Raw genomic sequence first — 128,602 nt, 5'->3', positions numbered from 1 at the left:
GTATCTCCTGCCCACATCAGGGACAAGGCACTGTGCTCTGAAGTTGATGATAGATGAGGAAGGCACAGTTTCTGCCCTCAAGGAACTTCTAGTTTTGAAGGAGCGGTAAGGCAGGGGAAAATTAATAACAAGAATGCAGCTAGGCACCATAAAGAGGTGTAGTCGTAACACTGTGTTCTGATATCACTTTTTTGTCTCCAGAGTGTTTGTATGTTACATTTGATACTTTGACAAGCCTGTAATTTAGACAAATATTTATCTTCCCCATTTCACAGAGGAGGAAATATGCATAGGCAAGTTGTGAATTCAGCATTAATGACATACACAGTTTCAGGCAAGAAGTGGTGAAACAAGATATTAGTGAGATAGGCAGGGGCCAGCTCAAAGCTATGCTGAAAATACTACCTTTTGTCCTATTCCATGGAGAGCCTTTGAAGGTGTATGTATCTTCATGTAAACAATTTAGAAAATAAGCAAAAAAGAAAATTTACCTGAAATCCTCCATGTGAAGATAAAATTTCACATCATTGACTGGGTGTGGTGGCTCGTGCCTGTAATCTCAGCACTTTGGGAGGCTGAGGCAGGTGGATCACAAGGCCAGGAGTTCGAGACCAGCCTGGCCAACATGGTGAAACCCCATCTCTACTAAAGATACAAAAAATTAGCTGGGCGTGGTGGCGGGCACCTGTAATCCCAGCTACTTGGGAGACTGAGGCAGGAGAATTGCTTGAACCCGGGAGGCAGAAGTTGCAATGAGCCGAGATTGCACCACTGCAGTCCAGCCTGGGTGATAGAGTGAGACTCCATTTCAAAAAGAAGAAAAGAAAAGAAAATTTTCACATTGTTGAGCTCAGCATTTTGTTATATACCCTCCCAGGCTTGTCTCTATGTGCAAGGTCTCCCCTGACCCTGGGCCTGACAGGTTCTCAAAGAATAATCACAAGTTAAACCATTGTAGGTCATACCCTTGTTAAGTGCACTCTTATAAAAGTAGGGCTCCATTTTGGAAATTCATCTTTTTTTTTTTTTTTTTTTTTCTTGAGACGGAGTCTCACTCTTACCTGGGCTGGAGTGCAGTGGCGCGATCTTGGCCACTGCAACCTCCGCCTCCTGGATTCGAGTGATTCTTTTGCCTCAGCCTCCTCAGTAGCTGGGCCTACAGGTGTGCCCCACCATGCCCGGCTGCTTTTTGTATTTTTAGTTGAGACAGGGTTTCACCATGTTGGCCAGGCTCATCTTGAACTCCTGAGCTCAAGCGATTCGCCTGCCTTAGCCTCCCAAAGTGCTGGGATTACAGGCGTGAGCCACCGCGCCCGGCCTGGATTTAGTTTATTTTTGATAAGCTTTGGCAGTTTTATAAAATAAGATGAATTCCCGGCCAGGCGTGGTGGCTCATGCCTGTAATCCCAGCTACTCAGGAGGCTGAGGTAGGAGAATCGCTTGAACCTGGGAGGCAGAGGTTTTAGTGAGCCGGAGATCGCACCACTGCACTCCAGCCTGGGAGACAGAGTGAGACCTTGTCTCAAAAGTAAATAAATAAATAAGTGAAAACCAGTACAAATGTTACAAAACAAATATAGATGAAATAACTATGTGAAAACTACATTGTAAATGTTCCTTTGGAGTGTATTTCTGAGGCATCATGGGGTTTTCCTGGTCATCTCTGTCCACTGAATTCATTCAATAAACATTTACTGAGCATCTTCAATTTTGCTAGGTCCTGTGCTAGGTGCCGACTGTGCCTCCCTCACAAAGCTAGTGCAAGGGTTGGCAAACAGCTGTTTTCGTATAGCCTGCAGGCTAAGGATAGTTTTTACAGTTTTAAATTGTTGGAAAAAAATCCAGAGACTATCTCATGACACATTAAAAATACATGAAATTCGGCCAGGCACGGTGGCTCACGCTTATAATCCCAGCACTTTGGGAGACCAAGGTGGGCGGTCATGAGGTCAGGAGACCAAGACCATCCTGGCTAACGTGGTGAAACCCCGCCACTACTTAAAAAAAAAAAAAAAATTAAAATTGGCAGGGCATTGTGGCCAGCGCCCGTAATCCCAAGTACTCCGGAGGGTGAGGCAGGAGAATGGCATGAACCCAGGAGGCAGAGCTTGCAGTGAGCCGAGATCACACCACTGCACTCCAGCCTGGGCAATAGAGCGAGACTCCGTCTCAAAAAAAAAAAAAAAAAAGAAATTCAAATTTCAGTGTCCATAAACAGCTTACTCCTTCTTGTACGAATTGTCTACGGCTGCTTTCACACTACAGCCACAAGGGGGAGGAGTTGTGACAGAGACTACATGGCATACAAGCTGAGGTGCCTGACAGAAACCTCACTGATGCCAGAGATAGTGAAAAAATTCCGCACTACTTGAAGGACTTCTAAACCACGCTGAAATTTAGAGCCATCTCAAAAAGTTCCATTGACAGGATTAGATGAGTGCCCTGAAAATGACTGGGTGTGTGTAATTTTCATATGTGTTCTTCATTGTTCCTGTGCCTCTCCATTTTAACACATTCATTACCATGCTGTGAGAATGGGAGTCTAGTAATTCCACCACATCGGCAGGGAATCATTCTGGCTGCTTTCCTATTGTCGACTGCAGTTGTTAGTCCTACACAGATCAAAGTTTGATCTTAACTGCAAAGGTGATATTTTGGGAAGGACGTACAGAGGAGAGGCACATCTCCAAGTAGAACCACAAGTTGGCTGGGCGCCTCACACATACACACATGTCTACACTGGGGAGGTATTTTTCTATTTATTTTAATAAAATTTAAATGTGCTTGTATTGCATGTAGGGGGAAAGAAATACCTTTTCTTCCCATCTTAGGTTCATAGCTAAGGCCCTTATAACAAAAACCAGATTCACAAGAGAAAAGCATGCAAACTTATTTAAAAGTTTAACATGACATAGGAGCCTTTGGAAATGAAGACCCAAACAAACAGGGAAACTTGTGCATTTTTATGCTTAGGTTTGATGAGTGGACAACTTGCGGAAAGGTATGACTGGACAAAGGTCTGATCTAATGGTAATAACTGGGGGAACTTGGTAAAGCCTGTTTGTTCAGACTCTTCTCTGTGGCCCTGTGTCTTCAGAGATAAGGGTGTTTCTTTCCTCCAGGTATGGGGAAGGCATCTCTCTAATGAGGGTCTTATGACCTGCTTTAGGGGAGAAAGGTGGAAGAAGGTCAGAGAATGATCTTCCTGCTTCTACTGTGTTCTCAAATGCCAAGGTGTCACATTTTGGGGTGGTAAGTCCTAAACCCTGTCACTGCACACACTATTTTTTATTCTATAAGGTGTACATGATGTTGATATGTGTACGCATAGTAAACTATAGTCAAGCAAATTATCCTATCCATTATCTTCCAGAGTTACCTTTTTTGGGGTTTTTTGAGGAAAGAGTCTATAAAATCTCCTCTCAGCAAATTTTTAGGATATAATACAATGTTGTTAACTATAATCCTTATGCTGTACATTAGATCTCTAGACTTATGCATCTTACGTAACTGCAACTTTGACCTAATTCTCTGCACATACTATTTTTTTTTTTTTTTTTTTTTGAGACGGAGTCTCGCTCTGTCGCCCAGGCTGGAGTGCAGTGGCCGGATCTCAGCTCACTGCAAGCTCCGCCTCCCGGGTTCACGCCATTCTCCTGCCTCAGCCTCCCGAGTAGCTGGGACTACAGGCGCCCGCCACCTCGCCCGGCTAGTTTTTTTTTTTTTTTCGTATTTTTTAGTAGAGACGGGGTTTCACTGGGTTAGCCAGGATGGTCTTGATCTCCTGACCTTGTGATCCGCCCATCTCGGCCTCCCAAAGTGCTGGGATTACAGGCTTGAGCCACGGTGCCCGGCCTGCACATACTATTTTTAACCAAACTGCTTTTTAGAAAATTTGCACGAATATTTTCCTACATTGTTAAGTGTTCATTACTCACGTCCATATGTATTCTTTTAAATATAGCTTTTCATAATGCTTTTTTTTTTCAGACTCAGGACCTTAGTATTTTTTTTTTGTTTTCCATAATGTGGATGCACTATAAATCTATAGTTGGCCATTTATTTTACTTTCTGCTTCCTTCACTATTATAAACAATATTGTCTTTATTATTTGATTTTTTTCACATAAATTTCTAAGGTGAAATTGCCAAGTAATTATAAGGCTTTTTGATAGAAATTGTCCTCTTAAAAGATTGTACTTTTACAATCCCACCACATAGATATGTAAGCAGTGCTTGTTTCCCCACAGCCTTTTCAATATGAACTGCTACCATTTCTTCTTTCCTACTCTGTTGCCCAGGCTGGAATGCAGTGGCCGATCTTGGCTCACTGCAATCTCTGCCTCCCGGGTTCAAGCGATTCTCCTGCCTCAGCCTCCTGAGTAGCTGGGATTACAGTTGTGCACCCACAATGCCCAGCTAATTTTTGTATCTTTTTTTCTTTTCTTTTTTCTTTTTTTTTTTTTTTTTGGAGATGGAGTCTCGCTGTGTCGCCCAGGCTGGAGTGCAGTGGCGCAATCACAGCTCACTGCAACCTCTGCCTCCTGGATTAAAGCGATTTTCTGCCTCAGCCCCCCGAGTGGTTGGGACTACAGGTGCGTGCCAACACGCCTGGCTCATTTTTGTATTTTTAATAGAGATAGGATTTCACCATGTTGGCCAGGCTGGTCTCAAACTCCTGACCTCGTGATCCGCCCGCCTCGGCCTCCCAAAGTGCTGGGATTACAAGCGTGAGATATGCACCCGGCCACTGTTACCATCTTAAAAAAACATCTTTGGGAGGGTAGGGGGAGGAAGAGCATCAGGAAAAATAGCTAATGCATGTGGGGCTTAATACCTCGGTGATGGATTTGATAGGTGCAGCAAACCACCATGGCACATATTTTATTTTATTTTATTTTTTTTTAGAGGAAGTCTTGCCCTGTCACCCAGGCTGGAGTGCAATGGCGCAATCCTGGCTCACTGCAACCTCCGCCTCCCAGGTTCAAGTGATTCTCCTGCCTCAGCTTCATGAATAGCTAGGATTACAGGCGCGCACCACCCCACGCCTGGCTAATTTCTGTATTTTTAGTAGAGACGGGGTTTCACTGTGTTGGTCAGGCTGGTCTCGAACTCCTGACCTTGTGATCTGTCTGCTTCAGTCTCCCAAAGTGCTGGGATTACATGCGTTAGCCACTGCGCCCAGCCTATTTACTTTTTTCGCTCTGTTGCTCAGGCGTGAGTACAGCGGCATAGTATCAGCTTACTGCAACCTCCACCTCCAAGGTTTAAGTGATTCTCCTGCCTCAGCCTCCCAAATAGCTGGGACTACAGATGCGCACCACCACGCCTGGCTAATTTTTGTATTTTTAGTAGAGACGGGATTTCACCAGGTTGGCCAGGCTGGTCTCGAACTCCTGACCTCAGGTGATCTGCCCGCATTGCCCTCCCAAAGTGCTGGGATTACAGGTGTAAGCCCCCTCAGGCTCTAACATTCCTTTATTAAATTCTTTTAACTACCTAGCTTGAGGGTACCATCTGTTTTCTCTAGGATTTTTTCTTTTCTTTTTTTTGAGACAGAGTTTTGCTCTGTTGCCCAGGTTGGGGTGCAGTGGCGCCATCACGGCTCACTGCAACCTCCACCTTCCTGGCTCAAGCAATTCACCAGCCTCAGCCTCCCAAGTAGCTAGGATTACAGGTGCACACCACCATGCCCAGCTAATTTTTTGGTATTTTTAGTAGAGACGGGATTTCATGATGTTGGCCAGAGTGGTCTTGAACTCCTCACCTCAGGCAATCCACCTGCCTGGGCCTCCCAAAGTGCTGGAATTACAGGCGTGAGCCACCACGCCCGGCGTTCTCTAGGATCTTATTTGACAGAGCCTAAAGGCCCTTCATAGTCTCTCCTTATTTCTCCAATTTCCTTTACTTTTAGTCTTTCAGGTTGATTTGTCTGTTTAAAGTCCCTGGTTCTAATCCCAGCTACTCAGGAGGCTGAGGCTGGAGGATCACTTAAAGCCACAGGAGTTTGAGACCAACCTGGGAAATATAGCAAGACCCCATTTTTTAAATTGTATTTTTTTGGAATTTAAAATAAAATTTCTTGGGGAGACAGGGTCTCACTATGTTGCCCAGGGGCTGGTCTTGAACTACTAGCCTCAAGCCATCCTCCCACACCTTAGCCTTGCAATGTTCTGGGATTACAGACGTGAGCCACTGTGCCTGGCCGTGAGACTCCATTTCTAAAAATGTATATATAAATAAAAAATAGGCAGGTGTGGTGGTACATGCCCATGGTCCCAACTCTGAGGCTGAGGCAGGAGGATCACTGACGCCCAGAAGGTCAAGGATGTGGTGAGCTTTGATCACGCCACTGCACTCCAGCCTGGGCAACAGAGTAAGACCCAATCGCTAGAAAAATAATAAAGTAAAATAAAAATAAATAAAGTCCCTAGAATGCGCCAAGTCCTTTGCTGCTTCAGGACCTTTGGCCAAGGATCCTCTGCCTGAAACATTCTTCCTCGTATTCTCTTATGCTTCATGTCTCAGGTTAAATGTCCTTTTCTCCCAGAGGCCTTTATAGACCTCCATCCAAAAATAGGAAGCCCCAGTGATTCTCTCTCATACACTTTGCTGTTTTATTTCGTAGTACACATCTCAGTTTGTAGCTGGATATTTGTGTTCATTTTTTCAGTGTCTGTCTTTCTCATTGGTCTGTAATCTCCATGAGGGTGGGACCCGTTGGGCTTTGTTTAGTTATAAACCTTAGCACTTATCACATAGCCTGACAAATAGTAGGTACTCACCAAATCCATAACGAATGGATGACTTTTAGTGCTGTCTGCTCACTATCCTTCAAGTCATACATTTGGACTCCAGGAAAGTTTTTGCTCAAAGGTGCCGGCAAGTCATTCTAACTCCTGCAAACAACAGCTTTTACAATAGGATGGTGGGGAAACCACTAACCAGTCTAACAAGGCACAAGAATAAAATTGATCCCACCAATCCTCTCAGACACAACTATTAATACTCTTTATTGCCTATTTCACACCCCTCCTTGTAAGAATGAAACAGGAGGGAAATGCACTGGGCTCTCAGAGCCCTAAGACTCAACAAGCTGCCAAGTTGGATTAGACACCCAGGTTGGAGAAGGAGTAAAGCAGCTAGCCTATGGAACCTTGGCAAGATAACTGCTCAGATGCCACTGACATGCATAGATCGATGACTGGCTTCCCAGGGCAATGTCAACAACTGACACCCACACTGTGGTCTCCCACATGTGGATACATCCATGTTTACTTAACCATTCCCTTATTTCAACACGTGTTGAATGAAAGTCTACTATATGTCTGTTACCGTGAGCCACAAAGGTAACAAAGTCACTGCCCCTGCTGCTTTTAAAAGACATTTAAAAGGAGGTACTTGAGAGACAGTTATGAAAACAAACTATTATGCAGGATAAAAATACAGTCTACACAAAGGAGCGGAGAGGACAAAAAGGATAAGGGGTATCTAATCCTGTGGAAGGTTCCACTGAGAAGGCAGCACAGAACTGACTTGATGCGTAAGGTAGGCGCCTTCTGGACCAACAAGGCACGGAGTGCATTCCAGGTGAAAGAAACATGTACATGCGCAATGGAGGGGGATTTGGGTTTTTAAGTTCTTGGAATGTGGAGTACAAGTGGGAAGCGGTGGAAGTACAACACGGACAGAAAAGCCAACCTGACTTAGATCACATAGGACCTTGCAAAGGAGCTTAGCAAATAACTACTGGCAATGGTCAGCCACTGAAGAATTTACAGGCCCAAAAGCAGCATTAGGTTTGCCTTAATTCATTGGGCTGGCAGCGAGAAGATAACGAGTGGAGACAGACTAGACGCAGGTAAGGAATCATCTCCCCGTCTCTCGTCTCTCCCACTCCCTCCCGCTGGCAGTAAAGAGGCTACGCAGTGGTTGAAGAAAAGTACCAGAACCAGGGCAGAGGCGGTGCAAATGTGTGATCTAATACAGATACGTAGGAGCTACAACGTATACCAGGATCTTAGGGTGGAGGTAAGTGTGAGGGATGACTGCAGATAGAGCTCCTCTCTTTGCCTTGGACAACTGGCCAGTCTTACCAAGCTGGGACAGAGATGGTGGTAGGAGAGGGGTCCTAAAGGAAAACATGAATGTGCTTTTCATAAGCGCATTGTGAGGAGTCCGCAGGACTTACAGGTGAATGTGTCCCCTAGGGAGCTGATTTGATAGGGGTCTGGGGGTTTTGAGCTGGATCCAGGTTAGAGACACGGATTTATGGCGTCATTAGCGTGGAAGAAACTGTGCAAAGTTGAATGGGAAAACGGCAAACCTAGAAAACAGCAAATATCACAGTGCGATACCAGTGTCAGCTTTACGGCCTTTCTCCGTCCTCAGCTTGTACTGAGGAACATCTATCATTTCACAAGAGGCTCAGGAACTACCAGTGTGAAAAGAGGTTGCGTTCAAGCTGCTGGAGGGCCAGTTCCAACCAGGCGCAGTGAAGAAGGAGGCCTGGCTTTGCGGCTTCACATCCCTGGAAGCTCTGCACTTCAACGGTTCTGGATCTGGGGCCACCGGCCGCCTTCCCGACCTCCCCCGCGGGCTGGGCGCCGCCCTTAATGTCACGATCACGCCCCCGCCAGCGCTCAGACCGCAACCCGCGGGAGCCACTGCGTTTGACGTCATCATCGCGCGCCATCCTTCTCTTAGGTGTTTAATCTCCGCGCGCAGGCCGCGCTGAAAGCCGACTGCCAGATCCCTCGCAGTCCTAGTCGCTGCTCCTTCGAATCATGTTCCCAGCCGCCCCTTCTCCGCGGACCCCGGGTCCCGGGTCCCGAAGGGGCCCCCTGGCCGGACTCGGGCCCGGCTCCACGCCCCGGACGGCCAGCAGGAAGGGTCTGCCCCTGGGGTCTGCAGTCAGCTCCCCAGTGCTCTTCTCACCGGTGGGCCGGCGTAGCTCGCTAAGCTCGCGGTAAGTGATCTCCTTGGTTGGGTCTGGCAACCAGCAGGCTCACCGGCCGCAGTGGGCCGGATCGGTTAGTGTCTCCAGAAGCCTTCGGAACCGGGGGCGGCGGAAGAGAATGCCAGAGTATTGGAAAATAGACGTTTTCTACTCTTGCAGGTCATACCTGCTTCACTTTTTGAGTTGATTCCCCACTTTGCATTTTTCATGGATACCTTTGTGCAGAAGTGAAGTACAAACCGGATTCGCATCGGTGGTTACCCACTTCCCACCTACTACCGCTGTGATCTGGCGTAAGTCACTCGTGATTTTCTTCATCTGTGAAATGGCGATAATATATGTCACCTGAGCCAGAGGAGTTAGTATGAATTGCCACGATGCAGATGTAAGGTGATGGTGATAATGAGGACCTGCAACCCTGAAAGATCATTGTTTAATGCCTAACATACCAACTGACATTAATATCTGATGATTGGTAATTAAGGGGTTTCTAGCTACGGAATTTAACTTTCTAGGTAAATTATAGGGAAAAGACTTTACATAAGTGAGATAAGAGTACTGTGGTAATTTAGTTACTAAAACTGCTGGTTTGGAGCGCCAGTAAAATCACACACACCCTTCCCCCCGCCCCCCAAGACACACCATGTTCATAATTAACCTAAAACTTTAGAAGATAACGTGTTTCTGCATAGTTTTCTCTGAATTCATCTATAATAAATGAATTTTTCCCTGCAGGAAAACACCGAGTATTGTGTCTTGAAATTATGGTTAAAATTTGTCTGTAAAATTTTGCAGTACTTTAAAGGAGAAGTGGTTTTTAAAGAATACACCATATCTTTGACTTTTTTTTGGCGTATTTTGAAAAGTACAAAGTGCTGATCTTGGCATTGTTTTCTATTCCTTTTACGAAAAGTTGGAGAATAAAAGCGTACTTTATTTACTGTGTGTGTTGTTTTATTTACATCTCTTCTTTCCGGTGATCATTTGAAGAAAAACCTTTGTTAATCCTCTGTCAGGAAACAAAGCCCTCAGCCATTCTGTATGTGCATCTCCTCATTTAATTCTCATAAGACATAGAATAACTTATTCTGGTGGCTTTACAGTATTCTAAATGTTAAGAGGGTGAGCAGGAAATAAAGTTTTTACTCTGATATCTGCTGTTGAAGACCATGTAACAGCTGATGCTCATAACCTGTTTGATTTATTGCTTGGTTGTACAGATCTGATAGATTTTTTTTTTTAAGAGACAGGGTCTCACTCTCTGTGGCCCAGGCTAGAAGCTGATGCCACAATGCCTGGCTAATTTAAAATTTTTTTTTGTAGAGACAAGGTCTTGCCATGTTGCCCAGGCTGGTCGTGAACTCTTGGTCTCAAGCAGTCTTCCCACTTCAGCCACCCAAAGTGCTGAGATTATAGGCATGAGCCACTGCCCCGGCCAGATCTGGTAGATTCTTCAAACCCTAAAGCCAAATGAGAGCTTAAATCTCATCTAAGCCAGTATTTGTAAAATACATTTGACCACAACATATGGTAAAAGCTGATGTTTTTATTCTGTCTTTCAAAAATATTGATTGAGATCTGCAAAACGACCCACTGTTTGAAAAAAACACTGGTCTAGTTAAGCCATATTTCACAGCTAAAGAGGCAGAATTATAAGGAGTTTAGGTGAATACAGGCATACATTTTATTACTAGAGCATATGGAATTGAAGCCAAGTTTTCCTAAATCCTGTCTTTTTTTTTTACATGAAAAATATTACATTTAGTTACATGGTAAATATGAGCCAGTGTTAATTTTTTTCAGAGAACTCCTTATTGTGAAAATATATACATAAATAATTAGGATAATGGAAAATTTTAAGTTATAAATAAGGTAATTAGACTTTTTTCTTTAGAGGAACACCAACACGAATGTTTCCACACCACTCCATAACTGAGTCTGTGAACTATGATGTGAAAACGTTTGGATCTTCTCTTCCTGTTAAAGTCATGGAAGCGCTAACATTGGCTGAAGGTAGGTATCATCTTTCCATTTACCTATATTAGCAGTTTAGGATGGAGCCTAGATGTGGCGTAGAGATTAAATTTATGTTTTCTCACGTATACCTTTACGTAAATGGAGAGAGATGGTAGCCTCTCTAGTTTTTTTTTTTTTTTTTTTTTTTTGAGAGAGTCTCACTCTGTCCCCCAGGCTGGGGTCCAGTGGCATGATCTCAGCTCACTGCAACCACCACCTCCCCGGTTCAAGCGAGTTTCCTGCCTCAGCCTCCCAAGTGGCTGGGATTATAGGTGCGAGCCACCATGCCGGGCTAATTTTTTGTATTTTTAGTAGAGACAGGGTTTCACCATGCTGGCCAGGCTCGTCTCAAGCTCCTGACCTCCGGTGATCTGCCCACCTTGGCCTCCCAAAGTGCTGGGATTATAGGCGTGAGCCACCACACCCAGCCACCTGTCTAGTTTTTTATTTTATTTTACTTTTTTTTTTTGAGACGGAGTCTCGCTCTGTTGCCCAGGCTGGAGTGCAGTGGCATGATCTCGGCTCACTGCAAGCTCCTCCTCCTCGGTTCATGCCATTCTCCTGCCTCAGCCTCCTGAGAAGTTGGGACTACAGGCACCTGCCACCATGCCTGACTAATATTTTGTATTTTTAGTAGAGACTGGATTTCACTGTGTTAGGATGATCTTGATCTCCTGACCTCGTGATCTGCCCACCTCAGCCTCCCAAAGTGCTGGGATTACAGACGTGAGCCACTGTGCCCAGCCCTAGTGTTTTACTGTAATTGAGATATATAATAAATTTGAGAAGGAGAATGAGTTCATTTGAACACAATCAAATTAAATCTAATTGTTTTAGGTACTGTATAGTAGTTCCCCATTATCTTTGAGGGATATCTTCCAAGATTCCCCAGTGGATGCCTGAAACCTTGTATATTACCAAACCCTATATATACTGTGTTTTTTTCATACGTACACACCTATGATAAAGGTTAGTTTATAAATTAGGCACAGTAAGAGATGAACAGCAATAACTAATAATAAAGTGGAACAATTATAACAATATACCAGCACTACTCTTGTATTTTGGGGTCATTAAATAAGAATACAAGCATTGCATTACTGCAACAGTTGATCTGGTAACTGAGACAGCTACTAAGTGAAAAACAGCTGGATAGTCTCAGGGGTGTCCAATCTTTTGGCTTCCCTGGGCCATACATAAAATACACTTACCCTAACAATAGCTGATGAGCTAAAAATAAACAAATAAATAAATAGATCTGTGTGTAAATCTCATAATGTTTTAAAAAGTTTACAAACTTGTGTTGGGCCGCATTCAAAGCTGTCCTGGGCCACACATGTCCCTGGGCCGTGGGTTGGACAAGCTTGGTATTTACAGTATGGAAATGCTGCACAAAGGGTTGATTCACAACCTTTAGACAGGACAGTGTGAGATTTTTATCACTTTACCCAGAACAACATGCAATTTACAACTTAGGAATTGTTCATTTGAATTTTCCATTTAATATTTTCAGACTACAATTGACCACAGGTATTTGAAACTGCAGATAAAAGGGGGAAATACTGTTTATGCAAAATTCAGTCCTGTTTGAAGAGTTGATCAGGTTTATGAAGTTTACCATTAAAAAAAACCCAAAACTGATACTTTATGTTATTGGGTTTAACAATACAGTAAAATCAAGTCCTAACTCTATTTCTGGATCCTGTGTAGCATCCCAGAGGCTGTGTGCACAAATTTAGGATGTTACCATTGTGGTGGTGTACCTTTAGAAGAGTCTGTTGGCAGAGAATTAGTGTGGAATTTTGACAGATACAATCAACTCAAACTTAGAAAGGCAACTTTAAAGATGAGCAGTTGGATGACACTGGAAGAGCAAAGTTCAGAGCATCCTTAATATCTGCTGAAGTCATTTTTATTAAGGATTGAATTCTATATCTTTGTGATTTTTCTGGAACAGTGTTTTTCAAATTGTAGGAGTGACCAAAATTTAGCGGTTGTTGACCAGCATTTAAAAAAAGAAATAGAATGCATCTCATATAACGTTTAGTAAATTTTGTTTGTTTTACTTAAATTGTATATGGGTGTATCATGATGTAAAATGTATTATACTGTGAATAACTCTGTATTTACTGTATATATTACTGTTAACAGTAAAAAAAAAAAAAAAGCTGAAAGTACTGTGTTTTAGAAGGAGGAATATATCTCATCAACTGGAACTTGCACATCTTGCCTATCGGTCCTTGGGAGCTTTAGGGATAGTTGTTTTCAGACAACTAAACTATCAACCTCTGTATACATTGTTCTGTTTTAAATAAATAAATAAATAAATATACATATTGTGTATATATATGTATATTTTTCTCCTCTAAAAATTTCAGTTTAAATTACATTTAAACCTTTTAACATACTCCTGGTATTTTAACAGACTAGATTAAATAACACAGCCCCACATCTAGAAATTCAGAGAGTCCCTAGGAGTCAGGATATATAAAACAAAGAGATGTGTCAACTTGAAGAACTTTTCCGCACTTAGAAACCTGCCAACTACTGTTAAGTCAGCCCTTAAGGGCACACCAGTCGAAGATCTAGAGTAGTTGTAGTGCTTTCAAGAAAAAGGAAATTACTGAGCAGATAGTTCAGTTGAACAAAAAGTCCTCACTCAGCCTGGGCTTGGTTTGATAGTTTCGCTTGTACATTATGCCTTTTACTTAGCCCTTCTACCTTTCTTTAAAGAGCAAAGTTCGACTTAATAAAATTTGCAGGGCTGTTAACATGTTTGTGGAGGTTTACCACCAATACTAAGACGTATGCTAATTTAGTTTTGTCACTTAATAGAGAATGTAACTCTTTGTTTCCATATAATAAATAGTTTATCATTTCTTTAAGGAGCTCTTATTTGAAAATTATGTGCGTTTGAAGGAACATTATTTTCCTTGAAATGTTTTATATAGTTAATGAGGAGTTTATTATTTGTGTTACTTTATTGATATAAATGTTGCTAGATATTTCTTTTTTGTTTGTTTGTTTGTTTTGAGATAGAGTCTCGCTGTGTCACCCAGGCTGGAGTGCAGTGGCATGATCTCGGCTCATTGCAACCTCTGCCTCCCAGGTTCAAACCATTCTCCTACCTCAGCCTCCCGAGTAGCTGGGATTACAGGTGCACGCCACCATGCCCAGCTACTTTTTTTTTTTCTGTTTTTGGTAGAGACGGGTTTTCATCATTTTGGCCAGGCTGGTTTCAAACTCCTGACCTCATGATCTGCCCACCTCGGCCTCCCAAAGTGCTGGGATTACAGGCGTGAGCCACCCCGCTCAGCCTTTTTTTGTTTTTGTTTCCGCTTATTTATTTTTTGATATGGAGTCTTACTCTCTTGACCAGGTGGGAGTGATGTGATCATGGTTTACTGCAGCTTCAGTCTCCTGGGCCCAAGTAGTCCTCCTGTGCCTCAGTCACTCTAGTAGCTGGGAAGTGCACCACCAAGCCTGGCTGTTGTTTTTTGTTTTTTTGCTTTTTGTTTTTTGTTTTTGAAATAGGGTCTCACTTTGTTACCCAGGCTGGCCTCAAGCAGTCCTCCCACATTGGCCTCCCAAAGTATTGGGATTTATAAGCATGAGCCACTGTGCCTGGCCTAAATATGTTTTATAGGAAATAAGCTATCTGGTCTGTTTGTAACAAAAAATTAAGGAATATTAAATGTCCCAAATACAACTGTTGCCTTTAGATATATTTCTTTTTTTTTTTTGAGATGAAGTCTGACTCTGTTGCCCAGGCTGGAGTGCAGTGGTGCGATCTTGGCTCACTGGAACCTCCGCCTCCCAGGTTCAAGCGATTCTCCTGCCTCAGCCTCCTGAGTAGCTGGGACTACAGACACGTGCCACCACACCCAGCTAATTTTTTGTAGTTTTAGTAGAGATGGAGTTTCACCATATTAGCCAGGATGGTCTCGATCTCCTGACCTTGTGATCTACCCATCCTGACCTCCCAAAGTGCTGGGATTACAGGCATTAGATATATTTCTAAAGCTGGTTATCAGAGTTAAATAGATCTGTTGTTTTTGGTGTTGATAATTTTGGAATATTCAAAAGTATTTGTTGTGAATTAGTCCTTTCTGAGTGTGCCAATTACTTTTTTTTTTTCTTTTTTTTGATAAAGCATGTGGTAATAAAGATTTATACTATATGATTAATCACTCACCTCATTTTTTCCTTTAGTCGATGATCAGCTGACTGTTAACATAGATGAAGGTGGATGGGCTTGTCTGGTGTGCAAAGAGAAGCTCATTATTTGGAAGATTGCTCTGTCACCTATTACTAAGGTAATGGCTCTTCAGAGAGAGCTGGAAGGAGATAGAGGAGAGGAATGCCAGTTGACTTTTAATTTTTACCGTAATTTTTTTTACAGTTGGAGGATAGTTAATATGAAACTACTTAGGTGTTAAGGGTTTGCATTTTCATAGTGATGTGAAATAATGAGCATGCATATACATTTGTATATTGGGAAAAAAGTTTCCCCCTTTTAAAGATCCATGTTTACATTTAATAAAATTAGAGACATTGAAATTTTCAATGAATATTGTGCTAATCCGTCTGCCTAATAAAGTATCAGACTAAATGCCACCTATATAAGCAAATGAACTTTGAGTTTGCATATTTCTGAGAAGATAGAACTATGTTTTGTTGAACCTACTGAATTATGATACTAATTGCTAGTTAAACTTTTCACTTGTCCACTTCCAACAGTGGGTTATCATTTGCATGTCTAGTAACTTATCCTCAGCAACCTTTTTCTGTTCGTTACAGCTTATATGCACTACTCTCTTCCACCACTCATTACTCACTTGGCCATGTTCCATTGGAACTCAGGGCTCCTGCTTACCTCAACTCTTCACTTCTGCTGAACTGTGTTACTGCTGCCCAGAAAAGGGTATATGTGGTTAGGTGTAATAGGTGAGGGAGAAGTCCTGGGGGACATACTGAGTTAGCTAAGGGATCCTGATATTTGGCTGAGAGTCTTAAGAAATATTTCCTAGGTAACTTGGTATAATTACTCTTTGTTCATGCTAATTTTAAATGTCAAATAAACAAATCAATAGTAGATTGGGAAAGTTCCGTAGAAAACCTAAGTACTTCTCTTAACCTTATTTAGCCTTCTCTTAAGTGGACTTTTCTAGCTGGGGAAGAGGTTAGGATAGTTGTTCTTCAGAGTTTGGTCTAGCTTTAAGTTTTCTTGATTCAATATCTCTTAAGATACTTTGTTTTAAAATTACTGAAAGCCTGATTAAAAGGAGATGTGAGAAGAAAGAATATTTGTAGAATGGTGTTTCCAGCAATGAGTCAGAATCTAAAGTATGTAGAGAAGGGAAATCAGATGCATCTTCAAAATACTGGATTTGATGTGAAAGATTTTCTGTTTGGGTTTGTTCTACAGTTATCAGTTTGCAAAGAACTTCAGCTGCCATCTAGTGATTTCCACTGGAGTGCCGACTTAGTGGCTCTTTCTTACTCTGCTCCCTCAGGTGAAGCACATTCTACTCAGGTAGGTGACTTAAAAGCTTATTGAAATAAACTTTTTACAGTAAGGACATCCAAAGTTGAAGGAATCATCCTATTTGATTTTGAGACATAACTATAAAGCTATAGAAATCAAGACATTGCGGTATTGGCAAAGAGAGCCACACACATAGGGCAATGTAACAGAATAGAGAATACAGTTACAGATCCACATAAAGGCGCCAATTTGATCTTTGATGAAGGTGCAAAAGCAATTCAGAAAGGATGGTCTTTTACGATGACTTTTCTCTGTATCAATACATAGTGTAGGAACGTTTGTAATTTTAAAATTACAGATGACCAATTTGTATTGTATTGAATTTTCCCTTAAACCTCACACCTTGTTATAAAGATTAATTTGAAATGAGTCATAGATCTAAATGTAAAACAGTAAAACTTTTAGAAGAAAACAGGAAAAAATCATGATGACCTGAGATTAGACAGAGTTCTTGGAAATCACCAAAAGCATGATCCATAAAAGAAAAGTTTGATAAAATTAATATTAAAGTAAAATAAAAATTTAAAGCATTGCTTTGCCAAAGACAAGAAAATGAGGAGACAAGCTACAGAGTGGAAGAAGACATTTGTAAATCATGTATCCAGTAAAGGACTTGTATCCAGAATATTTTTTAAAATTCTAAAAACTTGATAAGACAATGCAGTTTAAAAATAGGGACTAGGACTTGAATGGACACTTTGTGAGGATATAAGGATGGCAAATAAGCACATAAAGAGATGTTCAGCATTATTAGCCATTAGATAAATGCAAACCAAAACCCCAGTGAGTTCTTATTTCTGATTTTTCTTGATCAAATAGTAGATTGTCCTGTTTTTTCATATCAGTGTCATCAGACTCCTGGTTTGGGGGTTCTTCTTGTATTGTGATTGCCGATTGTTGTGATCTTGTTTTGAGGCTGTTGCTGTCATGGTTGCCACCAGAGAAGGATCCATCCGCTATTGGCCAAGCCTTGCTAGTGAAGATACCTACACAGAGACTTTTGTTGATTCGGGAGGTGATAAGACTTACAGTTTCCTAACAGCAGTGCAGGTATACCATGGATATTCCTTTATATTTACTGGAAAGCTGTGATTTGGCTTGGAAATGAGATTTTTATTTATTTTTTAAAATAGAGACCAGATCTCCTTATGTTGCCCAGGCAATTCTCAAACTCCTGGGCTCAAGCAGTAACTCCTGCTTTGGCCTCCCAAAATACTGGGATTACAAGCATGAGCCACTGCACCCAGCCGTGGAAATGAGATTTGATGACTAAAAATGTGGAGTTTTGAAGAGACTGTAGAGACCAGGGAGGAATCAAAAAGAGACAAGGAAGAGAAGAATGTAAGGATCTATGATCTGAACAGTTAGACAAGGGAGGCTCTTCTCACAGGGCTCTAAAATACCAATTTCAGATAGTAGTTTGTGATATGCATTTCTTTTAGAAACATTTTATGAGAGTGGCTTGTTTTTGAGCCACCATCAGACACTATAAAGAATAGTTTGCATTGTCTTCTTTGTAGGTTCACAAAGAAACAAAATCTGGCTGAGCATGGTGGCTCATGCCTGTAATCTCACCACTTTGGGTAGCTGAAGTGGAAGGATTGTTTGAGACCAGGAGTTCAAGACTAGCCTGTGCCACATAGCGAAACTTTGTCTGTACAAAAAAATTTGAAAATTATCTGGACGTGGTGGTGTGTGCCTGTAGTCCCAGCTACTCAGGAGGCTGAGGCAAGAGGATCTCTTGAGCCCAGGAGATTGAGGCTGCAGTGAACTATGATCTCACCAATGCACTTCAGCCTGGGTGACAGAGCGAGACCCTGTCTCTGATAAAATAGCAAACAAAAAATATAAATAAAAATAAAATCTGATAACCTAATTTGTTAAATCTGAAATATGAGCTTGTAGTTTAAAAATCAGAATTTTAAAAAGATGGACTTTTTTTCTGCTACAGAAGTTTTGTGTTTTGTTTTGTTTTGTTTTGTTTTTCTTTTTTCAAGACACGGTTTTACTCTGTCACCCAGACTGGAGTGCAATGGTGCTATCTCAGCTCACTGCAACCTCTGCCTCGTGGGTTCAAGCAATTCTTGTGCCTCAGCCTCCCAAGTGGCTGGGATTACAGGTGCGTGCCGCCACACCCAGCTAATATTTGTATTTTTAATAGAGATGGGGTTTCACCCTGTTGGCCAGGATGGTCTCAATCTCCTGACCTCAAGTGATCCACCCACCTTGGGCTCCCAAAGTGCTGGGATTACAGGTGTGAGCCACCATGCCCGGCCAGTTTTTCTTTTTTCTTATGAGAGTTTTTCTATGTAGGATTAATGATATCAACTGAATGGATTCTGAAATGTATTACTTTAATAAAATAACAACATTCTATTTTGTATTCTTTTAGATTTATTTCAATTACAATGATTTTTCTCTGTATCAAAGAATGTTTTGTTAGTTTTCTTTATCTTAGCGTTAGATGCTAAACTGAACTAATTCATATTTTTTCACAGGGAGGAAGTTTTATTTTGTCCTCTTCAGGAAGCCAACTAATTCGGTTGATACCTGAGAGCTCAGGAAAGATTCATCAGCATATCCTGCCTCAGGGGCAAGGCATGCTTTCAGGAATTGGTCGAAAGGTTTCTTCTCTTTTTGGAATTTTATCTCCTAGTAGTGATCTCACAGTAAGTTTATAAAATAACTATTTTACAAGCTTATTTCTTAGTTAAATCAATAAGTTGAAAGTATGCTCTGAACAGTGTTGCCTCCATATGGACAATAGTGTATGCAAAATAGAACCTTTGATCTTTTTAGTGAACTATTTTTATTATGATGAAATGAGTTCATACTAACCTTCTCCCATAACTTGTAACACTAATATCTTTAAATCAGATTATGTCACAAGTACATTTTTGGAACTAAAACTATTATGTAAAATTTAAAATGTGTTTCTTAAAGATTAATTTGACTTTTTAGATTTAACCGGAAGCGTGTCTCTACTGCCATGCCTCCACCTGTCTGTGTGGATGACTGAAATCTAGATCTGTTGGTTGGATTTCTCTGCCCCATACTCTAGTATAGTGAAGGGAGGATGATGGGAACTAATATTTATGGACCATCTACTCACTGCTCGGTGCTCCATAGTTGTTATGTTCATATTGTGTAATCATTGTGACAACCTGTAAGATAGTGCGCTTTCCCTCCAGTTTACAGATGAGGAAGCACCCTCAGCGGGAAGGTGTGTAACTGCTGAGTGGCAGAGCTGGGGATCATACCCAGGCCTGCTCTTTTTACTGTGCTGTTTCCCTCTTGTTTCAGATAATTATCATCACCTGCTTCCTTGAATGTTCTTTAAACCTAAACTTAACATGTTTAAAAACAAATTTATTGTATTCTTTCATCTCTCCTATTGACTACTCACTTACCCCTATAAAACTCATTTCTCTTTTGATCTGTTTTTGTTAAGAGCACCATCACTTTTTCTCAGTGACCCAGGTATAAAACCTTGTTATTTTTTGTGTCTCGCTCTCCTTCCATAGCAAACTAGTTATTTACCAGGTGCTGTAGATTTAACTTCTGTCCAGTCTGGTTTCCATCCCCATCTTTCTGCTTTTGATGTTATGCCCTAACCTATATTCTTGATAAATTTCACCTAAGTTCCTGGTACCTGCTCAGTTTGCTTGCTGTTGACCTTTCTGCCCCATCACTGATGGGTTTTTAACACAAAGCAATCATGTATCTCCAGCTTTAAAAAGCCAAATACCTATACTTCATGATTAAGCATATACTGAAAAGGCAAAATAATACTCTTGTGTATGACTACATACATTCTGCCAAATGCATTCGAACACAATTCTGCGTTCAGAAGCTATTGATAATATCTCCCTTGCTTGCTACACTTACAAATTCACATTCAACACTCTCTGCTGTATGTCCCTGATTTTTCATTATTTTTTATTTTTATTTATTTTTACAAATAGAGACAGGGTCTCACTATGTTGCCCAGGCTGGTCTCAAGCTCCTGAGCTCAAGTGAGCCTCCCTCCTTGGTATCCTAAACTGTTGGAATTATAAGCATGAGCCACCACACCTGGCCTCATTTTTCAAAAAATCCTTATTTTTGCTTCTTTTTGACTTGTCATCTACTTTCCGATGTTAGAGGATGACTTCTTATTCTCTAAAGACGCTGTAACTTTCCCACCTTTCAGCTCTGCTCCTCCTGGGCCTTCCGCCTGTATCCTTCTTCCTCTAGAGTCCAACATTGCCGTCCAACTCTATTTCAGGATCACTTCTGCTGCTGTTGTTGTTGAGATGGAGTCTCACTCTGTCAGCAGGCTGAAGTACAGTGGTGCGATCTCGGCATCTCTGCAACCTCTGCCTCCCGGATTCAAGTGACTCTCCTGCCTCAGTCTCCCAAGTAGCTGGGACTATAGGCGTGTGCCACCACACCCGGCTACTTTTTTGTATTTTAGTGGAGATGAGGTTTCACCATGTTGCCCAGAGTGGTCTTGAACTCCTGAGCTCAGGCAGTCCACCTGCCTCAGCCTCTCAAAGTACTAGGATTGCAGGGGTAAGACAGCACACCTGGCCCAGGATTACTCCTTTCTTTAAATCCCAAAGAAAGAATTCTGCTAGGATTACTAATCACGTATGTGAAATTTGAGTTTTAAAACAATATTTCCTTAACATTAGAACTTCATCTATGAATTTGACTTCTTTTTCTTTTCTGAATAGCTTTCAAGTGTTCTTTGGGATAGTGAGAGATCAAGCTTTTATAGCTTGACAAGTTCAAACATCAGTAAATGGGAATTTGATGATTCTTCAGAAAAACATGCATACAGTTGGGATATAAATAGAGCCCTGAAGGAAAACATTACCGATGCTATTTGGGTAAGAAACAATAATATTCATCTCTGTAATTCACGCTATGGTTGTATGATAATGCTGGTTCCGTTAATTATTTATTTCAACACATTTCAGTGTAATAAACAACATAATGTATAGTTATCAGATTAAGTGGAAATGGGGTAGTCAATCTCTAGAAATATCGGAATATACTGGTTTACTTGCTGAGCAATTTTTTTAAATGTATACATTATTCATTCATCCAACTAAGTTATCATGGGTGAAGCACTTCACTAGGTGCTAGGGGTATAAAGGTGAAAATAAATCATTCCTACACTCAAGCTTACATTATTAATATTTTCATGTAGGGATCTGAAAGTAACTATGAAGCTATTAAAGAAGGAGTCAACATTCGATATTTGGACTTGAAACAAAACTGGTAAGCAATTAATTTGTCATAAAGAACATAGATAAGAGTTTGGAAAAAATAAGTTGATGTTTATTATAAAATGATGAGCAATCTCACTGTCTGCTCTTTTTTTGGAGACAGGGTCTCACTCTGTCACCCAGGCTGGAATACAGTGGCGCCATGATAGCTCACTGCAGCTGTGACTTGCTGGGCTGAAGTAATCCTTCTGCCTCAGCCTCCCAGTAGCTTATACTGCAGGCGTGTGCCGTCGCACCTGTCTGATTTTTAAAATTTTTCGTAGAGATAGGGTCTCACCATGTCACCCCGATTGGTCTTGAACTCCTGGGCTCAAGCAACCCTCCTGCCTCAGCATCCCAAAGTATTGGAATTACAGGTGTGAGCTGCTGTGCCCAGCCTGTTCTTTTAGTGCTGATCTTCTCATGCTATCTATTAAGCTTTACTGAATGGTCTTACTGTTGTTTATTGAGTGATGCTAGTTCATTTGGGAAATTGAGACATTTTTCAGCCTTAAATGGTATAATCTTACATTGGTATCTCATTCATTAGAGACAAAACTTTTCTGCTCTTACAGCTAGAGCTTCTCTTCTTCATTGCCAAGAGATACCTGAGACCCTGTCATTGCCCACTGCTGTAGGTGCCCCATGGTGTGATCTTTCTCTTATTGGATGTATCAGGCACATGTTTCCCACCCTCTGTTGCTCAAGGAGCTTTAGGCCTACGTTTGTGGCTATGCTGAGTTAAGGATGGGATAAGGCTTTGTCTTGTTAGTATAAATTAGAACTTTATCATAGTTCATACTCAGCGTAAATTTCCTCATAGAAGCAGTGCTCTAAGTGGTGCATAGGATCCCCGGTTAGTCTGATAAAGCTAATTATCCCATGTTACTGTTTAACTTTAATGCTCAAGGTCACGTGGAACTTAAAAACCATTTGTAACATTGCTCATGGTGAATCCAAATATATAACTAGTAATCCCTCAGAATACAACTTCTTAGAAGTTGAAGACTATTTTTTATGAGTTTTAGAATAATTTTTACTGTTCTTGTTACACGTTTTGGGTTAGTAGAACGAATTCTACTTGTTCCTTGGAGAGAGATTGCAGTTGTACTACTCTGTGTAATTTTTCTCTCTGTTGGGTTGTTTAGACTATTAGTAGGCTCCTTTACAGTCTGAAAACCTTACAAAAGCTATCAAAGAGGTAAAAGTAATAGTACTGTTTAATTTCTGTAAGCATTTTAATTAAATACAGTTTACCTGTTTTTATTTGTCTTTATCAGACTTTTGGAAATGTAGGACTACTGTTAGGACAGCCCGCTGTGGGTATATAGTGCAGACATTTTTCTTTTTTATTTTTTTTTGAGACTGAGTCTCACTCTGTCACCCAAGCTGGAGTGCAGTGGTGTGGTCTTAGCTTACAGCAACCTCTGCCTCCTGGTTCAAGCAATTGTCCCGCCTCAGCCTCCCAAGTAGCTGGGACTACAGGTGGGTGCCACCACTCCCAGTTAATTTTTGTATTTTTAGTAGAGACGGGTTTTCACTATGTTGGCCAGGCTGGTCTCGAACTCCTGACCTCGTGATCTGCCCGCCTCGGCCTCCCAAAGTGCTGGGATTACAGGTGTGAGCCACCGCGCCTGGCCATGCAGACATTTTTCACATAATTTTCTGAATTGGAGACATGGGGTTGAGAATGAGAAGCATGCTTAGGAATTGCTATGCAGGGTCCACCCAGGGCTTCTCTCCCCCAGTGTCATGCTGCCCAGCAGGGTCCCTGTGAGGTGCAGCCGTCATCCTCCTTGACCTTCCTCTCCACCTTTACTCAAAATGATCCAGTTAGTACTCTATTATGTCCTTGAGGCCTCGTGATCAGAACTGTACAGAGAATTTCTCATATGGGTCCGTTTTCTTTATTTTAAGAATAGTGTCTGTCTTCCTCATAGTCACTCACACCTACTGATTTGTTGTCCATTTGGGCAGAGCTACAATCTGAGCTTATAATTTCAGTGAGTAGCTGGGCTGGGTGGCTCACCACTTTGGGAAACCAAGACAGGAGGATTGCTTGAAGCTAGTAGTTCAAGATCACCTGGTCAACAAAATGAGACCCTATCTCCACGCAAATAAAAATAAAAAATTAGCCAGGCGTGATGGCGTGTACCATAATCCCAGCTATTCAGGAGGCTGAGGCAAGAGGATCACTTGAGCCCAGGAGATTGAGGCTGTAGTGAGCTATGATCCCACCACTGCACTCTACCATGGGCAACAGAGAAAGACCTTTTTTCTGAGACAAATAAAACAAAAATAAATAAATTACTTTACTAGATGATTACTAATACAAAGTTTAGATATCTTCATTTTAGATATAAAGTTTGGAATTTTTTTAACCTTAACTTCATTACTTTGGATATACTTACATAAAAACTGGTCAAGCAGGAGGATCACTTGAGGCCAGGAATTCTAGGCCAGCCCGGCATTGTAGAGAGAGAGACACTGCCAACATGTTACAAGTTTGGGCCAATATTCTTTTTTTAAAAATTGATTTTTAAAATTTTTTTTATTTCAATAGTTTTTGGGGTACAGGTGGTTTTTGGTTACATGGGTAAGTTCTTTAGTGGTGATTTCTGAAATTTTAGTGCACCTGTCACCTGAGCAGTGTACACCGTACCCAGTATGTAGTCTTTTATCCCTCACCCTCCTTCCCACCCTTCCCCTTCAAGTCCCCAAAGTCCATTATCATTCTTACGTCTTTGTGTCCTCATAGCTTAAACTCCCACTTAGAAGTGAGAACATATGATATTTGGTTTTCCATTCCTAAGTTACTTCACTTAGAATAATGTGGACTAATATTCTTGAATTCCTTTCAAGAGTCCAAGCAGAAGTGATAAAGTTTGGGGAGCTGGGGGAAGAGAACTGTGAAGAAGGAAAATGAGAGCTGTGCTAGGATTGCTTGCTTTGAAGTGTCATGTCATTTAGTTACTTGCTTGGTTTCTTGTTTTTAATTGTCAGTAGAGGGTGCTTTGCCACCCTTTTAATATTTCTGAGACTTGAATGAAAGTTGCTAGTAATAGGACTGGGCGCGGTGGCTCACGCCTATAATCCCAGCACTTTGGGAGGCTGAGGTGGGCAGATCACCTGAGGTTGGGAGTTTGAGACCAGCCTGACCAACATGGAGAAACCCCGTGTCTACTAAAAATACAAAAATTAGCCGGGCGTGGTGGTGCATGCCTATAATCCCAGCTACTCGGGAGGCTGAGGCAGGAAAATTGCTTGAACCCGGGAGGCGGAGGTTGCAGTGAGCCGAGATCCCGCCACTGCACTCCAGCCTGGGCAGCAAGAGCGAAACTCCGCCAAAAAAAAAAAAAAAAAAAAAGAGTTGCTAGTAATAGTATTAGATGTTTTAGAAGAGCTAAAATAGGAACCATTTAATTTATTGGGGGCAGCAAGTTTGCTAGACTTAAGGGACAGATAAGCTTTAAGATGCAAAATGGTTGGTTTTTACATATACAGCAGTTTGAAATTTCTATAACCGATTGTTAAAAAGCATTTACATATATATGTATATTTTTAAACATTAGAGACAGGGTTGCCCTGTTTGGTCTTGAACTACTGGGCTCAAGCGATCCTTCTGCTTCAGCCTCTCCCAAAGTGCTTGGATTAAACACATAAGCCACTGTGCCTGGCCTAAAATTAGTATTGTTTTTTTTTAGTTAGAGTCTCATACTGTTGCCCAGGCTGGAGTGCAATGATATGATCTTGGCTCACTGTAACCTCTGCATCCCAGGTTCAAGTGATTCTCATGCCTCAGCCTCCCGAGTAGCTGAGATTACAGGCACATGCCACCATGCTGGGTGTTTTGTATTTTAGTAGAGATGGGATTTTGCCATGTTGGCCAGGGTGGTCTCGAACTCCTGGCCTCAAGTGATATGCCCACCTCGGCCTCCCGAAGTGCTGGGGTTACAGGTGTGAAACACCACACCTGGTCTTTTAAATTTGTTTTAGAGATACATGGTCTCACAGTGTTGCCCAGGCTGGTCTTGAACTCTTGGGCTATCTCAGCCTCCCAAAGTGTTGGGATTACAGGTGTGAGCCATCGCGCCTGGCGGTAAAAGTTTTTTTTTTAATGTTTTTCCTCTGGACAAAAGCGAGTAACCTTTAAATAACTGAGTACATCAGGGATTGGCAAACCTTTTCTGTAAAGGGCCAAAAGTAACTGTTTTAGGCTTTGGCGGCCATATAGTCTTTACTGCAGCTACTCTATTTCACCAATAGTATCATGAAACATCCCTAGAAAATGCATAAATGAATGTGTATGGTTGCCTTCCAACAAAACTTTGTTTATAAAAACTGGTTTGAGATCAGTTTCACTGGAGGGCTGTACTTTGCTAATCCCTGGATCAGATAGTTGTTTTGATCTTTTTTTTAAAGTCCAGTTTATTGAGCTATAATTTATAGAGAGTAAAAAATTTACACTCTTTAGTGTATAATTCTACAAATTTTTTTCTTCTTTTTTTTTAAGATGGAGTGTTACTCTATCACCTAGACTGGAGTGCAGTGGTGTGATCTCAGCTCACTGCAACCTCCGCCTCCCGGGTTCAAGCAGTTCTCCTGCCTCAGCCTCCCAAATAGCTGGGATGACAGGCATGTGCCACCATGCCTGGCTAATTTTTGTAGAGACGGCTTTGCCACATTGGCCAGGCTGGTCTTAAACTCCTGATCTCAGGTTATCTGCCCACTTTGGCCTCCCAAAGTGCTGGGATTACAGACATGAGCCACCGCACCCGGCCCTAATTCTGCAAATTTTGACAGATACATAGTTTAGTCATTTAATCACAACAATCAACACAGAACAGTTGTATAACCCCCCAGATTCCCTTGTGCCATTCTGTAATCGACCCCTCCATCCACCCTTAGCCCCTGGAGACCACTGATACGGTTTCTGTCTCTATAGTTTTGCCTTTTGCTTAATGCCATAGAAATGGAATATACAGGTAAAGCCTTTTGAGTCTGGCTTCTGTCACTTAGCATAATACATTTCAAATTCATTTGGTAATTTTTTTTTTTTTTTTTTTTTTTACTACTGAATAGTATTCTTTTGTATGGATATACCACCGTTTGTTTATCTGTTCAGCAGTTGGAAGACACTGGGTTGTTTTCAGTTTTAGGCAATTATGAATAAAGCCACTACAGTCATGGGTACACAGGTTTTCGTGTGAACATAGTTATTGGTTTTTTGTTTTTGTTTTTTAATTTTCTCTTGTATAGGTATCCACGAATGGGATTGCTAGGTTATTGGAAGCATATGTTTAATTTTATAGGAAACTCCTAAGTTGTTTTTTAGGGAGGCTTTACATCTTTATTTTTTATTGATTAGTGATGGGCTGGTGATTTTGGCAGCAGCATGGCACTCAGCAGACAGTCCGTGTCTCATCTATTACTCTCTGATAACAATAGAAGATAATGGTTGCCAAATGTCAGATGCAGTTACTGTAGAAGTCACTCAATATAATCCACCTTTTCAGGTAAGATTTATGTTGGTTAAATTACAAAGCAATAATATGTTGAGTATTTTTCTAACTATTTCGGGGTCTTATTTATTTATTTACAGAGTTTTGCTCTGTCACCCAGGCTGGAGTGCAGTGCCTTGATCTCAGCTCACTGCAACTTCTGCCTCCCCTTCCAGGTTCAAGTGGTTCTCCTGCCTCAACCTCCCGAGTAGCTGGGACTGTAGGCGTGTGCCACTATGCCCAGCTAATTTTTATAGTTTTAGTAGAGAACGGGTTTCACCATGTTGGCCAGGCTGATCTCGAACTCCTGATCTCAAGTGATTCCCCCAACTTGGCCTCCCAAAGTGTTGGGATTACAAGCGTGAGCCATGATGCCCGACCCATTTCAGGGTCAAATTTCTTGACAGATTTCATCTGCAGGGCTTGGCAATATTTTAAAATAGCTTGTTTCTAGACATTGTTGCATTTTCTTTGCCATCTCAGGCTTGTTCTTTTGCTTAGGTTTGGCTAATGGAAAATTAGAATGGAAGCAACTAGCAGAAAGCAGTTTGTTTATTCTGCTCTAGGTCTTTGGAGGGATTGTCATCTCTGTATTTAAGTAGAAAGAAGGTATTGATTAATTTCAGGGTGAAAGTAAGGAAGAAACCACACTGGGCATGATGAGTACATGCCTGTAGTCCCAGCTACTCAAAAGGCTGAGGCAGGAAGATCACTTGAGCCCAGGAGTTTGAGGCTGTTGTGTGCCATCTTCACACATGTGAATAACCACTGCATTCCAGCTTAGGCAATATAGTGAGACCCCATCCTAAAAAAAAAGAAACAGAAAAGAAGAAAGCTGGTAGGAATTAGGGTTTGGTTTAGAGCCTTGCATATTATAGAAAAATCCCCCTTTTTACCCAAAGCAAGATTATATTTGTATTCAGCAGTGTTACATAGTCATCAAAGTTCTTGTAAACAACTGAAAGGCAGGCTTTCTAATTTTAAGTTCATTAATAGCAATTAAACATGTTTAATAACAGATATTCATGAAAAAGCTGAACATGTATAAATTTATTTTATTTACTCTTACATGGTATCTAATTCTGTTAAATCCTTGTTTGTTTATTTTTGAAGAGGGAAAGTCTTGCTATGTTGCTTGGACTGGAGTGCAGTGATATTCACAGGTCCGTCAATAGTGCGTGGTAGCCTCCAACTCCTGGGCTCAAGCAGTCCTCTCAGGTAGCTGGGATTACAGGTGTGCACCACCGTTCCTAGCTTAAATCCTCACTTTTTTTTTTTAATCCTTATTCTTAACATGACTTGTTTAATTGAATCCTGTAAGAAAATCTTTCGATTTGTTCTTTTATGTCAAACAGAAATAAACTTTATCGTGTGTTCTGATTATGCAGTGTGGAAAACATGCTCAGTGTTAGAAAAAAATTCAGCCAGGGCAGAAGACTAGAAAGAGAACTTGAGGATTAAAAAACAATTCTAGGACCTCACATTTAATGTTTCTATAGAATTACTTCTTTAATAACAGCTTATTTTTAGCATATTCTAATTTTATTTAATGAGATTTATTTTTATTTCTACCTCTGATTTTATATGTAAACAAATCAACTAAGTTTTCTTGTCATTAATATCTTGCCAGTAAGGTAAGAACCAAAATGTTTGCTTATCAGGGATCATTTATAAAAAATTGCCAATTCTTAATACAATGAATTAGTGCTTTCATTTTCTCCCTTGAATTTGTCATAGGCTTCTAGTTATAGTCATCATCATGGAAATGTTTTCATAATTTGTTAATTTTGGACATTAACAAATTAGGCCAGGTGTGGTGTCTCGTGCCTGTAATCCCATCACTTTGAGAGGCTGAGGTGGGTGGATCACCTGAGGTCAGGGGTTCGAGACCAGCCTGGCCAACATGGTGAAACCCCCGTCTCTGCTAAAAATACAAAAAAATTAGCTGGGTGTGGTGGCATGCGCCTGTAATCCCAGCTACTCAGGAGGCTGAGGCAGGAGAATCGTTTGAACCTGGGAGGCGGAGGTTGCAGTGAGCCAAGATTGTACCACTGCACTCCAGCCTGGGCAACAGAGTGGGACTCTGTCTCAAATAAATAAATAAATAAATAAATTTTTTAAAAATAAGCAAATTATAAGCAAGTTAACAAAATATATGTCTAATTGATGTTTATAAACTTTGTAACGTTTTGTTAATCATCTCATGGGTAGTGTTTAGATTTTTACAAAGAAAATAGGTGAATTCTTTCATCATTTTTATGAAATGTACAAAAATGAATTTAAAAAATCATACAAACAAATATTTTTGTTTTACCTCTTGTTAAATGTAATCTTAAATTTAACTTTCAGTCTGAAGACCTGATTTTGTGTCGGTTGACGGTCCCAAACTTTTCAAACCAGACTGCCTATCTGTATAACGAAAGTGCTGTCTATGTGTGCTCCACAGGAACTGGGAAATTTTCTCTTCCCCAGGAGAAAATTGTCTTTAATGCACAAGGTATGGTAGCAGTTTTAGAAAGCATGATTGGTGAGCTCATTAGTCATTCTGAGTGCTTTTTTCTCTTTCCCTGAGTGTCACTTCAAGCATGCTGCCCTCAAATGTTACTGGGACATTTCATACCACAACTACAGCAGCTGAAGCAACAACCCTACTAAGAAACCAAAAGGGTACTAGAATTTCCAAACTATTATATTTACAGGCAAAAATAATAACACTTGTTCCAGGAGAAGATGCCAAGAAGCAAAGAACTAATGCCAAGAGAAGTAATTGCTCATTCCTAGTTAGTAAAAGTGACTTATTCTGAGTTGATGCTCTTTAACTTTTCCACACCCCTGGATAAGAGCCTCAGGTGCTGGACTCATGCAGGGGGTCTGGTCAGGATTGAAGAGAAACCAAGCATATACTTAGCTGAAGGGGTTGGGCAGAGGACAGAGTCCAGGTAGGCAACAGCGTGGAACCCAGGTTTAACAGCATGGAACCCAGGTTTTCTAGTCCCAGCACAAGAACCTTGACAGAGGGTGGGTAGGCTGTTACTAAGGCGCAAGGTAAGCTTAGACTTTTTTACTTTTTTTTCAGTCCCCGTTGACTGATGTGGTAAGTTAAAGTCAGAATTAAGCAAGAGAACTCCACAGGATTGAAAAAGCTCTTCTTCTGAGTTTTGCAGAATGAATAATTTTCTTTTTTGGCTTACTAGATTGCTCTCTGGCAAGGCTAGTTTTTATTGTCTTTAAAGCTGAAAGACACAGAGCCTGCTTCTTCAAATAGCAGCTGGTTCTTAACATTTGATTCTGGGATTTAAAGGATGAGTTTGAAGTAGGAATAATACTGTAAAGGAAAAAATGTGCTTAATATATCATCAAGATGATTTTCTGCCCAGGGTGGTAGATTTTACAAAGCATTTTGTTGTTGTTGTTAAATGTATTTGACTCTGTGTTTTTCTTTCTTTTAGGAGATAGTGTTTTAGGTGCTGGTGCCTGTGGTGGTGTTCCTATCATTTTTTCTAGAAACAGTGGACTGGTGTCTATTACTTCACGGGAAAATGTGTCCATATTGGCAGAAGACCTGGAAGAGTCCTTAGCATCTTCATTTGCTGGACCAAACAATGAGGTAATGTGATTCTATAAGATTTTGAAGTTTTTATGTTATTTATTTTTTAGAGATAGGGTCTCACGCTGTCACCCAGGCTAGAGTGCAGTGGCACAATCATAGTTCACTGCAGCCTCTAACTCCTGGCCTCAAGCAATCGTCCTGCCTCAGACTTCCCAGTAGGTGCCTGGCTAATTTGGTTTGGTTTGGTTTGGTTTGGTTTGGTTTTTGAGACAGAGTCTCACTCTGTTGCCCAGGCTAGAGTGCAGTGGCATAATCATAGCTTACTGCAGCGTCACCTCAACCTCCCGGGATCAAGCAGTCCTCCCCTCTTAGCCTCCCAAATAGCTGGAATGACAGACATGCTCCATCTCACCTGACTAATTTTTTATTTTTTGTAGAGACAGGATCTCCCTATGCTGCCTAACCTGGTCTCAAACTCCTGGGCTCAAGCATCCTCCTGCCTCAGCCTCCCAAAGTGCTGGGATTACTGGCATGGAGCCACCGTGCCCAGCCTAATTTTTATTTTTATCAGATTATTTTATACAAATGGTCTCAACACTGAGACAGTTTTCAAAGACTTAACAATGCAGACATTAGTTCTTTTTGTCTTCCTCATCCCCTCTGTCCTCTTTGCTTGAAGCAACTACGTTTAAGCCTTGTAGTGATTTATTCTGGTATTTTTCTCCATTATCTAAGTAATGTACATATATTCCTGTCTCCTGATTCATCTGTTGATTTTCTACTATAGAAAATGAGGTTTTGGGTTACCTTATACTCCTTCCTCTGCCTTTATCATTCTAACATAAATTTTTTCCATTGTAATGACAATGTGAATATTGTTTACGGTTTGCTGAGCCAAATACTCATTACCTTTCCTTTATTATACAACTTTGTGTGACTCTTAGAGTGTATCATGACCTCATTTTATATTTTCTCACTTTCCTTTCATATGTGACTTAATCTTTTTACATACTCCAGGAGTTCTGGAGAGTGCCCCTCAGTGTAGTTTTTCCCAAAGTCAAGTCTCCACAAACCTTCCATCTGCACAGCTGTCATCCCAGAACTTCTCTCTTCCACGGTCCTCAAATCCTCAGGAGCTGTCCCTGCACCATGCGTAGGTGGCCTCATCTCCTATCGGTGCTGCCATTTCCTGTTCCTTCTGCTTTCTGTCTTCCTTTGTTGTAGTTAGAATCACAGATATTTCCATGGAACTTGTATTTCTGTTTCTTTTTATTCTGGGATGATTTTTTGAGAGGAATAGCCAGGTAAAAATTACCAATTTTTTTTTCTGTTGTCTTGAAACCTGAAATATCCCATCCATGAGGTTTTTATCATTCTTTTACAGAAGACTAAAAATAATTAATACTGTTTGGGGTAATTTCCATTTGAATAGTGTATGAAATATATAGATTACCTCTATAATTCAAAATTAAAATGATTGAGTATAGTTTTAAAGGAAAGTAACAATTTTTTACTTTTTTTTCTTTTCACAAAAAGGATTAATACTTTGGTTATTTTGTAATTGTAGGTTATTGTAATACTGTTACACATTCTGAAGCAATTTTATAGTGTTCCATTTCTTTAAAATTTTTCTAAATCCTTGTTTAAATTTGTAATCAACCATTATGCTTAGGTAGTATACACTGTAGTGAGTCGTGTAAGAACAAACCTATAAAAAGGTTCTGTTAATTATGATGAAATCTCCAAATTGTTTTACTTACAGCATAATCCCCGAATTACCTGTACCTTTTCTGTATGACTGGTTGATCATTTGGTGCTATTTATAGTGTTTCAATAAGTATACGAATGACAGGTATAGACCAAGCTTGTTCAACCCACGACCCATGGGCTGCATGTGGCCCAGGATGGCTTTGAATGCAGCCCAGCACAAATTCGTAAACTTTCTTGAAACATGAATTTTTTTTTAAAACTCATCAGCTATCATTAATGTTAGTGTATTTTATGTGTGGACCAAGACAGTTCTTCCAATGTGGCCCAGGGAAGCCAAAAGATTGCATACCCCTGGTACAGACAATATGGCAAATAGCTTGTGTATATGCAGAGTTGCTGTCATCGGATGGGTACAGTTTTTAGTCCAATAATTAAGAGTATTCAGATGCCTTTACCTCTAAACTATACTTTGTTATTTTGCAGAGTATGATTTTTGAGACCACTACAAAGAATGAAACTATAGCCCAGGAAGATAAAATCAAGTTGCTGAAAGCTGCCTTTCTGCAATACTGCAGGTATAACATGTTTTTTAAGTTATGGATTATTTTATGTGTGAGGATATGTTTTACTGACATGTGCTACTTATTTATTGACTGGTGGGAGCCAGTTGGAGGAATGATGCTATCAAGAGAATTTTTTTTGAGCTTTAGCACTTTAATAGACTGTTCTTCTGAAGTTAGTAGCCACGGGAGGTTTCCAGCTAGCTAGGCTAGGGAAAAAAACATGGGATCTAACATACTCTTTCCACTTCATGAAAAACAACGTACCATTAAAAACGGTGATCATGAAGACATCTTGCAAGCGTCTTCTATGAATAACGTTAAGGTGTAAATAAGTTGCTTACAAAGCTTTTTTTTTTTTTTTTTTTTTTTTTTTTTGAGACACAATCTCACTCTGTTACCCAGGCTAGAGTGCAGTGGCATGATCTCAGCTCACTGCAACCTCTGCCTCCTGACTTCAAGCAATTCTCCTGCCTCAACCTCCCAAGTATGCGGGACTGCATGCGTGTGCCACTACGCCTGGCTACTTTTTTTATTTTTAGTAGAGACGGGGTTTCACCATGTTGGCCAGGCTGGTCTCAAACTCCTGACTTTAGGCTGACTCCTAAAGTGCTGGGATTACAGGCGTGAGCCACCACTTCCAGCCGCATACAAAGTTTTACTGGTAATATGAAAGAATTATGGCCTGGTGTAGTGGCTCACACCTGTAATTCCAGCATTTTGGGAGGCTGAGGCAGAAAGATCTCTTGAGCATGGGAGTTCAAGACCAGTCTGGACAACATAGAAAGACTTCATCTCTACGAAGAAAAAGTTTAAAAATAATTAGTGGGGATGGTGATGCATGCCTCTAGTCCCAGCTACTCAGAGAGGCTGAGTTGGGAGGATCATATGAGCCCAGGAGGCCAAGTCTACTGTGAGCCATAATCACATCACCATACTCTAGCCTGAGTGACAGATCAAGACCCTGTCTCAAAAAAAGCAAAAGAATTTTAGACCTGGCCTATTAGTTGAGTTTTGCTTTATGCAAAATCACCACAAACCTTAGTGACTCATTTAACATAGCTGATGATTCTGCAGTTTGACTCTTGGGGCTGGGCTTAGGGGGTAGTTTTACTGTTCTGAGTAGACTCACTCATTTTGGTCTGCTGCTGGGCTGGCTGCTCTTTACCATACTCAAATTTTTGGGCCATTGGCTGGCCAGCTCGCTCTCTACTTTCTGTGACATCTCCTCAACTAGCAGGCTGCCCTGGGCTTATTCACGTATCACAGGGTTCTAGAACGGCAAGAGAGCAAGTGTCACTGCACAAGCACTCTAAGTCTTTGCTTAGATGGCGTTTGCTAGTGTCCTGTTGGCCAGAGCAAGTCCGGTTGTAGTGAAAGCGTGCCTAAGCAGATGCGTGTATGGGGTGGGGAGTGATTGTCCTCACTTGGTCACACTTGCTGCTCTAATTTTCTTCTGGGTTTAAGGCGAATGCAGATTTCAGTTTATCTTAGACATGTATTCTGCTCATGTAGTCTGGTACTTTCCTTAAAAGGTATGGCAAATTCACATTTGAATAAATAGGAAAATGGTGATCCAGCCCCCCTGCGTTGCCTGTTGTTAGCTATGGGCAACTTTGGACAGATTGCTGAACATTTCTGCCATTCTGTTTGTATTTCTTCCTTTTTGAAGTATTGAGTGAGGAGTGAGTGAGAATGGCTAAAGGATCATTAGTTTATCATCAGGTCTTTGTTTTGAAGGAATATGCTGAGTTTACTACCTTCATTTCCCCCAGTTCTCAGCCCATGATTCCGTAATCCCGCTCATACTGGTATCTGAGGCATAAAGGCTCACTCACAGAGACAACAGATTCTGAAGTGCTTTTACAGTTCTAACATTCTGTGCCTCATGATCTACTGAGCTTAGTTTGTCGCCAGAAGGGGGCATCATTAGGCAAGTTTTTTGTTTCCGTTTAAAATTGTGTTCTTTTAATCTTGTTCTTTTACATGGTTCAGTCCTCAAAAATCTTGATTGAAATGCTGAGTTTTTATCTTTCACAAGTTTATCCTGTAATGAAAATTCTGTCAGATTTGTGGCATCTCAAAATGTAAATGATAATGCAGCAAGTGACCAGTCATTAGATTTGTTTCCTGTGGCTGCCATAACAAATCACCACAAACCAGGAGCTTCAAACAACTGAAGTGTCTTCTCTCACAGTTCTGGAGGCCGGAAGTCTGAGAGTGAGGCATGAACAGAGACCTCTCTCTGAAGGCTTTGGAAAAGGATCTGTCCTCACCTCTCTCAGCTCCTAGTGGTTGCTGGCAATCCTTGGCTTGTAGATGTGTCACTCCAGTTTCTGCCTCCATTGTCATGTAGCTGTCCTCACATTCACGTGGCCTTTTTTTTTTTTTTGATACAGTTTCACTCTGTCACCCAGACTGTAGTGCAGTGGTGCGATCTCGGCTCACTGCAACCTCCGCCTCCCTGGTTCAAGCAATTCTTCTGCCTCAGCCTCCCAAGCAGCAGGTGCGCACTGCCATGCCTGGCTAGTTTTTTATATTTTTAGTAGAGATGAGGTTTCACCACATTGGCCAGACTGGTCTCAAACTCCTGGACTCGAGATTCGCCCGCCTCAGCTCCCAGAGTGCTGGGATTACAGGCATGAGCCACCATGCCCGGCCCACGTGGCCTTCTTAGAAGGACAACAGTCATTGGATTTAGACTCATCGTAATTTAACACATTGTATCTGCAAAAACCTTATTTCCAAATAAAGTTGCATTTTGAGGCACTGGGTAGATACAAATTTGTGGGAGACACTGTTCAACCTGGTGTAGTCATCTTCAGATGTTTTACAGGGGAAAATTAATTAGGCAGAAGAAGGGACCCCTGATCTAAGTCCTGAGCAAGCAGTAGCCTCAGGAACAGTGTCATGGGCCCTGTAGCACAGCTGTGCCGAACTCATCCTGCCCAGCATGGGTGAAGTACTGTGGACTTAACAAGGGATGATTTCTGGGGGAGTGTCAGCTAGCTCTCTTAAAGATGTAGACTCCTTACAAACAGAATTGTGGCGCCTTTAAAGCAGGATTTCTCAACCCCATTAACATTGACATTTGAGGCCACACTTGGTGGTTCACACCTGTAATCCCAGTACTTTGGGAGGTCAAGGCAGGCAGATCATTTGAGGTTAGGACTTCGAGACCAGCCTGACCAACGTGGTGAAACCTTGTCTCTACTTAAAAAAAAAAAAAAAAAAATTAGCTGGGTGTGGTGGCACATGCCTGTAATCTCAGCTACTCGGGAGGCTGAGGCAGGAGAATCGCTTAAATCCAGGAGGCGGAGGTTGCAGTGAGCCCAGATCCCGCCACTGCACTCCAGCGGTACAATGTAGGCTGTTTAGCAGCATTACCAGCCGTTTCATGCTAGTTGTCATTAGCACCCTTTCCCCCAACTTGTGATGACCAAAGTTATCGTCAGACATTGCCAGATGGTCCCTGGGGTCACAATTGGTAGATAACACTTTTAAGTGTTATTATCTGTTTAATTTTTTGCTAAGATAGTATTACTGTTTTTATAGTATTATTTCTTTGAAATTAATTTTTATGTTATTTCGGTTTTCATTTTAGCCCAAAAAATACAAAAATCTTTTGTTCATGAGAGTTTTGGGGAACTTTTTCTGTAATTTTTTATTAAATCTTGCCATAGTCACCTTTGTATTTCCATAATCTGTAGCATGACTGGGTCACCAGCTTCACCCTGGCCTTTCATGTTTTCAAGAGTTTTTCTGTGTTTCTCCAGTCAGCTGTGTCTCCTGTTCTACCAAGGGACCATGACAGCCCTTTTCCAATCCCCTCCCACTTCCCGTTTCTCTCCCACTTCCCTCAGACTTAGCAGAGGACTTAACTTCATACTTCACAGAAATCACAGAAGCCCTTGATAAGAGCTCCCTGTGCCTCCTAGCTTACTAGCTATGAATGTGTCTGGATCCCAAATCCTCTTCCTCTTTCCCTCCCAATAAAGTAGGAAGGTGTGCTCTTCTTCCTATCAGAGACTGCCCTTTGTTTTGAAGGCCACTCTCTCCTGCTTCACTTAAGACTACATCCTTTCAGTTCTCCCCTTCCTCTGTCTTTTGACCTTTCTCGTGCTGGCTCCTTCTCATCAGCAATTAATCATATGTAGTCTGCCGTTTGTAAAAAGAACAGTCTTTGACTTTGCATCCTTTGAGCGACTACATTATCTATTTGTTCCCGTTAATGGCTAAACCACCTGAAAGGTTGTCTACATTCGCTATTGTCAACCACATTCCCCCTCTCTCTACTCCCTTGGTGATCTTTTCTCCTCCATGGCTTCATTTGCTGAAGAAACAGATGTACCATGAGCTGGGCCATTATATGAAAATGAAGTGTCCAGCAGCAGTATGTATTTCACAGGCACCTGCATTTCAACGTATCCAAAACCGAACTTATCTTCTCCAAAGCTTATTCTTCCATCCCTACCTCCTGCTCCAGTGACAGGCACTACCATCTCTTCAGTTCAAAGCAACAACAGAGGAGTCATCCTTATACAGGCATTCCCCCTTACCCACAGGGGGATATGTCTTAAGACCCCCAGTGGAAACCTGAAACTGCATATAGTACTGAATCATATATATACTATGTTTTTCCTATATGTACCTATAATGTTTAATTTATAAATTAGGCACCCTAAGAGATTAACAACAATAGTAATAAAACAACGATAACAATATACAATTGACCTTTGAACAACACGACTTTGAACTGCGTGGGTCTACATAATATGCAGGCTGTTTTCAACCAAATGCAGATCAAAAATTCACAGCATGTTTTCAACCAAAAGCAGATCAGAAATTCACTTACCTATACAGAGGGCCACCTTTTTGTACACTGGAGCTCCACACAGCCAGCTGCAGAACTTGAATATGGGTGGAATTTGGTGTACGTTGGGGGTCCTGTAACCATTCCCTTACGTATACTGAGAGATGACTGTACTGTAATAAAAATATGTGAATGTGGTCGGTCTCTCCTTCTCTCTTTCTGTCTCTGTCATCTGTTTTCAGACTGCAGTTGATTTCAGGTAACTGTGACTGTGGGAAGTGAAACCATGGATAAGAGGGGGCTACTGTACCTCCGATCCAGCAGTAACCTTCTAACTGGATTTTTCTCTTTCCTGTCTTTTCCTTTCTGCAGTAACCTCCTAACTGGATTTTTCTCTTTCCTGTCTTTTCCTTTCTGCAGTAACCTCCTAACTGGATTTTTCTCTTGTCTGATCTGACATCTGATCCCCTCTCCATATGATAGAGCAGTCTTTTGGGACACTGGAACAGACTGTGACACTCTTTTACAGTGCCTGTCCGTCGTCCTTGGTATTAGGTTCAAACCCCATAACGTGGTTTACAAGACTGTGTCCTCTAATTTTGTAATTCATCCCTTCTCAGTATCCCTCAGTTCTTCATATGTGCCGTGGTTAATTCCCTGGTGGGTTCATGGACACCCCGGTTGTCCCCTAATCTCTCTAAGTTAGAAGAGTCTGCTGCTTTTTATGGGCTCACCCTTCCTTTAACTGGTTATCCTGCAAGCTTTTTTCCAAACTCTTGCCTCCTGGGTGATCTCAGCCTCTCCCGTAGGCTCAGTTCTCTCCTGAGATAGAGGCTTACTTGGTGACGAATGTGGATATATGTTCTGTGTATAGCTATATACCCCCTCCCAATTCTCCCCAGCCTTCCATGACCTCCTCTTTACCAGTTAGGAAGTTTTCCCCATCTCTGTCAGTTTTTATCCCCTGTGTCATTGCTTGCTCAATTGCCTGGACTATTTTTTAAGTCTTTTTATCTTTCTGTGTCCAGAGCCTAGCACATTGTAAGTATTCCATGTGTATTTATTGAATTAATGAATGGATAATAGTTTTCTCCCTTTTAATTAAATAAATTTTATTAAAAGTAACTGAGCCAAAACCTATAAATGGTTTTTAGGTTACATTTAACTTCACAATTAACTTTGAAATTTTTTTTTTTTTTTTAATTTTTATGGGTACATAGTAGATATATACGTTTGTGGGGTACCTGAGATATTTTCATACGGGCATACAATGTGTAAATAATCACATCAGGGTAAATGGGATATCCATCACCTCAAGCATTCATCTTTTTTGTGTGTTATGAACATTCTAATTATGCTCTTAGTTACAGTACAATAAATTGTTGACTGTAGTCAGCCTGTTGTGCTGTCAGGTACTAGCTCTTCTTCATTCTGTCTATATTGTTTTACCCATTAGCCATTTCCACTCCCCGCCACTGCCACTACTCTTCCTACCCTTCCTACCCTCTGGTAACCATCACTCTGCTGTCTATCTCCATGAGTTCAGTTGTTTTAGTTTTTAGCTCCCACGAGTGAGAACATGTAAAGTTGGTTACATGCCTTTCTGTGCCTGACTTATTTCACTTAACATGTCCTCCAGTTCCATCCATACTGTTGCAAATGACAGGATCTCATTTTTTTTGGCTGAATAGTACTCCACAATTAATTTTTTTTCTTGGTGACTTTTGAAAATATTTTGCCTTCCTTAATACTTGTGGTTTCTGATTTTTTTTCAGAAAAGATTTAGGTCATGCTCAAATGGTGGTTGATGAGCTCTTTTCCTCTCACTCTGATTTGGATTCTGATTCTGAACTAGACAGGGCAGTTACCCAAATCAGTGTCGACCTGATGGATGACTACCCAGCGTCTGACCCACGGTGGGCTGAGTCTGTCCCTGAGGGTAAGAACGTTTCAATTATGGAATGGTGTGTTTTGAACATACTGTGGTTTCTTTATTAGAGGCATCTCTTAAAGCGTGTTTTTTAGCTTCTCAAACAATTTAATACTAATTCAATATTTTTAAAAATATTGTAACCTTCCTTATAGTATGTTTTGAAACAGGCTCAGAACAGGTCTAAATAACAGAATAAGAAACTAAAGGAACATTGGGGCAAATCCTAATTATTCTATCTGAGGCAGATTAATTAGCTTTACTTAGCTTTCCTGGCTTTTATTTCGAAAACAAAATTGGTAGCATAGGTAGATAGTTGGCACTTACCTGCCCCCCAGTTTGCTTTTGTTTTTGTTTTTGTTTTGTTTTTTTTGAGACAGAGTCTCCCTTACTCTGTCACCCAGACTGCAGCCTCCACCTCCTGGGTTCAAGTGATCCTCCCACCTCAGCCTTCCGAGTAACTGAGATTACAGGTGTGCACCACCACGCCTGGCTGATTTTTGTATTTTTAGTAGAGATGTGATTTCACCAGTTGCCTGGGCTGGTCTCGAAGTCCTGACCTCAGGTGGTCCACCCACTTTGACCTCCCAAAGTGCTGGGATTATAGGTGTGAGCCACCATGCCCAGCTTACTTACCCCCAAATTAAATAATTTTGGCATAATCAGTATATTTGACTAATAGAAATGGTCCATTCCCCTAAGAGCAGCAGTGATCAAATGTCAATATGTAGAAGTAGGCGAGACATGTCTTGCTGCCTATCCCAGGTGACTGCCCCTCTTACACTTACTTCCACTTCAGCAACTTGAGGGGAACTCTGGGGTCCCCAGGTGCCAGGGAACTGTCTCAAACATGTTTCTCTCCCTAATTATCCTACTTCTTAGCAAGTTCGCTAAGCTGCATTAGAGATTTAGGAAGAAAACATCAGAGTTCATCTCCTTTCTTTGACTGTTTTTGTTAGTGCTGTCAAGCTTAAATTGTTATAAATGATTAAACTAAAAATAACATATTTTGCCTTTTGAATAAATACAGTATGAATTATGTCAAACCTCCAGAATTTTCTCCTAAATTTTTAAAACTCCTGAGTAATGTTATAAATAATTGTATTATAAGGTCGATATTTTTCTTTTGTATAGACTTTCTTCTTTTTTTTTCCTTTTCTTTTTTGAGACAGAGTGTTGCTGTGTCGCCAGGCTGGAGTGCAGTGGCACAATCTCAGCTCACTGCAACTTCTGCCTCCTGGGTTCAAGCGATTCTCCTGCCTCAGTCTCCCGAGTAGCTGGGACTACAGGTGCATGCCACCATGCTCAGCTAATTTTTGCATTTTTAGTAGAGACGGGGTTTCACCATGTTTGCCAGGATGGTCTTGATCTCTTGACTTCGTGATCTGCCCGCCTCGGCCTTCCAAAGTGCTGGGATTACAGGCGTGAGCCACCACGCCTGACCTTAGCTTTTTATTTTAATAGCAGTTGGCCACTAATATTAAAATAGCATAGTTGTAAAACCACTATATTCTATGTTTAAGTTTTATCACTGTGTTTTAACAGAAGCACCTGGGTTCAGCAATACATCACTGATTATCCTTCACCAGCTGGAAGACAAAATGAAAGCTCACTCTTTCCTTATGGACTTCATTCATCAAGTAAGAGCCCGGGGTGTCTGTCTGCTCTGCCTTTGTCAGTCTCTCCAACACAGTGAGAAGTCCCTTCTCTCTATTTTGAGGTGTTTCATTGGTTGGGGCATGACTAGTGTTTTCCATTTTCTGTGCTAATTTAAAAGTCCATAATTCCTGGGCTGGGTACAAGCCTGTTAATCCAGGTATAAGAAGCAGGACTTCATTCGGATTTCCTGTGTGCATTTGTGGAAAAAGTTTTCATGAGTCGATTTTGTATTTGACAGATTTTTACATATGACTTTTAGTTTTGAGGTGCTATTAGAATCAAATCCTCATTTAAAGTATTCCTTTTCTTTTTTGTGTAAAGGTTATCCTCATATATATTGTGCCTTAATTAGAAAATGTTTTTGCTAGTGGACAGAATTGTTACATAAATTCACCCATTCTTGTCTCATCATTAAAAGTGACTTGCAGACATATTACATAGCCAAATGAATGAATTTCAACCTGTTTTGGGTTTTGTTTATTTTTTGAGACAGGGCACTCTGTCACCCAGTCTGGAGTGTAGTGGCACAGTCTTGGCTCACTGCAGCCTTGACCTCCTAGGCTCGAGCAATCCTTTCAGAGCCTCCTGGGTAGCTGGGACTGCAGGTTTGTGCCACCATGCCCATATAGTTGTTTTTTTTTTTTTTTTTTTTTTAATTTTTGTAGCGACAGAGTCTTACTACATTGCCCAGGCTGGTCTGGAACTCCTGGGCTCAAGCAATCCCTGCACTTCAGCCTCCCAAGGTGCAGAGGTTTACAGGCATGAGCTACCAGTCTCTTCCCTGATTGTTTTTCAAACTCAGTAGTGCCTACTCACTACTACACCTGGCTAATTTTTTATGTTAAGGAGATTCTAGTGAGTGCTGTCCAATCCAGTGCTTTCTGTGATCATAGGAATGTTCTCCTAGTGTGATGTCTAGTGGGACAGCTGCTGGCCACGTGTAACCTGAACAGTTGAAATGTGACTAGCAACTGAACTGAATTTTAACTTATTTAAACAGCCACCGTGGGCAGTGGCTACCTTAATGGACAGTGCAGCACTAGATAATTTCAGAAATGACTGATTGTTCCTAATCCCACATTCTTTTTCAATTTTGTGCATGGTTTGTCTCCTGTCTACTCTTGTATCGTCTTGGCAAGGAAACTCCAATCATTCATTTAGTCTCTCTTTTTTTGTTGGTATTTTAGGTGGGATATGGATTAATGAGGAAAAAACACATTTTCTCCCGATATGGTCGTTTAATTAGCCAGGTGTATCAGTTAACTATTACTGCCTTATAAACCACCCCAAAACACGGTGGCTTAAAACAATTCTGTGGGTCAGTCAGGCAGTTCTTCTGTTGGTTTCACCTGGAATCACTCGAACTCCATTTAGGATGCGCTGAGCTGGAGAGTCTGCCTGCCTCTTCCCGCTTTCTGACAGTTGGTTCTGTCAGCAAAGGCTCTGTGGTTCTCCTCCATTTAGTTGCTCATCCTGCTCCGAGCTGGACTGGCTTCCTGTGGTCTCAGTGGATGAACATAGAAGCTGTAAGCTTCTTAAGGGCTCATCTCAGATGTCACATAATGTTACTTACAGTAAAGTGACATTGGTCAAAGCAAGTCACAAGCTCAGCTGGGATGAAGGATTACATAATTGATTATACCTCTTTTTTTGTATGTGTGTGACAGGGTTTCACTCCCACCGCCCAGGCTGGAGCACAGTGGTGCAATCTCAGCTCACTACAACCTTTGCCTCCTGGGCTCAAGTGATTCTCCTGCCTCAGCCTCCCCAGTAGCTGGGACTACAGGCGCATGGTGCTGAACCTGGCTAAATTTTTGTATTTTTTGTAGAGAAGGGGTTTTGCCATGTTGCTCAGGCTGGTCTCGAACTCCTAAGCTCAAGTGATCCGCCTGCCTCTCCCTTCCAAAGTGTGAGATTACAGGTGTGAGCCACTGTGCCCAGTGTGATTATACCTCTTGATGGGAAGAGTGGCAGAGCCATTCTCATTGGAAGAGGATGTGCATATTGGGCCGGGAGGAACTTGCCCTGACCTGATTTGGCACACTGAGAGCATGGATGTATCAGAGGCCCGAAAGCCATGAGGGTGTGAGCACTCATGGCTCAGCCTTCCTGGGTTCCAGAGAACCCTGACAAAGTCCCACGGCTGCTGGTAGCAGTATCTGTCCCAAGGCAATCTGTAGCTAGTTCTGAAAACCCCATTCCAGCCATGCCTTTTATGTTTCTATTTCCTTTACTATTTAGAGCTCATTTTACTAATCAGGAAGAATTTATGTTAATAATCAGGAAAGCCGGGTGCTGTGGCTCACACCTGTAATCCCAGCACTTTGGGAGGCTGAGGCGAGCAGATCACAAGGTCAGACCATCCTGGCTAACATGGTGAAACTCCGTCTCTACTAAAAACATTAAAAATAAAAGTTAGCCAGGCGTGATGGCGGGCGCCTGTATCCCCAGCTACTTGGGAGGGTGAGGCGGGAGAATGGTGTGAACGCAGGAGGCAGAGGTTGCAGTGAGCTGAGATCGCACCACCGCACTCCAGCCTGGGCGACAGAGTGAGACTCCATCTCAAAAAAAAAAAAAAAAATAATAATAATAATAATAATAATCAGGAAAAAGCATAACTAGATACTTCTAAGGAAAGTTTTTTTGGATACAGGGTCTCTATTGCCCAAGGTGGAGTGCAGTGGCACGATCACAGCTCAATGCAGACTCAACTACCTGGGCTCAAGCAATCTTCCCACTTCTGCCTCCCCAATAGCTGGGACCCCAGGCACTCACTACCACGCCCGGCTAATTTTTTTATTTTCTGTAGAAACAGGGTCTCATAATGTTGCCCAGGCTTGTCTCAAATTCCTGGCCTCAAGTGATCCTCTTTCCTAGGCTTCCTAAAGTGCTGGGATTATAAGCCTGAGCTACTGCACCCAGCCCTAGGGAATATTTCTGAATATAGAGAAACGTTCCTTTTCTCCTTGAGCCGAACTTGGCATCTGCGGGGCCATATCCTCATTCTGAAGGGAGTGGAAGTAACACCAGTGCTTCAGAACAGTACCCTCGCCTCTGGTTTTCTGATGTTGAGGGAAGCCTCTGTGTTCATACATTGTATCTCCATACAATACAGAAGCAGGGAGGTAATCTGATCATATTCACTGTGTGACTAGAATGAATTTTTTTTTTTTTTTTTTAGTTTTTAAATTTTTTTGAGACAGGGTCTCACTCTTGTCACCCAGGCTAGAGTGCAGTGGCATGATCATAGCTCACTGTAGCTACAGCCTGCCTGGGCTTAGCTGATCTTCCCATCTCAGCCTCCCAAGTAGCTGTGACTACAGGCATGTGCCACGAAGTCAGCTAATTTTTGTATTTTCTGTAGAGACAGGGTTTTACCACATTACACAGGTGACGCCTGCTTCTGCCTCCCACCAAGTGCTGGGATTACAGGTGTGAGCCACCGTGCCCGGCCTAGAGTAGTTTTAATCTAGAACTGTTGCTTCCCTGTCAGTGCCACAATCAAAGCAAAGTAGAGCAGGCAATTGGGATAACCTTGCGTGAAAACTACGCCTAACATTTTTTTTTTTTTTTTTTTGAGATGGAGTCTTCTCTGGCACCCAGGCTGGAGTACGGTGGCACAGTCTCTGCTCACTGCAAGCTCCGTCTCCTGGGTTCATGCCATTCTCCTGCCTCAGCTTCCAGAGTAGCTGGGACAACAGGTACCCGCCACCACGCCCGGCTAATTTTTTTTTATTTTTAGTAGAGACTCCTACCTCAGCCTCCCGAGTATTTTTATTTTCACTGTGTTAGCCAGGACGGTCTCAATGTCCTGAACTCGTGATCTGCCTGCCTTGGCCTCCCAAAGTACTGGGATTACAGTTGAGAGCCACCACGCCTGGCCAACTACACATAAAATATTTTTGAGGGAACCAGGAAGTAAATTCAAGTCAGGAAAGACCATGTAACTTTTATTTTAAAATAATAAGGTGAACAGGTTGAATACATTAGGATTCAGTGAAGTATTCCACAGTCATTAAAAATAAAGAAGAATATCTAAATGTGCTATAAAAAAATACGATACTATCAAATAAAACAAGGCACAGAACAATATATGTAGTGTGACCCCTTTTGTATTATAAAAAAGATATCTCTTAGCATGTAAATACTACAAGAGCATGCAGAAAATGAAGGATAAGAAAATCAGATCACTTATTAACAAAAGAGAATTATACTTAAAATGTGAAAAAGTATTCATTATTTATGTCTGTGTTTTGGCTTCTTCCGAGTTCAGGTTATTGTAATGTCGTATGCAATGAGAAAGCTTAGGAAAACCCCTAGAAGATCATAACACAGCATAGATGGGCACCAAGCAACTCAGTAGGAGATGCAAAGGGTTGAAGACGTCTTCGCCCTCCCGGCAGCATTAGGGGTATGGAATCAATCCTTGAAGGTGGAGGTTGCTGAGTTTCTGATTCCTGAAAGTCTGGAATCTAGGGGAGTTAATTGATATAGCTAGCAAAGGGCAGTGTGAGGCTAGGTGCAGTGGTTCACACCTGTAATTCCAGTGCTTTGAGAGGCCGAGTCAGGAGGCTCACTTGTGGCCAGGAGTTCAAGATCAGCCTTGTAGAGACCCCCATCTCTACAAAAGTAAAATGTAAAAATTATCCTGTTGCGGTGGTGTGCTGCTTGGGAGGCTGAGGTGGAAGATGGCTTGAGTTGAGGGTTCAAGGTTAGGGTGACCTGTGATTGTGATTGTACCATTGCACTCCAGCCTGGGCAACAGAGCAAAACCCTGTCTCAAAAAAGGCGAAAAGAGCAGTGGGACTGTTTTGATAACCGTAAACAATAATTTGGGAAACATGATATGCAGAGACAATAGTAGTGGACAGAAGCCCTGGAGTGACCCTGCTCTTAGAACAGGAATGTCTGCACTTCCTTGTGGGTGTTACTGGCCTGGCTGAAGTGTGTCTGTGTGTTAGAAACAGCTAAAACAAGAGACAGCTGGAGGGACTTGCTGGGGGAGAGCTGGGGCCAGTGACTGCCCAGGGTGCTTCTGGGGAAAATACAGCTATGGTATTTTGCATGTTACCATATTGCTTTCTAAGAATATATGTTTGCCTTTTTGCAAGGTTGGCTTATTTGGACGTCTAGGCAGTTTTCCAGTTAGAGGGACACCAATGGCCACTCGACTGTTGCTCTGTGAGCATGCCGAAAAGCTGTCAGCCACCATTGTTCTCAAGAACCACCACTCCCGGCTTTCTGATCTCGTCAACACGGCCATATTGATTGCTTTGAACAAGAGGGAGTATGAAATCCCATCCAACCTGACTCCTGCAGATGTCTTTTTCAGGGAGGTAAGATGAGTCCTCTTTCATGTGGCTTTTTTTTTTTTTTTTAAATTTATTTATTATTATTATACTTTAAGTTGTAGGGTACATGTGCATAACGTGCAGGTTTGTTACATATGTATATGTAGAACTATGCCATTTAGTGATCATGCCCTAGGCAGGAAAGAGGGTGAGGACAAGTTAAATCACAAAAGATCTCACTGAAATGTTAAATTGGACCCCAGATTTTCTGGCTAAAGTATCACTCAGAAGTAAAAGAAGAGCTTGCAAAGTTGACTGAGAAGTGCTCCCTGTTGACTTTTTTTCCCCTTGGTAACTATCTCCAAGTACCTATTTGCTTTGCGTGCTGATCTTCTCCTTTTTTTTTTTTTTTTTATTTTTGAGATGGAGTCTCACTTGGTTGCCCAGGTACCTCCGCCTCTGGGGTTCCAGCGATTCTCCTACCTCAGCCTCCCGAGTAGCTGGGATTACAGGTACCAGCCACCACACCTGGCTAATTTTCATATTTTTAGTAGAGGTGGAGTTTCGCCATGTTGGTCAGGCTGATATTGAACTCTGACCTCAGGTGATCCACCCCTTCAGCCTTCCAAAGTAATGGGATTACAGGCGTGAGCCACTGCATCCATCCTGATATCCTGATCTTCTCCTTACTTTGTCTCTCGATCTACTGTTTTTTTTTTTTTTTTTTTTTTTTTGAGACTGAGTCTCGCTCTGTGGCCAGGCTGGAGTACAATGGTGCAATGTCGGCTCACTGCAACCTGTGCCTCCCGGCTTCAAGCAGTTCTCCTGCCTCAGCCTCTCAAGTAGCTGGGACTACAGGCCTGTGCCACCACACCCAGCTAATTTTTGTATTTTTAGTAGAGACCCTGTTTCACCCTGATGACCAGGCAGATCTACCCTTGACTCTGCCACAGCCAAGTGGCCTTCCTGAGTGGGCTCCCTTGCCCTCCCGCTTCTGCCAGGTCAGATGGGAGGCCCTGCCAGAAGGCCGGAAGTTGAAGTAGTTATTCCCCCAGCTTTCTTCCTTGCCTGTGCCCACTTTACATTGGCTGTGCCCCTCTGTCAGGGACCGTGCCTCCTGTCCAACTGCTTTCTCTTGTTTCCAGTAGCTGCCCCCTCCTCTTGCCTCTTCAGGCCCAAGGTTGATAATGCCTCATCCTAGGGTGCTGCCCCATCCCCTTTTGGACCCCTTAATCTTGTCCACACTTTTGCAAACAGTCCCTTCACTGAACTCCTCAGCTACCTCCTAGGATCCTGTTGCTACACCTTACTTGTAAAATCAGATTTATTTTCAGAGAAAAAGTAAAGTCTGCTACAAACTTCAAAGACAGAAATGGTTAAGATGCTGGTCAGCCAGTGACAGCTGGACATTGTGGAAATAGTGGCACAGTCCTCACGCTTTTGTGAAGCTTCACAGCCTGTTGAGGCAGCAGGGTAGACTTCGCTGTCTCCCTTTAAAGGTGTGACATTAGGACTTAGACCTATTGTCTTAACTGAGACTGCAGAATGATCTAGTTTTAGAAACAATGCCAACTCTTCCCTCAGCTCAGTGAAATTTGGAATTCCTTATGCATCTGAGGAACTTCAAACTCTATTTGGTGTCTCAGATTTTGCTTCCTTCCTCCTATAGCCTAACTGTATTCTAGCATGTAACACATTATGCCAACAGGTCTCTTTTTCTTAATGTTTGATATACTGTAACCTAAGTTTGATGTACTATAACCTAAGTTCAGTCTTCTGTTGATTCCGTAAGTGTGTTTAGTGTGAATTCTTTGTTTTTATACGTTTGGGTTAGTTCCTAGGGAATGGAAGGAAAAGTGCTTTGTTATGTTTTGTTTTTAATCTAGAGAGTATGCCAGAAATCTGAAAGAAAAACAAATCACCTCAAGTTTCATGATCTAACAAATCAAATTGTTGTCTTTTTTGTGTCCTTTTTGGTCTTTATTCATACGTAGTTTTATATGGTAAGACAGTGAATTTTTAAAAATTAATGGCAGACTGCTTGTAAGAACTGAGCAAGAGCCTGGTTTATTATTCTGCATTTGTATCAAAGGGCAAAGTGTAATTGTCAATGCAGTGTATGTACATGTTTCAGTTAGCTGAATTATTAGAGAAGGGTCTGAAAATTATCAGTTGGATACATAATATAGAATAGTATTTTAGGACTATGATACAGCAAAACTAAAAATGTGATTGGCTCCTCAAAAGAATGTTCCATATGAAAAATGGTAATGTTTAGGACTGTTCACGTCACTATTTATCTTCATTTCTCATGATGTTCATTGGTCTTCAGCTTCTCTGGGGTGTAGTTCTAAAGGTTTTCTCCCCTGTCATAATCATCATGAAAAGAGAATATAATAGCTATGTACATATAGTAGTTTTTCTTTTTACCTGTCCTTCCCTTGGGGGTGACAAAGTACCTTTCTAAGGAGTATTTGTGTTTTGGGACGAGCTGGTTAACCAAAATCAATCTCTGATTGGTGGGCCATATAGAAAGATATTTTGACTTGGCAGCCCTGATAGACAGTAAAACAATACGGAGCCTGCCTGAAGGTGCACTCTCCACTTTGCCTCTGTCTTCAGTTTGGGAAGGCCTTGTACCCCCCAGGGCTCTGGAAAAGCAGAGCTCACTGCTTAAGAAACAGACTATGTTGAGACGGCATATGAGCAATATTTGAAATCACTGAATATATACATGATAAGATAATTTAACAAGTGTTTTGGCATTTTGTGCGCTTTTATGTTATTTTCTGTCTTTTATGCTTTCCTTTTTTTTTTTTTTTTTTTTTTTTGAGACAGAGTCTCGTTCTGTCACCAGGCTGGAGTGCAGTGGCACAATCTCTGCTCACTGCAACCTCCGCCTCGGTTCAAGCCTCAGCCTCCCGAGTAGCTGGGACTCCAGGTGTGTGCCACCACACCCAGCTAATTTTTGCATTTTTAGTGGAGACGGGGGTTTGCCAGGATGGTCTTGATCTCTTGACCTCGTTATCTGCCCATCTCCAAAGTGCTGGGATTGTGGGCGTGAGCCACCGCGCCCGTCCATTATATAGGCTTTCATTGTGTTTTTCATGTTAACAATGTAAAATATTCTTATGCTTAATCTTACAAATTAAATATGCTGAAGATTTCTTGCCTGGGCTGTTAGGATGCCTTTGGCTAACATCAGAAATGTAAAAGGAAGAACAAGGTTTGCAAAAGGGAGGGATTTTGTTTGGGTCATGTTTTATCTGTGACTGTGTATCTTGTTCCTTCAGCCAGTTTGTGAGGTCCTTGAAGGCAGCTGATCTGATTTTTCTTTCCTCTTATCTCTGTCCATTGCTATGCAAACTCTAATAACGGGGGCAAGCTCAAATGCAGACTTGAACTTGAAACAGGAGTTTCAGTGTCTGATGGTATTTTTGCATTGTTACCTCCATGTATTAATTAATGACAAAGGAAGAGTTAGAAGTTATGTATTTAGTTCATTATTTTCTTATGTTGCTTACTTCTATTCTGCAAACATTTCTGTTATGTCTGAAGAAGGGGAATTCCTCAAAGAAAGAAATTAGCAAGTTCATGTTTTGAGGTCATTATTTTAGTCTAGTAGTGCATTAGTTTGGGGTATGACATTGTACAGTGATATCTGTAACCTAGTGCCATTTAAAGGTGCTCGGAGCAGAGTAGCTATAATAAATAATATCGTTGTTTAAAGAAAAAAATCTACTTGGTAACAATCCAGAATTTGCCTGTTTATAAGACTTACTTGGGCACTCTTAACTTTTAAAAGTTAGGAGATCTGACTTTTCTTGATTTTTGAATTTATTTTTACCATCAACTGTCAATAAATTTTCTTCCATCTATAGGTCTGAGGATATGGCTTAATGAATAAAACTCACTGGGTAGTTGTTACCCATCACCATAATTTTTGTTGACGTCATTGACTTCTGTGTATTCTCTCAGGTGTCCCAAGTAGATACCATCTGTGAGTGCTTACTGGAGCATGAGGAGCAAGTCTTGAGGGATACACCTATGGATGCCGTTGAATGGGCTGAAGTGGTGATCAATGTGAACAATATTCTCAAGGTACAAAAATGTAGTAAAGGTTTCAGCATTTCAAAGCCCAGAGCATGGATAGACAAGGAAGTGGTTTCCATATTCCTACTCTGTATTGCCGATAATTTATAAGGTTGTAGACATTTGTTAATCCCCAAAAAGTTAGAAAAATATCAGTCATCTTATTATTAATCAGCTAATGAATATTTTGAATTTTAGCCTGGTGCCTATTAATAAATTTCTATAATTCTGAGTTTCTATTTGGTAGAATAATAAACCTTTCATTTGGGAAGATGTGTTTGTATCTTTGCAGTTTTTTTAGTTGTTTTTTTTCGGAGAGAAGGTCTCACTGTCACCCAAGCTGGAGTGCAGTGGCACCATTGTAGCTCACTGTAACCTTGAACTCTTGGGCTTACAAGTTCCTCCTGCCTCAGCCCCCAAGAGTGTTGGGATTACATACCTGAGACACAATGCCTGATTGCAAACGTATTGTTAATGTAACTGTCTAAATATTTCTCATTTCTATTTTTTTAATTACTCAAAACCTTGCTACTTTTACTATTGACTAAAGTGTTGCATTTCATTTTAGCTAGTGGACTTATAGTAATGATTTTCCTACTTTGGTAACTATTGTTTGCCAAAACTTGAAGTTAAATTATGGAGTAAAACAAACTTCAGAAGCAGAAAGAACCAAAAATAATCATGCAGATCTGTGCTGACTTTTTTCTCTTATTTTCTTTTCTTTTTTATTTTATTTTATTTCATTTTTTAATTTTTTTTGAGACATGATCTCACTCCATTGCCCAGGCTGGGTTTGCAGTGGCTTGATTATAGCTCACTGCAGCTCCACCTCCTGGGCTTCAGCAATCCTTCTGCCTCAGTCTCCCAAGTAGCTGGGACTGCAGGTGCACACCACAATGCCCAGGTAATTTTAAAAATTTTTTTGTAGAGAGGGGCTCTCACTATGTTGTCAGGCTAGGAGCAATCCTCCTACCTCAGCCTCCCAAAGCACTGGGATTACAGGTGTGAGCCAACATTTCTGGCCCCTGAGTATTTTTTCTTACTAATTTACTTTGATGTCTTAAATTATCTTCAGAAATACTGTGATCCATCACCTTTTGCTTGTGATAACACATTAATTTTTTTTCCAGGATATGCTGCAGGCTGCTAGTCATTATCGCCAAAATAGAAACTCTTTGTATAGAAGAGAAGAATCACTAGAAAAAGAACCTGAATATGTTCCATGGACGGGTAATATACTGATTTATTAACGGTTGTTCAAAATATATTACTGATGACCCATCATTTTTAGAAGTTGTGTTATTCCCCTAGTGTAGGTTTGTAACTGAAATGGAAAAGTGCCATCTCCAAAATGAGCAGCTCTTGTCAAAATCACTTTATTCTTCCCTTGCTCTTATTTATTGATCTCTCTATAATGTATGTATTTAACTGGTACTTTTGCATTTACTAGGTTTTAGTTCAAATAGTTATTCATAGAAGCAGGTCCTAGCCTCGGAGGTATGAACTGTATTTTGTGTTGATTTAATACAAGAAAGTAAGTGGAGTAGTGGAGTTGCATTAAAGGAATTTAGATGGAAGAAGAATCATGTTTACCTGGCTTTGTTGAGGAAATCTCTTTAGAGAAGATGGGGTTCAAGCAGGGCATTGACAGGTATCACCTGAATCCCTGTTTGATTTAATTTTCCAGCAGTGATGAAGAGGCATAATTTTTAAGCAATTAGTCTTTCCTTTAGCCGTCACTAGAACCCTTACTTAACCATATTATTTTGTGTAATTTCACAGCAACGAGTGGTCCTGGGGGCATCCGAACGGTAATAATACGCCAGCATGAGATTGTCCTGAAGGTAGTTTATCCACAGGCAGACAGCAACCTCCGAAACATCGTGACCGAGCAACTGGTAGCCCTGATCGATTGCTTCCTGGATGGTTATGTTTCTCAGCTTAAGTCGGTGGATAAATCCAGTAATCGGGAAAGATATGACAATCTGGAGATGGAATACCTACAGAAAAGATCAGATCTCTTATCTCCTCTTCGTAAGTTCATGATACTTGGCAAGAGTTTTAAATTTGCTGAATGGATGAAAGGGTCGAATAGTTAATGCAATATATTCAGTGTAGTCATGTTAATGCAACTGTAATAAAGAACTTAAAGCAAATATACACAGCTTTCTGTTCTCATTTATTCAACTTTTTTTCCAGTACTATCTAGGTATAAGTACCATAGACGATACTGAAGATGATTAATAAATACATAAATAAACAATATGTGGAGACTACTCTTAAAGAGCTTAGCATCGCAGACCTTCACATGAGTAACTGGATTGCAAAGTAGAGCCTAATGAGGGCTGCTTGAAGGGGACAGATAAATAGTATGGCTGTTCAGCCAAGGACACATTATACTCCAGGCTAGGATTGGGAAGAGTTTGCTTTACTCTTACACGAAGGAAGGGAATAGCGTTTTGGGGAGGCAGTGATGAAACAAGGGTCTGAATTTGCATCTTTTTTTTTTTTGTGGAGACAGAGTATCACTCTCTCGCACAGGCTGTAGTGCAGTGGTATAATCTCAGCTCACTGCAACCTCTGCCTCCTGGGTTCAAGCAATTCTCCTGCCTCAGCCTCCCAAGTAGCTGGGATTATAGGCGTGTGTGCCACCACACCTGGCTAATTTTGTATTTTTGGTAGGGGCGGGGTTTCACCATATTGGCCTGGCAGGGCTTGAACTCCTGGCCTCAGGTGATCCATCCACCTCAGCCTCCCAAAGTGCTGGGATTGCAGGTGTGAGCCACCACACCTGGCCTGAATTTGCAGCTTTAAGGAATTGATGTGAATTGTGAAACTAGGTGCCAGTAAGTGGGAAGGTTTCCATTCCATTAATGATTCTTGATTTATAATAGGAATAAAGATAAAATTTCAAGTCATATTTTTTATTACAGATTTTAAGTTTTGTTAACAGGATTTTTTCCCATCTGTTCTCATTCCCACAGTTACACTAGGCCAGTACCTGTGGGCTGCTTCTCTAGCAGAGAAATACTGTGACTTTGATATCTTGGTACAAATGTGTGAGCAGACTGACAACCAGAGCCGACTGCAGCGCTACATGACCCAGTTTGCTGATCAGGTGATGAGTGTTGGGTGTGTGGCCACTGAGTCCTTTAGTGGCCTTTTCTTGAAATGGCCTTGCCATTTCAAATCTGTAATCAGGGCTTTTGGAATATGATATGATCTTTTTCTAGTTAACTTTAATGAGAAGATACTAATTCGTATGTTGTGTTTCTTTGTAAATTTTGTGCAGTAGCGAGATCACAGCTCACAACAGCCTCAACCTCCTGGGTCCAATCACTTCTCCCACCTCACCCTGTCCCACACCTCCCGCCTTCCAGTTGATGGGACCACAGGAGCTCGCTACCACACCTGGCTAATTTTGTTTATTTTTCAGTAGAGACAAAGTCTCACTATGTTGCCCAGGCTGGTCTCAAACTCCTAGGCTCAAGCGATCCTCCTGCTTCAGCCTCCCGAAATGTTAGGATAACAGGCTTGAACCATCACCTGGCCACACAATTCTTTATATATAAATATTACTGAAAGATTCTTTGACTTTTGGAAAGTATGTTACAACTTTCATTTCTGTTTATGTATTTTCTAGTTATTATAAAAGTACTTAGGTACATGAATGTTGATAAAGTTCTTAAAAATTGGATAGAAGATATTCAGGAGCATAGAACACTACTTTAAGAGAGCTTAGCTTTCCATACACCTAACATTCTCTTTTTCCTTGAGGGATATTATGCTTCCTGTTTAAAAAACAAAGTTCCCAGCCAGCCTCAGTGGCTTATGCTATAATCCCAGCACTTTGAGAGGCCAAGGCGGTAAGATTACTTGAGGCCAGGAGTTTGAGGTCAGCCTGGCAACGTAGTGAGACCCTGCCTTCACAAAAAAAAAAAAAATTTTTTTTTAAACATGCCAGCACACGCCCATGGCCACACCTATTCAGGAGGCTAAGGTGGGAGGATCATTTGAGCCCAGGAGGTCGAGGCAGTGAGCCAAGATTGTGCCACTACACTATAGCTAGGTGACAGAGCAAGACCCTATCTTTAAAAAAAAAAAAAAGTTTCCATTGTGACACTATCTTAAGTGAATTTAAAGTTGTTTCTTAAAGCCAGTCTAGTCAGTTGATTACTATGAAAAGCTTATTTTTTTATTACTGTAAAAGTGATACTGTATACAATTTAGAAAACCACTATAAACACAAAAGATAAAAATCACTCAAAATGCCACCACCCAGAGAGAACCTTTTAAACATTTGGTTTATATTTTCAGTCTTTCCACTCTATGTATTATAGACAAACATGTTTTGTCAATTGCTTTTTTGACTTGATACATTGCAAACATTTGTTCATGTTATTAAATATTCTATAGCAGCATTTTTAATGGCATTATAGAATTTCATTGACTGGGTATGACTTACTTGATTAACAATCAGTTGTTGGGCTGGGCGCGGTGGCTCATGCCTGTAATCCCAGCACTTTGGGAGGCCGAGGTGGGTGGATCACCTAAGGTCAGGAGTTCGCAGCTGGAGGTTGAGGCAGGAGAATCACTTGAACCCAGGAGGAGGAGGTTGCAGTGAGCCGAGATTGTGTCACTGCACTCCAGGCTGGGCAACAGAGCAAAGACTCTGTCTCAAAAAAAAAAAAAGTCATTGTATATGACTTATTTAGTATTTCAAAACATTGCTAAATAAATATTTTTTGCACTGATTATGATTTTAAAATTATTTTTATGGATTTTCTTTCTCTTGACGTTTTGATGCATGTTTACATTTTTTCTTATATTTTCTTTAACATGTTTAAATGTTATTTTAAAGTCCTTTTGTGCTTACTCTGATCATCTTTGAGTCTGTTTTTGTTGCCTGCTTTTATGTTGCTTGAATCATATTTTGCTGCTTATATCTGGCAATTTTTAAATTGTATTTTAGACATTGTATATTTTTAAAACTCCATAGTATGGAAATCGATGTTATTTGTTCCCTAGTGGATTTTCCTTTTTCTGTGTTAGGCAATTTAGAGGAGAGGAAGATTACTCAGTCCATTAGGAATAGAAGTGGCCCAGGACTCAGTCTCAGCTTTTGTAATATTCATTTCATTTCTGGTTTCGGAAGTCTTTCATGGCAGGATCCCTGCTTTAGGGGAAGTATCTGTTAAACACTGTGAGACTGTAGGACGTCTTGGTCTTCCTCTCCAGCTCAGCCTCCACACCACCTCAGCACTCCACAAATAGCCAGTGGGGGAAACTGGCTGGGCATGTGGGCCTTTCTAGATTCTGATGTATCGTGCCAGCCCATGTGGCCAGCTGGCACATAATTCTGGAATGTTACAGTCTTGTGCTGTCCCACAGAGCTTTCTGTGATAATGGAGCTGTTGATATGTGCTGTCCAAATGGGAGCCACTGGCCAAATGGGGCTACTGAGCACTTGAAATGTGGCTAATGTACCTGAGGAACCGAATTTTAAATTTCAATCTAATTTTTGATTTAAGTTGCTACCATATTGGCCAACGCAATCTAGATTCTGCCATTAATCTTGTCAGTGATCTTGAGCGAGGTGCCCTTTCTGAATCTGAATGTACACATTGGTCAAATGAGATGACTGAATTAAGTGATCCTACAATATAGGAAATTATTGTTTAGAACAGGTTTTCTGTTTTGGAGGCCTTTAGAACAAAGTTACGTTTTGTTATCAGAAATGTATTTTTTAAAACTATTATGAATGAATTATATGTTCTGTTATTTGTAGAATTTTTCGGACTTTCTCTTCCGTTGGTATCTGGAGAAAGGAAAGCGAGGCAAATTACTATCTCAGCCCGTTTCTCAGCATGGACAGTTGGCGAATTTTTTGCAAGCTCATGAACATCTCAGCTGGTTACATGAAATTAATAGCCAAGAATTAGAAAAGGTAAGAAGGATTTTTATATGGAGCAGATGTGTGCAATTTAGGTAGTTTTAATTAGTTTTGTTTTTAGTAATTAAAATACTGTTTACTGTCATACACCTGAGAAGGGGTTACTATCCAAAATATATAAGGGAGCTGGGCATGGTGGCTTATACCTGTAATCCCAGTACTGTGGGAGGCTGAGGCAGGTGGATCTCTTGAGTGCAGGAGTTCAAGACCGGCCTAGGAAACATAAATACAAAAACATTAGCCAAGTGTGGTGATGCACGCCTGTAGTGTCAGCTACTTGGGAGGCTGAGGCAGGAGGATCACTTGAGCTCTGGAGGTCGAGGCTGCAGTGAGCTGAGATTGCACCACTGCACTCCAGCCTGGGCAACAGAGTGAGGCCTTGTCTCAAATGAATGAATGAATGGCAAAAGACCTCAATAGACATTTCTCAAAAGAAGACATGCAGATGGCCAGCAGATGTGTGAAAAAAATGTTCTGCATCACTCATCATTAGGGAAATGCAAATTTATACCACAGTGAGACATCACCTTACATTTGTTCAAATGGCTGTTATCAAAAAGGTGAAGGTAACAAGTGCTGGAGAAGAAACGGAGAAAAGGGAACCCTGATGCACTCTTGGTGGGAATGTAAGTTAGTACAACCATTATGGGAAACTGTATGGGGGTTCCTGAAAAAGTTAAACTTAGAAATACCATATGATCTGGCAATCCCATTTGTGAGTATATATCCAGTGGACTTGAAGTCAGTATGTTGAAGAGATACCTGCACTCCCATGTTCATTGCAGCATTTTCACAATAGCCAAGTTATAGAATCTACCTAAGTGTCCATCAATCAGTGTAAATGATAAAGAAGATGTTGTGGGGGCGGAGCAAGATGGCCGAATAGGAACAGCTCCAGTCTCCAACTCCCAGCGCGAGCGACACAGAAGACTGGTGATTTCTGCATTTTCAACTGAGGTACTGGGTTCATCTCACTAGGGAGTGCCGGACAATTGGTGCTGGTCAGCTGCTGCAGCCCGACCAGCGAGAGCTGAAGCAGGGCAAGGCATCGCCTCACCTGGGAAGCGCAAGGGGGAAGGGAATCCCTTTTCCTAGCCAGGGGAACTGAGACACACAACACCTGGAAAATCAGGTAACTCCCACCCCAACACTGCGCTTTAAGCAAACAGGCACACCAGGAGATTATATCCCACACCTGGCCGGGAGGGTCCCACGCCCACGGAGCCTCCCTCATTGCTAGCACAGCAGTCTGCGATCTACCGGCAAGGCAGCAGCCAGGCTGGGGGAGGGGAGCCCGCCATTGCTGAGGTTTAAGTAGGTAAACAAAGCCGCTGGGAAGCTGGAACTGGTGGAGCTCACAGCAGCTCAAGGAAACCTGCCTGTCTCTGTAGACTCCAACTCTGGGGACAGGGCACAGTAAACAATAACAAAAGCAGCAGAAACCTCTGCAGACGCAAACGACTCTGTCTGACAGCTTTGAAGAGAGCAGTGGATCTCCCAACACGGAGGTTGAGATCTGAGAAGGGACAGACTGCCTGCTCAAGTGGGTCCCTGACCCCTGAGTAGCCTAACTGGGAGATATCCCCCACTAGGGGCAGTCTGACACCCCACACCTCACAGGGTGGAGTACACCCCTGAGAGGAAGCTTCCAAAGCAAGAATCAGACAGGTACACTCGCTGTCCAGCAATATTCTATCTTCTGCAGCCTCTGCTGCTGATACCCAGGCAAACAGGGTCTGGAGTGGACCTCACACAATCTCCAACAGACCTACAGCTGAGGGTCCTGACTGTTAGAAGGAAAACTATCAACAGGAAGGACACCTACACCAAAACCACATCAGTATGTCACCATCGTCAAAGACCAGAGGCAGATAAAACCACAAAGATGGGGAAAAAGCAGGGCAGAAAAGCTGAAAATTCAAAAAATAAGAGCGCATCTCCCCCGGCAAAGGAGCGCAGCTCATTGCCAGCAACGGATCAAAGCTGGACAGAGAATGACTTTGATGAGATGAGAGAAGAAGGCTTCAGTCCATCAAACTTCTCAGAGCTAAAGGAGGAATTACGTACCCAGCGCAAAGAAACTAAAAATCTTGAAAAAAAAGTGGAAGAATTGATGGCTAGAGTAATTAATGCAGAGAAGGTCATAAACGAAATGACAGAGATGAAAACCATGACACAAGAAATACGTGACAAATGCACAAGTTTCAGTAACCGACCCGATCAACTGGAAGAAAGAGTATCAGCGATTGAAGATCAAATGAACGAAATGAAGCGAGAAGAGAAACCAAAAGAAAAAAGAAGAGAAAGAAATGAACAAAGCCTGCAAGAAGTATGGGATTATGTAAAAAGACCAAATCTACGTCTGATTGGGGTGCCTGAAAGTGAGGGGGAAAATGGAACCAAGTTGGAAAACACTCTTCAGGATATCATCTAGGAGAACTTCCCCAACCTAGTAGGGCAGGCCAACATTCAAATCCAGGAAATACAGAGAACGCCACAAAGATACTCCTCGAGAAAAGCAACTCCAAGACACATAATTGCCAGATTCACCAAAGTTGAAATGAAGGAAAAAATCTTAAGGGCAGCCAGAGAGAAAGGTCGGGTTACCCACAAAGGGAAGCCCATTAGACTAACAGCAGATCTCTCGGCAGAAACTCTACAAGCTAGAAGAGAGTGGGGGCCAATATTCAACATTCTTAAAAGAATTTTAAACCCAGAATTTCATATCCAGCCAGACTAAGTTTCATAAGTGAAGGAGAAGTAAAATCCTTTACAGATAAGCAAATGCTTAGAAATTTTGTCACCACTAGGCCTGCCTTCCAAGAGACCCTGAAGGAAGCACTAAACATGGAAAGGAACAACCAGTACCAGCCATTGCAAAAACATGCCAAAATGTAAAGACCATCGAGGCTAGGAAGAAACTGCATCAACTAACGAGCAAAATAATCAGTTAATATCATAATGGCAGGATCAAGTTCACACATAACAATATTAACCTTAAATGTAAATGGACTAAATGCTCCAATTAAAAGACACAGACAGGCAAACTGGATAAAGAGTCAAGACCTATCAGTCTGCTGTATTCAGGAGACCCATCTCACATGCAGAGACATACATAGGCTCAAAATAAAGGGATGGAGGAAGATTTACCAAGCAAATGGAGAACAAAAAAAAGCAGGGGTTGCAATCCTAGTCTCTGATAAAACAGACTTTAAACCATCAAAGATCAAAAGAGACAAAGAAGGCCATTACATAATGGAAAAGGGATCAATTCAACAAGAAGAGCTAACTCTCTTAAATATATATGCACCCAACACAGGAGCACCCAGATTCATAAAGCAAGTCCTTAGAGACCTACGAAGAGACTTAGACTCCCATACAATAATAATGGGAGACTTCAACACTCCACTGTCAACGTTAGACAGATCAATGAGACAGAAAGTTAACGAAGATATCCAGGAATTGAACTCATCTCTGCAGCAAGCAGACCTAATAGACATCTATAGAACTCTCCACCCCAAATCAACAGAATATACATTCTTCTCAGCACCATATCGCACTTACTCCAAAATTGACCACATAATTGGAAGTAAAGCACTCCTCAGCAAATGTACAAGAACAGAAATTATAACAAACTGTCTCTCAGACCACAGTGCAATCAAACTAGAACTCAGGACTAAGAAACTCAATCAAAACTGCTCAACTACATGGAAACTGAACAACCTGCTCCTGAATGACTACTGGGTACATAACGAAATGAAGGCAGAAATAAAGATGTTCTTTGAAACCAATGAGAACAAAGATACAACATACCAGAATCTCTGGGACACATTTAAAGCAGTGTGTAGAGGGAAATTTATAGCACTAAATGCCCACAAGAGAAAGCAGGAAAGATCTAAAATTGACACACTAACATCACAATTAAAAGAACTAGAGAAGCAAGAGCAAACACATTCGAAAGCTAGCAGAAGGCAAGAAATAACTAAGATCAGAGCAGAACTGAAGGAGATAGAGACACAAAAAACCCTCCAAAAAATCAATGAATCCAGGAGTTGGTTTTTTGAAAAGATCAACAAAATTGACAGACCGCTAGCAAGACTAATAAGAAAAGAGAGAAGAATCAAATAGATGCAATAAAAAATGATAAAGGAGATATCACCACCGACCCCACAGAAATACAAACTACCATCAGAGAATACTATAAACACCTCTATGCAAATAAACTGGAAAATCTAGAAGAAATGGATAATTTCCTGGACACTTACACTCTTCCAAGACTAAACCAGGAAGAAGTTGAATCCCCGAATAGACCAATAGCAGTCTCTGAAATTGAGGCAATAATTAATAGCCTGCCAACCAAAAAATGTCCAGGACCAGATGGATTCACAGCTGAATTCTACCAGAGGTACAAGGAGGAGCTGGTACCATTCCTTCTGAAACTATTCCAATCAAGAGAAAAAGAGGGAATCCTCCCTAATTCATTTTATGAGGCCAACATCATCCTGATACCAAAGCCTGGCAGAGACACAACAAAAAAAGAGAATTTTAGACCAATATCCCTGATGAACATCGATGCAAAAATCCTCAATAAAATACTGGCAAACCAGATTCAGCAGCACATCAAAAAGCTTATCCACCATGATCAAGTGGGCTTCATCCCTGGGATGCAAGACTGGTTCAGCATTCGCAAATCAATAAACATAATCCAGCATATAAACAGAACCAAAGACAAGAACCACATGATTATCTCAATAGATGCAGAAAAGACTTTTGACAAAATTCAACAGCCCTTCATGCTAAAAACGCTCAACAAATTCGGTATTGATGGAACGTACCTCAAAATAATAAGAGCTATTTATGACAAACCCACAGCCGATATCATACTGAATGGGCAAAAACTGGAAAAATTCCTTTTGAAAACTGGCACAAGACAGGGATGCCCTCTCTCACCACTCCTATTCAACATAGTGTTGGAAGTTCTGGCTAGGGCAATCAGGCAAGAGAAAGAAATCAAGGGTATTCAGTTAGGAAAAGAAGAAGTCAAATTGTCCCTCTTTGCAGATGACATGATTGTATATTTAGAAAACCCCATTGTCTCAGCCCAAAATCTCCTTAAGCTGATAAGCAACTTCAGCAGAGTCTCAGGATACAAAATTAATGTGCAAAAATCACAAGCATTCTTATACACCAGTAACAGACAGAGAGCCAAATCATGAATGAACTTCCATTCACAATTGCTTCAAAGAGAATAAAATACCTAGGAATCCAACTTACAAGGGATGTAAAGGACCTCTTCAAGGAGAACTACAAACCACTGCTCAGTGAAATAAAAGAGGACACAAACAAATGGAAGAACATACCATGCTCATGGATAGGAAGAATCAATATCATGAAAATGGCCATACTGCCCAAGGTAATTTATAGATTCAATGCCATCCCCATCAAGCTACCAATGAGTTTCTTCACAGAATTGGAAAAAACTGCTTTAAAGTTCATATGGAACCAAAAAAGAGCCCGCATCTCCAAGACAATCCTAAGTCAAAAGAACAAAGCTGGAGGCATCACGCTACCTGACTTCAGACTATACTACAAGGCTACAGTAACCAAAACAGCATGGTACTGGTACCAAAACAGAGATATAGACCAATGGAACAGGAAGCTACCTGACTTCAGACTATACTACAAGGCTACAGTAACCAAAACAGCATGGTACTGGTACCAAAACAGAGATATAGACCAATGGAACAGAACAGAGTCCTCAGAAATAATACCACACATCTACAGCCATCTGATCTTTGACAAACCTGAGAGAAACAAGAAATGGGGAAAGGATTCCCTATTTAATAAATGGTGCTGGGAAAATTGGCTAGCCATAAGTAGAAAGCTGAAACTGGATCCTTTCCTTACTCCTTATACAAAAATTAATTCAAGATGGATTAGAGACTTAAATGTTAGACCTAATACCATAAAAATCCTAGAGGAAAACCTAGGTAGTACCATTCAGGACATAGGCATGGGCAAAGACTTCATGTCTAAAACACCAAAAGCAACGGCAGCAAAAGCCAAAATTGACAAATGGGATCTCATTAAACTAAAGAGCTTCTGCACAGCAAAAGAAACTACCATCAGAGTGAGCAGGCAACCTACAGAATGGGAGAAAATTTTTGCAGTCTACTCATCTGACAAAGGGCTAATATCCAGAACCTACAAAGAACTCAGACAAATTTACAAGAAAAAAACAACCCCATCAAAAAGTGGGCAAAGGATATGAACAGACATTTCTCAAAAGAAGACATTCGTACAGCCAACAGACACATGAAAAAATGCTCATCATCACTGGCCATCAGAGAAATGCAAATCAAAACCACAATGAGATACCATCTCACACCAGTTAGAATGGCGATCATTAAAAAGTCAGGAAACAACAGGTGCTGGAGAGGATGTGGAGAAATAGGAACACTTTTACACTGTTGGTGGGACTGTAAACTAGTTCAACCATTATGGAAAACAGTATGGCGATTCCTCAAGGATCTAGAACTAGATGTACCATATGACCCAGCTATCCCATTACTGGGTATATACCCAAAGGATTATAAATCATGCTGCTATAAAGACACATGCACACGTATGTTTATTGCAGCACTATTCACAATAGCAAAGACTTGGAATCAACCCAAATGTCCATCAGTGACAGACTGAATTAAGAAAATGTGGCACATATACACCATGGAATACTATGCAGCCATAAAAAAGGATGAGTTTGTGTCCTTTGTAGGGACATGGATGCAGCTGGAAACCATCATTCTTAGCAAACTATCACAAGAACAGAAAACCAAACACCGCATGTTCTCACTCATAGGTGGGAACTGAACAATGAGATCACTTGGACTCGGGAAGGGGAACATCACATACCGGGGCCTATCATGGGGAGGGGAGAGGGGGGAGGGATTGCATTGGGAGTTATACCTGATGTAAATGACGAGTTGATGGGTGCTGAGGAGTTGATGGGTGCAGCACAGCAACATGGCACAAGTATACATATGTAACAAACCTGCACGTTATGCACATGTACCCTAGAACTTAAAGTATAATAATAATAATAATTTTTTTTAAAAAAGAGCACAATTTAGATGACTAGCTGTACTGCTGATGTAATGCTGTTTGTTTTTTCTAGCTTTGCTCTTCAGTTTTAAAACAATAATATTTATAAAAGAATAAATTTAAGTTTTGCAGGAAAAAAAAAAAAAAGATGATGTTGTATGTAGAATACACAAAGCAGTAATAGCCTTAAGAAAGAAGGACATTCTCTCATTTGCAACAACATTGATGAGGCTGGAGGACATTACACTAAACCAAATAAGCCAGACACAGAAAGGGAAATACCACATGATCTCACTCATATCTGGAATCCAAAACAGTTGAACTCATGGAAGCAGAAGAATGGTGGTTGTCAGAAGGGTGAAGGGATTTTATACACACACATACACATATCCATATATACATATATAAGGAACTCAGCTCAATTGCAAGGAAACAACCCAATTTAAAAATGTGCAAAAGGGCCAGAGAAGTTGATCAAAGGGTACAAGTTTCAGTTAGGAGGAAGAAGATTATTTTTATTTTTGTTTTTGTTTTTTTAGAGACAGGGTCTCACTGTGTTGCCCAGGCTGGTCTCGAATTCCTGGGCTCAAGCGATCCACCAACCTCAGCCTCCCAAAGTGCTGGGATGATAGGCATGGGCCACTGCACCCAGCCAGGAAGATTTTTGATATACATTGCACAGTATGGTGGCTAAAGTTAATAATAGTGTATTGTACATTTTAGAATTTCCAAGAGAACAAATTTGAAATGTTCTCACCATAGTAATAGGTATTTGAGGTGATGGGCATGTTAATTCGCTTGATTTAATCATTCCACCTCACATGCATATAACATTACTTTGTATCCATAAATATATACAATTATAATTTGTCAGTATACAATAATTTTTTTTAATTTAAAAGCATTTATTATGGATTATTTAGGGTGTGTACTCCTATTCTCTCACATAATTTGCATAAAACGTTCTTAATTTGTGATGATATTGCCATTACGTCTAATATCTCAATGAAAATATGCAGTCCAGGCTGGGCGCGGTGGCTCATGCCTGTAATCCCAGCACTTTGAGAGGCCAAGGTGGGTGGATCACTTGAGCTCAGGAGTTTGAGACCAGCCTGGCCAACATGGTGAAACCCTGTCTCTACTAAAAAAAACAAAAATCAGCCAGGCATGGAGGCACATGCCTGTAATCCCAGCTACTCGGGAGCCTGAGGCAGGAGAATCACTTGAACCGGGAGGCCGAGGTTAAGTGAGCTGAGACCATACCACTGCACTCCAGCCTGGGTGACAGAGTGAGGCTCTCTCTCAAAAAAAAAAAAAAGTAGTCCATCATGATTTGACATCACATTAAAATCACAAAAATTTTAATGATGTGTCTATAACAGTCATTGGCCTTTTTGCAATGAGTATATTGTTGTAATAAATATGCAAATTATGAGTAAACACATTAATTTTAAAATTTGTTCTTGACAGGATGTTCAGGTGAATATGTAATTGTTTTAGAGCAAATGTTTTGTACATGTCTCTTCCCAATGCTTAGTGAGGATGGTTGATATTTTGCTGTGTGATTACTCTCAATGTTATGGTACTGCTCAGTTTTTAGGTTTGCTAACTGTTGACTTTTCATTCATTGATATGGCTTGGGGAGAAAAACAAGTTTGGGGTTTACTTACCTTTGTTTCAGCTTGAATTGGTACTCAGTATCTTACAATGGTTTGCATATTTTATTGTAGGCTCATTCAACACTTCTGGGTTTGGCAAATATGGAAACTCGTTACTTTGCAAAAAAGAAAACCCTTCTTGGCTTGAGTAAATTGGCTGCATTAGCTTCAGACTTTCCGGAGGATATACTGCAAGAAAAAATTGAAGGTGAAAGAATTTGAACAAAAAGATTTACAAATTGGTCATGCCATCAATTAACTCATGATGTATTCCTGTCATCAGTTAGCAGGATCTGTCTGTTAGAAACAGGACCTGTCTCTAAGAGGAATGCATTTAGTTAATGTCCAGGTGTAGTTACTCAATTATATACTTGGAATTTTTTTTAGAGAAAAGTTACTTGTATTTTAAATAAGAATTCCTAAAGAATACATTCAAATAGTTTTGAATGGAGAGGTCCGATTATGTACCCTTAGTGATACATATTCCAAGGTCAAAAAGAACTACAAAGCAATCTTGACCTTTACACAGTGGGTTTGTTGTAGGTAGTGTGGTATAGGTGCAATAATTCTGAACTATTTTGTGTGTATTGTAGATGAAAACTATTACATGTAGTACAGTTGACCCTCCATATTCTTGGATTCCACATCTGCAGATTCGACCAAACATCAAACATATTTGGGGAAAAAAAGAATTAAAAATAATTCAACAGCAGTTAAAATTACAACAACAAAAAATTAAAACAACAAAAATAATGCAAAATTGAAACAAAATACTGTAAATTTTAAAAAACCAGTACAGTATAACAGCTATTTACATCGCATTGACTTTGTATTAGGTATTATAATCTAGAGGTGATTTAAAGTATATGGGAGGATGTATGTGGGTTATGTGCAAGTAACTACCATTTTTATATAAGGGACTTGAGCTTTTTGGTATTCCCAGGGGTCCTAGAACCAGTTTTCAGCGGATATTGAGGCATGATGGTATTATTTTCTGAACCAAGGAGAAAGGAGATACAAAGAGAAAGACAGTGAAGAAGAACTCTGTATTACTGAATTTGCATTGGAAATACCAGATAGAATCTGATTTTTAAAAACAATATATTTTCTTGTTTGAGGTGATGGATATTCTAATTACCCTGTGATCATTACACAATGTATACATGTATTGAAGCATCACATTGTACCCCATAAATATGTATAATTATTATGCATCAATTAAAAAAGTACATTGGCTGGGTGTGGTGGCTCACGCCTGTAATCCCAGCACTTTGGGAGGCTGATGTGGGAGGATTGCTTGAGCCCGGAAATTGAGACCAGCCTAGGCAACTTAGAACTTGTCTCTACAAAAAATTTAAAACTTAGCCAGGTGTGGTGGTGTGCGCCTGTAGTCCCAGCTGCTGGGAGGCTGAGGTGAGAGAATCACTTGGGCCTAGGAGGTCAAGGTGGCAGTGAGATGTGATTGTGCCACTGCCGTCCAACTGGGGCAACAGAGTAAAAACCCTGCCTCAGGAAAAAAAAGTAAGTCTCTCTCTCTATATATATAATATATAATATTTTATATATTATATATAATATATAATATTTTATATATTATATATAATATATAATATTTTATATATTATATATAATATATAATATTTTATATATAATATATAATATTTTATATATTATATATATAATGTAGATATAGATATAGATAGCAAAATGTGTGTATATATAATAAAATTGTGTGTATGTATACGTCATATACATATATATGCATTTTATTATATATACACACACACATCTTGTCTCTTGCAGTGACACACCAGTAGCATGAGTATACCTAGTTCCATATTTTGGTTTCTGAGTACCATTTTCCAGTAAAAGAAATGAGGGCTAATTGAAGAAATCTTGGAGAGTCTTATTGGGCCAGAAAGCAAAGTTAATGTACAGATACTAAAAGAGTACAAGAGCCTTGAACAGCTCCCACTGTTCAAGTTTGGGGACAATTTTAATATCGAAAGAAAGGTAGTAAAGGGTATATTCCACAGTCTATAAAAGAAGAAAATTCATGAATCTACAGTGATTTTTCAAAAAGGGAAAGGGTCAGTGAAATGCTTCTTTACAGGAGAATGCCAACTAATAATTGTGGAAAGAATGGCAGAAGTCACTATTACAACCACAGTGAATAACTGTCACCAAAGGATACTGAGACGATTGAGTTTAGGGGTAGGGGAACAAGATATTCCCGTGTTTTTGGAGTATCAGTAGACAGATCTAATAGACCCTGTCATCATCCACAAAACAAACCCCCATTGTGTACTTCTGAAGCAGTGTACTACCATCACCTGTGTCCTGTTCTTGCCAAAATGTTCACCATGATTCTAATCACACGAGAACAATCAGACATAACCTGCTGGTGGGACATTGTATAATACAGTTGCCCTAGACTCTTCAAAAATTTTACCAATATGAAATGAAAGACAAAGACAGAGGCTCTTTTAGATGAAAGGAACCTAAGAGCCATGACACATAAGCAAATGCAGGGTGAGATTCTCGATCCTGAATCACCCTCAGAATAACCATAACAGTTATGGTGAATGTTATGGAAACAAGTGGGAAAGTTTGAACATACTTAATATTAGGTGATATAACTGAGTTGATGTTAAATTCTGTAAGTCTGATAATCATATTGTGGTTGAATGTCCTTGTTTTTAGGAGACGATGCTGAGTATTTAGAAAGGAAATGTCATGATGTCTGCAACCTTCATATGCTAAAAAAAAAATTACCTATATACATAGTTCGCAAAAGGGACAGAGTGTTAGCAACAGATGACTCTAGCTGGAGGATATAAAGTGCACATTGGCATTTAAAATTTTTTTCTGTAGATTTGGACTTTTCTGTTTGTTTGTTTATTTATTTATTTATTTATTTATTTTCTTTGAGATAGGGTCTCACTGTGTTGCCCAGGCTGGAGCACAGTGGCACAATCATGGCTCACTGCAGCCTCGAACTCCTGGGCTCAGGTGATGCTCTTGCTTCAGCTTCCCCAGTAGCTGGGACTACAGGTGCATACTCCATGCCCAGCTAATTTTTGTATTTTTTTGTAGAGATGGGGTTTCACCATGTGTACCCAGGCTGGTCTCAAACTTCTGGGCTCAAGCAGTGTGTCCACCTCGCCCTCCCAAAGTGCTGGGATTATAGACGTGAGCCACCACACCCAGCCTGGAGTTTTTCAAAATAAAAATTGGAGTGGGGGAATCTCAGCTATGTGGTTTGGATCAAGTATATGCAGATATGGATATCTGGTTATGTGACTTATCCACAGAGTCCAGCCTAAGATCTGGGTTTAAATTTTACTGCTGTCATTTTTTTCCTTTTGAGGGAGTGGATGTAGTAGAAAGAATCAGGATTTCAAATATTTTCTCCAGAACTTACTAGCTTTGTGACCTTGGATAGTTGATTTATGCTCCTTCATCTGAGTTTGTTCATCTATAACAAGGGTAGTTGTAAGGATTGAGGACACTGTCTTGAGAAAAATGGCTTACATACATTAAGTACTCAGTAAATTCTAGATATTAGCCCCTTTTATTATTAAAATTATTTTTCACTGTTTGGGATAATCTTCCTTCAATCTTTTTATTTTTTGCACTAGTAGTGTCTCTTCTAAAAAAAGTGTGTTTATATTCTATAGGACTGGCTGATAGTCTGAGAGGGGAAGCCATATTTTAGCCTGGCCACCAGAGATAGATCATGTTAATCAAAGTATTTTACCACAGGGCTTTCCTGTTTCTTTCTCCCTGCTTTGCATTTGATCACTTCTTAGCTTTTACTTCTTAACACAGTGGGAATATTTGCAAGTCTCAGTGATTCTACAGACTGTTAGCACAGTGTATCTAATTGGAGGGGATAGGCTTTTTAAAAATAACTCTTGTAATTAAATAATTCCTCATGGAAAATGTGTAAATGCTAGAAAAAATACAATAGGAAAAATAAATCGTGTATAGTCCCACCTCCGCAGAGATAACCACTGGTACTGTTTTGTAGGTATCCTCCCAGTCTGTTTTTCTAGGTATAGAAATGGACAAAAATGTTCCATTTAATTTTTCCAAAACCAGGATCATGGGAAATGCTGCCAGTATTTGAACGGAAGTCTCTGTGCTTTGGTCACTGTTTTGCTGTGAATGCTACCTATTATGAGGCTACCTAGCAGTTTTCACCCTTTCCTGCAACTCAGCACATTCCCTGGGGTAGAGCCAGGTCATGGGCTGCAACCTGGGGAGTTTATGGCAGACAGAAGCCCCTGTTACCTCTTCAGTGGAGATAACCCTTGCTGCCTAGGATATGTGCTGTGTATTCTTCCAGGTCTTGTTTTTCTTGATAGACTCATGGTAGCTTTTATATCATTTCCATTTGTGAATGAAACTGCAGTTAACCCTTGAACAACATGGGTTTGAACTGCATGGGTCCACTTACATGCAGATTATTTTCAATCAATATATTTTGGAGATTTTCAACAACATGAAAACACTCATAGATATACACCATGTATAACCCTGTAGCCTAGAAATACCAAAAACAAACAAACAAAAAAACAGAAAAAGACAGGTTATGATTACATAAAATATGTAGTCTATTTTATCATTTACTACCATAGAACATGCACAGATCTGTTATAAAAAGTTAAAATTTATCGGGCCGGGCGCGGTGGCTCAAGCCTGTAATCCCAGCACTTTGGGAGGCCGAGACGGGCGGATCACGAGGTCAGGAGATCGAGACCATCCTGGCTAACACGGTGAAACCCCGTCTCTACTAAAAATACAAAAAACTAGCCGGGCGAGGTGGCGGGCGCCTGTAGTCCCAGCTACTCCGGAGGCTGAGGCAGGAGAATGGCGTAAACCCGGGAGGCGGAGCTTGCAGTGAGCTGAGATCCGGCCACTGCAGTCCAGCCCGGGCTACAGAGCAAGACTCCGTCTCAAAAAAAAAAAAAAAAAAAAAAAAAAAAAAAAAAAAAGTTAAAATTTATCAACACACAAACACAGACCTCACATAGCACCATTCACAGTGGAGGCAAATGTAAACAATGTAAATACACAGCATTAAATCACAACTGCCTGAAATTAACTGTAATACTGTCCTTACCATAATAATTTCATAGCCATGTCCTGTTGCTATTGTGGGCAAGTGTCCGCTTGTTCAAGTGTTACCAGTATTAAAACCCCAATTAAAGTGATGATCCAGTTAAAATGATTCTGATCATCTCTGTGTGAGAATTTTGTTTACACTCCAGTAAACTGCCTATTGCAGCAAGAAGTAAATTTCCTATTGCAGTAAGAAGTGATTTCTCATAGTTCACAAGTATTTTTTCCTGTGTTTAGTGCAATACCATAAACCTTTAATAACATCTTGGGACTCATGAAGTGCCACTAAGTGATGCTTGGCATGCTCCCAAGAAGCATAGGAGAGTCATGACATTACAAGAAGTGGAATTGCTTGATAGGCACCTCAGATTGAGGTCTGCAGTTTTGGTTGCCCCCATTTCAATATAAATGAGTCTTCCTTAATGACCATTGTTTAAGGAAAAAAAAGAAAAGAAAATTTATGAAGCTGGCAGCAGCAGTTAAGTTTTTGGGAAGTCAAAAGTTACCCTCCCAGCACTTTGGGAGGCTAGAACAGGAGGATCACTCAAGCCCAAGAGTTTGAGACCAGCCTGGGCAGCATAGCAAGACTCCATCTCTTTAAAAAGTTTTGCTGGGATTTTTGACAGCACAGGAGCTTAGTGGCCCATCCTCCTTGTTATTTAAGGGCCAACTATATATTAAAAATTCCAGTGGGAAAAATTTTACTGAATTATAAAATATGATTGAGAGATCTCCACATTTAGGAAGTTTATACCTCATGAAATAGCTATCTGCTGTCCAACTTCTTCAAGCAGTAGAACGTATTTCCTTACCTGTTCTCTCCCCTCCTATTTCTCGTTGCTGCGATAATTTATGACTTTGATCAAACCATGGATATGTTGTAAACATAACCAGCAATCAAGAATAAGAATTAAAAGCATTCTAAGATCATTGAATAACGATGGGATTACCTCTGGAGCTATTTTTTTCTTTTAAAATTCAGATTTGTTTTATGACAGCAAAAATGAGAGCAAAAGTCAAAGTTCCATCATTTTCTCTCTCACCCTCTCTCCTCTTGAATACTAGAAATGGCTGAGCAGGAACGCTTTCTACTGCATCAGGAGACCCTACCTGAACAGCTGCTAGCGGAGAAACAGCTACATCTCAGTGCGATGCCAGTATTGACTGCACCACAACTCATTGGTGTATGTGCTTTTCAAATCTTTAACACTGTTTCTTAAACTCAAAACATTGTTGGTGTTTGTTGGGCCATGTAGTATAGTTCCTAAGAGGAGTTACCGTTTTACTTCCTACCTTCCAGAAAACTCTCCTAGAAAAATGTTTTTGGAAACTGTTTGGGAACAGAAAGTTCATTAGAGAACAATTCATCAGCTTCTGCCTCCCCATACATTCCACCTAAAGGTGCTTTATCTAGGCGACCGGGAGAAATTACTGATATTTTGCTTTTCTAGTGTAGGACAAATAAGTTACCATGAGATAACTTTTATTTCCCCCACATAATTACTTTTCAAGCTCTTCTATAAGAAAAAATAAGGAACTCAGTTTATGTGGTCTGGCAGCGCTGTCCTTACCCCTTTCCTCTGCAACCCAACGCATCCCCGAGGGCAGAACCGAAATATGGGCTGCAGCCTAGAGAAAAAGCATCTGTTTGCCAGAGTGATGTTGTAGGATCACCTTAGATTTGTCCTATCTGTATGAAAAAGAAAGCAAACAATTAAAAAACGTTAGCATGTTAGCCATTATTAGTAGATTTCCTGTTATAACTGAATTTACAACAGCCTTTCCTGATAGAATATATATTTAATTTAGAAATGTAAGATACTGTCTATTGTAACTTACCATTATGTATCACTAAGAAAAAAGTAGTGCTAATTTTACTCTGATACATCAATTTTAATACCACAGTCCAATTTCAGAGATGGTGGGGTAAAAAGGATGTTTAAGAACAACAAAATAGTATTTTTTGACTGCTGTAAGACAATGAAAACAAGCAGATAGCTTTTTTTCTGAAATGGTCTGAGTATTGTTGCTATTAAAGGATTATATATACAATTTTTTAAAAATGGAATTATAAATAGTTTTTGGAAAAGGAAGACGGGAAAAATTCAAATTGATATTTTTAATAAGGCAAGTATTTTTCTGACCATAAAAATTCAGGAAATTTGAATACAGAAATGAATACGCAATCAGCTGTAATCTAACCAGGGATAAGTGTTGGTAACATGTTGATGTGTTTTTTTACATTTTAAGTAAATATAGATCAACTGTACACTTTATTGTAGGTCTCAATTTTTTTTCTTTTCTTTTTTTTGTTTTAGAGACAAGGTCTTGATGTTGCTCGGGCTGTCAGGCTGGAGTGCAGTGGCACTATCACAGCCCACTGTAGTCTTGACCTCCCAAGCTCAGGTGACTCTCCCACCTCAGCCTCTGGAGTAGTTGGGACCACAGATGTGCACCACCTTATCCAGCTAATTTTTTTACTTTTTGTAGAGACAAAGTTTCGCCGTGTTGCCCAGGCTGGTCTCAAACTTCTGTTCTCAAGGAATCTGCCTGCCTCGGCCTCCCAAAGAGCTGGGATTATAGACATGAGCCACTGTGCCGTGCCTAAAATACGCGTTTTTTAAAAAGACAGTTTAAGGTAGATGCAATTCAGTTTCCAAATATGGGACTGTTTTTACTATAAAAATACAACTGGCCAGGCGCAGTGGCTCACACCTAAAATCCCAGCTTTTTGGGCCAAGGCAGGCAGATCACTTGAAGTCAGGAGTTTGAGACCAGCCTGGCCAACAGGGTAAAACCTCTTCTCTACAAAAAATACAAAAATTAGCCAGGTGTGGTGATGGATTCCTGTAATCCCAGCTACTCAGGAGGCTGAAGCAGGAGAATCACTTGTACCTGGGAGGCAGAAGTTTCAGTGAGCCGAGATTGTGCCACCGCAGTCCAGCCTGGGTGACAGAGCAAGAGTCTGTCTCAAAAAACAAAACAAACCAAAAAACTACAACTTCCTTACAAGACATAATGACTTCTTTTCTCCATAAATGTCTCTAGTATTAGTTATATGATTGTATACAGTAATCTTCTACCTTATTTTAACTTGTCATAGCTATATATCTGTGAAGAAAATAGAAGAGCTAATGAATATGATTTCAAGAAAGCTTTGGACTTGCTGGAATATATTGATGAGGTAAGTAAAACCACTTGAGATGATCTCAGGCAACTGAATACATTTATGAAAAGAGGGAGATGCCTCTTCTAGTCAATCATGAAAATGAATTAAGCAAAAGACTGTATCTGTGGTTCCACTACCTTTAATCCTTAGAATGTATATAACTCTTGAGAAAAGCTGTCAAAGTCAAGAGATTCCTTTCGTGATAATTCTCACACATTCCTGGATATTTTTTTTTATACACAAATACTGCTTTTAAAAGTCCTGAGATTTTTTTTCTGTTTCATTTATTAAGTCATTAGTTTCTGAATCTAATATATGACTGTATCAGTTTATTCTGGCTGGGTGCAGTGGCTCGTGCTTATAATCCCAGCAGTTTGGGAGGCCGAGCCACATGGATCACCTGAGGTCAGGAGTTCGAGACCAGCCTGGCAAACATGGTGAAACTCCACCTCTACTAAAAATACAAAAAAAAAAAAATTAGATGGGTGTGGTGGCACACGCCTGTAACCCCAGCTACTTGGGAGGCTGAGGCATGAGAATTTCTTGAATCCAGGAGGCAGAGGTTGCAGTGAGCCGAGATTGTGCCACTTGTACTCAAACCTGGGTGGCTGTCTCAAAAAATATATATATGTTTATATATATATATATATATAATCTTCATAGTATTAATCCTTAGAGTAGCTGTTTCTTGTGTTTCAATAGGTTATAGTGAAAATTCTGTAGGATAAGTAGTTCTATTACCTGTCCATGCTATTGAAAGTAATTTGGTAGCTTCTATAAAACATAATATGTTGACTTTTACATTACCTTATTTTAAAATGTTACCCCTCTCAGGCCGGGCGAGGTGGGTCACACCTGTAATCCTAGTACTTTGGGAGGCCAAGGTGAGCGGATTGCCTGAGGTCAGGAGTTCGAGACCAGTCTGGCTAACATGGTGAAACCCTGTCTCTACTAAAAATACAAAAATACCTAGCCGGGCATGGTGGCGTGCGGCTATAGTCCCAGCTACTCGGGAGGCTGAGTTAGGGGAGTTGCTTGAACCAGAGAGGCAGAGGTTGCAGTGAGATGAGATCACGCCACTGCACTCCAGCCTGGGCGACAGAGTGAGACTGCGTCTCAAAAAAAACCAAAAAAACAGAACTCTTACCCCTCTCAAGGTTGCTGATAAAATCATCACAGAATAACCTGAAAATAATTCATAGATATTAATTGGCTTCTATGTATGTAGTATTAGCATAATGAAAATTTAAGCACGTATTTCTTTCAAAGCCAGGATTTAATCAGGATTTTTTGTTTTGCTGTGAAGGAAGAAGATGTAAATATAAATGATCTCAAACTGGAAATCCTTTGCAAAGCTCTTCAGAGAGATAAGTAAGTGCTCATGGCATCGCTTCTTTGGAAAGTATAGAAACTGCTTTTCCTCTGCTGTCACCACACGACAGTCAATACAGAAGACTTCTGTGACCAAACGTGTTGGGATTTCCCGCCTCCCACACTGGGCAACCAGTGAGTTCTGTTGGTGGACACCTGCTGAATGTCCTTTAATTTAGTTCTGTCCTGACACTGTCTACAACCACAGATTGAGGGCTCAGACTGCCCCTGACTTCGATGCCAGTCTAAGCCCCAGGTGGTTTTGCCTGTGCTTCTCACCGACCAGCTATAAATTGGGGTTCCCACAACGCCCTCCTTGGGTTTGATTAATTTGCTAGAGCAGCTCATAGAACTCAGGAAAACGTGCCCACCAATTTATTATAAAGGGTATTGTTACCAGAAAGCGGTCCCGATCCAGACCCCAAGAGAGGCTTCTTGGATCTCGTGCAAGAAAGAATTTGACGCGAGTCCACAGAGTAAAGTGAAAGCAAATTTGTTAGAGAAGAAAATAAAATGGCTACTTCTTACACAGAGCAGCGGCATGGGCTGCTTGACTTGAGTATACTTATGGTTATTTGTTGATTATGTGCTAAACAAGGGGTTTTATTCATGAGTTTTTCTGGAAAGATGTGAGACATTTCCAGAACTGAGGGTTCCTCCCCTTTTTTTTTAATTTTAATTTTTATTTTGAGACAGAGTTTAGCTCTTATTGCCCAGGCTGGAGTACTGTGGTGTGATCTTGGCTCACTGCAACTGCTCCCAGGTTCAAGCAGTTCTCCTGCCTCAGCCTCCCAAGTAAATGGGATTACAGGCATGTACCACCACGCCTGGCTAATTTTGTATTTTTAGTAGAGATGGGGTTTCACCATGTTGGTCAGGCTGATCTCGAACTCCTGACCTCAGGTGATCCACCCGCCTCAGCCTCCCAAAGTGCTGAGATTATAGGCATGAGCCACCTCACCTGGCTTCTCCCCTTTTTAGACCATATAGGGTAACTTCCCAACGTTGCCACGGTATTTGTAAATTGTTATGGCGCTGGTGGGAGTGTCTTTTAGCATGCTAATGCGTTAAAATTAGTGTATAATGACCAGTGAGGATGACTAGAGACCACTGTCTTGGTTTTGGTGAGTTTTGGCTGTCTTCTTTACCACAGCCTGTCTTATCAGTGGGGTCTTTGTGACCTGTGTCTTGTGATACCAGTCCTGCTGACCTCCTGTCTCATCCTGTGACTAAGAATTCCTAACCTTCTGGGAATGCTGATTCTAACGCATCTGAAAGCCTCACATAGAATACAGATGAAGAATTCATAGGGTGAGGTTTGGGGGAAGGGGCTTGGAGCTTCCAGACCCTCTCTGGCCCTCCACCTTCCAGGAACCTCCACCTGTTCAGCTATTAGGAAGCCCTTCTAACTCTGTCCTTTTGAGTTTTTATGGAAGTTTCATTATGTAGACCTGATTGATAAAAGTTGGTGACCAACTTAACCTTCAGCCCCTCTTCCTTTCCGGGATATTGAGGAATAGGACTGAAAGTCCCAACTCTAATTATGCTCTTTCTGCTGAACAGCCCCTATCCTGAAGCTAGCTGGGGTCTGCCGGCTATCAGTCAACTCATTAGTATTAAGGAAAAAAAAAAAAAGACCTCTCTGGAGATCCTAAGGATTTTAGGAGTTGCAAAGCAGGAAGTAGGGTGAGGAAGAAGACTAAATACATATTTCACAGTATCACAGGAAGATTATGATATTATATGTCAAATGGTTTTATAACCTAACCATATTGTAACATATATTGTGACAATTTTAATGATTATATTAGTAATATTTATTTAGCCTTGGTCTTCTGTATTTTAATAATTAAGAATAACCTAAAGACTTAGGACCACTGATATAATAAATCACTACTTTTGATTTTAAAATTTAGATTGTCAGTTTGCATAGAAATACACATCCCTTATTTTCTTTATTTTTTGTGGTAGGGTTTCACTCTTGTTGCCGAGGCTGGAGTACAGTGGCACAATCTCAGCTCACCGCAACCTCCGCCTCCCGGGTTCAAGTGATTCTCCTGCTTCAACCTCCCAAGTAGCTGGGATTACAGGCACGCATGACCACGCCTGGCTAATTTTGTATTTTTAGTAGAGACAGGGTTTCTCCATGTTAGTCTGGTCTCGAACTCCTGACCTTGTGATCTGCCCGCCTCGGCCTCCCAAAGTGCTGGGATTATAGGCGTGAGCCACCATGCCCTGCCACATCCCTTATTTTCACAGAAGCAAGGTTTATCATGCCAAACGAGACTTGAAGCTATGATTTTGTTTTTATTTATTTATTTTTATTTTTTATGTTTTTGAGACAGAGTCTGGCTCTGTCGCCCAGGCTGGAGTTCAGTGGCACAATCTTGGCTCACTGCAAGCTCCACCTCTCAGGTTCACACCATTTTCCTGCCTCAGTCTCCCGAGTAGCTGGGACTACAGGCACCCGCCACCAAGCCTGGCTCATTTTTTTATGTATTTTTAGTAGAGACCGGGTTTCACCATGTTAGCTAGGATGTTCTCAATCTCCTGACCTCGTTATCCACCCGCCCTGGCCTCCCAAAGTGCTGGAATTACAGGCTTGAGCCACCATGCCCGGCCTATTTTGTTTTTTAAGTTACTACAGTTTGAGGGTCAGTGCCCTTTTCTAAGGCATTAAGTACTACTTTCTCTTTTTTTGTTGTTGTTTTGCTTTTTGTTTTTTGTTTTTGAGACAGTGTCTCGCTCTGTCACTTAGGCTGGAGTGCAGTGGCTCAATCTCAGCTCGCCGCAACCTCCGCCTCCCAGGTTCAGGTGATTCTCCTACCTCAGTCTCCCGAGTAGCTGGGAATACAGGCATGCGCCACCACGCCCAGCTAATTTTTTGTATTTTTAGTAGAGACTGGGTTTCTCCATGTTGGTCAGGCTGGTCTTTAACTCCTGACCTCAAGTGATCTGTCTGCCTCGGCCTCCCAAAGTGCTGGAATTACAGGCCACCTCTCCCGGCAAGTACTACTTTCTCACTATCATATCCTTTCTGCAGAGGAGGACTTCCACCTGTGGAAATGGTGTTTATGTTCCGATTCAATGGCAAAGACTAAGAATAATCAGTTGAAGGAACGAATTCTTTCCAGGAAAAGAATTTTAAACAAAGCATGACTTGAATGCTAAAAGCCTTCTCCTACTCACAATTTTCCTTTTTCCTGTGGTAAAATATTATAGAAGAGCTATTTTTACTAAACCATTTCTTCCCTCCTCTGATCACTCCAAAATAGTTAAAATTGTTGTTAAGTTTAGTCTTAGAGGTCAGTCCCTGAAGCTTCTAGCTTTATGCCTACTTGATTGTTTTGTCCCTTCCCAGTCGTACAAAAGGATGCCATCATTTTGATTAGAATTCCAGAATTCCTTGTCTTAGTTTCTTGTTTAAAAATTTTAAAGGTATCATGTCCATTGATTACAGAGCAGTGGTTTGGTATTTTTAATTTAGTAGTAGATAGTCACAACTACATAAAGAAAGCTTCTGGTTGAGTCCAGTGGCTCATGACTGCAATCCCAGCACTTTGGGAGGCCAAGACAGGATTGCTGGAGCCCAGGAGTTCAAGACCAACCTAGGAACATAGCGAGACTTTGTCTCTACACAAAAGTAAAAAATTAGCCAGGCACAAAGTGGTGCATGCCTATGGTCCTAGCTACTTGGAATGCTGAGGTGGGAAGAACGCTTGAGCAGAGGAGTTCGAAGCTACAGTGAGTCATGCTTTGGGGTCCATACTGAATATGTTACTTACTAATTGAATTTTCTTCAGAAAGATACCTCACTACTTGGTTTTTGAAATCAAATACATAAGAGTTATACTGAGTCAGTAGCTACCTTGAGTGTAACGTCTCTTTTTAAACATATTTTCCTTGGCTTCTCTTGCATGTTCCCTAGAGTGTAACATTTTATATCTAATGTAGAAACTGTCAATGTATTCAACATGTAAAGTGCCTTTATTTAAATGATTTGAAACAGTATCACAAAACTCAGATTCTCCATACCCCACAGCCATCAAAATAAAACCATGATAGCAAGCAAATCATTTGTTTCAGCTATATCAGTGATTTCATTTTTCCCTCATAATGATTTTTTTTTTCTAGCTGGTCCAGTTCTGATGGCAAAGATGATCCAATTGAAGTATCTAAAGACAGTATATTTGTGAAGATCTTACAGAAACTTTTAAAAGATGGTAAGTAGTTTGTTACTATACTGTTGGAAATTACAGTGTCACTCTTCAGTTTTTGGGTTTTTTCTTTGTTTGTTTTTGAGATAGAGTCTTGCTCTGTCGCCTAGGCTGGAGTGCAGTGGTGTGATCTCGGCTCACTGCAACCTCCACCTCCCGAGTTCAAGTGAATCTTCTGCCTCAGCCCCCGGAGTAGCTGGGATTACAGGCCTGCGCCACCAAGACTGGCTAATTTTTATGTTTTTAGTAAAAGCAAGGTTTCACCATATTGGCCAGGCTGGTGTCGAACTCCTGACCTCGTGATCCACCTGCCTCAGCCTCTGTCTAAAGAATAAAAAAACCAAGAAGCTTTCATTTGGAGTCTATCCACACTGATCTCCATGCATTGGTTTTCAGATTTGTAGCTTCCATTTGTAGCTGTAAAAATGCCACAGACAATTGTGTCTATCTAGCGCTAATATTTAAGGGCAGCTTTGCAGTTTTTGTTATTCTTAGTGGATTATAAAACAGGTGAAAAACAGGAATGGAAAGTCATAATTTCATAAAGGACAAGAATAGTAGAAACTTTTTTTTTTTTTTGAGATGGAGTCTCATTGTGTTGCCCAGGCTGGAGTGTAGTGGCTCAGTCTCGGCTTACTACTGCCTCCCGGGCTCAAGTGACTCTCCTGCCTCAGCCTCCTGAGTAGCTGGGATTACAGGCACGCACCACTATGCCTGGCTAATTTTTGTATTTTCAGTAGAGACAGGGTTTCACCATGTTGGTCAGGCTGGCCTCGAACTCCTGACCTTGTGATCTGCCTGCCTTGGCCTCCCAGAGTGCTGGGATTACAGGCGTGAGCCACTGTGCCCAGCTGAAATTTTATTTAAATAAAAATATAGGCAGGTGCAGTGGCTCATACGTTGGGAGGCCAAAGTGAGAGAATCACTTGAGCCCAGTAGTTCAAGACCAGCCAGAGCAATGTAGGGAGATCCTGTTGCTATATTTAAAAAAAAAACAAAAAAAGAATTAGTTGGACACAAGGATACATGCCTGTGGTTCCAGCTACTGGGGAGGCTGAGGTAGGAGGATTGCTTGAGCCCAGGAGATGGAGCCTGCAGTGAGCTGTCATGGTGCCACTGCACTTCAGCCTAGGTGATAGAGTGAGACCTTGTCTCAAAAAAAAAAAAAAATTATATATGTGTGTGTGTATTATATATGTATATTTTACCTATATAAGGCGTGTGGTTTTTTTTTTTTTAAAGAACAAGACAAATGTATTTTAATATGGCCTTCTTAATATGGCTTTCATGCACAGTAGTGTTTTTAAAGGACAGATTCTGAAGGTAGGGAGATACAGATAACCTTGCGTTCTATTTCATAGGCATTGACAGTGCAACAGCTACTTCAGCCTGTGCATTCGTCCTGCAGACATATTTCAGTTACCCACAAGATTTGTTTTTACATGTTACCTGAAATACATTATACATATAGAACAAAATGCCTGTCTCATTAAAGGAAGTTTAAATTTTTTTCTAGTTAGTCACCAACATTAATAGTTGAGAACAGTGTTATGAAAGTCTTATTTTGCCAGGTGTGCAGTGGTTCACGCCTGTAATCCCAGCAGTTTGGGAGGCCGAGGCGGGCAGATCACGAGGAGGTCGAGACCATCCTAGCTAACATGATGAAACCTTGTCTCTACTAATACTACAAGATAATTAGCCAGGTGTGGTGGAGGGCTCCTGTAGTCCCAGATATTCGGGAGGCTGAGGCAGGAGAATGGTGTGAACCCAGGAGGCGGAGCTTGCAGTGAGCCGAGATTACACCAATGTACTCCAGCCTGGGCGACAGAGCGAGACTCCGTCTCAAAAAAAAAAAAAAAAAAAAAAAAAAAGTCTTATTTTTCTGGCTTCACTTGAAAATCAAAGATTTGCCTATATGAGACTGAAACTGTTACACTTAGCAGTCAGCTTGGGCTAAAGAATGCTGCCCTCCTGCAGCCAGGCCATTGGCTTAAGTTTACCAAGATGCCCTACGGCTGCCTTCACTCGTACAGTCTGTTACCTACCAAGCTTTTGCAAGCATTTGAGTTTTAAAAGTCAAATAAAATGTTACTTTTTAAAGAGAATTTATCTTTTACAAATTAATGTGGTATCTTTACAAGTATATCATTTTACAGAGAAATAACTTTTATTGAAAGTGTGTTAATCACAATAAATGATACACAAATATTTTGTTTGGATTTAGTCTCATAACACTTATCAACTCAGATTTTTCTTGTATAACAATTAAGTACCAGGTGTGGTAGCTCAAACCTGTAATCCCAGGACTTTAGGAGGCAGAGGCAAGAGAATCCCTTGAGCTTAGGAGTTCAAGACCAGCCTGGGCCACATAGCAAGAGCCCACCTCTACAGAAAAAAAAAAATTAGCCAGACTTGGTGGTGCATGCCTATAGTTCCTGCTACTCAGGAGGCTGAGGTGGGAGGATCACTTGAGTTGGGAAGGTCAAAGGGTTGAAGTTACAGTGAGCTATGATCGTACCACTCTACTCCAGCCTGGGTGAGAGTGGAGACCTTATCTCAATAAAAAATAAAAACTACAATTAAGAACCAAAAAATAGGCTGGGCACAGTGGCTCACGCCTGTAATCCCAACACTTTAGGAGACTGAGGTGGGTGGATCACTTGAAGTCAGGAGTTCAAGACCAGCCTGGCCAACATGGTGAAACACCGTTTATACTAAAAATACAAAAAATTAGCTGGGCGTAGTGATGGGCGCCTGTAATCCTAGTTACTGGGGTGGCTGAGGCAGGAGAATCATTTGAACCCAGAAGGCAGAGGTTGCTCTGAGTTGAGATAGCACCATCGCACTCCAGCCTGGCCAGCAGAGTGAGACTCGGTCTGAAAAAAAAAAAAAAAAACCAAAAAACAAAAAATGATGCAAGACCCTTTGAGGATTTTTTTTTTTAAACCGTATTTGATTTTGAGAATCTTTTGGTAATGTAGCAAATTATAAAATACTATTGGCTTATTATTTTGAAATTTTTCATCCAGTTTTCTCTGTCAAATGTTTCATCCAGTTTTCTCTGTCAAATGAGAAAATTGTATATGCTTGTTTGTAACTACATAGATGTCAGACAGTCCATTTAGTTCATGTTCATTGGCTTTTCAGCTCTATGGATGACTTGTGAAGAAATGATTCTTTTGCCCATCTAATTTTAGATTTGTACTGTAAATACATTTTGAGATACTATAGCTAGCATTCATAAGTGTTTCTACTAAATTATTCCCTAAATAGGGGATCATGTAAGTGTTTGAAATACTTGTTTTCAAGCTTGGGAATACGTGAAAACGTTTCAGATCTTACTAAACACTTTAAATAGCATGGCTATTTTGACCACTGGAGGGAGAAAACACTCAGGCAGCCCCTGTGAAGAATATCACATTGTTAGACTTGAAAGTATGTTTGACAGATGGAAGGAATTTAGAAGAGAGTATTTCCCAACAGCGAAGTGACATTATATTTAAATAGAAGCACAGGTGTTTTTGTCATCAATCATCTGAATTCATTTGAGAGTTTTATAATAATTGAAAAATGACTTCTTGTGTTTGTGTTTATAGGCATTCAGCTCAGTGAGTACTTACCGGAGGTGAAAGACCTGCTACAAGCAGATCAGCTTGGAAGCTTAAAGTCCAATCCTTACTTCGAGTTTGTTTTGAAAGCAAATTATGAATATTATGTTCAGGGACAAATATAACTTTTTCTAAAAATGGCCATTGTTTATGAAATTTGTATAAGTGTGTCCTTATAAAACTTTTAGGCCATAAACAAGTATAAGTTTGTACAATTTCAGAACATGTATAGCTGAGTTTTTACACTTTATATGTAGGAAGCTAATATAAAATAGTTATGTAACTGTGATTTTGGTTTTCAGTTACGTGACTTGTTTTTTCCGCCTGAAATGTGTCAGTTGTTGTTCCTGTACTCGGTGCCCTTTGTTTTTCCTCTGACGCAGTTCCAGGTTCTGGAGTTCTGGTCCTGGTTCTAGCTACTCACATGCACAAATCACTTGTAGGCCTCAGTTTCTGTGACTATGAAAATTACTAGATTGCACTAGCTTGTCTCTAAAATTCTGTGACTCCAGATACTTTGCACCAAAGAGAATCTAGGGTGTTTGGTATCTATTTCAGTTAGGGCTAATGGGAAATGTCCAGTAAGATAAATGTCAACTTTTGCTGACTTATTATGAGATGAAAAACAAAAGCAGAGCAGGCCTAACTCATGTGAGCTTGATAATTATGAACTCATTGGGAGCATTTTAAACTTTTCTACATAAACAATAAATGAGCACTAGTGAAAGTATTTTAGTGAATGAAACATTTATGTGGTTTTCTAACCTATCTATAAATTGATGTTTAGTTCTTTCAGTATGGGGATTCAGTCAGCCTCATGTATTTTCAGAATGACTTTCATGAATCTTGACCACAGTCGGCCTAGTTAGTCAAAAGCGTGAATGATACTAGAAACCATTATAGGCTGTCCTAATATGGCAATCGATGTGACTAAAAGGTACTGCTCTCTCTGAGCTTTGTCCTGACCGGTGTCATCACTCACTCGGTGTTTATCTGAGTTTTAAATAAAGGCCAGAGGTTGGACAGGGAGTTGCTGGCATGTCCGCGCCTTGGCCTAGTCGAATGCCCACTAACCAGCTTGCTCCAGCATCTGAAAAGGTCAGAAGTTAAACATGGTGAAGAGTCCAGTTCCTGGATTCACAGAGCCCAGCATCAGGCCTTCTCCCCCGCAGACTGCAAGGCCAGCCCTTGAGTATATTTGGAAGAGCAGGTTAACGGAACTCTTTGTAAATCAAAGAGAAGAAACTAGCAGCCTGGTCTTTTTCTCTTTGCAGCTCGTGTGTCAGGACAGCATTAGGGTCTGGGTTGGGAACATGTTGGAAGGTACTAGGAGAAGTTAGGAAGCGCAGCTTGTCAGATGGCCGGTAAGAAACCGCTGAGTACTGGTAAGATAAGGCTTTGTTTTTACATGGAGGTCAGCTGTCAGTGTTCACTTCTCACCTGTAGGACCCTGTCAGGTGATAATGTGCTCTGGGACACACAGGCTCCCACCACCCTCCTTTGCAGCTGCAAACCTAGTGATCCCTGGTGGATGGGACGGTACCACAGGAAAGCCGATCTGATCATGCCCCAGAACCCACTGATTGTGTGGATATAAAACGACTGCTCTTATGGTGTGAAGTGGAGCATCCTGTCAAGGGAGGAAAAAGCTCATTCTTCTAATCCTCTTTCTCTCTGTTTCATAGTTAGTGGCTATTACACCCAAATGGTTGAGTTTTTAAAAATTATTTTAACAGTGAAAATGAAATTAAGACCTAGGATTTTGAATAATTTTTTTCTCTAGAATTTTAAAAAGTGGTTTTACAGCAGAGTCTTCATCAAAAAATTAATGGTTTTTGTATAAAGTAGCTGATAATTATACAGGTGCTGTGTGACATTTCTATGGAAAGAGACACTTTACTGACTTGAAAAAGGTTTGTGATCACGCCTGTCTTTAAGTGCTGCCCTGAGAGTCCCAGCTTGGGACCTTGACAGAATACAAGAGGAAAGTGTTGTGTGTGGTCGTGAGCAGAGGGGAGTGTGCGCAGGCCTGGGGACTGGCATGTCTTGAGAATTTGTGAACAGAATGGTGTCAAGGATTGCGGCAGACCTGGAGACAGACAGTAAAAACTTGCTGAACTCCTGAGTGAGGTTAAGGCTACTGACGCCTCTCTTTGAGGGCTTTCATTCATTGTTTGTTTGTTTGTTTTGAGACGGAGTCTCACTCTGTCGCCCAGGCTGGAGTGCAGTGGCGCGATCTCCACTCACTGCAAGCTCCACCTCCCGGGTTCACGCCATTCTCCTGCCTCAGCCTCCTGAGTAGCCGGGACTACAGGCGCCCGCCACCGCGCCTGGCTAATTTTTGTGTTTTTAGTAGAGCGGGGTTTCACCGTGTTAGCCAGGGTGGTCTCGATCTCCCAACCTCGTGATCCGCCCGTCTCGGCCTCCCAAAGTGCTGGGATTACAGGTGTGAGCCACCGCGCCCGGCCGAGGGCTTTCGTTTTTAATGATTGAACTGTGTTTCTTTTTTTACTTCAGGGGCTGAATTGTAGTTTTCCTAACATCACCCACCTACATCCTACACACCTGGACATTTTAAGGCTAACTACAAAAACAGTGTAGCCTGTTCCTGACATGTTATCCTGAGGATGCCGGGAAAAAAAAAAAAATATATATATATACACACACACACACACACACACACACACACACACACCCGTGTAAACAAATCCACTGATTAAAAGCCAACATACATTTAAAAAAAATAATACTAGGTCAGGCATAATGGCTCACATCTGTAATCCTAGCACTTTGGGAGACCAAGATGAGAGAATCGCTTGAGCTCAGGAGTTCACAAGCAGCCTGGGCAACATAGCAAGACCCTGTCTGTACAAAAAAAAATTACAAAAATTAGCCAGGCATGGTGATGTGTGCCTGTGGTCCCAGCTACTTGGAAGGCTGAGTTGGGAGGATTGTTTGAGCCCAGGAGTTTGTGGCTACAGTGAGCCATGATCATATGACTGCACTCCAGCCTGGGTGACAGATTAAGACCCTGTCTCAATATGTAATTCTAAATTTTAAGAAAAACACTGTAGAAAATGAATTAATCACTCCTCCTGAGGAGCCTTTTTAGACAGTTTTTCCTAATCACTTCCCACTCCAAAGTATAATACCACAGACCTACTATATATCATTCATTCGTTCGTTCATTCATTTATTTATTTGGAAATGGAGTCTTGCTCTGTCACCCAGGCTGGAGTCCAGTAGCATGGACTCAGCTCACTGCAACCTCGGCCTCCCAAAGTGCTGGGATTATAGGCGTGAGCCACCACACTTGGCTGACTATCTTTTAAATATACTGTGGCCTTTGGAAGCCACAAACCCCATTGTACTAGCTGAATTTTTTTCACTCCCTAAGAACCAAGTTTTCCCCCTTTGAGAATGCCCATCTTAATTATTCTTTAGAATACAGTTTTTTAAAATGCATGATACTTTACCATATGGCAGAACCATAATTAACGTAACAGCCCTTACCCTCTTGCTGTATCTCTCTCTCTCTCTCAAAAATTAAGACACATGGGGTTTTGTTTTGTTTTGTTTTGTTTTGTTTTGGGGTTTTTTTGACCATTTTAAATACTAGGGTAAATCTTTGTACAGAAATCTTCATGCCCTCCAAATACGGTGAACATGACATTGACTCTCGCTGCTCAGTTGTGACATTGATGTGTGTATACTGAGCAGGCCAATTTCTAATATTCTTTTCTCGCCTTTCCTGCCACTGCACTGTGTGCATCTGCCCCAAGCCCTTAGTTATTGGAAGCAAGACATGGCATCATGTGCTGAATGTTTCATATGTCTCAGGTACTCACCTAGTTTGTTGTTTTGTTTGTTTTTGGTTTTGTTTTTGTTTTGTTTTTTTTTTGAGACAGAGTCTTGCTCTGTCCCTAGGCTGGAGTGTACTGGCGTGATCTCAGCTCACTGCAGCCTGTCTCTTGGGTTCAAGAGATTCTTCTGCCTCAGCCTCCCTAGTAGCTGGGATTACAGGCACTCGCCACCATGCACAGCTAATTTTTTTGTATTTTTAGTAGAGACCAGGTTTCACCGTGTTGGCCAGGCTGGTCTCGAACTCCTGACCTCAGGTGATCTGTCCACCTGGGCCTCCCAAAGTGCTGAGATTTCAGGCGTGAGTCACCGCACTCAGCTCTCCCCTACTTTTAATCCTCAAATCAGTCTTAGGGAGTATCGTGAGTTGAGAATGCTTTCTGGAAAGTCGCTTGTCCAAGATCACATAGCCAGTCAGAGGGGAAGGTAAATGTAGCTCTGCTTGACTCCAGAATGCAAGCTCCTAACCAGTTCTTGATATTCTGGGTATAAAGGAGGTTGAAGAGTGGGCACTGCTCCAGGGAAGCAACAGGCTATTGGAGGTGGCCATGAGTGCACACACCACCAGCTTCAGGAGGAGGAAAAAGTAGAAAATCCAAGCCCTTTTTTTGCGACTGCCAGGAGTTGACCCAACCTTTTTTTTTGTTTTTTTTTTTTTGTTTTGTTTTGTTTTTTTGAGATAGGGTCTCTGCTGCCCAGGCTGGAGTGCAGTGGTGTGATCTCGGCTCACTGCAACCTCCACCTCCCAGGTTCAAGTGATTCTCCTGCCTCAGCCTCCCGAGTAGCCGGGATTACAGGCGTGCACCACCACGCCTGGCTAATTTTTGTATTTGTAGTAGAGATGGGGTTTCACCATGTTGGCCAGGCTGGTCTTGAACTCCTGACCTCAAATGATCCACCCGCCTCAGCCTCCCTAAGTGCTGGGATTATAGGCATGGGCCACCACACCTGGCTGACCCGACCTTTTTAAGTAGCTTGTGAGGAGAATGAGTTTGTCTTTGTCTACCCAGTCCCTGGAATGTCTCTAACTTGGAGTGCCCAGCCAGCCCCTCAAAGCTGAGTTTCTGGGGAAGCCATGACTTTTCATATTAGGATATCTTTGGCTCATTACTGGGAAAGATCCCTCAAGGGCCTGTTCTGTTTTGAACTGTACTCAGTGTTGGGGAAGATTAGAGAGAAGCCGCAGTCCTTGCCCTCCCTGGCCACTGGCAGTAGAAGGAAGGACAGCCCAAGCCTGTCTCCTCCACTGGCTGCTGTGGAACCTGGGGTGTGTGTTAACTCATTAAGCCTCAGTTTTCTTTAAAAAAAAAAACTGGAATGAGTAATACCTATCTTATTTACCTTAGGATAGTTAAAAGGTTAATTGAAACATAAAAGCATATTATGAAGTGTTTTACCAATTCCTGTTTAAATTGATAGGAAACACAGTAGGGAAGACTGGGACTGAGCGAGATTGGGGTACGGTTGAGTGGCACGATTGGAGAGAAGGGAAGTGTGAACACACTGGCGTAGTGGTAGCAGAAGGGCCCCACCAGGGTATGAAGAGCTGAGACTGCACCTGAAAACTTAGAAGCAAGAACTCCCTGTCAAGCACACCCTACATGGCTGACCTTCACTTAGTGACAGTTCTCAAAATGCTGTGCAGGGCGCCGCTGCGCTCCCCCAAAACGTACATGTATGGAGACGTGGCTCTGCCACCCATCGTTCGGTCTATTCTGTAAGCCAATGAGAATGCAACAAGACCAGAATGGGACTGAGGGTGGCCTGTGGTGACCTGTCAGGGACTATTTAAACCAGCCACAAATCATGTGGGCAGGGAACAGATGCCTGAACTGGCCACCTCAGGGGCCATCTCCCACAGTTTGCCGTACTAGCAGGTCTCTGTTCGCTTGTGAGTGTTTTTAATCACGGTCAGCTTTTAGTGTGGGTTTGAATGTAACAGACTGAGCTTAGAAAAGCTTTCTGTAAGGAAAGGTAAGAGTTGAACTGAGCAAGAGTTTTGAAAAATAGTGACAGTCCCATTCTCCTTTGGAATGCGAACAGATATTGAGGTATCCAGTGAACGGCAGTAAATTTCCTACCTTCAAGGCCCAAACATAAGCTAGTCTCCTTATGTTACATGCAACTCATTTGCCAGGTGGTTTTCTTCAAGTACCTCCACTACTCGCTGACACAGGAGGTCACAGGATATTAAAAATGAAATACAGTTCTGTCAGTTATTCACTTATTCTCCAAAATACTTGGAAGAACTAAATATGAAACCATAGGAGCCTTTATACTCACCACATAGTCCCTATACTAGCCAAACTCCTTATTTTGTAATTGATTGTTTTTAGGAGGGTAGTATTTTATTCACTAAAACATTTTTGTTAATACTTCTTTATTTTTAGGATGAGCTGCCATGATGTGGGCTACAGAGGAGGGTCACATATGCTTCTATCCCCCTTTTAGAGAATCCACACCTGTCCCAGTTGCTGATTTCCACTACCAAATGTGAATTGCAACTATTTTAGGAGCACTTAAGCACACTAGAAAAATGAGTGATTCTGTTCTGGCCCACACCGCATCACTGATGTACCCCCTTAAAGCATGTCACTGAGTTCATCACAAAAGACTGCTCCTCCTGTGCCCTCCACAAGCCTCCACAAGGTTAGAACTGTCCTTGTCTTAGGGAAAAAGAGAGAGAGAGAGAGAGAGAGACAGGCACCAACTGGGTAACCTCTGCTGACCCCCACTGTACTTTACCATAAGTAGCTCCAAATCCTTCTAGAAAATCTGAAAGGCATAGCCCCATATATCAGTGATATAAATAGAACCTGCAGCAGGCTCTGGTAGGTGATGACTCTAAGGTGGACTGGGAGGCAGCCCGGCCTTGGCAGGCATCATCCTCTAAATATAAAGATGAGTTTGTTCAGCCTTTGCAGAAGGAAAAACTGCCACCCATCCTAGAGTGCTGCGTCCTTGCTCCCCCCCTCCCCTCGCCCTTTATTGGCAGGAAGGACCAGCAAAGCCTCATCTAGGAAGAGCCCCTCACCCATCTCCACCTCCATTCCAGGTCTAGCCAGTCCTGGATTATGACCCTCGTCTTTCAGCCCCAGGAGAAGAACACACATAGTGCCACCGAAGAGGTTGAGGGAGGGCCTCAGCCCACCAAAACCTAGGGCCAGTGAGTCCTAGAAGAGGGGAACCCTCACCCCTTCAATCCCTTTAGGAGACCCAAGTACGCTGCGCGTCCCTGAGGCGGACAGCTCCGTGAGCCCAGGCTTTGCGTCTGACGGGCCTATCCCCGGGAGCCCCCGCGCCTCTTCCCCGGCGCTCCGCCCTCGCCTCCCCCCCGCCAGTTGTCTGTCCTGCGACAGCTGCGCGCGCTCCGGCCGCCGGTGGCCCTCTGTGCGGTGGGGGAAGGGGTCGACGTGGCTCAGCTTTTTGTATTCAGGGAGCTCAGGGGTGGGAAGAGAGAAATGGAGTTCCTGGGGCGTAAGGGGGAGGGAGTTCGCCTTCCTTCCCTGTCTGAGGCTCAGGAGTGACTGCTTCTCCAATCCGCCCAAGCCCACCACTCCACACGTCTCCCTCCTCCCGGTAGTCGCAAGTGGGAGTTTGGGAATCTGAGCAAAGAACCTGAAGAGGAGTTGAAATATTGGAAGTTAGCAGTCAGGCACCTTCCCGAGCTCCCAGGGCGCTCAGAGTGGGCATGGGTGGGGAGGCCTTTGGGACAGGTGTGGTTCCCGGAGCGCAGGCGCACACATGCACCCACCGGCGCACGCGGTGACCCTCGCCCCACCCCATCCCCTCCAGCGGGCAACTGGGTCGGGTCAGGAGGGGCAAACCCGCTAGGGAGACACTCCATATACGGCCCGGCCCGCGTTACCTGGGACCGGGCCAACCCACTCCTTCTTTGGTCAACGCAGGGGACCCGGGCGGGGGCCCAGGCCGCGAACCGGCCAAGGGAGGGGGCTCTAGTGCCCAACACCCAAATATGGCAGGAGAAGGGCAGCGACATTCCTGCGGGGTGGCGCAGAGGGAGTGCCCGCGGGCTATATAAAACCTGAGCAGAGGGACAAGCGGCCACCGCAGCGGACAGCGCCAAGTGAAGCCTCGCTTCCCTCCCGCGGCGACCAGGGCCCGAGCCGAGAGTAGCAGTTGTAGCTACCCGCCCAGGTAGGGCGGGAGTTGGGAGGGGACAGGGGGACAGGGCAATACCGAGGGGAACCTGAAGGGCTCCGGGGCAGAACCCAGTCGGTTCACCTGGTCAGCCCCAAGCCTGCGCCCCGAGCGCTGTGCCTCGTCTCCGGAGCCACATGCGCTTTAAAAAGGAGACAAGACAGCCTCTGGAAATTAGACGGCTCCAGATTTTTCTCTAGCCCCTCTGGGCTGCTTTATGCGGCATGTAGGATGTGCCTAGGGAGATAAACGGTTTTGCTTTAGTTGTCGCCAAGGCAGTTCCCTTCCGAACTAGTGCTAGAGCTAATGAGCGAGCAGCCAGGACCACCCACGTTGGGTTTCCAACAGGCAAAAAGGCCCTTTCTGAGTTTGAAATGTCATAGGGTTCCTAACAGGCCACTCTTCCCTGGATGGGGTGCCAACGCCTTTCCCATGGGCATCTCCTTCCACCCTCACGCTGGCCCAGCGAGCAGGCAGTGCCCAGGCCTTATCTTCCTAGGTGACAGATGTGGTCAGGGAGGTGCAGAAAGCTTGGGCACCAGCGTCCAGCTCCTGGAGCAGGTGTCAGGCAGGGAGGGCAGACAGGTCTTGGGGGACTTCTCAGTGTGGTCTCACGACCCTGTGCCCCTTTTCCTGGTGCAGGGCAGCCCTTAGCCAGGGGTAAAGCTCAGGAAGAGAACCCCTGGTCGCCGCCCTGGCAGAATTGGTGTGGTTCTGGCAGGGGATATCCCTAGGTTCCTTGGGAGGGAGGACGTCTGGGCCGGCCAGGCCTCCCCCGCTGCCGCTGAGACGTCTGCGCTGATGCACCGCGCCTCTTCGCGGTCTCCCTGTCCTTGCAGAAACTAGACACAATGTGCGACGAAGACGAGACCACCGCCCTCGTGTGCGACAATGGCTCCGGCCTGGTGAAAGCCGGCTTCGCCGGGGATGACGCCCCTAGGGCCGTGTTCCCGTCCATCGTGGGCCGCCCCCGACACCAGGTCAGGCTGCCGCTCCGCGGAAGGAGCCGGGTCGGGGTCCCCGCGTAACCCAGTCTGGTGCCACCCGGAGCGGCGTTAATGGGTGCGTGGTGTCTCGGATCCGCAGGGCGTCATGGTCGGTATGGGTCAGAAAGATTCCTACGTGGGCGACGAGGCTCAGAGCAAGAGAGGTATCCTGACCCTGAAGTACCCTATCGAGCATGGCATCATCACCAACTGGGACGACATGGAGAAGATCTGGCACCACACCTTCTACAACGAGCTCCGCGTGGCTCCCGAGGAGCACCCCACCCTGCTCACCGAGGCCCCCCTCAATCCCAAGGCCAACCGCGAGAAGATGACCCAGATCATGTTTGAGACCTTCAACGTGCCCGCCATGTACGTGGCTATCCAGGCCGTGCTGTCCCTCTACGCCTCCGGCAGGACCACCGGTGAGTGCCCGCGGCGCCCAGGCCCCTCTCCCGTCCCCGTCCCCGCCCCCGCCCCTAGCGCTGAGCGCCCAGCCTTGGCCTCGCCCCCAGGGACTCACTCTCTCCCGCGCGCACAGGCATCGTGCTGGACTCCGGCGACGGCGTCACCCACAACGTGCCCATCTATGAGGGCTACGCGCTGCCGCACGCCATCATGCGCTTGGACCTGGCGGGCCGCGATCTCACTGACTACCTGATGAAGATCCTCACTGAGCGCGGCTACTCCTTCGTGACCACAGGTGCGCGGAGCCCCGGCACCCCGGGAGGGAGGGCCGGCGGCGGGCCCTGAGTGAGGGCTCCTCTCCTGCTTCTACCCTACGCAGCTGAGCGCGAGATCGTGCGCGACATCAAGGAAAAGCTGTGCTACGTGGCCCTGGACTTCGAGAACGAGATGGCCACGGCCGCTTCCTCCTCCTCTCTGGAAAAGAGCTACGAGCTGCCAGACGGGCAGGTCATCACCATCGGCAACGAGCGCTTCCGCTGCCCGGAGACGCTCTTCCAGCCCTCCTTCATCGGTGAGCCCCGCGCGCCCGCGCCCCCGCCCCCAGGCCCCGCCGGCCCCCGGCGCCCGGAGCTCCCGCTCACGCTCCCCTCCGCGGTTCCCAGGTATGGAGTCAGCGGGCATTCACGAGACCACCTACAACAGCATCATGAAGTGTGACATCGACATCAGGAAGGACCTGTATGCGAACAATGTCATGTCGGGGGGCACCACGATGTACCCCGGGATCGCTGACCGCATGCAGAAAGAGATCACCGCGCTGGCCCCCAGCACCATGAAGATCAAGGTGGGCGGCGGCCTGCGCGGGCTGTCGGCGGGGTGGGCTCTGGGGTGAGGTCTCCCCACCTCACGCTCTGTCTTGCAGATCATCGCCCCGCCAGAGCGCAAGTACTCGGTGTGGATCGGCGGCTCCATCCTGGCCTCGCTGTCCACCTTCCAGCAGATGTGGATCACCAAGCAGGAGTACGACGAGGCCGGCCCTTCCATCGTCCACCGCAAATGCTTCTAGACACACTCCACCTCCAGCGCGCGACTTCTCAGGACGACGAATTTGCTCAATCGGCTGGCGACTGACCTCCAGCCACCCCGCATTCACTTGCTTTGTAACAACTTCCTTTGTTGCCATCGTAAACTGACACAGTGTTTATAACGTGTACATACATTAACTTATTACCTCATTTTTGTTATTTTTCGAAACAAAGCCCTGTGGAAGGAAATGGAAAACTTGAAGAAGCATTAAAGTCATTCTGTTAAGCTGCGTAAAGTGGTCGTGTTTATTTGCTTGGGGCGGGAGTGGAGCCGGAAGAGGGATTCCCATCCCCCCACATCCTCCTTAGTCACTTTTCACAATACCCCAAATGAATGGGCTCCCTGGAAGACAAAAGTTACAACTTCCCATGCTCCCCTGCCGGTTTCCCCAGTGGATCAGATCCATCCCAGATCACTGGCAGCTGTTGGTGGCCTGACCTGACCCTCTGGGGCGTGGAGAGGCAGCTTTCTTCCTCTGCGCAGCGCTCCCAAGAGTTGCCAGCCCTGCCGGGGCGGCCTCGGCTGGTGGCCCTGGGCCCCTCTGGCAGCGGGCGCTGACCATGGTGCTGGGGCCGGAGAGCTGTTTCTCAGAGGGCATCTCAGCTCCGCCTACGGTGTTCCCTTACTGAATCTCCAGATCTGAGAGGGGGCTGTGTTCTGTATTTAACAAGTCATTTTGTTTTTGTTTTTGTTTTTAATAGAGACAGGGTCTTGCCCCTGTCGCCCAGGGCGGAGAGCAGTGGTGCACTCAGAGCCCAACTGTATCCTCTAACTGAGCTCAAGGGGTCCTCCCACCTTAGCCTCCCTAGTTGCTAATATTTTCGTATGTGCCACCGCGTCCAGCTAATTTTTTATATTTATTGTAGAGACAAGGTCTCAGGGTGTTGTTATGCTGCCCAGGCTGGTCTCGAACTCCTGGCCTCAACCAATGCTTCTGCCTCAGCCCCCCAAAGTTCTGGGATTACAGCTCTGTGCCACTAAGTCCAGGCTTAATAAATGAGTTTTAATTTGCCAGTGAAGACCGTCACTGTCTGTCTCCAATTGGGAAGTCCTTTGCTTCACACCAGGTGCTGCTGGTAGAAAGAAACACCCCCTCCTGCAGGGCCTGGGAAGGAAGCAAGGAAGGGCCAAGTGAGAGCTCCAGAAAGAAGGGCAGCAAAGAAGCGTCGGAGGGTGGGAAGCTGAGGCTGGCACTGGAAGATGGGGAGGTAAGCAAGGGAAGGAGGTACACCCTCTCCCCTCCGAAAAAAGTTTTAAAGGCACCAAATTTTTCAACAGTTTGAATTTCTGTGGAAGAGTGCAATACCTATTCCTTAAAATGAACGTAAAGTTTCCTAGTCAATATTCTCAAGAGCAGTGGCCCCTAAATACAACGAATTCCGACTCAAAGTAATAAACTCGTTTGTAAATAAGTTTATAGCTGCAATTGACAAAATAGCTATGTTATATGCCACATAGTCATATGTTTAATCCCTCATTTTCTGGCTAACTGAAAAACTTCAGAAATCTTTGAGGCCTCCAAGGGTGTGGTACTGTCAAATCCAGCTATCAAGAGAATTGACAATAATCCTAAAATTTAAGATTTTAATAAAGCAATTATATAATACCATGTTCATTGAAAACCTTGTATTGTCCCACTCAGGGTGGATGAAGGTTAAAAATGGGCTAAATACTAGTCTTTCAGAGAGATACAGCTTTTGCTGATAATACTAACCATTATAGACATATCTGATATAATAATACACTAGCATATTGGTAATGTTGAATATGCAAAGGCATATCTGAGCAAACACAACCTATACACACATAGCTTAAATAGTTCATTCGTGGCCGGGTGCAGTGGCTCACACCTGTAATCTCAGCACTTTGGGAGGCTGAGGTAGGAGAATCACTTGAGGCCAGGAGTTCGAGACCAGCCTGGCCAACATGGTGAAACCCTGTCTCTACTAAAAATACAAAAATTAGCTGGGCATGGTGGTGTGCACCTGTCGTCCCATCTACTCTGGACGCTGAGGTGGGAGAATCACTTGAGCCCCAAGAAGCAGAGGTTGCAGTGAGCCGAGATTATGCCACTGAACTCCAGCCTGGGGGCAGTGAGACGCTGTTTCATAAATAAATAAATAAATAAATAATAAATAAATTCGTGCAACCATCAGCCTGGTAAAATATCACTATTACATGTGTTAGCTGACTGTCATGCTAATGATGTTTGAACTAGAACCCTAAATCAACTGGGATTTAAGTAAGATATGTAAGGCCTATTTCTCCTATGATCATAATCTGTAAATGACTCATAATAGTTCAGAACTGACAGAAGTTTTCAATATACTGTGATAGTATTTTGTCAAGCGCCAATTTTTAAAACCCATCATTGACATTACCGTTTTACCAAAATAAGTGCAAAAATTATAAAGTACATGTTTTCACTGGAAATGCACGAAATCTAAAAAATGTCATTTATTATTTATTTATTTTCAGATGGAGTCTCACTTTGTCGCCCAGACTCGAGTGCAGTGGCGCGATCTTGGCTCACTGCAATTTCCGTCTCCTGGGCTCAAACAATTCTGCCTCAGCCTCCCGGGTAGCTGGGATTACAGGTGCGCACCACGCCTGGCTAATTTTTGTGTTTTTAGTAGAGACAGGGTTTCACCATGTTGGCCAGGCGGGTCTTGAACTCCTGACCTCAAGAGATCTGCCTGCCTTGGCCTCCCAAAGTGCTGGGATTACAGGCATGAGCCACCATGCCTGGCCAAAATGCCATTTCTCTTCTGACACTTCTCTAAAAGGAAACAAGCATCTCGCATTTTATTAGTATTCCATATCTTTTCTGCTCTCATATTGGGTTGTGGCTATAGATATTTTGTAAATTGAGTTACCAGTATTAGGCCCGAAAGAGGATTTTTTCTGCGGTGTGGTGTGGTCAGGAATGAATCTTTAAAAACAATCCAGAACATATACAAATATTTATACTGTATGAGGACAGAAATAACTATTTTCTGCAGCTACACGATGTTTGTGGTAACAAGAACCAAGACCATGTGTGGCAACACTGTCCTGGGCCCTGCAGAGGGGATTATACCACAGCAGACTTCCCATTGAAAAGCCCTCTCAGAGAAGCCCTTCAGAGCTGTGAGAGAAGTGAAGGCCACAGAGATTCCCCCCACCTATTGCTTATCGTGTTTCCTTAGACGTGGCAAAAGGACCCATCAAGGATCTAACTGGACTTATTTCCTTCTCATAAAAGCTCATTAAGTTGCCACTAACATTTTCCCCACTAAATCTATATTACTAGTGCACAGGAGGAGAAAGATAGGGGAAAGAAAAAAATGGAAAGAGAAAAGGTGTCAAGATTAAAGCGTGGGACTAGGATTGAGAAAAAAGACTGAAAGGTCTCAGGACTGGGGCGCAGCCTGGGCTCTCTCATTTAAACCTTTGAAGATTAGAATTTGGGGGTATCAAGGTCCTTCCTGCTGCATCTGTCCCAAGGCCTATCACATTCACCTCAGATGTGGCCAAATGTACAAAGGGTTAGTGAACTATTGTATTGCTCAGCTTCTTGGTTTTATGTTTTATTTTTCTGCAGACAGAGTCTAGCTCTGTTGCCCAGGTAGGAGTACAGTAACGTGATCATAGCTCACTGCAGCCTTGAACTCCTGGGATCAAATGATGCTCCTGCCTCAGCCTCCCAAGTAGCTAGGACTACAAGCATGTACCACCACACTGGCTAATTTTTATTTTATTTTATTTTTGTAGAGATGGGGTCTTGCTATGTTGCCCAGGCCAATCTGAACTCCTGGGCTCAACTAATCCTCCTTACCTTGGCCTCCCAAAGTGTTGGGATTGCAGGCGTGAGCCACCATGCCTGGACATATTGCCCAGTCTCTATGTGCAAGGGGTACAGAGAAGGCCAAGATATGTCCCATCCTTAGGAGTCTGCTGCCATGATCCTTACCACGACTCGCCTCTCATGCCTTGGCTCTTCCTGTTAAAATTCATTTTTATTTTTTATATTTTAGAGACAGGATCTCACTCTCTCACTCAAGCTAGAGTGCAGTGGTCCAGTCATAACTCACTATATCCTTGATCTCCTGGGCTCAAGCGATCCTCCTGCCCCAGCCTTCCAAAGCACTGAAATTGCAGGTGTGAGCCACTGTGCTTGTCCCCTACCCCGCTCCCTGTCCATTTGTTAAGACAGGGTTTCACTATGTTTCCCAGCTGGTCTAGTAGCTGGGATTATAGACATGGGCCATGGCACCAGGCTCTTCTTGAGTCTCTTTTTGGCACAGAGCACACTGGGGGCTACTGGTGGAGAGGAGGTGGGGGCACACCCTGACTGTGAACTGTTTGGATTCTGTGGGTTCTGTGCTGTTTCTCACTCTGTTTAGTTAGTTGTGGCTGTGAGGCCGCTCCACGGCACAGTATTGCTTTCTCACAAGATGGGCTGAGTTCCAGATCCTGGTTCTTGTGGAGGAAACACATCCCTTATTGTGCTCAAGAAGGCCTGCTTCTCTCCCTGGCTCCAGGGACACAGAAAGTGGCATGGCCTCACCCAGCAGTGCCTCAGCCAGAAGGACTAGAGGGAAATGGGCTCTGCCCATGGGGTCAGCCTGCTGCCTGCCTCTCCTCTTTGTCTCCCTTTCTGTCACTTCCATTTCCTTTCTGCCCTGCTGTGTCCTCTGGAAAGCATTCGTTTTACCACTGTTGCTATGTCCTAGGGCTTTTGAGGAGCTACCACGAACTTTTGAGCTTCAATGTGGCTCTCAAAAAGAAGCTGAGGAAGCCTGCTCTGTTGTTTAGACAGGTGGCACGGTGGGAACACGGGGGTCCCACGTCCACCTGCATCCTTGTCACTCCCAGCCAGGGCACTGTTCAGGCAGGCCATGGGCTGCAACTTCCAAAAGGGGTGTGAGGTGGCAGAAGCAACTGCAGGGTAGCTCATGGGAGACGGGAACATGGGTGGCTCCCCCGAGGCCATCCATATCACATAGGAAGCTGGAGGGCCTGTCACTGGGTGAAGGAGCCTCAAGTGACTGGCCCTGCCTTCCTTTTGTCAGTTTCCTAATGGCTTATTCTGATATTGAACCATTTCTGGGGATGGTGAGTGAGGGAAGGGGAAATTTTGAAGGGTGCAAAGATGATATTGGTGGTTCTCATGGGTGTGAATAGAATCAGGGTTGCCTTTTACCACCCCATTTTCTCCAATTTCCTATGTGGTGCCTGTGTTCTGTTTTGGCTGCTGTAACCAAGTACCACCAAATGGGTGGCTTCAAACAACAGGAGTTTATTCTCACAGTTCTGGGGGCCAGGAGCCTAGAATCCCAGTGCTGGCAGGATAGGTTCCGTCTGAAGGCTCTGAGGGAGAAACTTTCCATGCCTCTCCCAGCTTCTGGTTGTTGCCAGCAATTCTTGGCATTCCTTGGCTTGTAGATGCATCACTCCAACCTCTACCTCCATCTCCACATGGTCTTCTTCCCCATGTGTTTCAATGTATCTCTGTGTGTTCACCTGGCTGCCGCCTTCCTCCTCGCCCTCCTCCTCCTCCTCTCCTCCCCTCCTCTTCCTTCTCCTCTCCTTCCCTCCTCCTCTTCCTCCTCCTTCTCTTTTCTTCTTCCTCCTCCTCCTCTTCTCATCCTCCCTGCCTCCTCCTCCTCTTCCTCCTCCTTCCCTCCTCCTCCTCTTCTTCTTCAATCAGAAATCTTTATTTTTTTACACCTATTATGCCACAATTTCATAGGGAATAGGTTTCAGCAGCTCAGGCTTCTTCGGTTCTCATGAAGTGTGCTGTTCCAGGTGAGGTAGGCTGGTGTTTCAGTTGAACCTAGGTACCTTTCTCTTTGGCTTCTTTCTTTTACTGATTTTTTTTTCTTTTTTCTTTCTTTCTTTTTTTTTCTGAAACGGAGTCTCACTCTGTCGCCCAGGCTGGAGTGCAGCGATGTGATCTCAGCTCACTGCAAGCTCCGCCTCCCAGGTTCAGGCCATTCTACTACCTCAACCTCCCGAGTAGCTGAGGCTACAGGTGCCTGCAACCATGCCCAGCTAATGTTTTGTATTTTTAGTAGAGACGGGCTTTCACCGTGTTAACCAGGATGGTCTCGATCTTCTGACCTCGTGACCCGCCCACCTCGGCCTCCCAAAGTGCTGAGATTACAGGTGTGAGCCACCGCGCCTGGCCATGATCTTTTTTTTTTTTTCAATGTGTTTTAGGAATTTATCTTGTATGCCTAATATTCTCAATAACCACATTTATTATCTTGGCAAGAATCTTGTCCTTAACTTGTTTGTTTGTAACAATGTCAACAGCATGCTGGGTAACTTATATTTGTGGGACATTCCCCCCACCCCTTTTTTTGAGGCAGAGTCTCACTCACTCTGTCACATAGGCTGGAGTACAGTGGCATGATCTCGGCTCACTGCATCCTCCGTCTCCTAGGTTCAAGTGATTCTCATGCCTCAGCCTCCTGAGTAGCTGGGATTACAAGTTCCTGCCACCACGCCCAGCTAAATTTTGTATTTTTAGTAGAGATGGGATTTTGCCATGTTGGCCAGGCTGGTCTCAAACTCCTGACCTCAAGTGATCCACCCACCTCAACCTCCCAAAGTGCTGGGATTACAGGCATGAGCCACTGCTCCTGGCTGACATTTCCTTTTGAACAGTGCCCATTCCCTTGATGTCATCAGAAAGATTCAAAATAAAAGATATATCAGATACTCCTATACATCCATGATTATGGCTAAAATTAAAAAGACTGGTAACACCAAATATTGGCAAGCATGTGGAGTAACTGAAATTCTCGTACTCTGTTAAGTGGGAATATAAAATGGTACAACAACTTTGGAAAGGCATTTGGCAGTTTCTTATAAAACTAAACATACAACTATTCTAATACCTGAGAATTTCACCCCTACGAATTTATCCATGAAGCATGAAAACATATGTTCAAACAGAGACTTGAGAAAGAATGCTAATAGCAGCTTTATTCATAAAAGTAGAAACTGGTAACAGCTTGGGTATCCATCAACAAGAAAAGGAAGAAACAAACTGTGTGTAGGCTTATAATGAATACTACACAGCAATAAAAAGGAACAAACCATGGATACACAAAACAACATGATGGATCCCTAGAACATGCTGAGTGAAAGAAAATTTACACAGAGAAGTATATACTATAACATTCCATGTATATGAAATTTGAGAATAGGCAAAACTAGCAAAAAAAATTAAAACTATAGTTGCCTCTGGAAAGTAGAGAAGGAGATTAAGAACCGGCATTATGAAACTTTTGGTGGTGATGAAAATGTTCTGTATCTTGATAAAGGATTGGGATATACAGGTTAAATTCAGGACTATACCCTTAAGATGTGCATTTTACTTTACATGCCTTTTAATAGAAGCAAATTTTTTTGTAAGCAAAAACTAGGATGTCACAACTTCTTGATATTCTTTACATTTTATTTAATTTTTATTTTTTATAATTTTTTTTTTGAGGCAGGGTCTTGCTCTATAATTTTTTTTGAGACTGGAGTGCAGTGGTGTGATCACAGCTCACTGCAGCCTCAAACTTGGCTTGAGTTATCCTCCCACTTCAGCCTTCCAAGTAGCTGGGACTACAGTTATGCGCCACCACACTCAGCTAAAAAAAAAAAAAAAAATGTAGAGATAAAGTCTTACTATGTTTCCCAGGCTGCTTACATTTTACAACTTTACAACTTCTTTTCTGTATTTTTATTGGGGGATTTGGCTGAATGGCATTGTAGGTAATTTCCTCCAGCTGATCTTCCAGTTCACTAACTCTTCCTTTAACTTGCTTAATAGCCTGTTAACCAATATCATTGGGTTTTAAGTTTCTAGTATTAAATTTTTTTGTTTTATAAATTGTTTTGTTATTTTCCAAATCAACTGGGTCACATTCTTATAGTTTTCTGTTCCCTGAAAAAATTTGTTACTTTATCTTTTACTTCTTTAACAGAGCAAGCATAGTTTCTTAATAATACAGATATGAGGCGAGGCACAGTGGCTCATGCCTATAATCCCAGCACTTTGGGAGGCCAAGGCAGGTGGATCACCTGAGGTCAGGAGTTCGAGACCAGCCTGGTCAATATGGTGAAACCCCATCTCTACTAAAATACAAAAATTAGCCGGGTGTGGTGGCACATGCCCATAATCCCAGCTACTCAGGGGGCTGAGGCAAGAGAATCACTTGAACCCGGGAGGCAGAGGTTGCTGTGAGCTGAGATCACACCACTGCACTTTACCCTGGGCAACAGAGTGAGATTCAATCTAAAAAAAAAAAAAAATAATAATAATAATAATAATAATACAGATATGATAATCCCAGTGGCTGAAATCATTATGTTTGTTTCTGTTATTTCTGCTTTAGTTCTTACTCATGCTTCCTTATTTCCATGTGCACTTAAATGTGCCACGTTCATTGTCCTTGAAGAATTACTTGTGGGACACTTAGAATAAAGGTGACTCTCCCCAGAGAGGGTTTGAGTTTGCTTCTCCCAGAAAAACACTTCTAATCCAAGACCATGTTAAAGTAAATTCAAAGCTTTAGGACTCTTGGTCCCCCAGGTGATATGAATTATGAATCTGTCCTGCAACTACACATGAGAACTGAGTTTATATTTACCATTTCCTAGAAGTTTGCATTCCATCCCATACCACGACCATCAGCATCCCATACCATGAGCATGCGCTCACTGCCAAGACAAGTTGCAAATTCCCTGAGTGTAGCTGTAGGGTAGGGTTAGCTTATAGTTCACTCCTATAAGCTTACCCAATGGTGTAGACTTTCAGGGTCTTAGTTTCCTGTAAGAAGATCCCAGGCTTTGCAAAGCTGTTAAACCCCAGTGCAAGGTAGTTGAAATAAGCAAACACTCTCTGAACAACAGCTATTTCTAGGATCCTTGCACTTACAGCTTTTCTTAAATTTTGGCTAATTCTTTTTTTGGTCTGAATTTTTAAAAAATATTTATTTATTTATTATTTTTTAGAGACAGGGTCTCATTATGTTGCCCAGGCTGATCTTGAACTCCTGGGCTCAAATGATCCTCCTGCCTCAGCCTCCTGAGTAGCTGCCACTACAGGCACGTGCCATAATGCCCCACTCTGGCTTAGTAATTCTTTACCATCCATCAATTCTTCAGTGTTTATAAGAAGATTAAAAAAATATCTTAGGCCAGGCATGGTGCTTATGCCTGTAATCCCAGCACTTTGACTTTGGGAGGCTGAGGCAGGAGGATCATGAGCCCAGGAGTTCAAGACCAGCCTGGGCAACATAGTGAGATCTTGTCTCTACAAATATATATATATAATTTTTTTTTTTTTTTTTTTTTACTGTAAGTTCTGAGATACATGTGCAGAACAGGCAGGTTTGTTATATAGGTATACATGTGCCATGATGGTTTGCTGCACCTATCAACCTGTCATCTAGGTTTTAAGCACCACATGCATTAGCTATTTGTCCTAATGCTCTCCCTCACCTTGCCCCCCACCCCCTGAAAAGAAATTTTTTTTTTTTTTTTTTTAATTAGCAGAGGTAGTGGCGTGCACCTGAAGTCCCAGCTACTCAGGAAGCTAAGGAGGGAGAGTCATTTGAGCCTGGGAGGTGGAGGCTGCAGTGAGCTGAGATTGTGCCACTTCACTCCAGCCTGGGCAGCAGAATAAGACCCTTTCTCAAGAAAAAAAAAAAAAAAAGTTGTATCAAGCAATTTTTGTTGGTTTCAATAGAAGTGTTAGTCCCAAGAATTTAACCCACCATATCCCTAAAAATAGACCTCAACGTACCCTACTTTGTCTTTAGCCACTCCTGAAAAACATCTCAAATCTCACGTGTAGGCTTCGGAAAGTATGCCCCAAATTCTGATGCCTTATTTTAAAGCTGTTGCCTTTTTCCTGGGCCTAAAAATGCACTGAATCTGAAAATTTTCCCAGGATGACAGGCCACCAGCTGGGAGGCCGAGATGCCTGGAGTCCTTGCAGCCCAAAGCTAGTGTGCCATGTGTCAACAGGGATCAGTTGAACCATGAACATAAAAATAAATAAATAAATAAAAGATCGAAGGGCGAAAGGGACGAAGAAAGTAGGTCAAAGTGATAAATCACCATGACAGCTTCCGTGGGTGGAAGAGTGGGGGATTTTTTTCCTGACCTTTTTGTACCTCAATGTTTCCACCAATGTCATATTTTCAACAAATACGTGTTATGTTAACATTAAAAATATTAAATCAAAAGGCACAAATGAATAATTAAACAGAAAAGAAAGGCTCTACTTGTCCAGCAGCCCAGAATTCTCTTTCCAGTAGCAGAGACAAGTTTGGGGGGATCCATTCACAATCCTGCTAATGACCAGAGGCCAGGCTTCCGCGACAGATGGAGGAGCTTAGGGGCTTGGGCTGGGCAGGGGATCAGAGGATCATACACAGTCATACACATGTATGACACACGGGATCATAGGTGATGCAAGGCGGCACCTGCTGGAAGGAGCTCATGTTGCTGCTTTCATTGACCTGCCCTGTGCACCAGAGCAATTCTGGATGTACTCAGCAGACATCAGTGGAAAGAGAACACTTGGGGTTCGGGAGACTGAGTTCTAGTCCCAGCTCTGCCTAGCCCATTGGGTTTCCCCCTCCAATACCATTCTGCCATGGGAGAGGGAGGAGCAGCTTTTCTGCCGGATGAGGGAGCAAGCTAGGAGAAGTGGGAGAGTCACATTTTTCCAAGGGCACGTTCCTTGAAAGCTTTGGAAAAGGCTCCACTGTACTCTTTCTCCTTCCAATGCTACAGAGTTCAAGATTCTCCCCCACTTTCCTCCCTCTCTTTCGTTTTGTCCATTCATCAACATATATTTATGGAGTATCTCTACCATTGCAGGCACAGAGAGGCACGATATGGAATATAGTTATATGGAATAACTTAGCTCTACTTGAACTTCTTCTCAAGTAAATGCTTCAAAAGGATGCCTGTCATCCCTGGGCACATGTCAGGGCGCATGTCATCTGTTTCTAGAATCTGGATTTTCCACTAATATTAGTTTCAGCCTCTAGGGCTCAGTGCAAGGCAGGCAGGTGGAAGCAAGTTCATGCAGGTACAGCGAGGCCCCAGGAAGACATGCTCAGATCTCCAGGGGCCCTGGGGCGGAACCTACCAGGGTCATTCTCCCCGGGTTGGGGGATGGGGGAGCTGCATGTGTTTTCCCACACCACGCCGGAACTGGAGACCAGGAATTTAAAAACCAGGAAACTCAGCATCTCTGAAATTATCATGGGATCTCTTCCCGACATGGGCAAAGCAAACCCTGGTCCAGGCTGGGATGAGGATGAGATGAGAGGCCCCAGAATCCGCATGTGCACTTGTACCACCAGCACAGAGGATGCGCCTCATTCCCCATACCTAGTACCAGCCCTGCACTGGATGGCTGTAGTTTTTCCAAGGGGCAGCCCCGGGCACCATGAGGCAAAGCAAATTGTTCCAGGCTACAGGACAGCACAGGCACCGTGGCCCCCAGCCAGGGAAGTGTCTGTGTCCTTTTTACTCCATGTACTTTCCTGGTTATGGGACTACATGGGAGGGAGCTGTGCTGCTCCTCAGCCTGAGAAATTATTCTTCAGCTTATTTTCCAAACGGATCCAGAACCCCCTTCCTTGCTATTGCCCTTCTTATTGGCACCCACTCCAATCCTCCATTAATTCACCAATTTGTTCAACGGACACTTGCTTAGCGCCTACAAATCAGTGCCTTGGCCCTCAGGGAGCCAGCAGTCTAGCTGAGAGGTGGATATTGATCAAACAGCAACATGGGCTGGGCGCAGTGGCTCAGGCCTGTAATCCCAGCACTTTGGGAGGCCAAGGCAGGTGGATCACCTGAGGTCAGGAGTTTGAGACCAGCCTGGCCAACATGGTGAAACTCCATCTCTATTAAAAATAGAAAATTAGCTGGGTGGATCACCTGAGGTCAGGAGTTCGAGACCAGCCTGGCCAACATGGTAAAACCCCATCTCTCTCTCTCTCTCTCTTCTCTTTTTTGAGACAAAGTCTCACTCTGTCACCCAGACTGGAGTGCAGTGGCGCAATCTCGGCTCACTGCAACCTCCGCCTCCCAGGTTCAAGCAATTCTCCCGCCTCAGCCTCCTGAGCAGCTGGGATTACAGGCATGTGCCACCGTGCCCAGCTAATTTTTATAGTTTTAGTAGAGATGGGGTTTCACTATGTTGGCCAGGTTGGTCTCTGTCTCACGTGTCCATGTGAAGAGACCACCAAACAGGCTTTGTGTGAGCAACAAGGCTGTTTATTTCACCTGGGTGCAGGTGGGCTGAGTCCGAAAAGAGTCAGCAAAGGGTGATGGATTATCATTAGTATTTATAGGTTTTGGGATAAGCGGTGGAGTTAAGGCGCAATGTTTTGCGGGCAGGGGGTAGATCTCACAAAGTACATTCTCAAGGGTGGGGAGAATTACAAAGAACCTTTTTAAGGGTAGGGGAGATTACAAAGTACATTGATCAGTTAGGGTGGGGCAGAAACAAAGTACAATGGTGGAATGTCATCAGTTAAGGCTATTTTCACTTTTTTTGTGGATCTTCAGTTGCTTCAGGCCATCTGGATGTATATGCGCAGGTCACAAGGGATATGATGGCTTAGCTTGGGCTCAGAGGGTCACAAGGGATATGATGGCTTAGCTTGGGCTCAGAGGCCTGACAGTCTTGAACTCCTGACCTTGTGATCCACCCGCCTCAGCCTCCCAAAAAGAAAGGATTACAGGCATAAGCAACCGTGCCCGGCCCATCTTTCTTAAAAATACAAAAATTAGCCAGGTGTGGTGGGGGGTGCCTGTAATCCCAATTACTTGGGAGGCTGAGGTGGGAGAATCCGTCTAACCCAGGAGGTTAAGGTTGCAGTGAGCCAAGATTGCGCCACTGCCCTCCAGCCTGGGCAATAGAGCAAGACTCCGTCTCAGACAAACAAACAAGCAATGGCAACTTGAACCTCTGTGCACATTTCACACATGCTACAAAGGAGGGGTGTGGCATGAGACAGCATTGACTGAGCCTCAGGTCAGGGAGGGCTTTCAGAGCAAGTGCAGCTGTGAAAGGCAGGTTGAACGGCTCTAGCAAGGTCCTGAAGGGAGGTCCGTGTAGCTGTGAGAGAGGGTAGGGGTGGCGCGGGGTTGTGGAGGAGGCACAGGTGGCAACCCAGCCTGTGCAGACCCTCCACTGCTGAATGTACATATAATTTTTATTTGAAGAGCAATGGAAATCCATTGAACTGTTTTAAGGAGAGAGAGGGAGAGAGACACACACACACACACATACACACACATACACACAGAACCCGGCCTCGGTGGATGTAGGAGGGAGAACTGAATGACAGCTCTCAGGTCTCTGATTCACACATTTGGATGCTCGCCGAGGGCACCTTCCTTTGGGAGCTTTGGCTGGTGTGGGGAACCAGTCAAGATGGGAGCCCTGGAGATGGCGTGTCTAGTGGGGAGAGGAGGGCAGGCTGGGCCTGAGATTGTGGGATGACCTGGGTCCCAGGCTTTTTACTTCCTCTCAGTCTGTTGGAGCCTTGGGGCTGGCAGGGAGGGTCATTAGAATATTCTCTGCAGAAAACTCAAAAAGCCCACAGGAGAATGAGAGTCTGTGCTATTTCAGCATTCCCTCCCATTTGACTCACTGCCTCAAGGGAATGTAAATGATAAATGAGAAACCTGCTCAAATAGCCTGGCTGGACCCAGGGTCTGCTTGAAGGCCTGTGCTCTGGCGCTGGAAAGGGAAGGGGGGAGGGGAGAGGGAGGAAGGAGAGATGATGGAGAGGGACAGGAGAAGAGAGAGGGAAAGGGGAGGAAACGGAAGGAAGGGAAGGAAGGGAGAGGGAACTAGGAGGGGAGGAGAGTGGAGGAGAGGGAGGGGCGGGAGAGGGGAGGAGGCACAGGGAGAGATAGGTGAGGGGAGGAGGAGGCCGAGGGGGAAGGCAGAAGGCCTGCAGCTGTCTGCAGAGCCCCACGCCTGCCACACGGTGAGTCACGGTGCCAGCTCCCACTGCCTGCCTCTATTTTTATATCAGCGCCTGCTCATATCTGACTCGTTAACTAAGCCTTCCAACTGGTGGAGGGGAATCTGGTGGCAGAGGATGAGGGCTGAGGGAATAATTTAGAAGTCTACATAGGAATTATAAAGCGATCCCTCTCTCTTATCAGGAGCTCTTCGCCTTTTTAATAACCAGGCACTTTCAGCTGCTGCTCTAGAGGGCTGTGCGGAGTTGCCAGCCCTCCCAGCAGTAATCAGGGTTCTGGGAAGGAGAACAGAGTGTCAACCAGAGCGACCGCCTGGGCTTTGGCACCAAAGGGTGGTAGCAGCTGCAGGAGGGGCTCGGGGAAGCTGTGCTAATAGGCACTTACATGTGACACCCACATAATAAGGATCCTAAACAGATGGTGGGGGGCTGCTGCTATCTTGCGGTGCACATAATAGATGATCAGAGCGAATGACAGGCACGAGGCCTGGGGCTACCATTCTGCAGAGGGTTGATTCAAATGGGTTGACACCTGCTGGCTTAGGCAGGCATCCCTTTCCTCCCTCACTGCTCCATGTGAATCTCTCCTGAAGCTGCGTGCCGGCTGGAAGAGGAGGATCTTCTCTGATAGAGGACAGATGTTCTGTGGTCAAGTGTATACCATTCCCTGCTAGAACCGCGGACAAGCTCAAACCAGAAGGTGAATGGTGAACATGGACATCCTGCTGCCTTCAAAGTACTCAGAAGAGGGGAATTCAGAAGAGGGGAATTCAGGTTTTCTTTTGCTAAGAGAAACTTGGGGTGAGCTGGGAGCCCTGCGGCACCCCCCTTTCTGCAATGCTGAGAGAGAGATGGGCAGCCAGAGCTGATGTGTGCTCCTGTGTGCCTGGGATGGATGCCGGCCCTGCTGTTCTCTCCCAGCTCCTGGGTTTGGTGGAGAAGAGGCATGGGCACATGTCTACTCTGTCCTCAGGAAGAATCCCCGTGTTCAGAGCAAGATGCTGGAGACCCAGGTTCCCAGGGCCTGCCTGCATGCAGAAGCAGAGTCCTGGCCCCAGCATAGCTCCAAGGGCCCGAGGACCATGCCTAGAGTGGGGACATCTGGCCGTGTCACAGACCTCTCCTTTCTGGGGGCTCCTGGGTGTCAGCTGTCCTCTCCTTCCCACACTCTGCCTGAACACAGAAGGAAGAAGAGGGCCACTGACAAAGGGCTTGTTCTTTCCCCCAGCCGCTTTGACAATAAGCACAGCTTTAAATCCAACGTAAGAGCCAGGAGAACGGCTCTGGTGGGCATCTCCCCAGGGTTCTCATGCTCTGGGGGAAAGACAAGAGCATCCAGACCCTGCCTGGGAGCTCCCCGGGCCCACGGCCCCAGTGCATACCCTGTGCTCTCCTGTGTCGCCCTCCCCCATCCCCTGCACCACCCTGTCCTTCTCTGCACTTTGGCCCCTTCTCGGGGACATTGTCTCTCAGTGCCTCAGGTGCCTGGCTCCAGGGAGGCCTGGGAGCTCACTTCACACTGTGCTCCCCACCCTTCTGATCAGGAATTCAAACTGCTTTGCCTTTCCTCCACAGGTACACGGAGCTGTGTGCGTGGGGTCTGCGACTCTGGGCAGAAGGTAGCCTTGAACTGCTTGGACACCCTCCCTCAGCACCAGCTTTCTGACTTACGTCTTGTTAATCTCAGGTACTCCTTGAGAGCAGTGACCAAGTGTCCTTTATAATGTGCCCCTTAGGAGCCCATGTAGGTCCTTACACCCAGGACTGGCTCAGGGAGGGCCTGGTGACTGATGAGCGAGTCTCCTGCCATCTCTGTCCACCCTGAACTGGGTGAAAGGATCTTTCCTCCGGGGCCAAGAACTTAATGAACCACCTGCTTGGGAGGAAAGCTAGACGTATTCCCATTGAGTAGATTTGAAAAACAAGGCTGATGGTTGATCATAAAGTCACGGAGCTTCTGTCTCTAGTGTCACGGAATGTTCGGAGGGGACCTGGTGGTGGGGATGGTGGGCAAGTCTGGGGCATGGAAGCTCTCAGACTCCTTCCTGGGTGGGAGATAAAAGGGAGTGTTTCCCTCTAGATCCCGTCAGTCAGAGCCAGTGTTGAGAACAGTACCCTCCGCCTTCCATAAGCAGGTTTTTACCTTTGCTCTCCTCTAAGCGACCTCGACCTCCTCATGTTTCATTTCACAGGCTCCCCATTATCAGGCTGCATTTATTCCCCTTCCCCTCTCTACAGCTGCCTGGTCCTCCTAACTAGGCTGAAAGTGCCTGAGCTGGTCTGACTGCAGCTCCTCTGCTGGCTCCAGAGCCTGGGACAGGAAGGAGGCTGTGGAGTGGGAGAAGCCTGAAGCAGGCAGTGGGGCGGGCCCATGGGGCTGTGCTCACTGTGACAGCTGGGCCACATGCCTGCCATTCCCTGCAGCATGCTCATCCTCTTGATATAGGGCGCTATTGGCTGCCCAGCCAGTGAGTCCTTGGGCTCTGGGACCAGACGCCCTGCTGCTTTTAGGGCAAGCCAGTGGGGACACGCTAGGACAGGCGTCAGCTTTCTTTCTCTCCTTGCATGGCCAGGGCCTGCAGCCCGCTTTCTGATTTGTGTGTATAATTAGGTCCCAGGGATTCCTGCAGCCTGGGTGAGCCTCAGTGGGTGGGGCCCACCCAGATTCCCACCCGGATTCCCACCCCATTCTGTGGAGGAACTGTAACGGGAACCTGAGCTCTGTCCAGGGTCCTCAGCCCGGCTGAGAGAGACCTGGCCCACTGCCTGCTTCCAGGCAGAATGAAGAAGGTGCCACTTCTCATCCCCACTGTCCCTGAGGCCACATGCGGCCTGCCTTGCTCAGATGTCCCTCCGGCACCCTGCGCCTGGTGGATCCTTTCTGTTCTCTAGATTGTCCTAGCTCACGGCTGACAAGGGTCTAACAGCTTTCTCCTCTTGGTAACAAACGGGCAAGTTTACCAGGGTGGATAATGTCGGGACCTACTGCTCCTGGAGGGGTGGGTGGGGTCCCATCCAGGGCAGAGCCCACCTTGCCCCACAGGCAGGGCCCTGTTAGGCTGAGCTTCGGGCTGGGAGGATAGCGAACTCTCCTGCCCTTTCCGACGCCTCAGGACTATTGACTGGAGGGAGAGGGGCCCTGCGTCTTTGAACGGGGGATACGGGCAGGACCCGGCGTATTTAGGCAAGTGAATCCCCTTCATTGACTGCGTTTAGCCAGGGGAAGCAAGCGCCTGCCCAGGCCCATCCCAGGGTCGTAGAGGTAACGCTAAACAGGGCGCCTTGGAGCTGAGGCGGTGGGGCGGGTTCGCGCTGCCTCGGCCTCGCCTGCCTCTGAGCGGGAGGGTGGGGGCTTAGGGCCCTGGCCAGGCCTGCAAAGCAGATCTGGTTGGATCTGATCGCTCCTCACCTCGGTTCGAAGGTTTGTGTGAAGAGCTGATTGCCCAGGAGGCGAATTCCCGAGGAGCCGCTGGAGAGCCGCGTGAGCGCGCCCAGCTGGGGCATCCGAGGGCGAATCCGGCTAGGGTGCCTTTCCTGTGGCGCGGAGCTGCAGCACCACAACCCGCGTGGGGCCGCGATCGCCCGCCCTCCCTCCACAGACTGCTTTCCCCAAAGCAGGCACCTGTCAGGCCAGGCTCATCTGCGTGCCCTCACCACCCTAGGGTGTCACCTCCCCGCGGTAACCCCTCCTCCGCGCACGCCAGATGCTCCTAAGTCCGCGGGGCGCTCCGGGCAGGGCCTGCTCCCCCTCCCCACCTCGCTCCCTCCCGGGACAGCCCCTCAGGAACCAGGGCTCCCTCTCGGGCTTTATCTGCCACATTTGTAAAGCAAGGGGCACGTTAATCACTTCCAGGGTCTCTCTTTCCCCCCAGCTCCGAGCTCCTGCCTCAGCTGCCGCTCCACAGCTCCGGGACGCGCAGGTCCCCGAATGCCAGTTTTGATGGGGGCGGCCTTCAGATCCCAGAGGACGCGCTCGCTCTGCATCCCCGGCTGGCGGCGCGGCACCCCTCGCCTATGCAGCAGAGTTAACTCGGGGCCTTTTGTGTGTGCAGGAGTTGTTCACGTCGTATTTTGCCTGTTGAACTCCAGACTCAGGGCACGTCTCTTCACCGTGGGGAAGAAAGGACACTTGTGAAAAACTTCTCCCCCGTGGCACGGACTGCGTAGGAGACAGTGGATGAAAGAAGCGACCAACCTCAGCATGAACTAAACCTAGAGACCAGGGCGGGAGGGGAGGAGAGAGGGGGAGAGGGGTCAGAGGCCAGGCTCTCTGTCTGGTGGAGAAGCCCAACCACTGCTTCTGAAACAGCAGAGACGTCTGATACACACAGAGGTCTTTTGTGAATGGCCTTTGTTTGGTTTTGGGGAGGTGTGTGGAGGATGCGACACTTTTTTTGATGGTGATCGGAGCAGGGGCTGAGACCAACCTTGGTTGATACGGTGCCGACCACAGGCTATAAACACGAGCTCAGAGGTAGGATAGTAAGTGGAGGAGAATGTCTGGCTGAGCCAGACAGCAGCAGAGGGGTTACATGTGATAACAATACCACAATGAGGAATTAACATTTGTGCTGCACTTGGAACAGTGCCTTGAGCAGGTGAAGTTCTATATGTGAGTTCATTGAATGCATTTTTAAAAGGATACGTTTTTTAAAACCTCAATTAGAACTCAAGCTTTTATTCAAGTAAACTTTTATTTTGGGCAAATTTGAGATTTGCAGAAAAATTTGAAGTTGCCCTGGTAGGACATAGGTTTCCACATATCCTGCATGCAGTTCCCCTTGTTAACACCATACATTACCTTGCTATAGCCATCACACTAAAGAATCAGTTGTGGAGAATTCTATTTTTTCGTTTGTTTGCTTGTTTTTGAGATGGAGTTTTGCTCTGTCGCCCAGGGTGGAGTGCGGTGGCACAATCTAAGCTCACTGCAACCTCCACTTCCCTGGATTCAAGAGATTCTCCTGCCTCAGCCTCCTGGGTAGCTGGGACTATAGGCATACACCACGACGCCCAGCTAATTTTTGTATTTTTTTTTAGTAGAGATGGGGCTTCACCTTACTGGCCAGGCTGGTCTCGAACTCCTGACCTCAAGTGATCCACCTGCCTCAGCCTCCCAAAGTGCTGGGATTACAGGCATGAGTCACCCTGCCCGGCCTATTTTTTTAATTATAAAAACATTATTTGTAGAGAGAGGGATCTTGCTTTGTTGTCCAGTTTGGTCTATGAACTCGTGGCTTCAGGGGATCCTCCCACCTTGGCCTCTGAAAGTGCTTTGATCATAGGTGTGAGCTGCCATGCCCTGGCACATTCACATTACTTAAACTCCCAGTTTGACTTGGATTTTTCCTGTTTTCCCATAGAATGCCCTCTTTCTATTCCAGGATCCCGTTGAGAATGCCACGTTATACATAGCTATCATGTTTTCTTATTCTCCCTGGTCTGTAATAGATTCTCAGTCTTTCCTTGTTTTTCGTGACGTTGACCGTTTTGAGAAGTCCTGGTAAGACTCCTTTGTAGATGGAGATTTGCAGAATGTCCTCAATGTGGATTTTCTCTGATGTTTCTCTCATGATTAGTCTGGGGTTATGGGTGTTTGGAAAGAACACTAAAGAGGTGGAGCGCCAGCCAGGTGAGGTGGCTTGCGCCTGCAGTCTCATTACTTTGGGAGGCTGAGGCTGGTGGATCACGAGGTCAGGAGTTTGAGACCAGCCTGGCCCACATAGTGAAACACCATCTCTACTAAAAATAAAAAAAATTAGCTGGGTGTGGTGTGGTGGCCGGCACCTGTAATCTCAGCTACATGGGAGCTGAGGCAGGAGAACTGCTAGAACCCAGGAGGCGGAGGTTGCAGTCATCTGAGATTGCACCACTGCACTCCAGCCCAGGCGACAGTGCAAAACTCTATCTCAAAAAAAAAAAAAAAAAAAAAAAAAAAAAAAAAATGAGGTGGAATGCCCTTCTCACGGCGTCCTAGCAGTGGATACGTGGCGTGCCATCCCTGGTAATGTTCACCCTAATCATTTGGTTAAGGTGGTGTCTGCCAGATCTCTCTACTCTTAAGTCACTATTTTTCACTTTTTCTACCACATTCTTTGGAACCCAGGCTTGTTGGGGGTGGGGAGATTAAACTCCACCTCCTGGATCGGGATGCATCTAATATATTGTTTGGAATCCTTTGTAGGGAGGAGCCACCCCTTCTCCCTATTCAGTCATAATTTACATCAGTATAAATGTACATATATTTATTTTGTACCTTGGGTTATAATTCAATTATTTGTTCTTTATTTTGTTGCTTAAATGGTTCCAGCTTTGCCCATCTGAAGCTCTTTTGGATTGGCCCCTCCGTTCTTTTGACATGCCCTAATACTTCTGCTTATCTAGCACTTCCTTACTAAGGGTGTTGATCTGTCTCTCGGGCTGCAGTGCCATGGTGTGATCCCGGCTCATGGCTGCCTCAACTGTTCCAGCTCGAGCCATCCTCCCACCCCAGCCTCCCGAGTATCTGGGACCACAGGCGTGCACCACCACACCCAGCTAACATTTTTAAAATTATTATTTGTAGAGATGAGCTCTCCCTATGTTGCCCAGGCTGGTCTTGAACTCCTGGACTCAAGCAATCATCCCATTTCGGCTTCCTAAAGTGCTGGGATTACAGGCATGAGCCACCACCACACCTGGCTGCTTATCTTATTTCTATCTCAAGAGGACATATGACCCCAGAGGACAACTAGATTACAGAGAGGACATCTGATTACTCTGTATTTTTACTTTTCACCCAGTTGCCTGCCAACATATAGCTACCGATGGAGTCAGACTGAAATGGCACATCCCCACAAAATAGCCCTCATGCCAGAGCCAGCTCTGGTAAGGATGGGAAGGCATCCTTTCCTCATGCTCTGGCCTTTGTGTTCTAGGCATCCTTTCTCTGGTCTCTGGGTGCCACCCTTCCCCCTTACTATGCTGGTAGCTGCTTGGCCACTTTAGAGCTGATGCTGGCACCTCCTGCTGGATGGGGTGTCCTTGCTCAGGAACCTCTAGGTGCCCTGGCTGGATCATTAGAGTCCAAGGGTTCCCCTTTCCTGAGGGGGAGGCATGCCCACAGGTGCTGCTTTGGCCACATGGACTATGAGAAACCTGGTCTTCGCTCCTGCAGGAAAAGGTCATTTTAGTCTTCCTCCTTCGCAGCACAATCTCCTCCCACCGCCAGGTGCTATTGGCTTCCTGGTCCTGCAGTCCGAAAGTGGCCCTGAATTTAGTGTCATTGCCTGAGCTCTGCCTCCACCTTTGGGGCCAATGGCAGTGACTGGCCACCGCCCCCACAGCCTGTTTTAGAGGAGTTTGTGGTCAGGGTGGGAGCGGGCCCCCGACTCCCTTCCACCTGTCCCTGCTCTGCACCAGGGCAAAAGGGCCGTGTCCCTGGAGCTTTGGGTCTCACTCACTCTGTAAGTCAAAGACACAGAAGACATATCCAAGGGACATACAGGGCTCATAGATCCCAGATGCTTCTGGATTAAAGGAGAAAGAATCTTGGCTGAAAGAACCCTGGAGGATGAAGCATGAAAGGTTTTATGAGGACAGGCTGTGTGGAGAAGACGTCCTCACTCTTCCTTCTGCTCAAGACCTTACCAGGTGGGGCCGTGCTGAGGGCATGTGGGGTGTGGTGCTTAATATGTGCTCCATCCTGGTATGTAAATCTAAGTCAAGGAGATAGGCTTTAATTGTGCACCCACTGTGTACCCAGCACTCTTGCTGGCCACTGGGGGAAATAACAGGGTAAGGGGAGACCTTGCTCCTGTCCCGAAGAGTTCATGGTCTTCAGGAGAAGGTAGGATGTGCAGGGACCACCCTGGGAGTATGGGTCCTGGTCATGCAGTTCAGATGTTCAGGGCCCGTGTGACCTCTGTGGGCTGGCACTGCTTGACAAAGGCTTCCCATAGGCTGGGGATTGGGAGGGAGGAAAGCGGGTGGTGTGTGATGTTTAGGAGCAGATCCTGAGCCTGAGGGTTATTGAATCTGTGTGATCACTCCCCAGATGTGTGATCTTGGGAGCTCCACCTTGCTCCTCCAAGCCTCTACTTCCTTGTCTATAAAACAAGAGAAATATTTGCAAGATTGTTGTGAGGATAAAGGTGATGTTGTCTACATAACGCTCAACTGGGTGTGTGGAACACAGTAGCCATTCAGTTACTGGTAGTAGCCGTCATTGTTATGTAGAAAGAAAGGGCCTTTCTAAAAGGGTGTCGAGGCTCACACCTGTATTCTTAGCACTTTGGGAGGACAAGGTGAGAGGACTGCTGGAGCCTAGGAGTTCGAAACCAGCCTGGGCAACATAGCGAGACCTCTCCATCGCTACAAAAAATTACAAAATTGGTGGAGCATGGTGGCATGTGCCTGTAGTCCCAACTACCTGGGAGGCTGAAGTGGGAGGATCACTTGAGCCCAGGAGTTCAAGGCTGCAGTGAGCTATGATTGTACCACTGCACTCCAGTCTGGGCAATAGAATGAGACCCTGTACAAAAAAAAAAAAAAAAAAACCCTAAATAAATGAAAAGGAAGGCCAAGTCCAAGGCCACCTGCTCCAGCTACTCTCATCCCCCACACTCTCGATGCTGCATCTTCTATGACGCTCCTGGAAGAACAGGACCACAGTCTTCTGTGGTTGCCTCAGATTGGAGCAGGCACAGCGGTCTCCTTACCTGTTCCCTTGGAAGCAGAAAAGGCTACAGTTGAATGGTAGACACAATAATGGCCCCCAAAGATGTCCATGTCCTAATCCCTGGAATCTGTGAACTTGTTATCTTAATATGGCAAACAGGACTGGTAAGGACCTCTGTAGGTGGGAGACCATCCTGCATTTTCTGAATAGGCTCAATTTAATCACAAGGGTCCTTATGAGAGGGAGGCAGGAGGGTCAGTCGGAGAAGGAGGTGAGACAATAGACACAGCATTGGAGGGGCAATGGCAGGAGGAGACCATGAGCCCAGGAGTGCAGGTGGCCTCACTCCTGGGCTCATGGATTCTCCCCTAGAACACAGCCTTGTCAACACCTTGATTTGAGACCCATTTCAAACTTGTGACCTCTAAAAGTATCATACATTTGTATTGTGGAAGCCACTAAATGAGTGGTAATTTGTTACTGCAGCAATAGAAAACGAATACAAGTGTGTTATGTAAAATGACCCTTTCCTGGGCTGATTTTCCTCTTCTTGGGATGGGCCAAACCTTCTGCAGAGGTTAATAGAGACCATGTTGCAAAGGGGCATGTTTTTCTTTGGGATCTGTGTTACAAACTTGTTACCCTGGGGTAATTAACACTGACACTTTCATTTCCATCACTTCCACATCAAAAGCAAATCTTTTATATGCATCAGTCCTACTTGGATGGAGGCAAACTCGGTTTCCCTTCTTTGGAGTTCTTGCCAATTCTCCTTGGAAGGCAGTAACGATCTGCCTTTGCTATTTAGAGCATCTTCATTTCCTGAATATCAGGATGACAACAATATCCTATAGATAGATCCTCTGCAACCTGAAGATTTATTTTCACACGTTGCTTTTTCTTTCCAAATAACAAAGCGTCTCCAAGGGAAAGGTAGCTTCCTGGAGCTGGGCGTGTGGGACGGTGGAGTTGGTGTGTGTGTGTGCACGTGCCTGTGAGTGTGGGGGCTCCATGTGTTCTCAGCCCTTCCAGAAATAGATGGGCTGAGCTTTCAGTGAGTTTGAGGAAGCCTTGGGGAAAAAAAAAAAAAAAAACCTGCTCTATTCTTTGGCATTGTAGCTGGTTTAAGATTAAACCAGAAATATGTCCCTTGATGTAAGGTTCCTCCGCCAGCCAGCAGGACTCTCCACAAATAGGAGTCCTCGGTTATCTCACAGACGTGGCCACTGAAAAAACTGGCAGAACCTCGGTCGTTCATCTGGAGCTCATGAAGCCACGTTGAAATGGCACCGGGGAGTTTATGTAGCAGCACTTGCACATGTATAATCTCAAACCTATGAGGTAGATGTTATTATTCCCTTTCACGAAGAATAGTTCCTCTTTTTTTCCTTGTTTTTTTTTTGAGACAGGGTCTCACTCTGTCTCCCAGGCTAGAGTGCAGTGGTGCGATCCTAGCTCACTGCAGCCTCAAATCCCTGGGCTTAAGCGATTCTCTCATCTCAGCCTCCTGAGTAGCTAAGACTACACGAACACACCACCATGCCCACCTAGTTTAAAAATTATTATTTTTAGTAGACACAAGCTCTTGTTATGTTGCCCAGGCTGGTCTCAAACTCCTGGGCTCAAGCAATCCTCCCACCTCAGCCTCTCTAAGTGCTGAGATTACAGGCATGAGCCACCGTGTGGCTTTTTTCCTTTTTCTTTTTTGAGAGCTTGAGATTTGGCAGGGCCTGTGTTAGGCTCCTTACTTAGTTACTTAGTACAAGTACCTTACTTAATTAGTACAAGTTGAGCATCCTTAATCTGAAAATCCAATACCCAAATGCTCCTGAATCCAAAACTTTTTAAGCACTGACATAATGCCACAAGTAGAAAATTCCATGCCTGATCTGGCACGGTGGTTCATGCCTATAATCCCAGCACTTTGGGAGGCTGAGGCGGGCGAATTGCCTGAAGTCAGGAGTTCAAAACCAGCCTGGCCAACATGACGAAACCCCGTCTCTACTAAAAATACAAAAAAATAGCTGGATGTGGTGGCACACACTTGTAATACCAGCTGCTTCTCAGGAAGTTGAGGCAGGAAAATTCCTTGAACCTGGGAGGTGGAGGTTGCAATGATTGTGCCACTGTACTCCAACCTGAGTGACAGTGAGACTCCATCTCAAAAAAAAGAAAAAAAAGAAAATTCCACGCCTGACTTCTGACCTCATGTGATGGGTCACAGTCAAAATGCAGTTGCACTACACAGAGTTTATTCAGTGTCCCCGAGGGGGAAAAGGCCCTCCCAGTCCCCTTTGGCTGCAATATATCTTTTCCACACATGCCCAGATCCCCCCATGCAAGCATGCTCACAAAGAGTAATGAAATAAAAACTTTGTTTCACGCACAAAATTTTCTAAAACATTGTATACAATTGCCTTGAGCCTATGTGTATAAGATGTATATGAAACAAAAATGAATTTCGTGTTTAGAGATGGGTCCCATCCTCAAGAGATCTCATTATGTAATATATGCAAATATTTCAAAATTCAAAAAAATCTGGCTGGGCACAGTGGCTCCCACCTGCAATCCCAGAGCTTTGGGAGGTTGAGCTGGGCAGATTGCTCAAGCCCGAGTTCGAGGTTGCAGTAATGTATGATGGCATCACTGTACTCCAGCCTGGGCGACAGAGCTAGACCCTGTTTCAAAAGGAAAAAAAAAAAAGAAAAAAAAAATCCCACATCCAAAACACCTCTGGTCCCAAGTATTTCAGGTGAGGAAGACCCAGCCTGTATAGTGTTTGGGAGCCCAGACGTGGGAGCCAAACTGCCTGGGTTGGAGTCCTGGCTCCCCCTCTTAGCAGCTGCATGGCTTTGCTCTCAAACTTCGTCACCTCTTCGTTCGTTCGTTCCCTCCTCTGTTAGGTATCCTGGAGATGGCTGTGAGGATGACGTGAGATGATATTTGTAGGGTGCTCAGAATGGTGCCAGGCATGTAAGAGATGCTCACTGTATCCTTTCAAGGCGGGTATTTGTAGCTGGCGCTTAGGTTCACTTCGGTGACTTGCTGGCCTCTCCAAGAAAGACTTCTTTCTCCCCATCAGTGAGAGAATTTCTTCCTACGTTAGGTTGTTTGGCTGTGAGGCAGTAACTCTAACGGGATCAGTCTGAGTCTTGTATAATCTGTGATGACCAGTTGATTTTCAACAGAGGTGCCAAGACAGTTCAATGGGAGAAAAGAATGGTGCGGCTCCTTTGGAAAACAGTTTGCAGTTTCCCCCAGATTAAATATAAACTCATCATAGGACCCAGAAATTGCACTTTTAGGGATATACCCCAGAGAACGGAAAGCAGGGACTCGAACAGATATTTGCACACCCGTGTTCATACCAGCACTCTTCACAATAGCCACAAGGTGGAAACAACTCAATTGTCCCCACCAGATGAATGGATGGACAAAATGCGGTCTGTGCATACAATGGAATATTATTTAGCCATAAAAGGATTGAAGAGCTGATACACACTGTACCGTGGATGAATCTCGAAAACATCAGGCTAAGTGAAAAGCCAGACACAAAAGGCCACATATTGTATGAGTCCATTTGTATGGGATGTCCAAAACAGGTACATCCCCGCAGACAGAGAGCAGACAGGTAGCTGCTCAGAGCCCAGGAGAGGAGAGGAATGGGGAAGAACTGTCTAGTGGAGGTGGGGTTCATTTGGGGTGAATGAAAATGTTTTGGAACCAGGGGTAGATGGTGGCTGCACAACACACAACACTGTGAATGTACTAAATGCCACTGAGTAGATTGTTCACTCTAACATGGTAAATCTTATCTTAATTTCATCTCAATAAAAAATTAAGGAGGGAAAATCGCTTGAACCTGGGAGGCAGAGGTTGCAGTGAGCCGAGATTGCACCATTGCACTCCAGCCTGGGCAACAGAGCGAGACTCCATCTTAAAAAATAAATAAATAAGACAATGATTACTCATGGGAGGATATGATGATGGAAAGAGGACAGCGAAAGACTTCTGGGTTGCAGTTACGTTCTGTCTCCTAATTAGGGTGTGGAATATACCAGTGCCTTTACCGTGTGTGAAAATTCATCAAGCTATGCACATGATCTGATGCTTTGCTGAATGTATATTATACATCTATAAAAAAGTTAAAATGGAAAAGAAGTGCCCAAGACAGTGCCTGGAGCATATGAGGGCTCCACAACTCTTCATCTCCACCCCTGCCCCCCAGCTCCCTCACCAGTCCTCCTCCCTCACCTGTCGGTCTTCCTGATTTCTTTCAGAAGTGCAGTTTAGAGAGGAAAGAAGCCTGTTTCAGTCCTCTCACCAATAGCTGATGTGATCTCAAGAGAGTTGCATTGCCCACAGTGGAGACTTCACACATCACAGCTAAATCCTCCAAGAGGACTCGGTTGTGGAATCCTAATGAAGAATGCAATAGGTAATCTACTGAGGGAAGAGTTTACTAGACTCCAGAAGGCAAGAAAAATGGGCATGAATGTTTAATATTTGAAAGGTTCTTTCTGCTTCAATTATTAAACACCACGCTAACTGGTACAAAATATTCTCTTAAATCATTTTCATGAAAGTGTCAAAAGAATTTTCTCCTATGTCAGGTTGCTTATGAGCAGGAGCTCATGCAGTTCCTCTCCAGAGGTGGAAGGGCGAGAGCCCTGCTCGGGCAGTGGTGGGTGGCGTGAGGAGCTCCCAGTGGAGCCTTAGGAGGGCATTCTGTGTGGATTTGTATCACCGCTCTTTTCATCAATGACTCCAAGAAGGAGCTGCAAGTACCACAGGCTTCCAGATCTTCAGGTGTGGCCTGGGACAGTGTTGCGTGCCTGTAGTCTCAGCTACTCGGGAGGCTGAGGAGGGAGGATCACTTGAGGCCAGGAGTTTGAGGCTGCAGTGAGCTAGTGTCACACCACTGCATTCTAGCCTGGGTGACAGAGACCTCACCTCTAGAACAAACAAACAAATAAAACACTTGTGGAGGATGCGCCTGCTGGTAGCTCCCTGTCCACCACATTCTGCCCACTGGGGTCTCTTTCAGGCCCCCAACCAAGCAATCTCTTTCCTGACCTGAGGCCTTTGCACAGCTGCTCCCTCTGCCTGTGAGTCTCAACCTTCCTCCTTTCTGGGCATCCTTCCCACCCTTCAGAGATCAGCTGAAGCATCTCCTTGCAGAGAAGCTGTTTTAAGCGGACCCAGGATTTGTTTCCTCAGGTCTGGTGAGACACATGAGCACAGGAATGACTGTCACGAAAGAGGAAGTTTATATGCGCAGGTCCTTAGAAACAAGAGGCCCGGCACGCCACTCAGAGCCGCACGGGGAGGTTCCAGGTGGCTCAGGAGGCAGAGGGGGAGTGAGGGAGCAGTGGGCAAGAGTCTTTGCTGTGATTTCCATGGGAAGGAAGGAGAGGGCAGGATAAGAGGGCTGAGGATGGGCTGGTTTGGATCATCTGAGGGCTGTGGGGCATAGGGACTATACCTAATTGGCTGGCTGGGGTGATTAGGGCAGGAAAGAGTGGCCCAGAGTGTGACAGCCCCACACAGGAGGTGGTTGGGGTGTTGGCTCTGGATGGGTTGGCTTGCATTTGAAAGGCTTGTTCACTTGCAGCCGAGTTGTTTACTCTCTCTAGGAATTGACTCACCCTGGGAGGGGCAGTCCCTCCAGGATCAGCAAGACCCCAGAGAAAATGCATCAGAAGTATCACAAATAAAAGGCATGCGTAGTCCAGAGACCTTCCCATAAGCACTCCATGTCTCTATAATGTTTATCGTATTTCCTCTGTCTCCTAGAGTTTTGTCAGTTTCCTTCACTAGAACACAAGGTCTGGGGAAAGCGACCGCACGTGTGTTTTCTAGTACATCCTGTGTCTAGCTAATGCCTGGAACTTAGTAGATGCCTAATAAATAGTAGGGAATTAATGAATAAATAAATGAAATTATATGTTTGCTTTGGCAAATTCTGCATTTTTTTTTTGAAACGGAGTCTTACTCTGTTGCCCAGGCTGGAGTGCAGTGGTGTGATCTCAGCTCACTGCAGCCTCTGCCTCCCAGGTTCACGCGATTCTCCTGCCTCAGCTTCCCGAGAAGCTGGGATTACAGGCGTCCGCCACCAAGCTCGGCTAATTTTTATTTTTTATTTTTATTTTTGTATTTTTAATAGAGATGGGGTTTCACCATGTTGGCCTGGCTGGTCTCAAACTCCTGACCTCAGGTGATCCGCCCACCTCAGTCTCCCAAAGTGCTGGGATTACAGGCGTGAGCCACTGCGCCCAGCCAATTCTACAATTTTAAAGGCTATTCTACTAAACCCCTAATTGTGTGTGTGGTATATTTTTTAAGTTGGATATGCCAGTCTCAGCTGCTGACAGCTCTGAAATGAAGCATATTCTTTCCCTGTTGTTGCTCTGCCCTGAGTGCTGTCAAATTTCCCAAGTGTTTTGACAAATCTTCCCACCCATGACTTCAGCAATGAAGTGCTGCCTGGAGGGGAAAGTGAGGGAGGAAGTAGACTGGCGCCCTGTAGCCCATGTCTTATTTTCTTTCTTTATTTGTTTTTAATTTGCATTTTGTATTTATTTCTTTGAAACAGAGTCTCGTTCTTTTGCCCAGGCGGGAGTGCAGTGGCGCGATCATAGCTCACTGCAGCCTTGACCTCCCAGGCTCAAGCGATCTTCCTACCTCAGTACCCCTGAAGCAATCTTCCTGCCTCAGTACCCCTGAAGCAGCTAGGACCACAGGTGCGCACCACCACACCAATGGCCAGGTTAATTTTGTAATTTTTTGTAGAGACAGGATCCACTCTGTTGTCCAGGCTTACTATTTAAGAACTTTTTTTAGGGCCAGGCACGGTGGCTCAGGCCTGTTATCCCAGCACTTTAGGAGGCTGAGGCAGGCAGATCATGAGGTCAAGAGATCAAGACTATCCTGGCCAACATGGTGAAACCCCGTTTGTGCTAAAAATACAAAAATTAGCTGGGCATGGTGGCATGTGCCTCTAGTCCCAGCTACTCGGGAGGCTGAGGCAGGAGAATTGCTTGAACCCGGGAGGCAAAGATTGCAGTGAGCTGAGATCACGCCACTGCACTCCAGCCTGGTGACAGAGTGAGACACCATCTTAAAAAAAAATTTTTTTTTTCTTTTAGAGACAAGGTCTCGTTGTATTGCCCAACTTAGTAGACGAGGCTGGAGTGCAGTGGCTATTCACAGATACGAAAATTGCACACCACAGCCTCAAACTCCTGGTCGCAAGTGATCCTCCCACCTCAGCCTCTGAGACGCTGGGACTACAGGCATGCACCATAGCACCCAGCTCTCCTTTTTTCTTTTTAAATTGACTTTTTTTGGGAGTGGGACCCTGAAAATGGCAACAGAGAGTGGGAAGGTGACACTATTACCAAAAGGTGTGTTAGGTGCACTGTCTCCAGCTAAATTTTTTTCTAAAGCAAGTCTCTACTGGGAAATAATATTTCTTCTAATTCCTGTAGAATTAACTCCCTGACCACACAATTCTCCAAAGTAGCCTAATGTGTGGCTGGCATTTTCCAAACATAGATGAATTCCCTTTGGCTGTGGAGCCAAACAAGTGACTTCCTGGACCAGAAGAAAGTGAAGACTCAGGGGAGGTGGGCTGCCAGCCCCTAGCTGCCGAAAAAGTGTAGAAAAGAGTCAATCAGTAAAACAAAAAGGGGGGAGGACATGGGAGTGGTGTGAAGGGGCCAACCCATCCCAACACTGGTTATTATCATTGTTTGGACCTTTAGAAATCCAATGTGTGAAAAAAATGTAATTGTTGACTTCACTTGTATTTCTTTGTTTACTAGTGAAGTTGAACTTTACTTTTCTTTTACTTTTTTCTTTATTTTATTTTATTTTTTTGAGACAGTGTCTCCCTCTTGTTGCCCGGGCTGGAGTGCAATGGTGAGATCCCAGCTCTCTGCAACCTCTGCCTCCTGGGTTCAAACGATTCTCCTGCTTCAACCTCCTGAGTAGCTGAGATTACAGGCTCCCGCCATCACGCCCCGCTAATTTTTGTACTTTTTAGTAGAGATGGGGTTTCGCCTTGTTGGCCAGACTGATCTCGAATTCCTGACCTTAGGTGATTCACCTGCCTCGGCCTCCCAAAGCACTGGGATTACAGGTGTTAGCCACCACGCCCAGACTATTTTATTTTATTTTTTAAGTTCTGGGATACATGTGCAGAACATGCAGGTTTGTTACATAGGTATACATGTGCCATGGTGGTTTGCTGGACCTATCAACCTGTCATTTAGGTTTTAAGTCCCACATGCATTAGGTTTTTGTCCTAATGCTCTCCCTCCCTTTGCCTCCCCACCCCCGGACAGGCCCTGTTATGATGTTTCCCTCCCTGTGTCCATGTGTTCTCACTGTTCACCTCCCACTTATGAGTGAAAACATGAAGTGTTTGACTTTCTGTTCCTGTGTTAGTTTGCTGAGGATGATGGTTTCCAGCTTCATGCATGTCCCTGCGAAGGACATGGTCTCATTCTTTTTTATGGCTGCACAGTATTCTGTGGTGTATATGTGCCACCTTTTCTTTATCCAGTCTATCATTGATGAGCATTTGGATTGGTTCCAAGTCTTTGATATTGTAAATAGTGCCGCAATAAATGTATGTGTGCATGTGTCTTTATAGTAGAATGATTTATAATCCCTTGGCTATATACCCAGGAATGGGATGGCTGGGTCAGAACTTTATTTTTTGTGGAGTGTGTGTGGAAGATGCTTATTGGCCAGATTTTTTCTCTGGTGACTTGCCTGTTTGTATCCTTTCTGCATTTGTTGAAGGGCATGTCCATTTTCCTTATTAGTTTGTGAAGACTATTTACATTCTAATATCCAGGCTGGTCTGCATGTTGTACATCGCTCTCTCTGGTTCATCAGTGCCAGGCAACTTCTTTCTGAATGGCCACGTTGAGGTGGATGTGCAGTTATTTACACACTATCAGTCAGCGTAGGTGTGCATTTCTATGGTTGGAGTCAATTTTTGGATTGCATGCTGGCAAGGAAAACTCTTGTCACTAGGGATGATAAATTTGCTTCCCTCAAGTGTCTTTGAATGAATGGGGCTGAGAGTACTTCATGGGCTTTACCAGCTGTTAAGACACTCTTGCTTGTTGAGTGTGAAAAGAAATATTGGGTGGTTCAAAGCCCTGGGTGACAGGGAGAATAATGATGAGGGCTTAGACTGGGAGATAGAAGCCTCGTAACTTGCAATGAGATCCTGGCAAGAAATGGAATTTCTCCAGGGCTCTTCTAAAAAGTAAGGCAGTGACGTTTAGGGGGTTCAGCTGGAGGTCTGTAGCAGTTGACTTGGGGAGACCAGCGAGTGTGGAGAGCAGATATGAAAGGGAACTTGTACTATTTCCTTTCTATACTTCTGTTCCACTTGAGTTTTATTTTATTTTTTTGAAATTGACTCTCACTCTGTCACTGCTCACTGCAACCTCTGCCTCCTGGGTTCAAACAATTCTCCTGCCTCTGTCTCCCGAGTAGCTGGGACTACAGGTGTGTGCCACCACATCTGGCTAATTTTCTTTCTTTCTTTTTTTTTTTTGTATTTTTAGTAGCGACGGGGTTTCATCATGTTGACCAGGCTGGTCTTGAACTCCTGACCTCAGGTGATCCACTTATCTCGGCCTCCCAAAGTACTGGGATTACAGATGTGAGCCACTGCTCCTGGCCCTTGAGTTTTATTTTTATTGATGATTGATTGATTGATTGATTTTTTTTTTGGGTGTTTTTTTTTGTTTTTTTTTTTTTTTAAATTTATTTATTATTATTAAACTTCAAGTTGTAGGGTACATGTGCACAACGTGCAGGTTTGCTACATATGTATACTTGTGCCATGTTGGTGTGCTGCACCCATCAACTCGTCATTTACATCAGGTATAACTCCCAATGCAATCCCTCCCCCCTCCCCCCTCCCCATGATAGGCCCCGGTGTGTGATGTTCCCCTTCCCGAGTCCAAGTGATCTCATTGTTCAGTTCCCACCTACGAGTGAGAACATGCGGTGTTTGGTTTTCTGTTCTTGTGATAGTTTGCTAAGAATGATGGTTTCCAGCTGCATCCATGTCCCTACAAAGGACACAAACTCATCCTTTTTTATGGCTGCATAGTATTCCATGGTGTATATGTGCCACATTTTCTTAATCCAATCTGTCACTGATGGACATTTGGGTTGATTCCAAGTCTTTGCTATTGTGAATAGTACCGCAATAAACATACGTGTGCATGTGTCCTTATAGCAGCATAATTTATAATCCTTTGGGTATATACCCAGTAATGGGATGGCTGGGTCATATGGTACATCTAGTTCTAGATCCTTGAGGAATCGCCATACTGTTTTCCATAATGGTTGAACTAGTTTACAATCCCACCAACAGTGTAAAAGTGTTCCTATTTCTCCACATCCTCTCCAGCACCTGTTGTTTCCTGACTTTTGAATGATCGCCATTCTAACTGGTGTGAGATGGTATCTCATTGTGGTTTTGATTTGCATTTCTCTGATGGCCAGTGATGATGAGCATTTTTTCATGTGTCTGTTGGCTGTATGAATGTCTTCTTTTGAGAAATGTCTGTTCATATCCTTTGCCCACTTTTGGATGGGGTTGTTTGTTTTTTTCTTGTAAATTTGTTTGAGTTCTTTGTAGGTTCTGGATATTAGCCCTTTGTCAGATGAGTAGATTGCAAAAATTTTCTCCCATTCTGTAGGTTGCCTGCTCACTCTGATGGTAGTTTCTTTTGCTGTGCAGAAGCTCTTTAGTTTGATGAGATCCCATTTGTCAATTTTGGCTTTTGCTGCCGTTGCTTTTGGTGTTTTAGACATGAAGTCTTTGCCCATGCCTATGTCCTGAATGGTACTACCTAGGTTTTCCTCTAGGATTTTTATGGTATTAGGTCTAACATTTAAGTCTCTAATCCATCTTGAATTAATTTTCGTATAAGGAGTAAGGAAAGGATCCAGTTTCAGCTTTCTACTTATGGCTAGCCAGTTTTCCCAGCACCATTTATTAAATAGGGAATCCTTCCCCCATTTCTTGTTTCTCTCAGGTTTGTCAAAGATCAGATGGCTGTAGATGTGTGGTATTATTTCTGAGGACTCTGTTCTGTTCCATTGGTCTATATCTCTGTTTTGGTACCAGTACCATGCTGTTTTGGTTACTGTAGCCTTGTAGTATAGTTTGAAGTCAGGTAGCGTGATGCCTCCAGCTTTGTTCTTTTGACTTAGGATTGTCTTGGAGATGCGGGCTCTTTTTTGGTTCCATATGAACTTTAAAGCAGTTTTTTCCAATTCTGTGAAGAAGCTCATTGGTAGCTTGATGGGGATGGCATTGAATCTATAAATAACCTTGGGCAGTATGGCCATTTTCACGATATTGATTCTTCCTATCCATGAGCATGGTATGTTCTTCCATTTGTTTGTGTCCTCTTTGATTTCACTGAGCAGTGGTTTGTAGTTCTCCTTGAAGAGGTCCTTTACATCCCTTGTAAGTTGGATTCCTAGGTATTTTATTCTCTTTGAAGCAATTGTGAATGGAAGTTCATTCCTGATTTGGCTCTCTGTTTGACTGTCACTGGTGTATAAGAATGCTTGTGATTTTTGCACATTAATTTTGTATCCTGAGACTTTGCTGAAGTTGCTTATCAGCTTAAGGAGATTTTGGGCTGAGACAATGGGGTTTTCTAAATATACAATCATGTCGTCTGCAAACAGGGACAATTTGACTTCTTCTTTTCCTAACTGAATCCCCTTGATTTCTTTCTCTTGCCTGATTGCCCTAGCCAGAACTTCCAACACTATGTTGAATAGGAGTGGTGAGAGAGGGCATCCCTGTCTTGTGCCAGTTTTCAAAGGGAATTTTTCCAGTTTTTGCCCATTCAGTATGATATTGGCTGTGGGTTTGTCATAAATAGCTCTTATGATTTTGAGGTACGTTCCATCAATACCGAATTTATTGAGCGTTTTTAGCATGAAGGGCTGTTGAATTTTGTCAAAAGCCTTTTCTGCATCTATTGAGATAATGATGTGGTTCTTGTCTTTGGTTCTGTTTATATGCTGGATTATGTTTATTGATTTGCGAATGTTGAACCAGCCTTGCATCCCAGGGATGAAGCCCACTTGATCATGGTGGATAAGCTTTTTGATGTGCTGCTGAATCTGGTTTGCCAGTATTTTATTGAGGATTTTTGCATCGATGTTCATCAGGGATATTGGTCTAAAATTCTCTTTTTTTGTTGTGTCTCTGCCAGGCTTTGGTATCAGGATGATGTTGGCCTCATAAAATGAGTTAGGGAGGATTCCCTCTTTTTCTAT

At 43.5% G+C, this 128,602-nt stretch overlaps 2 protein-coding genes and 2 long non-coding RNA genes across 7 annotated transcripts; 3 read left to right on the top strand and 1 right to left on the bottom strand.

The window, feature by feature from the left end:
• Positions 1-8,686: 8,686 nt before the first annotated feature.
• NUP133 (nucleoporin 133) lies at positions 8,687-83,817 on the top strand. The gene is made up of 26 exons (XM_007989746.3): positions 8,687-8,967; positions 10,853-10,971; positions 15,187-15,290; positions 16,403-16,510; positions 17,438-17,572; positions 19,021-19,191; positions 21,241-21,396; positions 21,720-21,790; positions 27,146-27,293; positions 29,628-29,775; positions 30,728-30,885; positions 33,022-33,113; positions 39,687-39,850; positions 41,387-41,481; positions 46,612-46,836; positions 50,770-50,892; positions 52,014-52,113; positions 52,666-52,917; positions 53,868-54,001; positions 56,672-56,830; positions 65,668-65,803; positions 71,788-71,906; positions 73,826-73,906; positions 75,198-75,262; positions 79,397-79,485; positions 83,076-83,817. The coding sequence occupies exons 1-26, from the start codon at positions 8,786-8,788 to the stop codon at positions 83,210-83,212; spliced, it is 3,471 nt and encodes a 1,156-aa protein (XP_007987937.1). The 5' UTR covers positions 8,687-8,785; the 3' UTR covers positions 83,213-83,817.
• On the bottom strand, positions 55,365-65,709 carry LOC140710293 (uncharacterized). The gene is made up of 3 exons (XR_012091307.1): positions 65,608-65,709; positions 56,983-57,049; positions 55,365-55,555 (listed from the first exon to the last, which is right to left on the bottom strand). It is a non-coding gene; the product is annotated as an uncharacterized lncRNA (long non-coding RNA).
• A 1,926-nt stretch (positions 83,818-85,743) lies between the features above and the next one.
• On the top strand, positions 85,744-93,824 carry ACTA1 (actin alpha 1, skeletal muscle). 2 transcript variants are annotated; one of them, XM_007989745.3, is made up of 7 exons: positions 85,744-91,106; positions 91,949-92,089; positions 92,196-92,520; positions 92,637-92,798; positions 92,883-93,074; positions 93,166-93,347; positions 93,426-93,824. In XM_007989745.3, the coding sequence occupies exons 2-7, from the start codon at positions 91,961-91,963 to the stop codon at positions 93,567-93,569; spliced, it is 1,134 nt and encodes a 377-aa protein (XP_007987936.1). In that variant the 5' UTR covers positions 85,744-91,106; positions 91,949-91,960; the 3' UTR covers positions 93,570-93,824. The 2 variants fall into 2 exon arrangements, with proteins under 2 accessions (XP_007987936.1, XP_072867941.1); XM_073011840.1 differs by lacking the exon at positions 85,744-91,106 and having other exon boundaries at positions 91,137-92,089.
• Positions 93,825-107,197: 13,373 nt separating this feature from the next.
• On the top strand, positions 107,198-120,745 carry LOC103230720 (uncharacterized). 3 transcript variants are annotated; one of them, XR_012091306.1, is made up of 4 exons: positions 107,198-107,604; positions 108,195-108,301; positions 109,177-109,288; positions 120,541-120,745. It is a non-coding gene; the product is annotated as an uncharacterized lncRNA (long non-coding RNA). The 3 variants fall into 3 exon arrangements; XR_005236190.2 differs by lacking the exon at positions 120,541-120,745 and adding an exon at positions 111,654-111,931; XR_005236191.2 differs by lacking the exon at positions 120,541-120,745 and adding an exon at positions 111,474-111,931.
• Positions 120,746-128,602: the final 7,857 nt, after the last annotated feature.

The sequence above is a fragment of the Chlorocebus sabaeus genome, chromosome 25 (assembly GCF_047675955.1).
Source record: "Chlorocebus sabaeus isolate Y175 chromosome 25, mChlSab1.0.hap1, whole genome shotgun sequence".
Lineage (NCBI taxonomy): Eukaryota > Metazoa > Chordata > Mammalia > Primates > Cercopithecidae > Chlorocebus > Chlorocebus sabaeus.
Note: the sequence above shows the minus strand (reverse complement) of the source record. Positions and strands in the feature narration are given on the sequence as shown.

What these genes read in the sequence shown, in the direction of transcription:
- NUP133 (XM_007989746.3), top strand. Translation starts at nt 8,786, where the DNA reads ATGTTCCCAGCCGCCCCTTCTCCGCGGACCCCGGGTCCCGGGTCCCGA. An exon ending in CTGCACCACAACTCATTGGT is followed by an intron (nt 71,907 to 73,825) that starts GTATGTGCTTTT and finishes AACTTGTCATAG; the next exon opens with CTATATATCTGTGAAGAAAA. An exon ending in TGCTGGAATATATTGATGAG is followed by an intron (nt 73,907 to 75,197) that starts GTAAGTAAAACC and finishes TTTGCTGTGAAG; the next exon opens with GAAGAAGATGTAAATATAAA.
- ACTA1 (XM_007989745.3), top strand. Translation starts at nt 91,961, where the DNA reads ATGTGCGACGAAGACGAGACCACCGCCCTCGTGTGCGACAATGGCTCC. An exon ending in CGCCTCCGGCAGGACCACCG is followed by an intron (nt 92,521 to 92,636) that starts GTGAGTGCCCGC and finishes CCGCGCGCACAG; the next exon opens with GCATCGTGCTGGACTCCGGC. An exon ending in CTTCCAGCCCTCCTTCATCG is followed by an intron (nt 93,075 to 93,165) that starts GTGAGCCCCGCG and finishes CGCGGTTCCCAG; the next exon opens with GTATGGAGTCAGCGGGCATT.